The sequence below is a fragment of the Oryx dammah genome, unplaced genomic scaffold, assembly GCF_014754425.2.
Source record: "Oryx dammah isolate SB20612 unplaced genomic scaffold, SCBI_Odam_1.1 HiC_scaffold_23, whole genome shotgun sequence".
NCBI lineage: Eukaryota > Metazoa > Chordata > Mammalia > Artiodactyla > Bovidae > Oryx > Oryx dammah.
In genome coordinates, this window is record NW_024070207.1 from 21,360,397 (window position 1) to 21,504,575 (window position 144,179).

Genomic DNA, 144,179 nt, shown 5'->3' on the forward strand with positions numbered 1-144,179 from the left:
GCCTTCTCTCTGCCCTGACATCCTTGCCTCCAGCTTCAAATCCTTCCAAGGACTGCGTTTGTGGACTTTGAACTCTAATAAGTCCAATGACTCACTGGTACCCAGTGCCATATCTTACAGATGCTGACCACCACCAGCACTTTCTGTGATTCTATTATTAACAATGAAATCTGTGAACTTTACAAAGCATTGTTACATTTGTTTATTTCTCCCAGTCCTCATAGTCTTGTGCTTGGGTACAAGCATTTTCTTACCCTCATTTTAAGGATAAGAAGCCCAAAGAATTTTTACTTACCCTGGGTCACAAGAATATAAAGTAGCAGAGCTCCTTTTTTCTGATTTTCTGACCAGTGCTCTTCAACCTCTGCCCTGTTGCATTCTGACTATCCTTTCTGTCCACTGGCTGATACACTTGTTTCAGATCTATCTTTGATCTCAAGTTCTCAAACATTTGCTTTTTTATTTTGCGTCTGTGGGTCCACTTCTTAAACTCATTTTCCTCTCTAACCCAGAGATTCTCAAATTTTCTGGGATGCCTGTTAAAATGTGGCTTCTGAGGCCCCAAACCCAGGGGATGTGATTTAGTGATGGAGGAATCACCATTTTAACAATTAGTCTAAGTGATTTTGATGGAAGGGAGTCAGAGACCACCCTTTGAGAAATGCTGTTTTAACTATTCTGAAATAAGGCTACAGGCAGACAATCCTCAAAGTGAAAAGTGCTGGGGATTCTTGAGTTTGAGTGTTGTGTTGCCTTGAGTTACAGAGCTCTTACACAATGTGACGTGAATAATGTGGAACATTCAATCAACACAGTTGTTCACTGCAATAAAATGTCAACATTTCAAGGCGTTTTTTCAAAAGCCTTCTAAAGACTCATTCCCTCTATACATGGTCCTGTTTAAAAGGAATTTCAGCTGCTCCAACTTTTGTAACTAACACTTCCAAATCTGTCTATAAAATATTTAAAATGAACAAAGTGCAGCTACAGCTATATCTGCAGTAATGTAGAACAGATTCATTGCCTTCAAAATTTTAAGTCTGATTAATTAAAACTAACATAAAACTTTACTGAATAAGAATGCAATTTTTAAGCATATAAGCAATGGAACAAATCACAAATGGAAAAATCAATAGATTTGGACTACACAAAAATGGAAAAACTTAAAAGCTCAAAAGCCATTACTAAATAAGAAAACCTAAAACACAAGCCACAAACTTGGAAAAACATTTGCAACAAACATTAAAAAGGGATGATCGATTTGAAATACTAAATAGCTCACAAAAATCAAAAAGGAAAATGTGTAAAACACAAGAAAAGAGATCAAAACACATGAGACAAGTTCAAGAACCTAATGGCTAGATTTTTTTTTACAGATGTTTAATATTTTAAAATACTTTTTTTTTTTTTGTCAATCAAATTAGGAACTTTTAAATCGCAAAGAGTCAGACACGACTGAGTAACTGAACTAAACTGAAATGATTATTTGGGAGACAGTTCAGTGTAAAGGACAAGCACACTTAAACTATTGGTGGCTTGGTAAATTGATACAAAGTTTCTTTAAGATATTTTTAAAGTTCTTATCATGTATGTTTTTTGTAAAAAAAAAATTACATACTTAGACCCACTAAGTTCCTTTCTGGATTCTAGCCTAATGAGATGATTGGAAATTCAAACAAAGATTACAGAATTATTTTTAAGATGGAGAAATTGGAATCAAACTGAATGTCCAACAATAAAAGTATGTGATTTTTAATAAACAACCCATGGTATATTCATATGACAGAATGTAATATAACTATTTAGACGGGTGTTTTCAAATACTTAACAGCACTTGAAAATATTTCAAATATAAGGATACTTTGAAGAGCCAAGACATAGCATTGTATGTATAATATAATCCAAATTTAAAAAAAAATTTATATGAGCTTTAAAAATATGTAAGTAACTACATCAAAATGCTAACAGCCATTATATCTGGGTATTGAGATTTTTGCTCTCTTCTTAGTACTTTGTACTATCAATTCTCTACAATGACCATATGTTACTTTTTAAATCAGAAAATGCAACAAATGGCATTTCAAAAGTCCTTCTGAAAGCATAACATAAAGAAGGAAAAGTTGTCAACTTAATTAATTTATAGTTTGCAAGTGACAGAGAACATTCACCACTTGTTTCTGTAGCAGGCACTGGAATCCATTTATGGAATGCCAATGACCTTATATTTTCAAGACAACTGCTTATCTGTCTCCCTAATTGAAAGAGAGGGATATAGACTCAAGGCAACAGTCTCTGGGAACAGATGTCTGAAGGAAGATAAAACGATTATCAGGATAAAGAAAAAGAAAATTTTTACTAACATTCCTTGTTTAACTATATTCTAATTTAGAACTCTTAGACCAAAACATTTCTTGTATAATCCACTACCCAAATTGACCAACATAACATCATAAATACTTATAAGATTTTTTTTAACAGAAAAGACTCCTTCAAGATATTGAAGTTGTAATTATAAGAGAAATGTCATATTCCATCCTTAACAGTTGGATGGTTGGGTAGGGGTTAATTTTGGTAATTAAAAGACTGAAAAGGAAGATGACACAGGCTGGGTACTTGACCCAACCCATCAAAGATCAACTTCTCAGGAGAAAATACCAAAGAATCTTAGGCATCCATATGAATTTTGTATGTATCACACTTGATAGACTGATGGGACAGTGATAATTTTGGTAAACTACTTGCTAGCTGAATACCCACCTAGAAGCCAAAATTCTTCATATGAAAATCAGCATGGAAAATGGTCTTAATTGGTTGCTGGGCAAATGAAAACAAAGCAGGGGTCACTTCAGGTAACCTGGAAGGGAGTTAGAGCCAAACTTTTTATCCCAGCCCCATAAGAAGTCACTACTTGAACATTCCCAACTCATAGTGGGGAATTAGATTTGGTGAGTTTAATTCTCCATGTTTAAAAGAATAGGTTCAAAACTGAGAGATTTTGGGACTTCTACGTGGTCCAATGCTTAAGACTTCACTTCCAATGTAGGAGGTGCAGGTTTGATCCCTGGTAGGGGAGCTAAGATCATTTATGCCTCATGGCCAAAAAATTGAAGCATAAAACAGAAACTATTGTAGCAAATTCAATTAAAGACTTTAAAAATGGTCTACATTTAAAAAAATCTTTAATTAAAAAAAAACAGAGATTTCAGAGGTTGATGCACTATATCTAATTTATCACAGCTCTGCCCATGGCTAGACATGCCAATTAACACAATATGTAGTCATTGTATACAATGTAATTTGAAAGATATTTTAAGGATTATGCATCCAAATCTCCCCTCCCCTATCTCCTCAAAACAGGTTGTCTTGAGGCTGGATATACCGCTATTCACCAAGGCATTTACTGCTTGGGAAGGATGGCAAGGAGTTACCTAATAACACATTAGCAGAGATGAGTTTATCTAACGCAAACCTATCCTTTAGTACTTAGAGAAAGAAAGCAGAGCCTGAGAGCACACAAGAAAAGGCAGATATTGTAGGGATCTTATGAAGTGGGGGAAGAGTTACTCAAATAACAAAAAAGAATGCATGAAAGAACCCTAAAGACAATTTTGCCTACATGAACTCAACTGACATCTGTTAAACCAGGTACTGTGTCAGCACTGCAAATACAAAGGAAGCGGCCTTCCCTTAGATGTCGTGGTGTAGTGGGAACCGGGGAATACGCAAATTTGAAAGTTTAGTTGATTCTCACAATCTAGTAAAAGCTCTGGCAGACAATCCAGCCTCTTCTTCATCTTTTGTAACACATTTATTTGCTCTATTATGTACCTGGGACTTAGAAACTAGGGACAGGAAGCCCAATAAGGTGGCATCACTGCCCTCAAGGAGCTTCCTATACTTAATTTGGAAACAGACAATCAACAATGACAGCACCATGCTCTGGGAGCCAAGTATGAGATGCTGTGAGAGTGTAGAGATAGAACTATTAGCTCTTCTTTGTGGAAGCTGGAGAAGTGCCCTTCAAAGATATATCATTTGATGTAGGACTTGAAGGATGGTTAGGGATTTGCTAGTTTAAAAAAGAACACAAGAGACTTCCCTGGCAGTCCAGTGATTATGACTCTGTGCTTCCATTGCAGGGGGTGTGGGTTCCATCCCTGGTTGGAGAACTAAGATCCCTCATGTCCAGAGGTGTGACCAAAAATAGGGTTATCTCAGAGAGGGGATACAGGGTACTATTTACTGATACTTTATGTATATTTGATCCTTCATTTTCATTCAATAACAACTAACTGAGCCCATGCTATATAATATATACCTGGCACTATGCTCAGGCACCAATTCTCTGAATTTTCTTATGAGGATACAAGGCATATGAAGACTAAATAACTTTCCCAAAACTACACAGAGAGCAAGAGACAGATTCAAACCAAGTTCTGACTGTCCTTAAATACACATGTTTTCTCTCCCACTGCCAAAACTGGGTTATATAGGTACAGGCATATTTGGGAAATGATGAAATAGCCGGTTTGGTTCAAATATGAGGGAATGTGTGGGTGGGGGAAGAAGTGGCAGCAGACAATTTTTGGAATGTTTCACTAATTTGCATGTTAAAGTTTATATAGCTGATCATTTGCATTCAATTTTAGAAAAGAGGAAATAATTCCTTTTTGTGCCTTTTCAAGAAAATTCTGGAAAAGGTACAATCAACAGACTGGTTCCAAATAGGAAAAGGAGTATGTCAAGGCTGTATATTGTCACCCTGCTTATTTAACTTATATGCAGAGTACATCATGAGAAACGCTAGACTGGAATAAACACAAGCTAGAATCAAGATTGCCAGGAGAAATATCAATAACCTCAGATATGCAGATGACACCACCCTTATGGCAGAAAGTGAAGAGGAACTAAAAAGCCTCTTGATGAAAGTGAAGAGGAGAGTGAAAAAGTTGGCTTAAAGCTCAACATTCAGAAAACGAAGATCATGGCATCTGGTTCCATCACTCCATGGGAAATAGATGGGGAAACAGTGGAAACAGTGTCAGACTTTATTTTTGGGGGGCTCCAAAATCACTGCAGATGGTGACTGCAGCCATGAAATTAAAAGACACTTACTCCTTGGAAAAAAAGTTATGACCAACCTAGATAGCATATTCAAAAACAGAGACATTACTTTGTCAACAAATGTCCATCTAGTCAAGGCTATGGTTTCTCCAGTGGGCATGTATGGATGTGAGAGTTGGACTGTGAAGAAAGTTGAGCACAGAAGAATTGATGTTTTTGAACTGTGGTGTTGGAGAAGACTCTTGAGAGTCCCTTGGACTGCAAGGAGATCCAACCAGTCCATTCTAAAGGAGATCAGCCCTGGGTGTTCTTTGGAAGGAATGATGCTAAAGCTAAAACTCCAATACTTTGGCCACCTCATGCGAAGAGTTAACTCATTAGAAAAGACTCTGAGGCTGGGAGGGATTGAGGGCAGGAGGAAAAGGGGACAACAGATGGCTGGATGGCGTCACCAACTCGATAGACGTGAGTTTGAGTGAACTCCGGGAGATGGTGATGAACAGGGAGGCCTGGCGTGCTGCGATTCATAGGGTTGCAAAGAGTCAGACCCAACTGAGCGACTGAACTGAACTGAAAGGTTTTAGAAACTTATGACCCCACAATGTTGAGGAGGAAAATAAATGAAGAAAGAATTAAAATTGATTCTCAATGCACCCATTTTTTACTTGCAATTAAAACACCATGAATATTTATCACCCAGCTTTCCAGACAATATGCCTGAACCCAACCGCAAAGGGAGCAGTTGTCTAAAGCAAATATGAGGATATCAAATAAAGATGACAACTTTCATGTTGCAGCATAGCTATATTGCGTTTATGTAATTTCATGTTTTCATTTTCCAAAAACCATTGTCAAATTCTGCATATATCTTGAAAATTCATTTCTTAGAAAAATAAATTTCATTAAATCATCTACAACTATATTTAACAGTGTTACAGAAGAAAGTGTTTTGCGATAATGTTTAAGCTGTTGAGTGGTGCAAATCAACAGTTTCATGGGGTATCTATTAAGCCTTCAAGGCAATAATTGAAAAGACCAATTTTAGTTACAATGGAAAAGAATTGTCTCCTTTACTGAGAATTAAGATGTTGGTTTTAAGTTTGTAGATATTAATAAGGTGTTTCAAACCTTCAGAGGATTTTCTTTCGTCCACACAGGTGGTGCTAGTGGTAAAGAATCCACCTGCCAATGTAGGAGACGTGAGAGAGGTGGGTTTGATCTCTGAGTCAGGAAGATTCCCTGGAGGAAAAAATGGCAATCCACTCCAGTATTCTTGCCTGGGAAACTCCATGGACAAAGGAGCCTGGCAGGCTACAGTCCATGGGGTCCCAAAGAGTTGGACACAAACTTAACAGATACACAAATAATGGGTTGATACAAATACTAATGGCAGTATTGATTCATTTTTGAAAAATTTATATTTAACTCAAAATGGACAGTAAGATGGAGGAAAGACTTTAATGTTCTAAATCATTTCCAGTAAAAGTGAATGATGCATATTACTATTTTAAATATTCCAAGATAAATTTTAAAGAAGATAGACTCCTGGATAACTGGCTCTAGTCTGGCATATCCATTCATTTTGGGCATCTCGGGAACTCCAACACATAATCATATGTCATTGAGTGGTAGGAGAGGCTGGTATTCATATCTGGATGTAAAAGGAAGTACTACCAACACTTTGCAGTCTATTACCTATGCCTCTCTTCTTGGTGGTTGTTTGACTCTGTTAAAAGTTGAAACTTACGCTGCTCTAGAATGACTATGTCATGCACTTGATTAAGCAGTTCCTGCTTCAATCAAGGCAACAAAGAAATTGGAAGTGATAAATAAGCCTAGAATCTGCTTCTCAGATTTGGTGAAGAGAAAGGGCTTACTCTCCTTTGACAAAAGAGAAGGACTATTTTATACTCAAAAATAAGGAAAGGAAGAAATGAGACTAAGAAGGCAAACTAGGTGAAGACTTTCCACTGTGGGGCAGAATGACCTGTCAAGTGACCTCTTTGCAGACATTGAATTCATTCTTGTTATAATTTACTCCAGCTTCCCCAGGAATAATGTGGTGACTTTCATGCCTTTTAGAATCAGAGTAATTAATTAGTGAAGGTAAAAGTGTTAGTCGCAGAACTGTGTCCAACTCTGCAACCCCATGGACTGTAGCCCCCCCCCCCCCCACCCAGGCTCCTCTGTCCATGGGATTCTCCAGGCAAGAATACTGGAGTGGGCAGCCATTCCCTTCTCCAGGGGATCTTCCCTTACCCAGGGATCAAACCTGGGTCTCCTGCATTGCAGGGAGATTCTTTACCATCTGGGTCACCAGGGAGAGAGCAGACTTAAAAGAGGAGTCCAAACAAGAGATCTTCACTTTATAGGACCTGTGCAGGGCATTGTCTCAAAAAACAGCAACTCACCTCTACACTAAGCTGCTTTCGGGTTTTCCTTTCCTTCCCTTGCTTCCTTGTCAAGCCTTCATCTTGGATTGGGTCCTTAAAACTTGGATTTTGCATTTCTTTTGATTGACAAGGGTTCCTGATCTAGGTCAGTCCCAGTCCTACTTTTGCTCTGTAAGTGAAAGGCTTTGGAGACCCACTTACACCCTACCTGCTATCTGACTTTAGCCAGTACAGTATTGTTTTTGTCTTCTCTTCACCAGGAAACTGACAGTTGGAAGGGACTCTACCCTGCTAAATAGCTTGAGTTAAGGCAAGGTCACTGGAATGCATCAATGTGTAGCATATTTGCAAAGCCACACTTAAAATTGAATTACATAGAAAGAAGACTATAATCCTCAAAATGTCACTTGGTAAGGTAACTTTAAAAGGACTTTGAACAAACCAAAATATTATGGCAAGTTGTTTTGCGCCTGTGAGCCTCTGTTTTTAGTGAGTGAAGGGGATGGTCTATACTGTTCCTTCCAACACAAAAATTCTATGATTTTCATTATCCAGCTATTTTAGTTTGTAAATTTGATGCTTCAGGAGACCCTGTATTATACAAAATTAAAGAAAATGTCAGCCATATGCTATGAGTTTTGTTATTAACACATTTATTTTAGAATATATTTCATTTGTTTAAAACTACCTCCCTCAAACACATATTGATTTATATTACCCTGAATTCAGAGTTCATTAGGTAAGACAAGTTGGGCTATAATAGTGCATTTTCTGGAAAATTTGATAAATTAGGCCTCTGTCTATATCCTGCCTAGAGGGTAAACTGAAAATCTGTTATTTTGTATTTGTATTAACAACTGGTTTGACTAAGCTTTTCACTGAAATTATCCTATATTTTAATATCCCTTAGAATATAGCCTGAAAACATTCTTCGCTTATAGTCTTCATAGTCCTGAAATATCTATGTTACTAATCCTGGACATCACTTAAAATATTATTAAAGAGGAAGACAGAGTTACACTCTTTCTGTTTCCATTGGCATATATTTCTATTTCATGGATCCACTGACTTACTCTTCAAAGTTGACAGTGTCATTTAGTGGAAAGAAAGCACCATGTGTAAAATTATAAAAATAAATACATGCTACTATACACAACTAACATTAGATTCTGCATAAGTATAATAAACATGCCTTTTTATCAATGAGATTTACCACTAGTGGGCTAATCAATTTTCCATGAAATTGATGATTTTAATCGGTTGTGCTCCTATGCTTTATTTCTTGGGACAAAGTATAGTGAACATTTCCTATAAGATCCTATGGTTCTATTTACAGGCTGTAAATGTGAATGTATTCACACAGTGTAAGACGGAGTATCTATCTCTTCCCCACCCCTACACCTCCCATCTTATGCGTTACCAGCCAAATGATCTTGGGCAAACATTACTAAATTCCATAAGCCTTAGTTTTCTCATTCTAAAATGAGGATAATAACACTTCCATTCATGGAATAATCATTAGCCTTAGATGAGATAATACATATAAAGTTCTTAGTACAAGTTCTGCCACATAGAAGGAGCTCACTAAGGGATAGTTGTGCATGGGTGCTCAGTTGCCCAGTCAAGTCTGACTCTCTGCTAGTTGTCATTTTTTCCCCTTGATGGAATTCTGCCATTGTGATGACATACAAATTTGAAAGGTGACAAAGAAATGAGAGTAGAATACAGCTATCCATCAACTGCTTGGTATTAAAAATTGTGAACACCTAAGATTGTAATGTGCAAAGGGTGCTAAATTCTGTCTTAATCTGTTTCATATCTTCAGTCACGAACCAATTCTAATGTAAATACATACACCCCTTTAAGAATACAACTCCATCTGGATACCAAGTCCATACTGGGGCAAGCACAGGAACCCAGACAGTCAGCAAACTAAGTTGTTTCAGGCCCAGCCTTGTTTTTATAAATAAAGCTTTATTGGCATATCACCAAGGCCATTGTTTATGGCCATTCTCTATGGCTGCTTCGAGTAGTTATACAGAGACTATATGGCCTGTATTCCAAAAATACTTACTATCTGGCCCTTTATAGAAAATGTTTTTGACTCCTGACCTAGAAAATTCCTAGGAGTCTGATCGCATTTCACATGATATCCTTTCCTGAAGACTCCCAAATATTTTTTTTTAATTTAAAGCTTAGTTTAGTTCTAGATCTATTCCATTATAGCACTAGATGAGATGTATCTTACAACAGTGCCAGTGTGTAAAAGGGAACCCTCTCTGAATGGACAGGTTTGCAGTCTACTTACACCTTTGTTAGGTGACCCTATGACACTGACAAACTAACCAGTGGATATATTCTTGGTCCTGAATTATCAAAAAGATGTTTGTTGGTTCAAATGAAACTTCTTGTCATCAAGAAGTTTCTGTGACATTTTATAAGGAAACTCTTGGCTATTTAGACCAAATGTCCAATTATCTTTCTGATGGCAATTAGTTACAAAAACATTTGCATGATTTAATCCCTAAATCAAATATAGTCACAGGATTACTTTAACCTTTCTAGAAGTATCAGAGGAGAAATGCATCATTTTTTTCTTTTTTGCTATCCAGGTTCTGTTTCTGGATTATTTGATTTGTTGAAATGTTTCTGCAATGTTTAACTATCTTTTGTAGTAAATTAAAGCACTTTGTCCTTTGTCCTTTCTTGCAATGACAGTGGCAGACAAGGGATCATTCTAAATAAGATGTAGATGACTTATCTTTCAAGGTCCTTTTGATTTCTGAGTTTAGTTTTGTCTCTTGCAATATAGATCTTTCCTATACTTGTATACATGTTATATCCTCACTAGTGTGGTTTTCATTTGCTTATTAAGTAGCCTAATTGTGTCAATCTCTCTTTTTTAATACCAGCTTTATTGAGCTATAACTCACAATACCATACAATTCACCTGCTTAAATGGTACAATTCAATGGTTTTTAGTGTACAGAATTGTGCAACCATCAATTTATTTTAGAACACTTTCAAGGCCCCAAAAGGGAACCCCATTAACAGTAACTCCCCATTTTCCTTCAAATCCACTGATCCCCACCCTAGCCCCCAGCAACAGCTAATCTACTCTTGGCCTCTATGGATTTTCCCTTTTTGTACATTTCAGATAAATAGAATCATATAACATGTGGTTTTTTGTAACTAGCTTCTTTCATTTAGCATCATATTAATATTTTCAAAGTTCACCTATGTTGTAACTCTGTCACTCTCTTTTTAAAGTCACATTTTGCATGTTTAATAGACATAGACTCAAATATTTATAGCATTTAACCAATAACCTATGTGGTGAAAGCTCTTTTTTCAGTCTCTTGATCCACCCATCTGCCTGCAAATATTTATAGCATTTAAAAATACTATTATATTCTCTCTCTCATACACACACACAGATACACACACTCTAATGCACACAGAAACTTTTAAATTCACCAAAATCTGGCAAACCTATTGGAAAATCAAACAAACAAGAATAATAGGCTAGGGGCTTCCCTAATGGTCCAATAATTAAGATTCCACACTTCCACTGCAGGTGGTGAGGGTTCTAGCAAAGATCCTGTATGCCCTGTGGCATGGCAAAAAAAAAAAAAAAAAAAAAAAGAATAGGCTAGACATTACTGCCTCTTTAGGAGCCTGATTAGTGTCATGGAAAATTATGGATAATCCCTATGAATTGGGAGATTTACAATTTATTCCAAGAAGTCTCTAGTATACCTTTGCCAGGCCCTTCTCATAGGAACCTCCAATATTTGAAATACACTCTGGTGAAGGTTTAGGTTGGGTATTTCATTCAAAAGAATGCTTTTATAACCCAGACATACAAAATGGTGAAATCAAGATGTATACGTGAGCCAGTGCATTCACCTCTCTTGCCCTATAATTTCAGGCATGTTCATTTTCCCTCTAAAATCAAAATGTGATATATTCCAATTAGTTATGTAAACCTCATGGGGGATGAGATTAATATGGCTATGTCTAAAGTAACTGAGAACTGCTGTAACTAAAACCAAGACCTTCTGTAATTTGCAGTTTAATCATTATAAAACAAGATTAGGAAGTCTGTTCAACCTCTAAGTATAACAAATATGTTATCTCTTAAATAGTTTAAATAGGTGAGATCTCAAGCAATATTCTTTCTGTTGAGGTTATCACTGGACCTTTAGGATAGGCAGATTTGAAGCTTTTGTGTTGCATATGAGGAAGCAGAAGCCCAATCCCAGAAATGCCCCAGAAGCCATCCCTTTTGTTTCTCTCCAGGAATGGAATGCCCGTCCTTTCCACTTAACCTTACCAAGTCTTATGCATCTTTTAAACACTAACTCAAGTCCTATTGTACAAAAGATGCCTTCTCTGATTACTTTAGCCCAATCATTTTCATTCTTTTCAGCATTCCTACAGCATCCTTTATATATTCTATCTTGAATTATTTTCTCATTATTTCACATGTTGCTTTTGCTATTGAATCATTATTAGGCTATTAATTCCATTCGTGTGAGACCATACTTTTTCTATGTAGCTTGTAATATTGGGTGGGCGAAAAGTTCATTTGGTTTTAAGTAAAAATTAAAGATATTTTTCATCTTCACCAGGAACTTTATTGAACAATACATTCCCCACACGAATAAACTTTTTGGTCAACCCAATATTTAATACAATGTTGAGAACATGATAGGCACTTAAAAGAATACTGTTGACTAATTATATATTTAGCAGACAGTCAAAGTTGGGGGGGGCATTTTAATTTTGAGGATTTCCAGTGATGATAGTGATCTTCATTGGACCTATATAATAGAAGGTTGATGTTGATCAAATATGTCTTAATCCTAGTAAAAATGTCATTAGATTTTTGTCTTTTTTGTGTATGAATTAGTTTCTTTTTAAAATTTATTTTTAACCCTTATGGCAGAAAGTGAAGAACTAAAGAACCTCTTCATGAAAGTGAAGAGCAGAGAGAAAAAGTTGGCTTAAAACTCAACATTTAAAAAACCAAGATCATGGCATCTGGTCCCATCACTTCATGGCACATAGATGAGCAAGCGATAGGAACAATGACAAACTTTATTTTCTTCGGCTCTAAAATCACTGCAGATGGTGACTGCAGCCACACTTACTCCTTGGAAGAAAAGCTATAACCAACCTAGACAGCATATTAAAAAGCAGAGATATTACTTTACCAACAAAGGTCTGTCTAGTCAAAGCCATGGTTTTTCCAGTAGTCATGTATGGATGTGAGAGTTGGACTATAGAGAAAGCTGAGCGCCGAAGAGCTGATGCTTTTAACTGTGGTGTTGGAGAAGACTCTTGAGAGTCCCTTGGACTGCAGGGAGATCCAACCAGTCCATCCTAAAGGAAATCAGTCCTGAATATTCATTGGAAGGACTGATGTTGAAGCTGAAACTCCAATACTATGGCCACCTAATGTGAAGAGGTGACTCATTTGAAAAGACCCTGATGCTGGGAAAGATTGAAGGCAGGAGGAGAAGGGGATGACAGAGGATGAGATGGTTGGATGCCATCACTGCCTCAACGGACATGAGTTTGAGCAAGCTCTGGGAGTTGGTGATGGACAGGGAAGCCTGGCGTGCTGTAGTCCCTGGGGTCACAAAGAGTCAGACATGACTGAACAACTGAACCAAACTGATAGTTGAATCACAATGTTGTGTTAATTACTGCTGTACAGCAAAGTGATATATATATTCATTTTCATATTTTTTCCATTATGCTTTATCATAGGACATTGAATATGGTTCCCTGTGCTATACCCTTGGACATGTAACAATTATTTATGACAATCTGCTTGTAATATGATTGGCACGTTTTAGGAGACAGTCAGATTCATAGTAACCTTTGAGGTTTGAAAAATATTTGAAAGTACCTATTTAAGGAATTAACACATATGCTTATATATGTGTACATTTTGAGTTGGAAACATGAAAACACCTCTCACTTAGTAAACAATGAAGACAACTGCTCAAATTTTTATATTCTATATCAAGAATTTTCCAGGTCTACCAAGATTTCCTCCATGTCTAATATTTTAACGGTAAAAAACCTTTTAAAATTCCACTTAATTTTTTAAAAATTCCATTTCACTCTATGCTGTGGACATTATACTGCATTTTTAATAAGACATGACATGTTGAATAAAAAGAATAACTGATGATCCATCCAAGAACCTAAATATCATAACACTGTTAGGTAGGAAGTTAGGTATGAGCAATGAGGGGTGGCTTAGCAGAAAAGGATGTAAGCCAATCTCTAAACCCCATCCCAGACACATGTAGGAATCCTCACAGATATGGTACAAAAATAACCACAGAGAGTTTTCCAACTCCTGCACATGCTACCCTAGGCACACAGTAGATACAAACTAACTTCTTAATGTATCAGTGCAATAGGGCTGATACATTGATGACATGTGCAATAGAGCCTGTTTTTATGTAACTTGCACTTGTCAATCAACCTTGAGCCTAGCCTATTTGCATTCCCTTTCCTGATTGGTGGTGGGTACAAGCCCTATTTTGCACAGGGCAGATCCAAGAGGAAGAGATGGGGGTTGTAAAAAGAGAAGTCAAGAGGGATCATGGCCACTCCTTTAGGGTCAGCCCACTCCCATGTCTTGGAGGTGTAATATCTGCTGTCTGTTTAATAAAAGATCTATCTGCTTGAGCTGTAACTGAGCTGTAACCAGCCTGTTGTTTTGAATCCTTGTTATGGCAAGACAGGAGCTGCGAAATCCTGCCTGCTTGAGCTGTAATTAGTCCGTTATTCCAAATCTGTTATGACGAGACAAGAACTGAAGGAGATAAATAAACCAACCTGACAACATGGAAAACAATTATCATATAAACCATAAGATGAAAGAAAAATAGATTGGTTCCTGGAAATGAAATGATACATTAAGAAGTAATTAATTAAAAAATAGATTGGTACACAATCATACATTTAGACACTGAGAAAACAGTCAGATGAATTCAAAGGAATTATTTAGTATTGAATTGAACAAGAATCCTTATTTCTTACTTATACAATGGTTGTATAGTAAAGCCACATTTTAGTAGACCATAAAAAGGAGTTTTTTTTTTTAAATATATATAAAAGAAGTGGATAAAAAGGAAATAATATAATTTACTCTAGGAAAATTTCTGGAAAAAACTCAGACTATGTCCACATAATAAGTTGTTTACTTGGCAGAGTGTTCATCGGAGCTATAGGAAAAAGAGCAAAGAAAGGATGTGCTGTGGAAATGAGGAAAGAAAGGTAGATTGGATAAAGATAAAACCTATGGGGAAACTTGGATCCTCCTGATATCAAAGGAATACAGGAAGAAGAAATAATTTTTAAAATTTTGTGATGTTGATTTTAAGTTATTACAAAGACATGTGGGGCTGACAATTGGAGATGGAAGCAAAGGGAAAACATTTACGCTATTAATTCAAAGGATCTGTGAGAGATCTAGGTATAGAGCCTTTTGTTTTTACAAGAATAGAAACAAAATATCCATTAGTTCAAAACCACTTACTGAACTCCTGTATGCTAGGTGCTATGCATGGTACTGTTAAGGTGAATTAGAACTCATAATATTATCTAAAAGATAAGAAACAACAAACGTTGGAGAGGGTGTGGAAAAAGGGGCACTCCCGTGCATTGTTGGTGGGAATGTAAATTGGTACAGCCACTATGGAAAATAATATAGAGGTGCCTCAAAACACTAAAAATAGAACTATCATCCAATCCAGCAATTCCACTTCTGGGTATTTATCCAAAGAAAACAAAAACACTAATTTGAAAGATAAATGCATTCGTATGTTTATTGCAGCATTATTTCCAATAGCCACGATATGGGAAGGAACCCAGTGAAAGTCAAAGTCGTTCAGTCATGTCTGACTCTTTACGGTCCCATGGACTGTAGCCTGCCAGGTTCCTCTGTCCATGGAACTCTCCAGGCCAGAGTACTGGTGAGGGAAACCATTCCCTTCTCCAGGGAATCTTCTCAAACCAGGGATCAAACCCATGTCTCCTATATCTCCTGCACTGCAAGCAGATTCTTTATCGCTGAGCCACCAGGGAAGCCCACAATGGAATATTACTCATCCATGAAAAAGAATAAAATCTTACCATTTGTGGCAACATGGATCAACCTGGAGGGTATTATGCTAAGAGAAATAAGACAGATAGAGAAAAACAAATACCATATAATTTCACTTATATGTGAAATCTAAAATGACAGAACAAATAAATAAAACAGAAATAGGCTTAGAAATACAGAGAACTAGTCATTGCTAGAATAGAGGGGCATGGGGGAATGAGTGAAACAGGTGAAGAGGAATAAGAAGTACAAGCTTCCAACTATAAAATAAATTTAATGGGGATATTATATACATGTATGGAATATAGTCAAAATTATAACAACTTTTGATGGTAACTGGACTTGTGATCATCTCGTAATGTATAAAAGTATCAAATCAACATGTTGTACCTCTGAAAGTACTATAATTTGTTTGTTAATTATAACTCAATTAAAAAATATGAATTAGAGTCAAAAACCTGCCTTTGAGCTTCTGAAAGAGACCTGAAGATCATCTGTGCAAGCTTCTTTTATATAGATAGAAAAACTAACAACTTCGGGTTACTTTGTGAATGATTCTATATGTCTTAAACTGACGGTTTGAAAGATCAGAATGAAATGGAGTTTCATTAGAGCTTTGAGTCCAAGGCCCCTTGCCTAGAGCAAAACACTAACCTCTGAAAAGGACTTTTAGATTTTGGGTAACACAAAAGTAGCTTAGTTACATCAAAATGGCTATTTTAGGAATTTTCATTAATATGGAGTTCTACTTGGATTTTATTGTTGAGCTTGTTAAACAGGAATCTCAACCACCATCCAAATAGGGCATGTTTTATCTGTTGGAAACTACTGAGGCAGTGAGATGCAGTGCTACTGTCTGGGCACCCCATGGCTTTGAAATTATGGCCACCGGACTTCTATTAAAGTGACATTTCTTGACCACAAACTATTGTTGAATTCTGACATCCTTAGTGTTAGTAAGTAAATTAAAGCTTATGTAAAGCACCTATGTAAGTTTTTTTAACAAAACAAAACAAAACAGGAAAACCTAAATAGCATATCCTTAGGATTCTTAATATTTTGACTTATTCTAAACTCTAACACTTGAAAAATATACTAAAATAGAATACTAAGGTAAGTGAGGCAAATATACCTATTCTTGAAAATTTAGCATGAAGAGTCCCTTCATAAGACATTCTAAGTCTGTAAATTTAAGTTTTAAAGCTGCTGCTGCTGCTAAGTCGCTTTAGTCGTGTCCGACTCTGTGTGACCCGATAGATGGTGGCCCACCAGGCTCCCCCATCCCTGGGATTCTCCAGGCAAGAACACTGGCGTGGGTTGCCATTTCTTTCTCCAATGCATCAAAGTGAAAAGTGAAAGTGAAGTCGCTCAGTCATGTCCAACTCTTAGCAACCCCATGGACTGCAGCCTACCAGGCTTCTCCATCCATGGGATTTTCCAGGCAAGAGTACTGGAGTGGGGTGCCATTGCCTTCTCCCAAGTTTTAAAGCAGGTGGACTGTAAAGCTAGGGAACTCTACTCAGTGCCCTGTGGTGACCTAAATGGGAAGGAAACCCAAAAAAGAGGGGATATACATATACGTATAGCTGATTCACTTTGCTATACAGTAGAAACTAACACAACATTGTAAAGCAACCAAACTCTAAAAAAAATTAATTGAGACTGGAAGCTCTTCAGGAGTGATTTACAGACAACATAAAATGTAGAAAACTAAAGTACTGTATCAGTGTATCAAGAAATTTTGTATAAAAAATTCCAGAAACCATACCAAACCTTGGGCTAAGTACTGAAAATTAGAAATCTCATTTTGGAGCCTCTTGTAAATATGTGTGGCGATATAGTGCACAGTTCACATAACGTGAACATGTTGAAATCGGTACTTTTATGCTGACCCTAGCCTGACCCAGTACAAAATCTCTCACACCAGAAATTTAGTATTTCTGAAAGCCTGATGATTGCTCTCTCATTTATTTTTCACCTTTCTGTGCCTTTCATATGTTCTTCCAGCTGGTTAATCATTAATTAATATTTAACAAGGCTTTTTCACAATGCCAATTCCTTCTCTGCTAGTATAGCCTTTAGGCAGTATATGAACTCTCCTTCTCTGCCCGTTTAAGAAGCCAGGACACTCACTATAGGTTAATTTCTCTAAAGAAATCCAGAACTGCAGATGAAGGGAGGTTTCCTTGACAAGACCATTCAATGTTTCAGGCCACTCTGAATTTAGTAGATTTTCCTAGTGCATATAAAATGAGATTGAGTTGAACCAACTTAAAATTCTTTAAAAAAATTTCCAAGCACACATTGCCTGAACAAAATGGTTGCGACTGAAACGGGAAAGGGCTTAGCCTTTCGCTTCTTGTGCCACAAGCCAGTCTCTTGATTCCAAAGATTGGAATGCAGATAAGCAGGGAAAACCTCAGCGCATGTTAATGAAAGAGGTCAGCTATGACACAGAGGCCAAGAAGAAGGAAAGGTACTCTAGGAAGCAGGAGTATGTCTCCAAGTTTTCTCTGGTGAAAGGAGATTGATGAGAATTGACATCCGTTTACAGTCAACCAACTGGAACCACGTAACTTTCACGTCCCTCCCCACCTCCACCTCTCACTCCTTTCCGTATGGACAAACAGACCACACAGGTGACTTTGGCCAACAATTTACTTGGCATGAAACCCAAAACATGAGAGCCTCGTCCCGTCCATATATCTGTTCCAGAGAACTAGTTAGAAAGGGAAGATTGCTGAGGTTTTCCCTCTGCGTTACTCCGCACCTGAGTTGATTGGAGCCGAAGAGACTACTGATGCGTACTACTGACGTCCCTTCCCACATCCAGATTCTTTTTATGATTCTAGGTTGAAACTGTACTCTCCAGACTTAAACAGGGTCTTGGTAACATTCAAACTCTCGCTCCCACATTCTCATCTTTTCATGTATTCTACACGGTTTTTGAGAAAGTGGTACCCCAGCCAGGCTCTGAGGACTTCTAGTCTCTTCGGAGCTAGGGAAGGGGAGAAAGGGAGCAGAGGACCAATCTCCGCTCCCAGCCGCAGTTACAGTCCCCATCCCTCCAGGGCGCCCATCCCTGTGCCTTTTGTCCCAAAACCCCACCCAGATGATGTGACAGGCTCGTGGCCCAATCCCTTTCCTGGTTCCCAGGCCGACTGCTAGCACCACCCGAGCCAATGGCGGCGGCCGAGGGGCGGAGGGCCTGGCAGAAGGGGCGGGAGCGCTGGCTTTAGAACCACAGCCGCAAAGATTCCGAGCGGCAGAAGTTGTCTGAGTGCGTCGGGAAGAGGCAGTTGGGCCAGATCCGGTACTCTGCGACTTTCTGTAAGTGCTCTGCAGGTACAGGAGGGCATGAGGGGAGCAGGGTCCCTGAGCGTGGGCAGGAGTGGGTCCAGAGGAGAGCATCTCCAGGAACCTCGGCGGGAACATGCCTGGCACGGGGGGGCGAGGGCCTGAGAGGGAGGCTGGAGAGATTTCTGTCCCAGCCTTGGGCGCCAAAGCGACCCGTTCGCAGCAGGGATGGGTGGGAGTGACCGAGTGTTCCCCATGACCGCTACCCGCCGCAGACACGTTTTCTGACGTTCACTGGGGGAGATGGTGTTTTTTCAGTCGTTGCTCTTAACTTGTTGCCAACCTTGGGCTGGAGTCGTTGACGCCAACCCTTGCCCTTCTCCCCTTTACCGGCGGCGGCCCCGAAGTAGAAACCCAGCGTCTAAACTTCCCTCGATCGTCCTTCTCCAGCTACTGCCACCCTCCTCCCCCCCCCGCCTCCGCCGGCTCTGGACTCAGGAAATCCCGGAGCCCGCCGCCTGCTACGCCTCCAGCCCCGGCTCGCCCGCCTCCGGTGACCTCTCAGGCTCACCTCGGCCCCCGGCTCCTCGGGGTGCGGTGGCCCAGGGGGAGAACGAGGCTCTGGTTGCCTGCCTTCCGCCTGCTTTCCTGGCCAGTAGCGATCGCTTAGGGATCGCACCGCGTCTCCCTATGAGTAAGCACTTTTTCCCTTTCAGTAGCAGGACATCCCCATGCCGTTAGGACAGTACCTTTCCGTTCTTCACTCTCCCGATTCCTTGCCGCCCCGTCTGCTCCTTTCTCAGCTCCTCTGGCTCCGCACCCTCGAGCGCACACGGTCCCGGCGGCTCGGGAGACAGAGTCGAAAGGGACGGTGGGAGAGGGGCGACATCCCCCTTCTCCCACACAGCTGCACTTGCCAGTGTTTACTTTTCCGCACCCGCAGTACTTAGCGCCCTAATGAGAGGCGGGGTGGGGGGGCGCGGGGAACGCCGACCACCCGCGCCCTGGCTTCTCGCCAGTCCCAAAGTTGCCGCCGCCGCCGCCGCCGCCGCTGCTGCTACTGGCTTTAATGTGCTGGCGGCTCCGACCGCCAGGCTTCTGGGCAGAAGATCCCAGCCTGGGAGGTGGAGTGGACTTAAGGCTTTATGACACTTCCCGTACGCGACGCTTCTTGCTCCACACTCGATCTGCACGCCATCCCGGTTGGTGCTCAACGTTGAGTTTAGAATTAATTCGCCATTTAGGATCAGATAGACAGGATGCTGGGGGTACCCGACTTGTTACCGGGGATGAGGGTGGGGACTGGGAAGAGAGCCTGGCAGGCCACACAGTAGGTACCTAGGTGAAATGAAAAACTACTGAGAAATAAGCAGATAGTCCGCTTTATTAGATGTCACAGTGTATTTGGGCGCCTAAACTTGATCCTGAGGATGCAATTTAGAGCGAATTCCAACATACTGGCGGAAGCCCCACACATGCCAATTGGCATCACGTGCCCAAAGTCTCTGATGCCCCTGGGGTCATGGTCACATGACTTCTTTTGACTTTAAAACTGGAATGTAATGGCTGAAGTCCATTTTCCCAAAAATACACGACCAAAAAGGGGAGAGGGTGTGAACTAGCCTCTACTCAAGGGAATTCTACTTGGATGTGGATGAGGGGAACAGAAAGGGAATTTGGTGCTCAGATTTTATCCAGAATAAAAACAGAAGCTGTTTTTAAAATAAGGGCTTGAAATGTTTGTGCTGGGATATATGTCTCCCCTGTGGCTCTTCAATCTAGTTATGGCTTTTCTAAATTTTAAAAATATCTTACTAATTATTTCCTGGGAAAATTGTCCTTTTATTCATGCCCTGTTTCATTCTGAAATGATTGATTTGAAGCCATATCCCATAAGATAGTGTTTTTAAAAAATTAGGCTTTGTCCATGTACCTAGGTCTGGCCTATATTCCAGTTGAACTGTTCTCTATATTAGGCATCTGCTTGAAAGTGGTGGATAATCTCTTGGCTAAAATTAACCATCAGTTACTGTGGTTTGAAATTGGATCAGAAATAAGGCACAAAAACAGTGGACACTAAATTTGAGAAATGGAGCTGATTGGGTTTGTGCCTCTCCATACTTTAGCAGAATAATGAGATGCCACAGAAACAACTTCCGTAATGACCAATACCCACCCAAGTGACCCAAGTTAAGACTACTGTTGGAAAAACGTTACGGTTTTTGTGATTTAGATTATGTATTACAGAGTACAGAAATGGGCAGCAGATTCTCTGAGGTCAAGAGTTTAAAAGCTTTACTTATTTACAAAAATGGATCCAGTTGACACATATTCAGTCTTGAAAACAACTAGGGCAGCTAAAAATGAAACTGGGAACAGTTAAAAGATTTTGGCTTTGTATGCTTTAGCCAAAAACCCTTTGTCTACGTACTGCAGCAACCTCTGAATGACTTGAGCACTCCATTTTTATGCTGTGCATGGGTTTCTGAGCCTAAAAACTAGAACAACTTTAAAGCACATAGCTCTGACTGCCAGGCTTAACCTGGCAGCGCAGATTAGCTGGAAGTGGACTCAAGCTGCACCTGAGTTAATTGGGAGTTAAGGACACACTGCTAGATAGACCCCCCTAGTGGAAGTGAGGTGATAATATAATTTTAGATTGAACTAATAAATATTTAACCTTAAAAAAAGAAAGAGTACAACTATCCAACTAGGTTAAAGTGGTAGGGAGTTAAGTTCTTTTTTAAAATAATATTAACTCATGTCAAAACAGGATCCTCACTAGGCTTTCTGTCCAGTCTTTTGTCTCAGAGGTGTCCACTTGTTTAAAACTACCGACTTCATTTTTCAGTGGTATGATCTAATGAACCCAGGCTTTCATCAAAATTAGAGGATTACGAGTCTAATACTTAATTTCTATTGTTAGATCTAGAAAGTGATCAAACTCTTTGTCTGGGCTGGGAGAGCCAAATAAATTATGCTTTGCCTCCATGGAGTTGCAAAAGAGTGGGACACTCACTACTTAGCGACTAAACAACAACTTGATTTTACACGGATAATCAACACTCAGGTCGAAGGAATCCAATCTGATGGCATCATTTAGGGTCAATTGCTTAAAATGTCTAGGCTTAATATATTTTGGGTAAAAGGATTAATTACAACTAGTGAGTAATATTTGGGTTGAGATTAAGTTTCTTCTACAAATGGTTACAAGTACATTAGACTTAACTGTGATTATTTATACTAGCAGAATGTCAGTATCCAGGGCACTATCAGGAACTACATGGACATTTTTGTTGTTCTTCAGTCATGTCCGACTCTTTGCGACCCCATGGACTGTGGCAAGTCAGGCTTCCCTGTCCTTCACTGTCTCCTGGAGTTTGCTCAAATTCATGTCCACTGAGTCTATGTCTCTCCAAGGTAAACAGTGTGACTGTTACTGAAAAGAAGTGGGTAGTAGCTTCACCACGGTGTTTGAGGACTAAGGAGATTCTTTTTGGTGAAACTGACAGAGAAAAGGAAGGAAATCCACTTGCAATTTTTCCATACTCTGTTTTAGGCATTTCTGCTTGCCTATCCAAGAAATATACTGACATAATAATATTCTTGGCACATATGATAAATTTGTGAATTTGGTACTGTGTGACTAATGTTATTTCTTTAAAATATAGACCATTTCTGTCATTTCTTATCAGAATTTATCATAATCTAGGTGGAATGTATATGCCAAACTGTTTGTTTTTGCTGTTTAGTACAGAATCCAGAAGTAGCAGATATAAAATTGAAAACAAACATCTAACGTCTATCAATACATGACGACTTGGGTATCTGTTTTTGGAATCACTTTGTAATTGCTCATGCTGTTTTGGTGAAAAGTAATCTGGGGGAAAGGTTTGGTGTGTGAAAATAATAAAACTCAGTTTAGAAGAAAACAGCTAGATCACATTTTGAGTCTGTATAATTATTCTAGGGAATGACATACCATATAATGTATGTTCAATGTGTTGGAGGTTTCAAAAGTTTTTTGGATACATTATACTGTTGGAAGGTCTTTTAGATACCAGTGGTCATGACTCGCTGTTTTTAGTTATGAGAGAGCTTTGGTTAAAATTATGGTCTAGAAATATTAAAAACAGTCTAATCATGAAATGTCAGTCTCAGGAAAAGATCTGATAATACTTGGGCCAACTGGTAGTTATGGAGGTGACAGTTTCCAAAATTTTAATAAGTTTAATAACATTGAATTTGCCTTCTTCTTAGCACTTGAAAGACAAATATTGCTGAGTATAAACTGTTTTAGGGATGAAAAAGCATTGCTGTTAAATGAAAATTACAATAGTAAGGGGGAAGTATGTTGGACTTCCTTCAGAAGAACTAGATTCTAGACATGGTTCTGCCACTGACTCATAATTTGACCTTGAGAAAGTCACTAAAGATTATTACATTATTATATAACATTGAGTACATACATGTGCCAGACACCACACATTTTCTCATTTATATGTAAACAGAGGACATGGCTCAAGGACTTTGTTGTGTCTTTTATATAGAAATAGTATCGCTTATTTCAATTTTATTTATCAGTTGATTTGTTTGCCAATTGTAATGCAACTGTATTGTGTGCTAAGTTGCTTCAGTCATGTCCAACTCTTTGCTACCCAGTGGGCTATAGGGTGCCAGGTTCCTCTGTCCATGAGATTGTCCAGGCAAGAATACTGGAGTGGTTGCCATGTACTCCTCCAGGGGATTTTCCCGACCCAGGGATTGAACCCTAGTTTCTTATGTCTTCTGCATTGGCAGGCGGGTTCTTTACCACTAGCACTACCTGAGAAGCAACTGTATTTAAGCTAAATACCGTGTTGGAAAATTGGTGACTATACAGGAAGATGATCACTGGTGGCTTACGCAGTGACTAATGTTATTTCTTTAAAATATAGACCATTTCTGTCATTCCTTATCAGAGATTTTTGGCACATTAAACTTTCTGATTTTATATTATAAGAAAGCTTAATTTTTCTTAGCAGTCTAGAAATTGGTTTGATGATAAGGAGGTAGTGTTGTTTACTGGAAAAAAATCCAGGGTCTTTTAATCCTCTACAGTTTGCACAGATAGGCCATCTTAAGTAAATTATGGAAGTTCTCTGTGTACATATCTGGATTTTACTTTATTTGTAAACCATCTGTTTCCGATCTATGTATTTCACAGGGATGCTGAAAGGATAAATGAGCTATGTAAGCCTTGGCTCTTCAGCAGACAGGTGCTATATAAATTCAAAGCACTGTAGTAGTATATCATACAAGCACCAAAGTTTTAACAAGAGTTTACAGAAATACAGTTCTCATCACTTATATCTTGCCACATTTTTACTTGTCAGTAACAGTCTCCAACCATCCACTTTTACAAGCTAAGGAGAAATAAAGCCAGACATAATATAATGAAAAATAAGAGAAATGGTTGATAACAAGAGCATTAAGCCCTATACACGTAATACTTTGTTATATTTTTTCCCCTCAAATATTGTGCAAAGTAGCCGTTAAAGCCATTAATGTGGTGTGGGGTTTTTTTCTTACTTTTCCCAAGCAACTATCGAGCAGTATTTTGGTGTTCACTGCTAAAGCTTACAAAGTACTTTGGCTTATCATACTTCATTCTTAGTTTTGTGATTGCCTGTTATAGGAGGTTTTGTGTAAAATTGTGCATGAAAAATCAAATGTTTCTCTGTGTAATTGCACTCTAAATTGCATATGTGAAGTATGGAAAAGTGCATAATGAAGGAGATAATCTGTATGTTTAAGTGTCATGCCATCATTAACACAGAAAAGGTGAGAAGTGAATGTAGATTTTCTTTTGAAAAACAAACCTTGGGCTAGGTAACTTCTGAGGGGCCATTTTCAACCCCCACCCTCAAAATTGTTAACTTGGAATTAATTTTCAATGTCTGTTGTCATCTTGCCAATTACATAATGGTTCTTCAACTCTGTCATTCTTTGCATTATCATATGTTTTATTTTATTAAAATTATGTTTGATAACATTTGTTAAAATATCATTTGTGAAGTAACAGTACCTAATGAAAATGAAATAAGCAGAAAGCCTTGAGTTAAAGAACTTTTGAAATTACCTGGTGTCGTGTGGCTAGGTCTGAAGAAAAGGTTCTTTTTGCTAAAATAAATCATTTTCTTTTGTAAAATCTGATCTCATTTTACCATCTCTGGTTTAAAAAATAGGAAATCATTTTTTGTAACCTTGTAACCTAGTCATTGAAAATAAAATTTTGATTCTCTTAAGCTTTTTTTACTTTATATGTATATATATATTTATATAAACTATAAATACTTTCTATAAAATAGAATTTATGAGGACAGTATAATAGCTTTGAATATTCATATTATTGCGTTCTACCTTATATGCTCTAATTACATAGTGTTGTGCTCAGATTGACATTCTGCTATTGACACTGAATTGTAACACTAATACATTGTCCTTTATAGATTAATGTAATTTTAAAGCTTTTTTTCTGTATTTATTTACTTGCTTATATGTCCCTGTTTTTGCCATTTCTTAATGTCTTTTTGACATTTTGGAGCTTGTATTTCAGTGAGGGAGAATTTCCATTTCAGACTGCTTTCTCAGAGGTAAAAATGACAAGAGATGATTCCTTCAGTATATCCTATTGCTATAATAGTCAATAGGTATATTTAGTTAATCTGCTGGAGAAGTGTCTTAAGTAGTGTGTACTTCAGATGTTTTTAATCACTTTGTATTGGATTAAAAAATACAAGGCCATTGTAAAAATATTAAAAGAAAGCAAAAATTTTTATACAGAATAAAAGTAAAGATTACTCGTAATTATGCCACTTGTTCGTATTTTTTTAATCTGTTTCCTGTATAGAAAGTTAAATATTTTTAAAATTGGGATCATGTTGTATATACAGTTTGTATCTCCTTTTTTTCACTTATTTTACTGTGAAAATGTTTTCACATAATAAGATATTTTTGAAAATATTTAAAATTACTGCATGAGATTTCATAATTTATTTCACTAATTCCAGGTTGTTGGAAATTTTTTCTTCTTTCCATATGTTATAGATAATACTTCAGTGAACATCCTGGGGCAAAAAGCATTTTGTGACTCTGAGTATTTCTTTGGTATAAGTATTTAGAAGAAAAATTGCAAAGATTTTTGTTTTTAAAGATGAATTCCTTTGACAATATTTGAAGTTTAAACACTGGCTTACCCAAAAAGAGCCTTGATTTCAAAGAACAGCACTCAGGAAAACAATAAGCCATTCTTTATATAGTGTTTTGTATGTGACTAAACTGGAGCTGGTTTAGGTAAAGTATATGTCTTAGAAATATTGTGGTTTCCTCTGATCTAGTTAGCAGGTGCAAAGCAGGATGAAGTAGAATCCTGTGGGGTGCACAATCCTAGGAAGTTCTATTTTTTGAAATGGAACTGTTAATGGGGGAAGGGAGACAGGTTTGTATTTAATTAGCCTTTAGATTTCAGATTGCTGTAAAACTCTGTTCAAGTATGGAAACCTTATTTGTGACCAGAAACTTTCAGTATCCTAAAGAAACTTTTAATCCTGAAGTTGATTAAATGGCTGTGTTTGGAGGTTCTTTTGTTTTATTAATTTATTCTTACTGAAGTATAGTTGATTTACAATGTTGTTAGTTTCTGGTGTGTAGCAAAGTGATACAATTTTATACATATATATTCTTTTTCAGTTTCTTTTCTATTATAGGTTATTACAAGATAGTGAGTGTAGTTCCCTGTGCTATATAGTAGGTCCTTGTTTTATATTTTATATATAGCAGTATGTATATGTTAATCTCAAACTTATTCCCCCTTCCCCTTTAGTAACCATAAACTACCATATGATCCAGCAATCCCACTCCTGGGCATATATCTGGAAAAGATGAAAACTCTAATTTGGAAATATACACATACTCTGATGTTCATAGTAGCACTGTTTACAATAGTTGCTGCTGCTGCTGCTAAGTCGCTTCAGTCGTGTCCGACTCCGTGTGACCCCATAGACGGCAGCCCACCAGGCTCCACCATGCCTGGGATTCTCCAGGCAAGAACACTGGAGTGGGTTGCCATTTCCTTCTCCAATGCATGAAAGTGAAAAGTGAAAGTGAAGTCGCTCAGTTGTGTCCGACCCTCAGCGACCCCAGGGACTGCAGCCTTCCAGGCTCCTCTGTCCATGGGATTTTCCAGGCAAGAGTACTGGAGTGGGGTGCCATTGCCTTCTCCATTACAATAACTAAGAAATGGAAACAACCTAGATGTCCACTGACAGATGAATGAATATGTGCTGTGTATGTGTGTATATATGTGATGGAATATTACTCAACCATAAAAGGAATGAAATAATGTCATTTGCCACAACATGGATGGACCTAGAGACGATCATACTAAGTAGTCAGACAGAGAAAGACAAATATCATCAAATATGTGATATCACTTATACGTGGAATCTAAAATATGATATAAACGAGATTATTTACAAAACAGAAATAGACTCACAGACATACAAATGGCTCTGTTTGTCGATAGGCTTTTTTTATCTCAGGTTGTGCAGTTGCAGTTCAGTGATACATCAGTTACATCCAGACTACCACCATAATGTGAGTCACACCAATTTTTTTTACTTCCTAGCACATATAAAAGTTATGTATACAATACTGTAGTCTATTAAGTGTGCAATAGCATTATGTCTTTAAAAAGTACATAATTAAAAATATTTTATTGTTTAAAAAATACCAGTTAATCATCTGCGGCTTCAGTGTATCCTAGTAACATTGAAGAGCACTGATCATCAATCACTATAACAAATATAATGATAATGACAAATTGTGAAATATGGTGAGAGTTCCCAAAATGTGACAAAAAATGAGAAAATGCTATTGGGAAAAAGATGCCAATAGATTCCTCACTTGATGCAGGTTTGCCACAAACCTTCAATTTGTAAAAAATGAAATATCTGGAAAGTGCAATAAAATGAGGTGTGCCTGTACTTTGACACTGCTCAATAAACTCAGTTATATATTTCATTCAACTTGCTTAAATAGCTAAACTGAGATCAAATAGTGGTAAAATTTCTGGTGCCATCAGTTAATTTGTGCCTCGATTCCATGTATAGTGAATCCCCCAATTACAACACTTAACAAATATTTTGTATATTTAAATGTCTCATTGTACACTACATCTCTCTCTCTAAACTTATCCCATGCTGCTTCATAGTCCCTTCCTGGATGTTTGTTTCCTTCCCCCAGTTCATCGGTGGCACTAAGGACCATGTTGCTCTGGGCATCATCTGATGACCCAGAAGTGATGTGGAAAATGTCTGACCAGACAACTTGTTCTCATCACCTCCTTTTTTTGTTCTCAGAGGTATTATGTACATGCTATATTTCATAGTCAGACTGGAGTTTAGTATAAAATGTGGGTTCCCATGGTTTTGCTGTTTTATATCTCTGTGATATTGGGGAAGTTCTGTAACTCCTCCAAACCTCAATTTTACTATCTATAAAATGGGGATGATATGACTTGTTTTAGTGTTGTCCTTAAAATTAAAGGAGAACATTTGTAAAGAAAATAGTGGGGACTTCCTTGGCGGTCCAATGGATAGGAATCCATGCTTTCACTGCTGAGAGCAGGGGTTGGATTCCTGGTCAGGGAATTAAGATCCCACAAGCCATGTGGCACGCCAATTTATAGGTCAATTAATGTTGCCTTAGGTGATCTTTATCAGGTGTCTGTAGCTACCTCTTCATTTTCCTCTGATTTACTTTTTTTCTCTTAAGTATCACCACTGAAGATAAATAAGATAGGTGTTTTTTGTTTGTTTGTTTTATTTAATGGTATTGTGAAAATATGACTTCCTAATGCTTTGCATTACACATGTGGAGGATTTTAACAATGTTCCAGGTTGAAGAAGCCTCTTGACTTAGCTAGAAACCCTTTTACCATTTGCCTTTTTATGAGGATATGCCATCCAGCAGCCTAAATTCACCCTCAAATGAAAATTGGAAATGATACTCTTTTAATATATTACAGACACCACTATAAACTCATTGCTACTAACAAATTTAGCTTAGATCAGGATGGAAGGTAATAGGTAATGTTGATGCTTATTTTGGAGGGTAGGGAAAAAAAGCTTCAAGTTCTTAAGTGTTTGTTTCTACAATAGTAGAAATAGTATAAACATGAATGTTTAAAAGTTTACCTTTGAAAAATAGGAGAAAAGAGAAATTAAATTAGTCAAAACTTAAAATGCTGGGGAAGGCAGAAAGTTATAAATTAAATCAGAATCTTAGTCATGGGTGAATCCAAAACATATTCATTTTAAATTTACGATGCCTATTATTTCCTCTAGTGGAAGTTTTCAAAAGCTAAAACCAGGAAATGATGAAGGACATTGACACATTCAACAAATATTTTAAGCAGTTTGTGGCTCTCCAGTTTAAAGCTACAGTTGAATAGTTTTTGTAAGTGGTTATGAATAATTAAAAATTTATATTTTGTCTTATAATAATTAAAAAACAATATAGCCAAATTAACATTAAGTATAGATAGCCAAAAAGTAATACTGATAGAACCACATGTATAAAGATATAAGCCAACCCATACATTTGGTATCTTTTCCTAAATCAAAGTTTTCTGGCATTAGTTGCCCCCCCTTCCTGAAATGAAAACAAACTAGAATATATTTATAGGAGCAAGCAGATCATGGCAAACTTCCCTATCTAGAGAGGGTTTGTGTAAAGATGAAGGGAATATTGCTATGTCAAGTATTTTGAAATGTGTAAGGATTATACAAAAGCAGGCCTATAAGGCATTTACAAAGAGATGTAAAACTCAGGGAAACTTTAAAATATGCCCAGAGTTCTAAGGTATATATTGCTGATAGTACAAACTACAGATGGAGTAAGAGTTAGCCAAATATAGTAACATGGACAATGCCTTAATTAGTCTATTTGTGGAATTCTTTCATCATTCAACTAAAATAAGTTTAATGAAAGCTGCTAAGTGCTAGGGCTACAAAGATGGTAAGATGCAGTCTAGAAGAAAAGACATAATACTGGATTTCATAAAACCTAAAAATATTCCTACATGTAGAAAAGGAACTTAAATATGGCCTTTTTCCTCAACATAAAATAATTTCTAAATTTAAACCTTGTGTGAACAAAGACATTCATGTATAACCCAATATAATCAAATCTAAACTAAGAACAAATCAAGTTTAAACATTGTTATTTCTTTGCAATAATTATTGCATCCTAGAAAAAGTGCCCACCATGAGTTAATTTTACTTAAATAGAACATTGCTCAGCCTATAAATGAAGGTCAGCAGACACCAGTGTCTTGGAATAAAATAGCCCTTTGGCAAGAAAGTGAGCCACTCCCCATTCAGTTTTTACAAAAATAAAATTCTTTCCAGCTTTACTAAATTGTAGATGTTGTGCACAGCATGTACTTCTGCAGTAGTTGGTTCTGCAGCTGTGGAAATATCCATGTATGCAGAAGCCTTATTGATTCACCATTACTTGCACATGCAGCTCTCATACTTTCTATAGTACAGCATTCTGTTAAGTTTTATCTGAGTCAAGGATAATAGCCAGTAACTACAAGTAGAATGGGGCTTCCTTGGTGGCCTAGCCGATAAAGAATCCACCTGCAATGCTGGAGACCTGGGTTTGATCCTGGGTCGGGAAAAGGTGTAGGAGACGCTTACTCCCAAAGCAGAGACATTACTTTGCCAACAAAATCCGTCTAGTCAAGGCTTTGGTTTTTCCAGTAGTCATGTATGGATGTGAGAGTTGGACTGTGAAGAAGGCTGAGCGCCAAAGAATTGATGCTTTTGAACTGTGATGTTGGAGAAGACTCTTGAGAGTCCCTTGGACTGAAAGGAGATCCAACCAGTTCATTCTGAAGGAGATCAGCCCTGGGTGTTCTTTGGGAGGAATGATGCTAAAACTGAAACTCCAGTACTTTGGCCACTTCATGAGAAGAGTTGATTCATTGGAAAAGACTCTGATGCTGGGAGGGGTTGGGGGCAGGAAGAAAAGGGGATGACAGAGGACGAGATGGCTGGATGGCATCACGGACTCAATGGACGTGAGTCTGAGTGAACTCCGGGAGTTGGTGATGGACAGGGAGGCCTGGCGTGCTGCGATTCATGGGGTCGCAAAGAGTCGGACATGACTGAGCGATTGAACTGAACTGAATGGGCTCCAGTGCATGGGGTCAGAAAGAGTCAATGCAATTGAGCAACTGAGCACATGTGCACAGGTATAAAAGTGTTAGTGACTCAGTCATGTCTGACTTTTTGTGATACCACGGACTGTAGCCTGCCAGGCTCCTCTGTCCATGGAATTCTTCAGGCAAGAATACTGGAATGGGTAGCCATTTCCTTCTCTAGGGAATCTTCCTGGCCCAGAGATTGAACCTGGGTCTCCTGCATTTGCAGGCAGATTCTTTACCATCTGAGCCACCATGGAAGCCCTGTACACAGGTATAATCAACACCTTAATTTTCTGCCTTGAATTTCTTGATTGTCCCAGACTTTGAAATGACCCAGGATTCCAAATGTGGCCATTGTTCTGTTTGATGGGAGAGGATCAAATGGATGCAGTATATCTGGATGTACTATGTCCTGTGTATATGGTTTGCTTCAAAGGTAGCACTGAATTCCTGCCATATACAATGGAAAACACTGTTCTTCTAGGGAGAAAGGAAAATAAACCCATTCTCCTGATTCTTTCACAGTACACCTGGCACATAGCAGGTCTCCATAAATACATCTGAAAGAGGACTTTGCTAATAAAGATTAAATTGTGAAAACCTAATCAGCAAATTGGTAGCTTATAAATCATAATTGAATAAAATACATCATGATATGAACTTATCAGAAGACTAAGCAAAGGGCTTCTTTGGTTTTCCTCCTCTCACTTGTTTTAAATGGTCAGGAGTGAATGTTACAGATAGCACTTTCATTATGAGAACTGCTTAACTTTAGGATCAAAAAGGAAATTGTGACATATTAATATTTTTCATTTTTAAAGCAGTTTTATTGAGATAGAATTCACATTCTCTACCACTCATGTAAATTGTATTGTTCAGTGAATTTTAGTATATACACAGATGTGTACGACCATTGCCAATTTTTGAATCTTCTCGTCACCTCAGAAAGAAACCCCATACTTTTAAGCTATCCCTCTCCCCAGCCACCTATCTCTCCAACCCCAAACAGTCACTAATCTACTTTCTGTCTCTACAGGTTTCCCAGTTCTGGACTTTCATATATAAATGGAACATGTAGTCTTTTTTGACTGACTTCTTTCACCTAGAATATTGTTTTCAAGGTTCATTGAAGTTGTAGCATGTATCAACACTTCATTCCTTTTTACGACTGAATAATAGTCCATTGTATGGATATATGACATCTTGTTTATCTATTCATCCATTGATAAGACATTTGGGTTGTTTCCACTGTTTGGCTGTTATGAATAATGGGACATATTAATATTAAATGTCTAACTACAGGTCAGCTAATGGATTAGAAGTGGTACTGACAAGATAGTATTTCATGTATCACTACTCTGCTGTTAATGCACCTCCTTGCTTTCACTCTGAGCAGTACTGATTTCTATATCTAAGTGAAGCTATTTTTTCCTGTTTCCTGAAGCTTAGTAGCTTATTATCAACTTGTTCCCAATACTAACTTTTTCCTTAATATTTTTACTTGAATAATGGAAAATCTGTAAAAGTTGTATAGTCACATTTTAAAAAACTTTTTATATAATAGATTTATCCAATATGCCTTGTTTAAACACATTTATTAAACACCTAGTATAAGGATCAAAAGAAAGCAGTATTAAGTATTGCAGAAGTAAATGAAAAATGCTTTTAAGAACAGTGGTTTTCAGTCAACCTTAAGCATTATTGAGCATGTATAATATATTTATTTTTTAAAATTATTCTTTAAATATTAAATATAAACACAGAACAGAATTCAAATGCTATAAAGGGACATAAAGAAAAGAAATGTGCCTCTGACTCTGATCCCCATTTCCCTTCGCAGGTGACCATTAGTACTAGTCTCTTGTGTATCTATCCAGAAATATTGTTGAATACATTTGACACTTGACATTTTCAGAAGAGCTTGGTGTTTTACATTTAGAAAGTGCAGAATTACATTTGAGGGAGCCTTTACCTTTTGACTCTTTAGGGATGAACATGAGAATGAGGGATTATCATCCAAGGATGATGAAAAAGAATCACCTTCAGTTACAGAATTTTTCTTGTAAGAACCCTTCTGGTCAAAATAGCTAATGATGCCTAGAACCAATCTCGGCCATTATCTTCTATATTCAACCCACAGAGAATTTCCTGGGCCTAGTTTCCTTCTTCTGGGCAGCTAGCACCTTGCAAACCCACTAGGAAAGGATAGGCCTCCCTGAGAGAGAAGGGCTGTAGTTCAGTTAAGAAAAGATATAATTTCCAGGAGACCTATTTAGAACTTCCTGTTGAACTTCCTATTTAATTGCTTGGGGCTTCCCACGTGGCACTAGTGGTAAAGAACCTGCCTGCCAGTGCAGAAGATGTGAGAGATGTGGGTTGCTCCCTGAGTCGGGAAGATCCCCTGGAGAAGGAAAGGGCAACCCATTCCAGTATTCTTGCCTGAATAATCCCATGGACAGAGTAGCCTGGCAGGCTACAGTCCATAGACTCGCAAAGAGTCAGACACGACTGAAGGGACTTAGCATGCACATATTAATTTCATTACTTAATTCATTTGTTTTGTGTTTAGCCGCTCAGTTGTGTCCCATTCTTTGCGATCCTGTGGACTGCAGCCCACCAGGCTCCTCCATCCATGGGGGTTCTTCAGGCAAGAATACTGGAGTGGGTTGACATTTCCTACTCCATTACTTAATTCATTTAACAGGGCTTTATTAATGATCAACAGTGTGCTAGGCACTGTTATCACTAAAATAAATAAAATAATGTGCCGTTATTTGAAGAGCTCAGAGTCTAATCCAGCCACTGATTTTTGCAAATGAGGCAACAGAGAAATTGATTTTGACTTGCCACATAATGAAGTGGTAGAGCGGTGGTGGGGGACAGAGTCTCCTGATATCTAATCCGTCACGCTTCTCACCATAAATTTAGGCATCACATCCAGAATCCAACTTTGTTTACTAGGAATGCCTCTTTCTCTTCCTCTGTGAATCAATTTATACTAACTGGAGTTTTCTTTCAGATGTTAACAAAATGAGGAATGTCATTAAAAGTTGACATAATTCTCCGAAACTCACTTCACCTATGACTTAAGCAGCATTATTTAACTTGACCAACTCTTCCATAGCTAATGAGAATTCATTGGTTATAGCTTTAAAGTGGTAAATTATTTTCTAGGTTATATCTTTAACCAAGGCATTCTTATACCTACAAAGCTGCAGTCCTAATCACTGATCTTAAAGAGTTTCCTACATAGTATTGTATCCAGAGAATTTTGAAAACTCTAATGCAAATATATTGGATATACATTGAAGGATTTATCACTCATATTTCTTCCAAAATAGTTGTAGTTATGTCTATAGTGTTTTGAAAAACTTTGTGGAAAAAATGTTTAAAATAAGATATAGAACTTTCTTCTTTTATCCCCATCAATTTAATGATACTATATTCTGTGTTTAATTCTGTTGGGTTTTTTAGCTGAACTTTTTACTTAGCAGAAATTGTAGACATGTACTTGTAAGAAATAACACAGAGAGATCTGTACCATTTACCCAGTTTCCCCAAATAATAACCTTTTGCAGGACCTTGGTACATTACTAAAGCCAATGTTGACATTGATATAGACAAGATGCAAAACAGTTCTTTCACTGCTAGAAGCCCTTTTGTTACTCTTTTGTAATAGCACACACTTCTTCCTCCCTCCCCTGCACCTGCCCCATTTCTTTCTACCTCTGGAAACCACTAATCTGTTCCCCATTTCTATAATTTTGTCATTTCAAATATATATAAACAGAATCAGAATTATATGCAATCTTTTGGCTTTTTTCATTCAGCATAATTGTCTAGAGTTCATTCAAGTAGTGTGTAATGATTCTTTCTTTTTATTGCTGAGTAGTATTCCATGGTGTAAATGTACCATAGTTTATTTAATCAGTCACACATTGAACAACATTTTAGCCATTTCTAGTTTGGACTGCTACAAATATTGATATTTGTGTACAGGTTTTTCTGTGACTGTAAATTTTCATTTCTCTGAGATTAATGCCCAAAGAATACAAATCTCTTGGTTATATGAGTACATATTTAAATTATAAATCCTAAAATGTTTTTCCATAGTAAATGTACCATTTAATCTCTTACCATCAGTATATGAATTGCCCAGTTTTTCCACATCCTTGATATCATTTGGTTTTGTCACTTTTTTATTTAGTGTAGAGATAACTCAATTTTGTTTCATTTTGCATTTCCCTGTGGTTAATGATGCTGAGCATCTTTTTATGTGTTCATTTTCCATCTGTTTATCCTTCTTGGTGAAGTATCTTTTCATATATTTTGCCTATTTTCTAATTGGGTTGTTTTTTTAATACTGAGTTTTGAGAGGTCATGAAATTAAAAGACACTTCTTGGAAGGAAAGTTATGACCAACCTAGATAGCATATTGAAAAGCAGAGACATTACTTTACCAACAAAGGTCCATCTAGTCAAGGCTATGGTTTTTCCAGTGGTCATGTGTGGGTGTGAGAGTTGGATTGTGAAGAAAGCTGAGGGCTGAAGAATTGATGCTTTTGAACTGTGGTGTTGAGAGTCCCTTGGACTGCAAGGAGATCCAACCAGTCCATTCTAAAGGAGATCAGCCCTGGGTGTTCTTTGGAAGGAATGATGCTAAAGCTGAAACTTTTGGCCACCTCATGCGAAGAGTTGACTCATTGGAAAAGACTCTGGTGCTGGGAGGGATTGGGGGCAGGAGGAGAAGGGGACGACAGAGGATGAGATGGCTGGATGGCATCACTGACTCGATGGACATGAGTTTGGGTGAACTGGGAGTTGGTGATGGACAGGGAGGCCTGGCATTCTGCAGTTTATGGGGTCGCAAAGAGTCGGACACTACTGAGTGACTGAACTGAACTATATATTCTAGATAACAATCCTTTATCAGATAAGTGGTGTACCACTCTTTTCTCCTAGTCTGTAGCTAGTCTTTCTGTTCTCTGAACAAGGTCTTTCACAGAACAAAAGTCTATTTTGACAAGGCCCAAATTGATCTATGTTTGCTTTTATAGACTGTCTTTTTGGAGTCACATCTAAGGTCCCTTCACCAAACATGCTTCCTGATGAATTTTTCAATTTTTTTCTAAAGTTTTATGGCGTTATGTCTCACATTTAAATCTATGGCTCATTTTGAGTTCATTTTTTGTGTGAATCTTTACACAAAATTATAAAAAATGAGGTCTAGGTCAAAATTCTTATTTTTTTCTCTCTTATGGGTGTCCAGTTCCTGTAGCACCATTCCTCCACTGATGTGCTTTTGTACCCTTGTCAAAAATCAGTTGAGCATTATTTGTGTAGGCCTATTTCTGAGTCCTCTGATCTGTTGCATTGATCTGCATGTGTTGCTCTGTAACCACATTATCTTGACTGCTGTAGCTGTAAGAAATGACTTAACACCAGGCAGAGAGAGCCCACCCATTTTAATTTTTAAATATCTTTTACCTGTTCTAAGACCTCTTCCTTTCCACAAAACATTTTTAGAATAAGCTGGACCACAGAAAATCTCTGCTGTTGATAGAAATTGCATTAATAATAAATAAATTAGAATTTTGAGATTGCATATGTAATGTTAATTTAGTTAAAACTGGTAATGGCATTCTTAAAGAAGACAATTTAATTTCTTTTGTAGTCTCATTCTAGGTCTTATTTTCTAAAGTGATGGCCATGTTTATGATTTTTAAATCACTGAACAAATATTAATTGGTCATTTTTCTTCAGATATAACTTGTACATCTTTTTTTCATTGCCAAAATTGAAACTTCTTTTCCATAGGAATAACACATTCTTGATTTTGGTGTATAACTCTCAAGTTCTAAATCATTGTTATGGTTTTGAATTTTAAAATTATTTGAAGAGTTCTTTGTAGAATTTTAAAAGACCCTCCCCCATTAGATTTCTCTTTACAAGACTCCTAAACTTACTGCCTTAAGGAAAGTATGGTTTACCTCTTCTGTTGTTTTAAACAAATATACTTTCCCAAAGAGAAAAATAGAATATGCCTCCAAATCTTTGGGGTTTAGGTTATTGGAGCTCAGGATGTGTTTGTTAGTCATAAATAGCAAAGCAAAAGTTTTTAAATGAGAACTTTCGTGCATTCTCATGCTTTGATCTTTGATTCTGAAAACTAAAATCTTAAAAATTACAAAAAGAATCTGGTAAACCTCTTAATTTTAAAAAAAGCACTTGAAAACTTACTATTAGGGATTTAAAAAAAGAGAAGAGGACTGTTAAAATGATGAGAAGAAGAGAAAATGTCACCTTGTTGCTTTTGGGTGTGGGAAAAGGGAATGAGATCATGTTTTCATTTCTGTCTTGCTTTCTCAAGATAAGCTTTTCCACCCTTCTTTCTGCTTCATGTTTCAGGGTGGAAGCACCAAAAAAAAAAAAAAGCAACCTGGCTCTCTTTCCCATCCTGTTTATATTCTAAATTGGCTTTTATTGTTTTAATAAATATATCACTGGCAGCCTATAAACATAAGTGGTTACACTCAGAAAGCAGGAATTTGAAAATCACAGTCCAGTTATACTGCCTTAAACACAATTAACACAATTACTTCTCAATAAGGAAAACTTACCTATATCATAGAAATTAGCTCATAGTTTTAATATAATTATTACAGTGAAATTTACTACTACCAAGTATTGTCTTCAGAGTTCTGAAAGGATAAAAGTGTGATCCAAGAGTAGTAAGCCAAGACATCATTCAAAAATAAAGGTATTAGGCAGTTCCTGTAAATATAAAAGAACTAATAGAAAAGAGAAATACTGGAAAGTGAAATTCAGCCAATTGAAAAATAGGGCAATATTAAGATTTTAAGAATCGAGAAGTCTTGGTAAAAGGATGTGTGATGATCATTCAAACTATTTAAATACAGAATTAATACTGAAAAAAAATTAGTACCACTAATATCAGTGATTTTTTCTTCCTCACTTACTCCTTTGTTTAGGTAATAGTCACACTATAGCAAAATCTATTATCTGATGGAAAGAAAGTGTGATTTAAGGAAAAATGCAGTATAATGGTACTACTCACCATAAACATATACTCCAACTTCTTTCTTCCCATATAGCTTATCAACATTTTTAAAATTTTGTCTAATGAGAAACTCTTTAATGCTCATTCTCTAAAGCCAAGAACTCTCAGAGCCAGTGAGCCTACTATAGTCTACCCCATCAAAAGAACCCTGCTAATGGCTTTAGCCAATTTCTGAGGTAACAGTACCTAGGAGAGGGATAAACTGGGAGAAGTAAGAAGTTACTTTGTATGGACGACTTTTTGCTAACAATGAGTTTTAACAGGCAAGGACCACAAAAGCCATTTGATTTATGGCAGAATTAATTAGAATGAGAATTTTTGGTTGGGCCAGGGTTACCTACCAGACTGCCAAATAAAATACTGAGCAAGCAAGACTGGTCAGTTACAATTCAGTCTCTAGAAATTTGAGCCAGCAGTAGTGTTATGTTTATGGATTCAGCTTCATCCTTGAAATACAGTTGGGGTATCTCAGCAAAAATAAAAGTTACGGGCTATCTCCCAGACATTTGAATAGCAAGGGCATATAACACTGTGTAAGACCGTGGTTATTTTTGCAGCCAATCTTAAGGATAAATCTACATTGTATTCAGGATGCTGTGTTGGGCCAAACTTAACAATGGCTATTATGTGTAGAAAATAGCAACCATTGTTGTTGCCCTAAGCTTTCTCTGGAGATTAAAAAACATTTTTAATTAACCTAATAAAACCCTATGGAACAACAGACTGGTTCCAAATAGGAAAAGGAGTACGTCAAGGCTGTATATTGTCACCCTGCTTATTTAACTTATATGCAGAGTGCATCATGAGAAACGCTGGACTGGAAGAAGCACAAGCTGGAATCAAGATTGCCGGGAGAAATATCAATAACCTCAGATATGCAGATGACACCACCCTTATGGCAGAAAGTGAAGAGGACCTAAAAAGCCTCTTGATGAAAGTGAAAGAGGAGAGTGAAAAAGCTGGCTTAAAGCTCAACATTCAGAAAACGAAGATCATGGCATCTGGTCCCATCACTTCATGGGAAATAGATGGGGAAACAGTGGAAACAGTGTCAGACTTTATTTTTGGGGGGCTCCAAAATTACTGCAGATGGTGATTGCAGCCATGAAATTAAAAGACGCTTAGTCCTTGGAAGGAAAGTTGTGACCAACCTAGATAGCATATTCAAAAGCAGAGACATTATTTTGCCAACAAAGGTCCGTCTAGTCAAGGCTATGGTTTTTCCAGTGGTGATGTATGGATGTGAGAGTTGGACTGTGAGAAAGCTGAGTGCCGAAGAATTGATGCTTTTGAACTGTGGAGTTGGAGAAGACTCTTGAGAGTCCCTTGGACTGCAAGGAGATTCAACGAGTCCATCCTAAAGGAGATCAGTCCTGGGTGTTCATTGGAAGGACTGATGCTAAAACTGAAACTCCGATACTTTGGCCACCTCATGCGAAGAGTTGACTCATTGGAAAAGACTGATGCCGGGAAGGATTGGGGGCAAGAGGAGAAGGGGACGACAGAGGATGAGATGGCTGGATGGCATTACTGACTCGATGGATGTGAGTTTGGGTGAACTCCAGGAGTTGGTGATGGACAGGGAGGCCTGGCATGCTGCATTTCATGGGGTCGCAGAGTCGGACACAACTGAGTGACTGAACTGAACTGAATAAAACCCTAATAGCAACATAACCAAATAAATTAACATAACCAGAGAAGAGTGGATAGAAGCAGAAAACCTAATGCAATTGTTGAGTTATCCTGGCAAAGGAACCCTAAAGTATGTGAAGCCAGTGACTGTTTCCTTATCTAAAAAGGCAATTTCAAAACTATAAACACACACACACGTTTGGATTTTTCTGATAGATCTTTAAGGTGGCTGTTTCATGACAAGCTCCCAAAGAAATGGAATTTATCTGTGGTGTGTTTTGAAACTGTATATGTATGTGTTTGCAAGAATTAAGGAAAGAATTAGACTGACAGAGTGCCTAGTGGTTGTTGAAGTGACCATTAGCTACTTTAAAGACTTTTGTTAGACAACAAGGCAACAATTTTCCTCTGGAAACATGTCTCCACAATAATAGCAGAAGTCAGAAAGTATTCCACATGCAAATATATCTGAACCTCTTCGTGAATGTATTTAACACTTTGAAGTGATAGCTACATTGGGTAACAAGTATAAACCAGCATCTTATAAACTCTGGCTTCACATTACCACTTATCTGAATTAGTCATTTAAGGGGGTTTTATAAGTCTTCCTAAGAACTGACAAGGTTAATCTTGGGCTAGGGCAGGCAGGCAGGAAATGCTGAAGCAGCTCTTCCCTTTGAAGGTTTTGTGATTGCTTGTGAGGTCAAAAAGTAGTTGTTTTAAAGTTAAAGCTAAAGCATTGAGATCATGACAGCAAACTGAGACTTTTTTTTTCTTTGTGTGGCAACTTTGAAGAAAAACTTGATAAAATTCAGAGTTCTTTATACTTTCCATTCCACTTTTCTCTGAAATGCCTTTATTTTCTAAAGTGGAGAATTAAAAAATCATTTCAGCTGCCAAATATGATAATGGATTCAGTGCCACTAGAAAGATGTAACGTACCATTTCTTTGGCTGGATTAGCTCTAAAGAATCATTCTATTTTGTAGTTTACCCAATGGGAGTAGATGTCTTTTATGTGTATTTATATGATTTGCATTAAAAGTGCTACACGTTTGTTCTTGATTATGCAAAACCACACAGCCAATGACAGTGAATTTAATTCCTTTAGGATGCAATGTTATTATCACATATTATTTAACATAATTTTTTTTCACTTGAAAGTAAATATTTATTTCTGAATTTTTTCTTCTGTTTTGTTGAGACATAATTAACATACAACATTGTTTAAGTTGAAGGTGTACAGCATAATGATTTGGCTTACATACCTCATGAAATGATGATCACAGTAAGTTTAATGAACATCCATTATCTCATATAGATAAATATAAAAGAGAAAGAAAAAAATTTTTTCATTGTGAAGAGGACTCTTATGATTTGTTCTCTTAACAACTTTCGTATATAACACACAGCAGTGTTTATTTCTCATATTTACATTACATCCCTAGTACTTATTTATTTTAGAGCTGGAAGTTTGTACCTTTTGATTACTTTCATCCAATCTTTCCTCCCCCACCCTCCTTAACAGACACTTATTGAGTGCCTACTGTGTGTCAGGCACTGTACTCAATACCAGAGATAGATTGGTGAAAAGACAAATCACTGCCCTCATAGAGCTTAATAAATATTAAAGATGAAATAGAGAATTTTTAAATCCTTTAATCTGTCACTCAGATTTTGAAGACATACATTGAATGAGTTTTGAGAACTCTTGCACATTTTGCCTGAAGTTTGAACAGGGAAAATTTGACCATTTGCTTGGAATATATGGCAATAAGCTGGAAGATGATAATTAAAGCAAATTATTTTTTTGATTCTTGCTTTTATTTTTTTATTTATCAGTGTTACAATTAGACTTCTTGAGTAACTGAGGAATGTTACTGATTTAACTTGTGAATTTCTTCTTTAGGATGGTCTTAATTTATACAAGGGGATGTGAATAAACATAGTAATCTTGAAAATTAAAGTACAGCATTTATAAACACCATCTTCACTCATTGGAAGAATTATAGAATACTTAATATATTTAATGTTCACCATGGAAAGTGGATGTATTACTCAGTTATTTTTGCCTATGTGAGTAGTACAAGAGCTGACTCAAAGGAGATGACATGATGGTTCCTGTCCTGAAGTGAAATAAGATGATGGGGTTGTGGTGGAAAAATGATGTGGTCATGCCCATATTTGCTCACATCTCTTGTTCATTTCCTTTTATAGAGGAAAACCAAAGAGAGTCTCATTTCTTATTTTTTTAAGTTTCCTTTTTGTATTTTCTTTTCATGCCATTTTCCTTTTTTCCCCTTAAAATTGCATTATCATAATTTGCAATTCATTGGGTCAAGTTGTGCTTTGAAATACTGTAAGTACCCCTTAGAATGGTCACAGTAGAGACATTATACCCACTTTAGGCAATCGATTACATATATGGACATAGACATCCTGAGCTCCTTGGGTGTAAAATGCAGGTTTCATAAATCTTTCTATTTCCTGATGCCAAATAGTACAGTGCCTTTTATGGAGTGGATGTTCATTCAGTGTTTGTGCAATGAATGAATATGAGCCAGGAATTTTATTTTTGTTTTCCAAAATACCAAATACTTTATAAGCTCAAGGAATTTTTAAAATACTTATTTTTATGGAAAATTTTAAACATCCAAAATAAAATAGCATAAGGAACCCCCTCAGTTTCAACAGTCTATCAATATCTGATGTTCTTATATTTCATCCTTTCTCTCCCCTTCTTTTATTTAGTGATTTTAAAAAATATTTATTTTCTTTATTTGACTGAATCAGGTCTTAGCTGTGGCATGTGGGATCTTAGATCTTCATTGTGGCATGTGGGAACGTTTAGTTGCAGCATGCAGAATCTTTAGTTGCGGCATTTGGAATCTTTAGTTGAGACATGAGTACACTTAGATGTCACATGAGGAATCTAATTTCCTGACCAGGGATCGAGCCCAGGTCCCCTCCTTTGGGAGCCTGGACTCCTAGCCACTGGACCTCCAGGGAAGTCCCTCCCCTTTGTCTTTATTGTTGTTTGGGATTTGCTTTAAAATAACCTACTTATTATTTCACACATAAATACTATAGTGTTCTTCATTTTTTAATATTTTAAAGTAGTAATAATTTCTGCATTTCATACAGAGTTTAACTTTCAAACCCTTTCTTTTCTAGTGTATGTGCCAGAGAAGGAGACTCCTATTGATTATAAGAAGAAAAATCCATTTGCTACATTTAAGCTGGATATTTTTAAGTAGTTTTGTAACAAATATATTGCCTTTCTTAATCTTTTAAAAAACACATTAAAAGTTTGTAAAAACTACATTATCGTGATAAGCCCCTGTCTCAGGGACATGAACCTGATTCTGCAAAATGTTCAGAATTTGATATTAATAAATTAGTTTTTCTTTTAACAATTAAACAGCACAGAACACATGTTAAAACTTATTCTGGTAATTGCGTTCTGTTTTGAAATGTCTTGTTAAAAACCTCTGGATTTTATGTTTTATTGTTTCTCTAAAATTGGATGACTCCATCATAAATATTAGTAAATAAAGCACTAGTTATCAATAAAGAAGTATGCCACAGAGTCCCTTGGAGATCAAACTTACTTGTTTAGGAACACTAAGATGTTCTTTGCTTTTTCAGTGTATTGACAAAAGCAATAGTGGGTAAAACTGCTGGTGCCTTAGCATTCAAGGCAGTGGCCCCACACTGTATTAGTAGTCTTTGTATTCAATACCATACCCATCCTGTTATAAAAAGACAGACACCATGTAGTTCATTAATGAATGTTCTTGATTAAGAAGGAAAAATGGATTTTATTAAATCTCAACTCTTGGGTATACATCTTTTCAATAGTGTATTTGATGAAATGGGAATACATAAAAAAACTTCTGCTGCATATGGATGTACAGTGATTGCCCTGAGGAAAAGCACTTGTGCAGTTGTTTGAATTGCAAGCTAAACTAGCCGCGTTTTTTAAAAAACAGGAAACGAATTTTACTTAAAAGAGTGGATGACGCATTAACTGATTATTCAGAGCTGAATATTTGGCAGATATATTATCAAAAATGAATCGTGTGCTAGTCACTGAAAGGAAGACAACTGGGTATTTGTTGCCAATGATAAACATTTCAAACAAAAATTCAAATTCTTGAAAACTTGCATCAGCCATCATGCATCAATACTTTGACTTTTCTAATGAGGTTGGGGGTATTTTTAATGAAAGTGACTTGTTAGATATTGTACAATGAAGTGTGACAACATTTGGATGATCTGTATTAGTTCCATATGATCTGTGCATGGTGTGAAATCAAGCATTTAAAATCAATCAATCAAATAAAAGGTCCATTTAAACTACAAGACAAACCAATGGGTTTTAGTGTAACAGTACGAAAAAGTCATTGATTTGGTATCAGATTCCACACTGCAACTAACATTTAAGAAACTATAGCTGCCCCAGTTTTGGCATGGTATTAAGAATAATATCTATAGTTATCCGGAAAGGCTCCTAAAACACTTCCTTTTTCCAAACAATATATCTATAGGAAGCCACATTTTCTTCTATACTTGAATCAAAATAACATTGCAACAGGCTGAATGCAGATGCAGATATGAAAATCCAGCCTAAATTAAACAAAAATGTAAACAATATCCTCTTCTCACTTTTTTTTTCTGCAAAATCTTTATTTCTTTTTGGTTCAGGGCTTGGGTGAGGTCCCCAGGGTGGTTAAAAAAAACTGCCTAGTGGCTGCAGGGAGTGGTTCAGGCAGCAGCCCTGACTTCAGGGGGATGCAGAGGCGCCCCTCAAAGACCACCGGGCTCTAGAGACTCCAGTTGTATTTGAGGGTGAGTCCTTGGAAGAACTACTGCTTCAGCTTCACATCCCCCCACCCCACCCCAGTCTATGGGGGCTGGGGATGGGGCTGATCAGGTGGTTGTAATCTACTTGACGAGTTTCACTTACTCCACCAGGAAACAGCTCTCTAGGAAGTCACAGGGATTGTGGTCTGTGCAGCCAGAACCCAGGACATGCAGGTCCACAGGGTCTGGCTCAGGTTCTTCTCCAGGGCCATGGCAGTTTCCTTATTGTCCAGAGTTTTATTGCATTCATCTTGGGGACCTCTTCTGCACGTCCTAGAAGAGACCATGGGATACTGTGCTGGTTTTGCATTTTCAAGAGCCGCTGTGCACCCTTGCCCTTTTCCACAGTGGACTCATGGAAGAAGTGGTCCACGCCCTCCACAGCCACATCTTCATGGTGGAAACAGAAGCCCAGAGGGAGATAGGTATAGGGGGACCCAGATGCAGGATGACCTAGTGGTTGACCACAGCTTTCATCTCAGTGAAATAATTCTGACCAAACTGGGAGCTTATGGTTGATAAGCAGTAAGGAGCAAAACCTCAAAAAAAGAAAAATGGTGTTGATTGATTCCAGAGGCCAAGGATGGCAGAGTGGTTGGTTCCTAAGATTATGACTGGGAAAGAGGTTGAGGGTGACCAGAGTCTGGGAAAGGGGGCGTCCCTGGATCTGTTGCATCCAAACACTGGTGAAGCAAGAAACATCTACAGGAGTGCTGCACGCACTGCCTCCCCCCACTGATTTTTTAAGGTAGTTTTCATTTTTAAATGTTGTTTATATTCAGATGCAGCAGGTTTATCATTGTTTTTAAATTAATATCTTTAAAATTTCCTAGTTGTAATTTCTAATATGATAATAAACACTGATTTAACCCACATATTCAAAAGCTCTTTGAGATCCTCAGGTCCTGAGGCCAAAAAGTTTAGGAGATGCTGAGTTAATTGTGTTTTTTTGGTTTGTTTCCTGTCCTTTCCTGTTTCCTTTCCTTCCCTACCCTTTTTTTGAATGAAAGACCCTCAGAATAGAAACATCTGGAGCACCTGACGTATTTCTTTATATGATTTTAATAGCTATGAACAGAACACAGATGTCTTTCCCCCATTTCATTGAGATATAATTGACATATAAAATTGTATTAGTTTAAGGTGTACAGTGAGATGATTTAATGTATGTATATATTGTGAAATGTTTCCTACAGGTCTAGTTAACATCCACCACCCCATAGTTTCACTTTTTTTCCCCTGTGATGAGAACTTTTAAGATCTACTTGCTTAGCAACTTTGAAATACACAATTCAGTATTGTTAACTATGTGTAGTCACCACAGATGTCTTCCAAATCAGTTCCTTATCCCATGTGTAGTTCAACTGATAATCTGGAGGACCCGTGCTTTAAATCCTTTTATTTATTTCAACCTTTTGTTTTAGGACATTAAGATACGGTATATAATTTAATATGTAATAAGACATCCTGTTTTTAAATGCTGATTACTTTGTTATGCAAATACAGAGCCAACAAATATTTTCTGTTGGAGAGATACCCCTTGGAATATTGAAATTAAGATGTTCTTGTGGCTTATTTCTCCCTCAACTCATCACGTAAACCAGATCTACTTGATTGCTAAAACTGACACATCCACTCAACAGGAAGTTTGTGTACCTAAGACTGTTCTTAGTATAAATTTCCTAAACTTTCTGATATAGTCCAAAATTACAGTAGCAATATTCTGCATCTTAATTTGATACCTGTTTTATGTTACATCCCTTTGCATTATTTGTTTGTTTGTTTTATAACTCATGAAGATGGGTACAGTCCTATTCCATTAAAGAACAATAGATGAGTGTTATTGAGGTGTGGCATTATGTACAGTGGGAGAGGCCTCCATTGTATGTGTCAGACATGGAAAGAATATACCCGGTACTGGGTGTGGTGGAGAGAGGATGACGTTTGAATGAAAGTTGGAAGGGACTTTAAAAATACTACATCTAGGTCTTGTGTCCTAACTGTGGATTACACCAACCCATCTATGAAACTCATGAAAATTTGGGTGTGCCTCTTTCCTTCCTTTCCACCCAGGAGGGTGTGTAGGTCCACAGGTGCATGTGTATGAACTTTTAACTTTATGGATTTGTTGGTAACATCTGAGAGAGAGCGTGAGCTTTATGTGTATAGATAAAACACGGGTTGGTTTCCATTGGCTTTCCCCAGCATTCATCATGATGGATTTGGAATGAAGTGTAAAAGTTGTTTCATTCTGTGGTCTGCCTATAAAAATGTGAAATGTATTACACAACTCTTGCCACCATCGTCTATTTCCAAACCAGTTATCGTTACCCACAGTAAAAATAAATGCTGTTCACACATATACTCACACACATGCACAAACACAAACACTGATACCATCCCTCCACCAGCCCTGCACACCTGTGCATAACTCTTATGATGAGACATTTAGAAAATTACTGAAACTGGCTGAACTACTGATGGGATACAACAGTCTTAGGAAATGTCATGGTATTTTACCAAGAAGTGCGTACTCAGTTTTGCTCAGTTGTGTCCGACTCTTTCCTACTCCAGGGGATCTTCCTGACCCAGGGATCAAACCCACTTTTCCTGCATTGACAGGCAGATTCTTTACTGCTGTGCTATCTGGGAAGCCCCTAAGTAGAAGACACCCGTTTTTTAAAAGGAGTATCCATTCCTAGAACTTTCGTCACAATATTTTTCTGTTGAAATGAATTCTATTATGTTATGATGCTGCTGCTGCTGCTAAATCACTTCAGTCATGTCCGACTCTGTGTGACCCCAGAGACGGCAGCCCACCAGGCTCCCCCATCCCTGGGATTCTCCAGGCAAGAACACTGGAGTGGGTTGCCATTTCCTTCTCCAATGCATGAAAGTGAAAAGTGAAAGTGAAGTCGTTCAGTTGTGTCCGACTCTTCGAGACCCCGTGAACTGCAGCCTAGTAGGCTTCTCCATACATGGGATTTTCCAGGCAAAAGTACTGGAGTGGGGTGCCATTGCCTTCTCCGATGAATAGACTTTAAAATCAGTGCTTGGGTGTTGACAGATTTCACTGTGATCAAAGATTAGCCTTAGAGTTCAGAAAGCTAGAAAGCATATACATTTCAGATGACCATGAAAGCAAAAGGCAAGGGATCTGTTTCTGGGTAGCATGATCATTGTAGTTCATAGTACTTGGGACAGTGTTGTAAAGTGATAAGTGTAGCCAAAGAAAAGGTAAGGCAGGGGAAACCCAACATTTCTGGCCTGACACTGATACCATTTTTTTAGTGGAGGCAATTACCTGTGCCCCAGTTTTCCCTGGAAAAGCCTGACTATATACACGTATGCCCTTTCTTCTAGTTAGCTCAAGGCGCTTGAGCGTAGCTTACTACCCCACATAATCCCTGACTGGCCATAGGCAGCTAGAGCTATCCTTGTTTCACAGACGGTGAAACTGAGACCCGGGAAAGTTGGAGAGGCTTCCTTTAGTGAGTCAGCAATGAAAACAGATGGAAAGACACGTCCTCTGGCTCTGACGCTCTATGCTTTCTGTTTTGGATTGTGTTGCCTTTTGATATTTCATGTAGTTTTTGTGATTGGTGAAATAAAGTGCTTGCATTAAGGAGACAGAATATAATCCAGTGTCTACTAATGGTGGTTAATGATGAGAATAGGAGTACACTCTTGCCTCCTAATGTGATGTGTCCCTATCCTTTTTATAAGCGAGTGTAACACGAATTGTCTCCTTATTCTGAGAATTCAATATGTTATCTTAAAATGCTTCACTTTGTTTTATATTATTTACAAAGGACTGGCAGATCTATTATCTCACTTTCATACTTGTTAAGTAGATAGAGCAGATGGTATTATGCATATAATATACCAGATAGATGACAACAGTGGCTGCCACTTGCTGAGCACCTTGCTGGAACCAGACCCTGTTATGTACTTATCTCATTTAATCATCATCAACACCCTTTGAAGTACGTGGAATTAGCTCCACTTTTATAAATATGAACCTGGGGCTTGGAGAAGCTAAGTTGTGTGATCAAGGTCACACAGATTTCAAGTCTGTCTGATTCCTAAGACCCAGATGCTCCCATTGCACCCATTTCCTTTCAAGTGACTGACTTGCTCTATGTCCATTTTAGACATGGTCTCTGGAACCTAGGTCAGTACTCGTATTGACTTATTGTTGTCTCCCATAAAGGGCAAGAACTCACAACTCATCCGTTACTTCATTGAACAAGTAACTGATTAGAATTGCTAGACCAGTTAAAAATTTTTCAATAGTAAGCATATAGCAGTTACCACATACCTAATGCTTACCATGTGCCAGGCTATGATCTAAAATTTAAACACAGATTAAATCATTTAAGCATCACAACAATGTACAAAAGTTATTATTAAGTGACATAGTTACTATTATCATCCCTGGATGAGAAAACAGGCACAAGAGCTTAAGCAGTTTGCCCAAAGACAATGTAGAAAATTGTGGAGACAAGATTTGAACCAGTCTGGCTCCAAAACGCTGAGCTACTCAACACTACTGCCTCTCAATAGAAAATTCAGTTCAGCAAGTGCTAGCTTAGTTCCTATATGCTGTGCTGTGCTTAGTCACTCAGTCAGGTTTGATTCTTTGTGACCCCATGGACTGTAGCCCACCAGGCTCCTCTGTCCATGGATTCTCCAGGCAAGAATACTGGAGTGGGTTGCCATGCCCTTCTCCAGGGGATCTTCCAGACCCAGGGATTGAACCCATGTCTCCTGCATTGCAGGTGTATTCTTTACCCTCTGAGCCACCAGGGAAATCCCTTCCTATATGCTGCTGCTGCTGCTAAGTCGCTTTAGTTGTGTTCAACTCTGTGTGACCCCATAGACGGCAGCCCACCAGGCTCCCTCATCCCTGGGATTCTCCAGGCAAGAACACTGGAGTGGGTTGCCATTTCCTTCTCCAATGCATGAAAGTGAAAAGTGAAAGTGAAGTCGCTCAGTCGTGTCCGACTCTTTGCAACCCCATGGACTGCAGCCCACCAGGCTCCTCTGTCCATGGGATTTTCCAGGCAAGAGTACTAGAGTGGGGTGCCATTGCCTTCTCCGTTCCTATATGCTAGGCTGGTAGAAAATACAATTCTTATACTTAATAGGTTACATTTTCAACAGCAAACAAAATGTAGATACTCACAGTAAATGCTCTGACATCTAGCATGTGGCGTGTAAGCCTTGTATGAAGAAACGAATAAGTATGGCTCGAGATGAATAATAGAACGTTAAATGGTCTGGGACAGTTAATTTGCCTTTCTAATATACTTTCCTAAGGACAACTGACTTGGCCTCTAGGGGAGAAGTTGGTTCCTTGTGTTCTAAAATAAGCAGGTTACTTGGCTAATGTTTAAACTTTAAATAGGTATGTGGGTTGCAGCTATTTGACCTGAACCAACTTAAAATTCCTTTGTGTTTTTGCATGATTTCAGCAGAGCTGAAAAAATTCACTTTTCTCTAAATGTTGTGAAGTTCAAATTTATTAATACTTGGCAAAATACTGTGAGGCTGACAGGAAGGGGATTCATAAATATTGTATCATTCCTTTGTCAGGGTATTCTTTCTCTAGCAGGAAGTGTTATGACTTGCTCTGTAAAGTTGCAGTTGTAAGAAGAATGTTGGGTTTCCAGATTGGCAGTTCTGGGCGTGGGAGGTTCCTTCTATTAGTACTGTGAGAAACAGGCTTGCCCTCGTCCCAGAAGGGGAACCATTTTAATATTTCATTAGGCTCTAACTTTTATAGTATGGAATATTTAAGCAGAAATTGAAACATCTCGAAATCCATATTCTGTGTTTGGGTAGTTATACATTTGGAGACGCTTTCTAAATCTTATGTATTCAAATAGAAGCAAATTTGTTCTAAAAGAAAATTTTGACATTTAGAATCTGACATTTTCTAAATATATATGTATATTCTGTATTTTCTTTATTTGGGGAATATTTTAGGGACTTTTTACTTTTTAAAAGTTGATTTTGTAGGCACTTCACTGGCAATCCAGTGGTTATGACTTTGTCTTCTAATGCAGGGGGTACTGGTTCGATCCTTTCCTGGGGAGCTAAAGTCCCACATGTCTCATGGCCAAAAAACCAAAACATAAAACAGAGGCAATATTGTAACAAATTCAATACATGCTTTAAAAATGTTTTTAAAAGTTGGTTTTGTAGCCCTAATTATATAGCTGTATCTATCTAGTCAGATGCTCAAAGATTTAAATGACAGATCCTTACTTTATATCTTGGAGGTGGGGCAAAAGGGAATGGAATTACAAATGCCTCTGAGCCCTGTTAAATGGTTTTTCAAAAATCTGTGACCTAGAAGTTGAGGGCAGCTATCATGACAGAATACGACAAACAGTTGTTCTAGTGTTTATTCATACTTTCCAAAATACACTGAAAATCATTGGTGATGAGATTTTGATGGTGTTAAATAACATGGTAATGATACTGATTTCTGATGCTCACAGACTCCACCAGGGTTTTCTATCACATAGTGGTCATATAAGCTTTATTTCTTTTATTTCAGAATAGTTGGTTATATAAATCTCGACTCTGAATCAAGGGTAACCTCTTAGTTGTTCTTACTACAACTCAAATGAAGTAAAAAGTGAAGAAACAAAAGAATCTAGCTTTCTCGATTAATAGGTACTTTATTTGAGAACATATAAGCAAAGTATGTTACACTACAGGAGGCAATTTCAATGACTAATAGAATAAACTTTCAGCTTAGCTCAAAGTCTAAGCTGAAATTTTATCTCTAGTGATTCTGAGCTGTACATCACAATATTTTGTTTTGAATTAACTAGTCTGATCTTGCCTTGTGAGAGATATATATCTAAAGGTTGCCCTTGGCTGCAGTGTTAATTTTCATAGGAGAATGGAAATACTCCTCAGGTATGAAGGTTAGTTAATTTCATTAGAAGCAGATATGTTTTTTTTCATAAATCATTCAGATATTTTTGGAAAGTGTCAAAGTTTACTTAGGCAATGAGGAAGGGATTGGACCTTTTTAAAAAAGAATATGCTATTTCAATCCAAGGATTTAATAATTCTTAGCTTTGTAAAGATGGAGGAGAAGTATAACTTTGTTGTATCTTTGGGTTTAATACAGTATTCTTCATAACAAGAAATGGGAGCTTTTTTTTTAAATTTGGCATAGATATTTTATTTTTTGTTATGAAGAGCTAGGAAATAAAACACATTTAGAATATGAAATGGGAGAAAGATTCATTATAAATGGAATAAATATGATGTGAGTTTATGGTTAAGATGTACATTAAATGAGTACAACACTCTTGTCTGGCAAGAATTTAAAGAATGTCTTCAATATGACTATTGATTTGACTGTTTCTGTTGGGAAAATTATTAACTTATTTTTAAATAGTCATTGCTTAAACATCTTATTTTTTTTATTAAGAGAAAAAGAGGAAAGGAAACTTTTACTTAAAATGGAAGTATTTGATATTCCTCCAGGAAATGACACAGGATTGGGCACTCTTTGGGGTTTAAGTGACTCATAGATATCGGTACTTGAAAAAAAAAAAAAGATCAATTAGAATCTAGCTTATGCTAGATTCTAGAATAGAAGAAAGTTTATTTCCAGAAAGTGAACTCATTTAATAGCTACGTAGGGTGAAATCATTCACTAGATGTCTGGCGTTTGCTTTAAAATAATTCAGGGAAAAGAGAGGGGTGAGAGAGAGGGAGAAGGAGAGCACAGAGCTGAAGAGAGGACAGGTAAAGAGAATCAATGGGAAAATCCTGATAAATGTAGAATGTCGATAATAAGATTGTGGGTGATGTACAATTTTCTCTTCTGTATATCATAATAAAAAATTTAAGTATAGCTTTAATTTGCAGCAATTTACATCTATTTCTAAATGATACTTTTATCTGTAAATTGCAGGTTTGTCGAAACATGATGTGTATTATTATAAAGGTGAAATGTGCTGCTTGATTGTCAAAATTGTTGCCAAGCAAAAACTGTTTCTGAAAGAAAAAAAAATACTTTCTGTTTGACTTTCAGTTAAATTCAAAGGACAGGTTGCAAACATCTTGAAGAGTTTTGTAGTATCTTGAAGTATTAAATAGGAGTAGACAGTTAAACCATACTAACAGGCCAAGTGCATGTGAAGAATGTGGGCGCATTATTATGTCTGAAGTGTTTTGTTCCCAGCCTTCTTTACAGAGTGTGCATTTTTGAAACCACGCGAGACAGCTGTTTAGCCTGCATTATGTTTATTCCCTTTCCCTACTTCCCAACATCAATTTATTCAACAAACATTTTGTAAGGGCTTATTGTGAGCCAAGATACAAAGTCAAATAAGATACCAGCCCTGCTTTCAAGGAACTCACAGCCTAGCAGAGGAGATAGAGAAGCAGATGGTTATCACACACTGAGGAGGGTACCAGAATGGGGGAAGGAGAGTCAGTGGTCAGCAACCAGAACCCTATGCTGTGTCTCCTTTAAAATAACAGACACAACAGTTGAGGTGGTTTAATTGATTGTAGGTATTGGAGAAATAGGGAGAAGACTAAGATGGCTCAGTTTAAGTCTGTGTGCCCCTGCCCCCATGTGTCACTATGCAAATAACAGCCTCCTTGGCTCCCCTGCCCCTCTTAATAAACCTTCACGCTTCTCTCCTGCATTCACGGGCCTTGGTGGAGCAGCATACACGCAGAAAATAGCACTCTCTTCTTCACATCAACTAGTAAGCTAATGTTTAAGTGTCCTTGATGTTTTGGGATGCAACCAAGACAAAATTGCAGCTATATGCAGGCAGTTACTTGGCGTTGGATACAAGGGAGAGTTAGCCTTCAGTCTCTGATAGAACTTTCCAAAGTTCATTGCTAAATTGATTTGGAATTTGAAATGTATTTGTCATGTAAATAGTAGGTAAGATTTTGTTAAGGTCACTTTACAAATGTCCCTGAAATGGTAAGCTATGTCACCAAAATGAGGTTTTCAGGTTTGTATTATTAGGATCTAAAGGAATTGTAGAAACATCGTTGCTAAATATATCCAAATCAGCCAGCTGCTTTATTCTCTAGTTCCGACTCTTGTACAACCTAACAGCATATAAGTGTATGTGTGCGTGTGTGTGCATGCTCAGTTGCTTATTCATGTCTGATGCTTTGGGACACAATGGACTCTAGCCCACCTGGTTCCTCTCACCATGGAATTTTCCAGGCAAGAATACTGAAGTCGGTTGTCATTTCCTTCTCCAAGGGAACTTCCTGACCCAGGGATTGAACCTGTATCTCCTGCATTGGCAGGCAGATTCTTTAGCACTGTGTTACTAGGAAAGTCCATATATAACAGTGCTTCATGGGAAAATACTGTTTTATTGGGAGTTATCTAGCAATGTCCTCTTGTGTACTTTTACCAACTTGTGGCTGAAATGTCAAGTAGAATTACCAGAGGATCTAGGCAAAAAAGCAACCTAGCTAGGCAAAATATGCTCTACTTGTTGAATTTTGCTTTCATCCTAGAGGCTTGTTCTCTACTTGACTGTAATGAGCAATTTTTAATAATGCTGGAATAATAAACAGTAACATATTTCACCACTTATTCTGTCTGCTTTCACCTTTCCTAAACTTTCAGGGCTAGGAACCTGTGACTCAAAACAGGGAACCTGTGACACAGGTGAGACATTTAGAGAGTAAATCATTTGTGACTTTCAGAGCAACAGATGATTGAGAAAGATCATATTAAAGCAACAGATGATTGAGAAAGATCATATTAACTCTGAAACTGCTACAGCTACTCCTTTACCAAGATTCCACTAAAGTTTTCTAAAAGGAAGCAAACAAAACTCCAAGCTGCAGTCACCTGGAGAAAATAAGCCATAAGGTTAAAAACTAATCACTAAAAAGAAAAAAAGAAAGAAAGAAACTATGGGTACCACAGTGATGGCTCTTGTGTGTTTAAAAAAAAATCATATACTCAAATCACACTGATACTTGAGTGTGTGCTTATATTTGTACTAAATTATTAGCACTGATACAATGAGAATAGTTGTTTATAATAGTTAGCATATAAGAGGCTGAAATTAAGTGATATTAAATACAAGGTAATCCAAGTCTATGCCCCAACATCTGGTATGGACCTAACAGAACCAGTAATGCTGAAGAAGCTGAAGTTGAACGGTTTTATGAAGACCTACAAGACCTTTTAGAACTAACACCCAAAAAAGATGTCCTTTTCATTATAGGGGACTGGAATGCAAAAGTAGGAAGTCAAGAAACACCTAGAGTAACAGGCAAATTTGGCCTTGGAATGCAGAATGAAGCAGGGCAAAGACTAATAGAGTTTGCCAAGAAAATGCACTGGTCATAGCAAACACCTTCTTCCAACAACACAAGAGAAGACTCTACACATGGACATCACCAGATAGTCAACACCGAAATCAGATTGATTATATTTTTTGCAGCCAAAGATGGAGAAGCTCTACACAGTCAGCAAAAACAAGACCAGGAGCTGACTGTGGCTTAGATCATAAACTCCTTATTACCAAATTCAGACTTAAGTTGAAGAAAGTAGGGAAAACCGCTAGACCATTGAGGTATGACCTCAATCAAATCCCTTATGATTATACAGTGGAAGGGAGAAATAGATTTAAGGGCCTAGATCTGATAGATAGAGTGCCTGATGAACTATGGAATGAGGTTCGTGACATTGTACAGGAGACAGGGATCAAGACCACCCATCCCCATGGAATAGAAATGCAAAAAAGCACAATGGCTGTCTGGGGAGGCCTTACAGATAGCTGTGAAAAGAAGAGAAGCGAAAAGCAAAGGAGAAAAGGAAAGATATAAGCATCTGAATGCAGAGTTCCAAAGGATAGCAAGAAGAGATAAGAAAGCCTTCTTCAGTGATCAGTGCAAAGAAATAGAGGAAAAGAACAGAATGGGAAAGACTAGAGATCTCTTCAAGAAAATTAGAGATACCAAGGGAACATTTCATGCGAAGATGGGCTTGATAAAGGACAGAAATGGTATGGACCTAACAGAAGCAGAAGATATTAAGAAGAGGTGGCAAGAATACACAGAAGAACTGTACAAAAAAGATCTTCATGACCCAGATAATCACGATGGTGTGATCACTCAGCTAGAGCCAGACATCCTGGAATATGAAGTCAAGTGGGCCTTAGAAAGCATCACTACAAGCAAAGCTAGTGGAGGTGATGGAATTGCAGTTGAACTATTTCAAATCCTGAAAGATGATGCTGTGAAAGTGCTGCACGCAATATGCCAGCAAATTTGCAAAACTCAGCAGTGGCCACAGGACTGGAAAAGGTCAGTTTTCATTCCAATCCCAAAGAAAGGCAATGCCAAAGAATGCTCAAACTACCGCACAATTGCACTCATCTCACATGCTAGTAAAGTAATGCTCAAAATTCTCCAAGCCAGGCTTCAGCAGTATGTGAACCATGAACTTCTTGATGTTCAAGCTGGTTTTAGAAAAGGCAGAGGAACCAGAGATCAAATTGCCAACATCTGCTGGATCATGGAAAAAGCAAGAGTTCCAGAAAATCATCTATTTCTGCTTTATTGACTATGCCAAAGCCTTTGACTGTGTGCATCACAATAAACTGTGGAAAATTCTGAAAGAGATGGGAATACCAGACCACCTGACCTGCCTCTTGAGAAATCTGTATGCAGGTTAGGAAGCAGCAGTTAGAACTGGACATGGAACAACAGACTGGTTCCAAATAGGAAAAGGAGTACATCAAGGCTGTATATTGTCACCCTGCTTATTTAACTTATATGCAGAGTACATCACTAGAAATGCTGGGCTGGAAGAAACACAAGCTGGAATCAAGATTTCCAGGAGAAATATCAATACCCTCAGATATGCAGATGACACCACCCTTATGGTAGAATGTGAAGAGGAACTAAAAATCCTCTTGATGAAAGTGAAAGAGGAGAGTGAAAAAGCTGGCTTAAAGCTCAACATTCAGAAAACGCAGATCATGGCATCTGGTTCCATCACTTCATGGGAAATAGATGTGGAAACAGTGGAAACAGTGTCAGACTTTATTTTGGGGGGCTCCAAAATCACTGCAGATGGTGACTGCAGCCATGAAATTAAAAGACGCTTACTCCTTGGAAGACAAGTTATGACCAACCTAGATAGCATATTCAAAAGCAGAGACATTAATTTGCCAACTAAGGTCCGTCTAGTCAAGGCTATGGTTTTTCCAATAGTCATGTATGGATGTGAGAGTTGGACTGTGAAGAAGGCTGAGCACCAAAGAATTGATGCTTTTGAACTGTGGTGTTGGAGAAGACTCTTGAGAGTCCCTTGGACTGCAAGGAGATCCAACCAGTCCATTCTGAAGGAGATCAACCCTGGGATTTCTTTGGAAGGAATGATGCTAAAGCTGAAACTCCAGTACTTTGAATACCTCATGTGAAGAGTTGACTCATTGGAGAAGACTCTGATGCTGGGAGGGATTGGGGGCAGGAGGAGAAGGGGATTACAGAGGATGAGATGGCTGGTTGGCATCACTGACTCGATGGAGGTGAGTCTGAGTGAACTCCGGGAGTTGGTGATGGACAGGGAGGCCTGGCATGCTGCGGTTCATGGGGTCGCAAAGAGTCAGATACGACTGAGTGACTGAACTGAACTGAAATACAGGGAAGCAGAAACATGTCATATATAGGAATGAATGTGCCACAAGAGAAGATCAGCATTCTTGTCCTTATTTTTAAAAAGTCTGACCTGTTTTTTGGTCAGTACCCACTTACCACCAATGTTTGGGAGAAAGAACGTTTAGAACGCTTTCATATATAGTCCTTACTGTACCTGTTGCTGATAATCTGTATTTTACACAGTTACAGTTTTGGTGATTTCAGTTCAAGGATTAATTGAATCCCTTCTTTAAATAAGGAAAATGAATTAGCATTAGCTAGAAGGGTCCCTATGTTCATTTTCTGGCAACTTTTTATATTTTTCAGTATCATGGTCACATTTGTTAAAAATTGTGTTTTTTGGCTGCACCTGGCAGCATGTGGGATCTTAGTTCCCTAACCATGAATCAAACCCATGCCCCCTGCAGTGGAAACACAGGGTCCCAACCACTGGACAGCCAGTGAATTCCTGGTTAGGAATTTTAAAATTATCTTCCATAGGATATAATAGGTATGTGCCTTCTTTCCATAAAGCACTGTGTAGCCTCTACGTTTTCATTTTTATGGTAAGAGTAGTTAATTACCTTCTCTCTCACATGCTCTTTATTTTTTTTTTTTTTTACATTTACTGCACAGCTCTGTTTTGGGCAAAGTCACTTAACTACCCTAAGTTTTTGTTTCTTCCCTAATTTCAGTAATCATTGGATATTGGGAATACTGGGAATTAACACCCCCCTCAAAACATTGCAGTCAGTTGGAATATGTTTTGAGACATACTTCTGTACCCAGCGTCCAGCAAAATATTATCATTGTGGGAATATCCGAGAGGAAGATGAAGTTTAGATTCTGTTCTTGAGAAACAAACAATCTTGAAATAAGACATCAGAACAAGTAATTAGACAAGTATTTGTGTGCTGATGGTGAAAGAAAGGTTGTCTTTGATGGGGGTAGATTATTCTCTTTGACCAAGTTTGAGGATCTGTGTGGAGGAGGCAGATGAACTGAATCTAGTAGGATAATGGATGTCTCAGCCAGACTGTCCTCACCCACTTATATAACTATAGGAGGATGTCTGTGATTAAATTGCCAAATTTTGTGGCAACATTCTAAATCCTGTGGGAGTTGAAGAGAAAGATCAGCAGGGGTGTGTAGTCATTGGAAAACATGGTTTGAGAGAGGATGAGGCTTCTGCTGAAACTTGAAGGATGAGTAGAATTTGGATAAGGAGATAAGAGGAATAAAGCAGAGGGCATTTTAAGTCTGAAAGGTAGAAACAGAGAGAGGGAGTTCTTACTAGGAGGGAGAGATAGAGGTAGTGGGGTCAGGATAAAACAGAAGGTACTGATGTAGGAGTTAGTAGGACATGTTCAGGAGGATAGTGCATGCTTGTGTGTGCTTAGTCGCTTCAGTTGTGTCCAACTCTCTGCGACGCTATGGACCATAGCCTGCCAGGCTCCTCTGTCCATGGGATTCTCCAGGTAAGAATACTGGAGTGGGTTGACATTTCCTTCTCCACAGGAGGGTGGTAGTGATCAAAAAGCTAATTTTGAGTGTTGTTGAAAGGTTAAACTGGTTAGATGTGACTAGTAGGAATGCCAGAAGACCCAGAATACCCAGCAAAGTTTAGACAAGCCATTTCAACATAATAATTATAGCTTCCTGAAATGAGACTGACATGATCAAAATGGTTGTGAATCCTAAATGTGGACCTTTTTACTGAGAGGGTCCTACTGTATATAGCAAAGGGAACTCTGCTCAGTGTTTCATGGCAGCCTGGATGGGAGAAGAGTTTGGGGGATAATGGATACATGTAAATGTATGTCTGGGTCCTTTTGCTGTCCACCTGAAACTATCACACTAGTTAAATTGGCTATGAATGAGTGAAGTCACTCAGTTGTGTCCGACTCTTTGTGACCCCATGGACTGTAGCCTAACCAAGTTCCTCCATCCATGGGATTTTCCAGGTAAGAATACTGGAGTGGGTTGCCATTTCCTTCTCCGGGAAATCTTCCCAACCCAGGGATTGAACCCAGGTCTCCCGCATTTTAGGCAGACGCTTTACCGTCAGAGCCACCAGGGAAGATACCTCAATACAAAATAAAAAGTTTAAAAAGAAAATAAAAGATTTATTGAGAATACACTTGTGTGCCTGTGTTGTGCTAAGTGCTGTGGTGAATACAGAGATGAGTAAGGTGTGTTACTATTTAAATAAGTTTATAGTCTTGTTGGGGAAATAAATTCATTCACTAAACTGTGATTGAGAAAGCTATAATATAGTATAACAATTGAGAATGCTGACTTTGGTGTTAGGTGGAGTTGGGTTGAGACCTAGGTCTCCCTCTCTTGAGCCATGTGACTGGGCAAGTTATTCAACTTCTGTAAGCCTGTTTGCTTTACTGTAAAATGGAAATAACAGTATTACGTGGTTCACAGAGTTTTTCTGAGAAGTAACTTTACATAATGTATAGCACAGTTCATTTATATAATAAGTCCTCCATTAATGTTAACTGTTATAATATAAGCTTACAATGATATGTTATTATATTATCTTAATTATGATTATTACCTACTCTGTAGCCACTGTGAGAGGGGCTGGGAATATGAGGATGAAGGAGAAGCAGTCCCTTCCATCAAAAAGCTTTTGTATAATAGTATTAAATATTATCCTTTTGTGACTGTATTTTCCCTTTCAAAAATTGGTACATATGATCTGACAGTAAGATATTTAAAATTAGAGCTATCTGAAAGGATTCATGCTGGCTGTAATAGAAGAAAACATACAGTTCTGTGAGAGTCCTGGGAAAAGAGAATTTTTCCCTCAGGTGGGGACCATCCAAAGAGGCTTTCTCAAAGATTCTTCTGAAGAGTAGATGGGAGAGTAGATGCCCTGATTGGGGCAGAGGTTATCTTTATAGAGTGTGATTCCAGGGTGTGCAGTGCATGTAATGGGAAGAAACATTGGAAAGATAGGTATCAATACAGAAAAGTGTGTAGGGTTCTTGGATGTTGTGCCGAAAAGTTAGGACTTGCTTTCATAGGGGATATACCTTAGATCTGCTCTTCAGGAAGTTAGCAGCATAAAGATTATTTAAGAGGGAGATAGGACTGTAGATAGACTAAAAGGTCTTTAGAAAAAGCTAGACATGAAGTGATAAAGGGCTATGATAATCCAAAGGGTTTAGTGATTTACCTCAATCTCCCCTTGTTTCTTGTGACCAAACTTCTTGAATTTATAAACCTGGAGATTGAGGAAAGTTGAAAAGGAGACTGAATTTGACAGCAGAGGTGTTTGAAAAGGGGAGAAATAACATGGAAAGTTCAAATGTAGACACTTAGACTTTCCTGACTGGGGTTTTCTTCTCTGACCTTCCTTCTCCCTTGGCTGGAAGGTCAAGTCAAGATTTTGAGTCTCAGCCTTCTAAATTAGACCCTGACTTTCTGCTCCAACTGTGTTTGTCACAAACCCTAGGCACAGTGCTCCAACCACACTGTCTTTCTCTAGCACCAGAATATCATCTTTTCTGTGCCTAGAGTGCTTTTACCAGTGATATCTGTCTGAGGATGTCCTCCTTATGTTTTAAGATAAAGTTCAAAAGTCACCTTCTCTGGAAAACTTTTCCTGAAGCCCATCACTGTCACCCTACCACTCAGTGACTAGCATGATGGCATTAATACTATGTCTTTGTTTTCCATCTTTGTCCCCTCTGGACAGTAAAGTCTTTGAGAGGATACTTTGGATCCTAAATCTCTAGGCAGTACCCAACACGGTGCCTGGTACATACTAAACATTCACTTAAGGTTAAATATAAATGAATAAGTTGGGTGAGTATGATAGACATTCAAGCTGAAATCTTCTCAAGTCGTTTGGAAACATGTCACTAGAGCTTGAGTAATCAGAGTGAGAGTGGGTGAGCTTTAACTCATAGGGTTGCATGCCCATCTGACCTGGAGACTAGTGCTGTTGACTTACCAGTTAGGGAGGAGGCAGGGTGGCAGTTTCTGTTGGTACAGTTAGGTATGTAAAGTGTGGGTGTTCTGAAGCATTGCCTGTTTTGGACAGAGGAAGGTGACAAATACACAAATACAAATAATGTATTCTTCCATGTTTTATCCACCTTCTCTTCTTCATGATTTGAACTTATCAGCTTAACTGTGTGTGTGTGTGACCAAATCGCCAATTTTAAGTCATCAGCCTCACTTTCCCAATTCTGTTTACCTGCTAGTGGCTGATGAATAGCTCCTGCTTTTATCTTTAGTTCCTTTCAATTTCAAGAAAAAAATACAAAATTCATAATCAACTCTTGATTATCCATGGTTGATTTTCCCACTGTGTGTGCCCTGCTGCCTGAGCCACGGTTGGTTGTGATTGACACAGATTAGTAAATTTAGTCTTCTGCATTCCTAAAGTGAATTGCTTTAGGGGATAAAAACAGGCACTGTCTCCCACCCCCAACCCCTGCCGCCTCCACCCCCCATCAAATGCTTTTCAGAATTTGAGTAATTGTTTCAGGTAGTTAGTTGTAGGTACACCTTTCTCAGCAAAGATTTGTATTCAGGGTTTAAGTATAGTTAAATGAGCCAGTGGAGTGGTTTCGTAATTGCTGTATTGTTAGTCAAACGCTGTAATTAGGGATGACTTCATAGGCATAAGATTCTTCTATGGGTGACGCCCTGAATTCAGACTCAGTTGTATACCATATCCTTTTATGAAAAAACAAACAAACAAAGTTTTGTTTGCTTTTGTTTCATTCCCTTATTTAAAAATCTGTTTTCCTGTCTCTTGATGTTTAAGGAGAGAGAAGGTTTGCTTTTTTTTCCTGCTGATTTCCCTTTGTAGAAAAGGTCAGCACTGGAGCTAGGGAGGAAAACAGAATTTGGGACAAAGTGATCTGCCGATGACAAAATTCAGCAAAATGGAGAGACCCTGGAAGCTTTTATTTTTGTTTGGTATTTAATTTGGCTAAATTTAAATGGAGGGAAGACATATAAATATATTTCTTTATTTTTTTTAATATCAGTGCCTGCTCTCTCTCCATATAAATAAAGTTCTTTTTTTTTTTTTTTGTGGGAAGACAGACTGGGGAAAAGGACACATTTCGAGATATTTCAACAGTCAGACTTTCTTTTTGCCTACCAATCACATACTGTGAAATTTTATTCAGCGATATTTACTTTTACCTCTTCACCTTTCATTTTTCATTGCTCACAGAAAAAAGAAACTGCAAAGTAGGAAGAATGTGACAGTATTGACAAGCTGTTAACTATTTTTTAAGTGGTCCTAATATAAAGTAAAAATTGGATTAAAAAAAAAAAACAAAAAACTCTCCTGGACATTCTTCAAGCTGTGTTTAGAAACTGGCCTTATGCAGGAGCCAAATTGACTCATGGGTAAAAAGTGGCTGACAAATTTTCATTAGTCCCAGCCTTCTTAAATTACTTTGACTTAAAGGCTTATAGTTTTTATATATGAAGGAGATCTATCATACTCTGCAGTTGATAATTATAGGGCAAAGGACATAACTTTTCATATATTTTATTTAAAAGGTTCTTAGTAGACCTTATGCCTTATATTTATATATAGCCTCTTAATTACTTAGGAATTGATTTCTTTTTCTTTCATTAAGGATTTGAAGTTGCTGTATAATGCTTAATGGTTTATAGTGTGCCTTCACATGCCATCTTTAATCTTCATCAGGACCCTAGGGAAGTAGTTATTATGGCTGTTTTCAAAGGAGGAAACTGAGGCTTAGAAAGATTAAATAAACTCACTCATAGACACACTGCTAGGAGGTCGCAGAGCCGGGACACTGATTGATGTCTTCTGATTCCACATCTCTCAGTCTTCCTGTGTTAACATACTACATCCTTGGGTGGGGAACAACAGTTTGCTGCAAGTATTCAGGATTCAATCAAGGTGTTTATGGGACAATAATCATCTGTTTTGCTTCCTAAACCCCAATCTGGGATGTTTTACTTATTTTGAGAGAAAGAGTACAATGAATGTCCTATAAAGAGGGTAGAGCTTTCAGTAATTTTAATTTGTACAGTTTCTAAAAATCTGATGTTCCTGGCAGTCTTCCCTAAATTATTTAAATGTGGTATTTTCTTCTAGGATAGTACTTAATCGCTGGATTCCATCAAGTACCCATAAGTAATCTTAAGGACAAACCTTTTTTAATTCATAGTGGGAAAAAAATCTGCATTAAGTAGTTAATTTAAATATGATTTTTGTCAACTGAGGTGTATATTGTGAGGCTTTTAAACTTTACATTGGATTTCTTAGTTTTAGTTCAGGTGCTTTAGGGTAGCATTTATTTATTTACTTTTAAATAATCATAAATAAACAAAATGAAGTTTATTTAAGTGGGAGACTCCTAAATTAAACTATGTTGTTTTCCTGAACTAAACAAATATTCTTTGGGTAATATATACATGTTACAGTTCTTTTAATTCTTAGTTGTGCCTCTTCTTGTCTCCTGTAGCTGAAAAATCTGAGGTATCAGTGTAAAAGGGGTCACTTTAGGCTTTCATGATGGTATTTAGACAGGAATAAGAAATTAGGAAACTTGAAAGTGTATTTTGGGTTTTTTTAAATGATGTGTTTTATTAACTTTTTAAGTAAGCATGTCTTAAAATCATTTCTATGAGATGTATGTATATCCTAATTTTGCAAGATGAACAAAAGTGCTACTTTCTTGGCCTGCTTGAGATGAATTTAATAATCATTCAAGTCTTCAGAGTCTTTCCCCCATCTCTACCTTTTACTGCAACCACTAATTCATTTTGTGTCAAATTATAATTATCTACATATTTGTCTTCCCCAGATTATAAATACTTTGAGGGCAGGAACTAGACATATAACAGAGACCTGGGTAAAATTGTGTGAGGATAGAGGTGCATTTGTGTTAAGGGAGGGGTATAAAGAAGAGGGAAGAGATTTCTACCCTGTTAGCCCTGCTACCTGCAAAGGGGAGAACTGGGAGAGAAGGACTGATTCAGAACCCACTGGTTAGCCAGAATGAAAGGTGCTGCAGGTTGGGGTTGGGGGTGGGTATGGGGTGGATGGGAGGTATATATGTCCAGAACCACTTTTGCCTAATTTACTTTTTTATAGAAGTGATATAACAGTATAAGAATAATATATTCTTTTGTTTTATTCTTTGGAACTCTGCATTTAGATGGGTATATCTTTCCATTTCTCCTTTGCCTTTTGCTTCTCTTCTTTTTTTTAATTTAAATTTATTTTTTTAATTGGAGGCTAATTACTTTACAATATTGTACTGGTTCTGCCACACATCAACATGAATCCACCATGGGCATACATGTGTTCCCCAACCTGAACCCCCCTCCCTCCTCCCTCCCCTTACCATCCTCTGGGTCATCCCAGTGCACCAGCCCCAAGCATCCTGTATCGAACCTGGACTGGTGATTCGTTCCTTATATGATATTATGCATGTTTCCATGACATTCCCCCCAATCATCCCACCCTCTCCCTCTCCCACAGAGCCCAAAAGACTGTTCTACACATCTGTGTCTCTTTCACTGTCTCGCCTACAGGGTTATTGTTACCATCTTTCTAAATTCCATATATATGTGTTAGGATACTGTATTTGGTGTTTTTCTTTCTGGCTAACTTCACTCTGTATAATAGGCTCCAGTTTCATCCACCTCATTAGAACTAATTCAAATGTGTTCATTTTAATGGCTGAGTAATACTCCATTGTGTATATGTACCACAGCTTTCTTATCCATTCATCTACTGATGGAAATCTAGATTGCTTCCATGTCCTGGCTATTATAAACAGTTCTGTGATGAACACTGGGGTGCATGTCTCTTTCAATTCTGGTTTCCTTGGTGTGTATGCCCAGCAGTGGGACTGCTGGGTCATAAGGCAGTTCTATTTCCAGTTTTTTAAGGAATCTCCACACTGTTCTCCGTAGTGGCTGTACTAGTTTACATTCCCACCAACAGTGTAAGAGGGTTCCCTTTTCTCCACACCCTCTCCAGCATTTATTGCTTGTAGACTTTTGGATTGCAGCCATTCTGACTGGCTTGAAATGTGGTTTTGTGGCTTTGATTTGCATTTCTCTGATAATGAGTGATGTTGAACACTTTTCATGTGTTTGTTAGCCATCTGTGTGTCTTCTTTGGAGAAAATGCCTGTTTAGTTCTTTGGCCCATTTTTTGATTGGATCATTTATTTTTCTGGAATTGAGCTGCAGGAGTTGCTTGTATATTTTTGAGATTAGTTGTTTGTCAGTTGCTTCATTTGCTATTATTTTCTCCCAGTCTGAAGGCTGTCTTTTCACCTTGCTTATAGTTTCCTCTACATCAGTTCAGTTCAGTTTAGTCACTCAGTCGTGTCTGACTCTTTCCTCTACATAGAAAACCCTAAAATCTCCACCAGAAAATTACTAAAGCTAATCAGTGAATATAGTGAAGTTGCAGGATATAAAATCAACACACAGAAATCCCTTGCATTCCTATACACTAATAATGAGAAAATAGAAAGAGAAATTAAGAAACAATTCCATTCACCATTGCAATAAAAAGAATAAAATACTTAGGAATATATCTACCTAAAGAAACCAAAGACCTATATATAGAAAACTATAAAACACTGGTGAAAGAAATCAAAGAGGACACTAATAGATGGAGAAATATACCATGTTCATTGATCGGAAGAATCAATATAGTGAAAATGAGTGTACTCCCCAAAGCAATCTATAGATTCAATGCAATCCCTATCAAGCTACCAATGGTATTTTTCACAGAACTAGAACAAATAATTTCACAATTTGTATGGAAATACAAAAAACCTTGAATAGCCAAAGCAATCTTGAGAAAGAAGAACGGAACTGGAGGAATCAAGCTGCCTGACTTCAGGCTATACTACAAAGCCACAGTCATCAAGACAGTATGGTACTGGCACAAAGACAGAAATATAGATCAATGGAACAAAATAGAAAGCTCAGAGATAAATCCACCTACCTATGGATACCTTATCTTTGACAAAGGAGGCAAGAATATACAATGGATTAAAGACAATCTCTTTAACACGTGGTGCTTGGAAAACTGGTCAACCACTTGTAAAAGTGACACTAGAACTCTTTCTAACACCATACACAAAAATAAACTCAAAATGGATTAAAGATCTAAATGTAAGAACAGAAACTATAAAACTCTTAGAGGAGAACATAGGCAAAACACTCTCCAGCATAAATCACACGGTATCCTCTATGACCCACCTCCCAGAATATTGGAAATAAAAGCAAAAATCTACAAATGAGACCTAATTAAAATTAAAAGCTTCTGCACAACAAAGAATAATATGTTCTTAAAAAAAACATGTATTTTAGATTATTATTGACTCACAAATTGCCCAAACTAGATAGAAAATTTAGAAATGAAGGAGAGGCCACGTGTTTTCAATTTTCTGAGACAGTCTCACTTTCAAACTTTCTGTGCCTTTGTTCTGTGTGATGTCATTACTAAAGAGGGGCAATTATTTCACATTGAAAACATGATTACTTAAAATATGTGTAAAGAAAATTAGAGTGAAACCTGTAGAGTATTTTGGTAATCAGAAATATTGAACATCATATTAGTAAAGTATAGAATATTTTTAAAAGTACCATCAGCAGGTTGCAGGCTAACTTAGACAAAATCATTTTTTACTGTCCAAATCTTGAAAATGACTGCCTTCGTATACAACTGAAGATCTTTCTTTACCCTATAGATCCTGAGACTGCTCTGAAAGGTGTTTTTTACACAGCTTATCTACTGAGAAGTTGTCCATCTTTAGTGACATTTTAACACTAGAGGTAAGAAAAGTTTTATGAACAGACAAGTTTTTGAAAAGTCTGCTTCTATTTAATTTTTTAAAATATGAGTCATTATAAATGTGTGTTGTATTAGGGTGGAAACATAGCGAATAGTATCATATGATCATTTTAAATCTTTGCAGGGATCTGAGAAACCTGAGTTTGAATTCTAAAAGGAGTAAGAATATTTACCTCAAAAGGCTGCTTTGAGGGTTCAGAGAGTTAGTAGGAATATGAATTTATCTGATGTAGGGCTTGGCACAAAGTTGTTGAATGGATGAATTTATGAAAGTACTGTTTTGTTGAGTCCCTTACTACATGACTGGGACTGTGGTTAGTTCTAGAAGTGACAATGATGGGTGTGCAAAAGACAGATGTGGTTCACTCTCTTTTGAGCTCTTCTGTATTAAATATTGGCATCATGGCAGACAGAAGAGTTGGCAAGTAATTTTTTAACTTTTAATAAAAATGTTTAAAAGAGATAAATATAAGATCTCAAATTTGCTTTTCATATAGTTTTTGAACTTTAACAGGCAACACATTTAGGGTAGTGAAACTATCCTGTATGGTACTATAATGGTATCCATTTTGTATATACAAAGTGCATAGTATGTACAACATAAAGAGTGAGCCTAATGTAAACTGTTGACTTAGGTGACAATGATGTGTCAAAGAAGGTTCATCAGTTGTAACAGATGTATCACTGATGAAGGATGTTCATCATGAGGGAGGCTGTGAGAGTGTTAGGGCAGGGGGTATATGGAAACTAAATTCTCTGCTTTTTGCTCAGTTCTGCTAAAAAGTAAAATTCTTTAAAAAGATTGTGTATATGAAAGTCGCTCAGTCATGTCCAACTCTTTGCGACCTCATAGACTATAGCTTGCCAGGCTCCTCTGTCCATGGAATTCTCTGGGCAAGAATACTGGAGTGGGTTGCCATTTCCTTCTCCAGGAGTTAAAAAGATTAAATGAGAAAAAAAAAAAGACAACAAATAATCATGTGCATTTCCTTCTGTCTAAAAGTTGTTAATAGGTTTGTATGTGGGGATTTTCCATTGTAGTACAGACCTCCTTTCTCTATTGCAGGAATCAATCAAGATTTTCTGTAAAGGTCCCCTCATTAATATTGTATGCCAAGAGGCAAATACGAATATTATATTATTAATGTCAAGGATTTAAATATTGTTTCCACAATTTTTTACTGACAAAATTCAAAAAATAATAACTATTTGAGTACTTTTTTTGGTACTACAACTGTACTGATGAGAAAAAATGGAATTCTTTTTTTTTTTTTCTGGGATAACATTTCATTTTATTGAAGTTCAAACATTTGACAGCAGATGTTTATCTGAAAAAAAACCATACAGATGGTTGGGGCCATATAGAAATAAGCAGTGGTCCAGATTGGGCCCACAGACCATAGTTTGCCAAGCCCTGTTTGTTGGTTAAATAGGTAAAATAGGGCCAAAGCAGGAAGAGTATAAACTCAAATATTAATAACTTGTATATACAAAGATGTGTTGATAAGCATGCTCTTATGTGTGTTTCTGTATCAAACTCAAAAATAATTTTTTTTAGTTGATTCATTCTTTAATGGGGATGATTGGTAGCTGTTAGTGTGCTCCTATTTGAACATAAGGTTTTCCACATGAATGACTCTTAAATGACTTAAGAGGAAAAAATAGTTACTATGTGAGGTGATAGATGTGTTAACTCACCTTATTGTGGTTAAGTTACTATATATTTCACAATATATGTATATATCAAGTTGTTATGGTGTACAGCCTAAACTTACACAATATTATGTCACATATCTCAGTAAAGATGGAAAAAAATGGAACTAGCCAGTAAGATAGATAGATGCTAATTGAAAAAGTTATTTTTTTAAACATTTATTTATTTATTGGCCATGCCATGTGGCATACAGGATCTTAGTTCCCCCTCCAGGGATTGAACCTGTGCCCTTTGCAGTGAAAACACAGAGACCTAACTACTGGACCACCAGGGAAGTCCTAAAAAAGTTATATTTTACTTAAATCTTTAGTCACATAATTTTGACTTAGTTTTGGCTCATATAACCAAGAATCTATCATTGCTTGCTACCTTGCCCCTCTTTGCATTCTTTGACTGCAGCATAAGACTTTGTCCTTGAAAGGAAAATTGAGAAGTATTTTTGTCTGAGAAGCTTTTGACCAATGATAATTTCTCATTTGTTTTCTTCATTCTGACTGTAGCTAGAAATATGGGAACCTATTCAGATAGTTCTAGTAGTTTGCATTTCTGTCTAAATTATCCCTAAAATGAGAGTTTACAGAATTGCTTATAAAATATTCATCACAAATTTTTTGTCTTAAAATTTTTTTCTTCCAGTTTTATAGATACAATTGACATACAGCATTGTAGAAGTTTAAGGTGAACAGCAAAATGATTTATATACATCATGAAAGGATTATCACAATAAGTTTATTAAACATGCATTATCTCATATAGATACAAAATAAAAGAAAAACATGTTTTTCCTTTTGATGAGAACTCTTAGGATTTGCTCTCTTAACAACTTTCACATTATAGTTATCATGTTGTACATTACATCCCTATTACTTACTTATAACTGGGAGTTTATACCTTTTAACTGCCTTCATCCAATTCCCTATCCTCTGGTAACCCCCTGTGTCTTATAACCATCAATCTCATCTCTTTTTCTGTCAGTGTGTTTTTGAAGTATAATTGACCCACAACACTGTTAGTTCTTGTTACTTAACATAGTGATTTGATATTTCTGTACATTCCAAACTGATCACCAGGATAAGTCTAGTTTTAATTATGTCACCACACAAAGATATTAGTTATTTACTATATTTCCCACACTGTACATTTCATATCTGTGACTCAGTTATTTCTCAATTTATAATTGGAAGTTTGTACCTCTTCACCTTCCTCACTTCTTTCCTCTCCCTCTCCCCTCCCGTCCTGCATCTACCTGTTTGTTCTCCTTATCTATGACTGTTTTCAAGTCTTAACCCTTTTTGGTTTCTCTTTAGATCTTTAAATGGATGAGATGGCTACCACTCAGATTTCCAAAGATGAGCTTGATGAACTCAAAGAGGCCTTTGCAAAAGTTGGTGAGTTGTTTTTTTTGTAGGGTAACTATGGTAAAGCAGTGTTTATTTGGCACTAATGAAAGTTATTTCTCTGAAAAATTATGTGAATGGTTAATCAGGAAACTAGTTAAAATCTATGGAATATAGTTCTAGAAGCCACACTTTAAACTGTGTCATTGCTAATTATAGCTAGTATCTAATATGGTGAAAGGTTTTTAGTCCAAGGTCCCAGTCTTTAACTGGGAGCTGCTGTGGCTCCTGAAATTTGTAGACAAATTTTGCTTTACCATATTTTTCTGAGGAGAGGATTTGAAGCTTTCACTATATTCTCAAAGAGCCAACTGACCCCCAAAATGTTAAGAACCATTAGATGATAGTGTGTGTCTGTGTGTGTGTCTGTGTGTGTGTGTGTGTGTATGCGTGCACACATGTGTGCATGTGCATGCTCAGTCATGCAGTCATGTGTGACTCTTTCCAACCCCATGTACTCTAGCCCACCAGGCTCCTCTGCCCATGTAATTTTCCAGGCAATAATACTGGTGTGGATTGTCATTTCCTACTCCAAGTGATCTTCCTGACCCATCTGGGAAGCCGGGATGATAGTTTACTTGTAATTAACATGGCTTTGCTGCTTTTTTAATGGATGTATTGTGCTTTTGGATAATGCACACTGTTCTACCTTCTTGAATTAGCATATGTATAAGATGGGAAGGATTAGCATACCATTTGGCTTATCCTTTAACATCATATAACATGTCTTCAAATTTAGCAGCTATGGAAGTGATTTATAGTATTTACATTCCATTATTTCAGTGCTCAGGTCAAGTCAGTAAAGATAATGAGAAAACAGGGTAAGACCTGACTATTGATGTGTAGGAGCTTTCAGAGGGAGAGTATTACTGTTTGATATCTTCTTGATATGAAGTTAAATCATAATAATTTGTTATTTAAACCAGAATCTACTCTTTGACCTGTGTTGGAAACCCCATTAGTGAAAAGTGAGGAAATACACATCTCTTGCTGTTCAGTCATGTCCGACTCTTTGTTGACCTCATGGACTGCATCACGCCAGGCTTCCTTGTCCTTCACTATCTCCTGAAATGTGCTCAAACTCATGTCCATTGAATCGGTGATGCCATCCAACCATCTCATCTTCTGTCACCCCCTTCTCCTCTTGCCTTCAATCTTTCCCAGCATCATCGCCTTTTCCAACGAGTCAGCTCTTTTCATCAGGTGGCCAAAGTATTGGAGCTTCAACTTCAGCATCAGTCCTTCCAATGACTATTCAGGGTTGATTTCCTTTAGGACTGATTGGTTTGATCTCCTTGCTCTATTCCCATATATTTGTGAGTAGGTTTATGAAGGCATTTGGTAATAACAACATGCCTTGGGAAAGGTGATGACAGCCCCCCCCCCACCCCAACAGCCAGAGTGACTACTCATAATCCCATCAGAATTCTAACTAGGAAAAAATAGTCCTGAATTGTTAACATGACTATGTGTATGTATGAAAAAAAGACAGTTAACTTGCCGTAGATACCACTTACTGGACTACTCAATGTACTACTCAGTTTAATATTAGATTGATTATGGAAAACAGCAGGTGGATTCTTGGCTGCAAGACTGTTTAAATCACATTCTGTAGAAATTGTTTTTTTTTTTATCATTGTTTCCTTTGAACTTTCTGTTTTATTTTTATTCATCTTCAGTGTTGGGGACAGCCTAATTTTTTTTTTTTTGGTTATCCATATTATTTTTTGAATTTATTTTTAATTGGAGGATAATTGCTTTACAATGTTGTATTGGTTTCTGCCTAATTTGCTTTTTTATTGTTAGAATTTTGGTGTGGATACCTTATTATTGCTATTACTTAATCTTCAAGGCCTCACCTCCTCAAATCTATGTTTACTGTTGAATACAGGTTTTGTTCTTATGTGCAGCATCTTAGAAATATTTGTGTGAAATATTTTTAAAAATTAAAATTAATTCATATATTATTTACCTGATGGCACTGGAATAGTTTTGTCAGTAAAAGAGCTTAATTGCTCTTTTAAAGCTTAATGATATAAAAAAAGGTTGACTAATTATCTCCAAGGAGGAAATGGGGCTAAATTGGGCTAATGAGGAATCAATTAGAACTTGGACTGCAAGAAAGGGTCATTGTGGAACTACTGTCTTACTTTAAATCATATATTTTGGAGGGTTTAGGATAGGCAAAGACCTTCTCAAAGCTGAAAGACTGGACCATGTGTCTTACTGAAGCCCTACCAGGCATATATTCCTGTGATATGTAGACTCTTATCACTCTGTATGCTATAAACAAGAATTCTGGAGTCCAAAATTCCTACCTGATCCACATAGTATTCTTTGTATTTCCCCTCAGTATCTAGCTCACTGTTGTACATGTTTAGTTTTCAATACATAAATAATTGCATTCTAAGGAATTATACATAGTCTTTTCATGTCCTAGGACTTTGTCACAAAGGGTCTTTGTTATGAAGATTTTCATCATGGCAGAATTTATTGCCAAAGGATTTGGCCATTACAGTGTAAAACATAAAATTTGTATTTTTCAGCATATTAGAAGCTGTGTATAGTCTTTCAGAAAAGTGTTTAAAGACCCAGCTGAATCTAGATTTTCTTTTAAAATCTTTGTAGTTTTTAGTTATTCTTATTTACAGAGCCCTTAGGCAATTATCAAAGGTATTATGGAAATCCCTTTTTTTTTCTTCCTTCAGGAAAACTTGTTTTTAAAAACAAGCTCCATAACTTATTTTCCTGACAAGGACAATTCTTTTTTATGGGGAAGGAAGGGAAGACTACTTTATTTCTGTTCAATTGTGACAAAATATGGAAATCATTATATGATTTTTCCCATCTATTAACAATAATAGCCTTGATTATCTCTTTAGAAATTCAGCAAAATGATAGTGTATGGAGAAAATCTCTGTAATTACCACTAATCATGGGTTTTGTTCAATCAATTAATAGTGCTTTAAAATTCCCTTTATTAGCAATAAAAATTGAGTACTAAGACTTAAAGTTCTCCTTTCACTTACTTTCTGCACCTGCTTAATGTTAAGTTCCAAGCAGTATATTTTCATTTAATTATTTTCATTTTCTCAATATTTGTTTCCAGTATTTCTCAATGGGATAGCAGAAGCCTTGGCTCTCATTTTTGTCTTACATCATGATGTTTCTGTTTTAATTTAAATGCTGTAAGGCTACATAAATTCATTCTAAAGAAGAATATATAAAGATTTTCAGAATACTTAGGAAGTAAATATTTTACCAAGTATAAAATGTCTTTTACATTATGAAACTTTAATCTTGTTAGGGAAGCTAGAGGTCATTTGAAAGATTACTTGTCATAAAGGTAAATTCATGTAATGTAGAAATTCTCAGATTGACTTTAGTCCCTCAAACACTTACATCTGACTTTTTTCTCTCCTAAGCAGTAACCACTCTGCTTTACAAAACAAAACAAAATAGGAATTCTACACTTTTGAAGTTAAAGAATAATGGGGCTTCATAAGTGACTAGGAATACTGTGGGTATATTCCTTTGAGGCTGCCCACCAAACTAAGCCAAAAATTTTTGTTTATGGTGATTGTAGCTGTACCAGATTTTCTCATCTAAGGAAGTTAAGTGATTTCAAATTACTTGATATTCTCTAGTATATAAAAATCACATCCAGATGATGTGACAAAAACTACAGTGGTTTCATTTACTTTTAGTATTCAATAAAATGACACCAGTGCATATTTGTTTAATTATGGCTTCAAACATAAAAACTGGCCAGAAGGGAATGGCAGGACATACTTAAAGTGATGAAAGAGAAAAGCCTACAACTCAGATTACTGTACCCAGCAAGGATCACATTCAAATATGAAGGAGAAATCAAAAGCTTTACAGACAAGCAAAAGCTGAGAGATTTCAGCACCACCAAACCAGCTCTTCAACAAATTCTAAAGGATCTTCTCTCGACAGGAAACACAGAAAGGGAGTATAAACTTGAACCCAAAACAACAAACTAAATGGAAATGGGATCACACTTATCAATAATTGCCTTAAATGTAAATGGGTTGAATGCCCCCACCAAAAGACAAAGACTGGCTGAATGGATACAAAACCAAGACCCCTATATATGTTGTCTACAAGAGACCCACCTCAAAACAAGGGACACATATAGACTAAAAGTGAAGGGCTGGAAAAAAGATATTCAACACAAATAGAGACCAAAAGAAAGCAGGAGTAGCAATACTCATATTAGATAAAATAGACTTTAAAACAAAGGCTGTGAAAAGAGACAAAGAAGGACACTACATAATAATCAAAGAATCAATCCAAGAAGAAGATATAACAATTATAAATATATATGCACCCAACATAGGAGCACCGTAATATGTAAGGCAAGTGGTAACAAGTATGAAAGGGGAATTTAACAATAACACAATAATAGTGGGAGACCTTAATACTGCACTCACATCTATGGGTAGATCAACTAAACAGAAAATTAACTAGGAAACACAAACTTTAAATGATACAACAGACCAGTTAGACCTAATTGATATCTATAGGACATTTCACCCTAAAACAAGGAATTTCACCTTTTATTCAAGTGCACATGGAACCTTCTCCAGGATAGATCACATTCTGGGCCATAAATCTAGCCTTGGCAAATTCAAAAAAATTGAAACCATTCCAACCATCTTTTCTGACCACAATACGGTAAGATTAGATGTCAATTACATGAGAAAAAATATTAAAAATTCCACAGTATGGAGGCTGAATAACATGCTGTTTAATAACCAAAAAATCACAGAATGAATCAAAAAAGAAATCAAAATCTGCATGGAAATGAATGAAAATGAAAACACAACAACCCTAAACCTATGGGACACTGTAAAAGCAGTTCTAAGGGGAAAGTTCATAGCAATACAGGCTTACCTCAAGAAACAAGGAAAAAAGTCAACTAAATAACCTAACTCTACACGTAAAGCAACTAGAAGGAAGAAATGAAGAACCCCAGGGTTAGTAGAAGGAAAGAAATCTTAAAAATTAAGGTAGAAATAAATGCAAAAGAAACAAAAGAGACCATAGCAAAAATCAAGAAACCTAAAAGCTGGTTCTTTGAGAAAAAAAAAAAAATTGAAAAACCATTAGCCAGACTCATCAAGAAACAAAGGGAGAAGAATCATATCAACAAAACTAGAAATGAAAATGGAGAAATCACAACAGACAACACAGACATACAAAGGATCATAAGAGACTACTATCAGCAACTATATGCCAATAAAATGGACAACTTGGAAGAAATGGACAAATCCTTAGAAAACTACAACTTTCCAAAACTAAGCCAGGAAGAAACAGAAACTCTTTTTTTTGCATGTTATTTGTTTGATCTTTATTTTTTTTTTAATTTTTTTAATTTTTTTACTTTACATTACTGTATTGGTTTTGCCATACATCAACATGAATCCACCACGGGTGTACATAAGTTCCCACTCCTGAACCCCCCTCCCACCTCCCTCCCCATACCAACCCTCTGGGTTATCCCAGTGCACCATCCCCAAGCATCCTGTATCCTGCATTGAACCTAGACTGGCGATTCATTTCTTATATGATATTATACATGTTTCAATGCCATTCTCCCAAATCATCCCACCCTCTCTCTCTCCCACAGAGTCAAAAAGTCTGTTCTGTACATCTGCGTCTCTTTTGCTGTCTCGCATACAGGGTTATCGTTACCATCTTTCTAAATTCCATATATATGTGTTAGTATACTGTATTGGTGTTTTTCTTTCTGGCTTACTTCACTCTGTATAATAGGCTCCAGTTTCATCCACCTCATTAGAACTGATTCAAATGTATTCTTTTTGATGGCTGAGTAATACTCCATTGTGTATATGTACCACAGCTTTCTTATCCATTCATCTGCTGATGGACATCTGGACAGACCCCATCACAAGCATGGAAATTGAAACTGTAATCAGAAATCTTACAGCAAACAAAAGCCCAGTACCAGATGGCTTCACAGTTGAATTCTACCAAAAATTTAGAGAAGAGCTATGAAATTAAAAGACACTTTGGCTGTTTTTTTTTTTTTTTTTTTTTTGCTTTATTTTACTTTACAATACTGTATTGGTTTTAATAAAAGACACTCAAGGCTGTCTTTTCACCTTGCTTAGAGTGTCCTTTGTTGTGCAAAAGCTTTTAAGTTTAATTAGGCCACATTTGTTTATTTTTGCCTTTATTTCCATTACTCTGGAGGAGGTGGGTCATAGAGGATACTGCTGTGATTTATGTCAGAGAGAGTTTTGCCTATGTTTTCCTCTAGAAGTTTTATAGTTTCTGGTCTTACATTTAGATCTTTAATCTATTTTGAGTTTATTTTTTTATGGTGTTAGAAAGCGTTCTAGTTTCATTCTTTTACAAGTGGTTGACCAGTTTTCCCAGCACCACTTGTTAAAGAGATTGTCTTTTCTGCATTGTATATTCTTGCCTCTTTTGTTGAAGATAAGGTGTCCATAGATGCATGGATTTGTCTATGGGCTTTCTGTTTTGTTCCATTGATCTATATTTCTGTCTTTATGCCAGTACCATACTGTCTTGATGACTGTAGCTTTGTATTAGAGCCTGAAGTCAGGCAAGTTGATTCCTCCAGTTCCATTCCTCTTTCTCAAGATTGCTTTGGCTATTCAAGGTTTTTTGTATTTCCCATACAAATTCTGAAATTATTTGTTCTAGTTCTGTGGAAAATACCATTGGTAGCTTGATAAGGATTGCATTGAATCTATAGATTGCTTTGGGTAGTATATTCATTTTCACTATATTGACTCTTTCAATCCATTAACATGGTATATTTCTCCATCTATTTGTGTCCTCTTTGATTTCTTTCACCAGTGTTTTATAGATTTATATATATAGGTCTTTAGTCTCTTTAGGTAGATATATTCCTAAGTATTTTATTCTTTTTGTTGCAATGGTGAATGGAATTGTTTCCTTAATTTCTCTTTCTGTTTCCTCATTGTTAGTATATAGGAATGCAAGGGATTTCTGTGTGTTAATTTTATATCCTGCAAATTTACTATATTCATTGATTAGCTCTAGTAATTTTCTGTTGGAGTCTTTAGGGTTTTCTATGTAGAGGATCATGTCATCTGCAAACAGTGAGAGTTTTACTTCTTCTTTTCCAATCTGGATTCCTATTATTTCTGTTTCTGCTCTGATTGCTGTGGCCAAAACTTCCACAACTATGTTGAATAGTAGTGGTGAGAGTGGGCACCCTTGTCTTGTTCCTGACTTTAGGGGAAATGCTTTCAATTTTTCCCCATTGAGGATAATGTTTGCTGTGGGTTTGTCATATATAGCTTTTATTATGTTGAGGTATGTTCCTTCTATTCCTGCTTTCTAGAAGGTTTTTATCATAAATGGATGTTGAATTTTGTCAAAGGATTTCTCTGCATCTATTAAGATAATCATATGGTTTTTATCTGTCAATTTGTTAATGTGGTTTATTACATTGATTGATTTGGGGATATTAAGGAATCCTTGCATCCCTGGGATAAAGCCCACTTGGTCATGATGTATGATCTTTTTAATATGTTGTTGGATTCTGTTTGCTAAAATTTTGTTAAGGATTTTTGCATCTATGTTCATCAGTGATACTGGCTTATAGTTTGTTTTTTTTTGGGGGGGGCATCTTTGCCTGCTTTTGGTATTAGGGTGATGGTGGCCTCATAAAATGAGTTTGGAAGTTTACCTTCCTCTGCAATTTTCTGAAAGAGTTTGAGTAGGATAGGTGTTCAGTTCAGTTCAGTCACTCAATCGTGTCTGAAGCAACTGACAAAGAATTAATGTCAAAGATATTCAAGCAACTCTTGCAGCTCAATTCCAGAAAAATAAACGACCCAATCAAAAAATGGGCCAAAGACCTAAACAGACTTTTCTCCAAAGAACACATACAGATGGCTAATAAATACATAAAAAGATGCTCAACATCATTCTTTATCAGAGAAATGCAAATCAAAATCACAATGAGGTACCATTTTACGCCAGTCAGAATGGCTGCTATCTAAAAGTTTACAAGCAATAAATGCTGGAGAGGGTTTGGAGCAAAGGGAACGCTCTTATACTGCAAACTAGTACAGCCACTATGGAGAACAGTGTGGAGATTCCTTAACAAACTGGAAATAGAACTGCCATATGACCCAGCAATCCCACTGCTGAGCATAGACACTGAGGAAACCAGAATTGAAAGAGACACGTGTACCCCAGTGTTCATCACAGCACTGTTTATAATAGCCAGGACATGGAAGCAACCTAGATGTCCATCGGCAGAGGAATGCATAAGAAAGCTGTGGTACATATACACAATGGAGTATTACTCAGCCATTAAAAAGAATACATTTGAATCAGTTCTAATGAGGTGGATGAAACTGGAGCCTATTATAGAGTGAAGTAAGCCAGAAAGAAAAACACCAATACAGTATACTAATACGTTTGTATGGAATCTAGAAAGATGGTAATGATAACCCTATATGTGTAACAGCTAAGAGACACAGATGTATAGAACAGTCATTTGGACTCTGGTGGAGAGGGCTAAGGTGGGATGATTTGGGAAAATGGCATTGAAACATGTACATTATCATATGTGAAATGGATCACCAGTCCAGGTTCGATGAATGAGACAAGGTGCTCGGGGCTGGTGCACTGGGATGACCCAGAGGGATGGGATGGGGAGGGATGTTCAGGATGGGGAACACACATACACCTGTGGCAGATCCATGTCAATGTATAGCAAAACCACTACAATATTGTAAGGTAATTAGCCTCCAATTAAAATAAATAAATTTATATTGAAAAATTAAAAACTACAGCCCAAACAAATAAATACATAAACAAATAAACAGACCAGTGCTCTTTCACTGTGCCGTCTGGTTAATTATCCACAATCACTGCAGATGGTGACTGCAGCCATGAAATTAAAAGACACTTACCCCTTGGAAGAAAAGTTATGACCAACCTAGATAGCATATGTAAAAGCAGAGACATTACTTTGCCAACAAAGGTCCATCTAGTCAAGGCTATGGTTTTTCCAGTGATCATGTATGGATGTGAGAATTGGACTGTGAAGAAAGCTAAGTGCCGAAGAATTGATGCTTTTGAACTGTGGTGTTGGAGAAGACAGAAGACTCTTGAGAGTCCCTTGGACTGCAAGGAGATCCAACCAGTCCATTCTGAAGGAGATCAGCCCCGGGATTTCTTTGGAGGGAATGATGCTAAAGCTGAAACTTCAGTACTTTGGCCACCTCATGTGAAGAGTTGACTCATTGGAAAAGACTCATGCTGGGATGGATTGGGGGCAGGAAGAGAAGGGGACGACAGAGGATAAGATGGCTGGATGGCATCACTGACTTGATGGACGCGAGTCTGAGTCAACTCCAGGAGTTGGTGATGGACAGGGGGGCCTGGTGTGCTGCAATTCATGGGGTCGCAAAGAGTCAGACATGACTGAGTGACTGAACTAAACTGAACTGATTGGAAATTAAGTTCTCAGAATAGTCTGAAAGCCATGTTTTGACTGTGTAGAAGATAGGTGTACAGATTATAGGTGTGTTGGGTAAGAGCAGGAGCATACATATGTGTGTGTGTGTTCTTGTGTGTGTGTGTGTGTGTGTATTAAGTGTTCCCACTTAAACGTGTTAAAAGTGTTCCCAGTGGCAGCAGGTGGGAAATCATGGCCAATTTTGAGTTGGAAATTTTGAGTTGGGAAACAGTTGATAGACAACAGTTTTGATTGCCTGGTCTCTAGCCCTCTAATCTTGTCCAGCCTTCAGCTGTACTTGACCTCCACCTTTGGAGATCCACTATTAGGATGAACTCTTTGGTAGCAATCTCTATTCTACTGTTAGCTGGGACTCATTAAACTGCCTCTTTTATGTATTTGCTGGAATGAGCTACCTCAAAAGGTATAAGTTGTGAAAGACAAAACCCGTATTTATCTAAGCATCTGGAGATGTTTAGCATCTCCCTTTTCTAAAGTTTTAATGGCAAATGAAAGCTCAACTTTATTGCTTAGATCTGAGGATGGAATATAATCTAAATTCTTCTGCACAAATTTCTTGGCTGAGTCTTAAATTAATATTTTGTGTGCTTTCATAGGTGGTCAGGATCGTGTGTGTGTGTGTAAATCCATTATTGCTAGATACATAGATTCCTTTTGTCATTTTTTAGTGCAAAAAAATTGTGGAGTTTATTGGTTAAACTAAATGGGACTTTTAAACACAGCATTTTGTAAAGGATGTGCATCTGCACTTGATTGGTTTTCTTCTTTAAGCCCTAATGAGCACTGTCCGCAGTGGGTTAGTAAAGAAGTTGCATATGTATTGCAGATGAGGACACAGACATGTGACCTGTTTATAAAGAAAGACACTACATTTAGACAGAATCAAGGCTGGATAAAGCAACACACACACACACACACACACACACATACACAAAACCTAAGAGTCAAGGGAAATCCCGGTTTTTCTCACTGTCAGATTTATAAGATGAAGTAGCACCCCAAAAGATGCATTTGAAGTGATAGATTGCACCACATTCCACCTGGACATGGGCAGTGTAAAACAGCAGCTAAAATCAAAACCACTTGAATTCTGGCTCAGCTTTCTCCAGACAAGTACTTAAAATAGCTTAAATAACAGGATGCAAGGGGAGGGAAAACATTTCCTTTTAAGGATATGCATTCTTGGTGTGATTCAAACTTCTGCAGGAACATGGCTGTATAATAAGTTTATTTACTTTAAGGTTACTTGGGGGGAGGGTTTGGGGAGAGTTAACTGACATCTAAAATAATACTTCTTAAGAGCATAGTAAGGTTTTGTGTTTTTTTGTTTTTTGTTTTTTTAAGTGCAGATGTGAATCTACACGTGTCATCATAGACAGACAGACTGACTGACAGAATCTGTTGATAAAAACATTTGATTCCTTTCTGATGAATTTAGCAGCCAGTATAAAAGACAGAGGCCTCTCTGGTACACCCTTGGGAGCATCTTTGTGTGTGTGTGTGTTTTTTTTTTTTTTTTAAGTATAGCAATTTTTCTTTAAAAATAGAACATTTGATTCATTTCTTGAAATTTAGCTCTGGACTCTATGTGGGAACTTTGTTCAGTAGGCAGGTGGAGTTTCTTCTCCCCTCCTCTCCCCAGCCCCTCAGTGTCTATCCACACTGACCATATTTTCTGAACCAAAAAGTTGAGACCCGTGCTTGCAGAAACATTGAAAATTCTCTAGATAATATAGGCTGTATGATAATGTCTGTGTTATCAGGTGGTCAAAAATACAATGCTGGAACAGAAGAGTGTTCGAAATGCAAAACTTGTTCCACCCCATGCCAATGAGTAGTTAATGAAGAAGGGGCAAATGAGCCAGAAAGGGCCTCCAGAATATTGACAGCTTTAATGAGAAAATAAAGGACTACCATTATGCCAGGAGGTTGTGATTTCCAGTTGTTAAAACTGTTTTGTGTGTGTTTTGGCTGGAGATTGGGAATAAAATTAGCCTAAAACTCTTTTAAAGTAATTGCACCCTATTTTGTCTTTCAAGTACTTTAGCAGCTGGGAGATTTTCTAAAATTAATCTCAAGCTGCCTTTTAAGGCTCCCTCTGCCTTCTTATTTAAATTAAAATTGTTACCTTCGATTTAGAGACAGAAAGTCTTGCAGTAATGTACTAGTACTAACACTAAAATGCCTTTGATCTCAGGAGGTAGTACAAGCTTGCTCTGCTTTTAAAATATGGAGAAACAGAGTAGGTAAAAGGTAAAACTTTACAAATATGTAGAAGAAGATGACACATGGTCAACTATTCTTTTCCCATACCGGGAAAGATACAGGAGAGAGATTCCAAGTAACTCCAGACTTTATAAGGATTTTGAAGCCACAGTTTCAAGTAAGAACCAGACGTTCTGTCTGGTTAATTCTGTATCTTTGGTGTCTAGCCCTGTGCCTGCCACAGAATAGGTACTTGATTTGCTCTGGAGGTTGATTCATGCTATGCAAGTGCACACAGTTTTTCTTAATAAAGTCAAAGCAGGTTTCTACATTTAGAATGAGAGAGAGGTCCTGACCTGACAGCCATCACTGGTAGTCTACTTGGATACTCCTTGGTGGGTGTGTTCACTTCGAAAACCAAATTACAGATCTGAAGGCTGCTGGGTGGGGACAGAATTAGAACAAAGGGAATGAGATTGAATGTTATTTAAGGGATATTTTTGTCCTCAGGGTTTCCTGATGGAGTGCCATTCAGTCTATCAGTGCTATTTCTTCATTTTTTGCTCATTGTTGTTTGCTTATTTATGTTTTTAAAATGCTCATTAGATTAGAGCATTATTTTCCTGGTTTAATACTTGAGGATCCTAATAAGAACCTACTGTATAACACAGGGAATGCTCAATATTCTATAATGACTTATATGGGAGTAGAACCTAAAAAAGAGTAGGTATATGTATATGTATAACTGATTCACTTTGCTGTACAGCAGAAACCAACAACATTGTAAATCAAGTATACTCCAATAAAAATTAATTTAAAAATACTTCAGGATCACTGGTTCAACAAAAATAATTTTCTCCCTCTGCTTATTCTGTGCAAGATAGTGTGCTACATACTGGGGTTTGAGAAAGATTTAGAAGAATCTTTATCAAGAGATTTTTACAATCTCATAAGATTGTCAGGTAATGACAAATTCATATTCCTCCAGACCCCCTTTAAAACATTTCTGTCCATTGCTGAAAGCATCTGTTATTACTTCTCTTACTTCAAAATGGTATTTCCACATGTGGTTATTTTATGCTAGTTATATTTTAGGGTGGCTATTTCCTGGCATCTTTTAATCACATCAGTGAGCTTCTAATTAATGCTCAAGAGAGGTTATTTCAGAGAGGGTGCACACAAGTGGTAGTTCCCCCATTGCCTGCACCTCTCTTCTACCTAAAGCGAAGAAACTGCCGGACAGACTAGACTCAGTGCCTTTGTCAGTTTCATGTAGTTCTGAATTCATTATAGTTCTCCAGCATAACAAATAAAAAAATAAACATCTCTGCCTTCCACTTCTATTATATCACTGAGAATACAAGAAGAACAACATGCTAGGTCCAAGGTGGAGTAAGTAACACAATTAAATTATGTTCTGATATGTCATTTCAGAAGTCAGAGGAAAATAGAGTATGTTTTAAAATATCTTTCTATCAGAAATTGCTTGTGTGGACAAAGTTTCGATAGTTAAAAGGAATACGCCGTCTCATTCTCTATAGATATAATAAAATGAAGGAATATGGTGGTTGGATACTGAGGTTTAATAATGATCAGAATGTTTTTACTCTATATTTGTTTTTCATATGTATGATGGTTTTTTTATCTCCAGTTTTTCAGAGCTAAAAGGGGATCTTCTCTAAGACCAAATGAAGCTCCCCTTTTACAGATGAGAAAACTATGATCTGGAGAGATCACTTAGGCAAATTAAATGTAGTTAGAGCCTGTGTCACATTACTCCCTCTTGTTGTGTATGCTGTGTATCTTTCACTTTGTCACACTCCCTAGAACTGAGTTGTCTTTTCTCTTTTTAAAGAAAATGGGAGAAACAGATTGGTATGTGCATGGGGAAAGGTGTATTTAAACCCAAGACTTTCATTCATCAGAAGTTGCTAAAATCCTACCACTGTGCCATGTGGATTACTTTGTTCTTTTTAGCAAATGCAGATGTCGTTGCTGGATTGATTTCTGCATATAAACACTTACTAATAAAGTGTTTGATGTATGGCCTTTTATACATTCAAAGCAAAAACAGTGAAGATGTGCCCTAAGAGAAATCAAGTACTTTACCTTGAAGGAACTATTAGTGAACTATTTTCAGAAGTGTTGGGTACTTTGGTGATGATGCTTTAAAAGTATGAATATTTTAATTGATAGATTTAAAATATGGTAATCTATGCTTAAGAATATTTGACTCTAGAATCATATACTTCATTAAAACTAAACATAACAATTTCATCAGCTTTCAGTTTATTAGGGAAATGGTTTCACACAGAGGATTTAATATTTTAATATTTGGCCCACATTGGCTAATATCAATTTTGCTTTAATCACACTTAGAAGAAAATCCAGAGTGTATACCATGGCCTATAAGAGCTTCCATGATCAGTTCCCTGACCTCATCTCTCATTTTCTCCTTTGCTCACTCTACTCAAGTTCTGATATGTCCGTTTGCTATCCCCAAAACACATCAGACACACTTCCACATCACAGACTGCATTTGCTCTTTCCTCTACCTAAAATCTGCCCCCCACAAATAGCCACATGATTCACTTTCTTACCTCAGGTAAGTCTTCATTCAATTATTACCTCATCAAAGTGGCCATCCTTGATGAGTCTCTCTAAATAGCACTCCCACCATCACCCACATCCCCACCTGTCACTATAACCCAGGGTTCTTCAACTTCAGGGTTACTGAAATGTTGAGCTGCACAATTCTGTATTGCAGGATGGGAGTGGGAGTGGGGGTCATATGCACTGGAGGATTTTTAGTAGCATTCTTGGCCTTTATGCACTGAATGTTCCTTGGAGGGCAAAATAGCCCCCATTCTAACCCCTTACCCCTCTTTATTTTTCTTTTTCGCACTTATGCTGTATGTTACTTGCTTATTAGTTGTCATGAGAAGGTGAGCTTTTGTCTAGCAAGACTTTGTTTCATTGGTTGCAGTATCTCCAATCTTAGGAACAGTATCTTGTGCAATTTTGTTTTATTTTTTGTTTTGGTACAGTTTTAAAGTAATATATCAAATAGATTAACTTCAGAGTATGTCTTCTTAAATGGTGTTGGCATCATCTTGAGTCATTTCTCTATTCAGATTGTTTCCCTCTATTATAATTAAATTTATATATGAAAATCAGTGTAGGAGCTAAGGAATCAAAAGCATTTCTGAACATTTAAGTATATGAAATAGCTGGTCAAAGTCCAACAGTCTTTACTAAAAAATTACACCTTAGGACATTAGCCCTCTTTTCCAATAAATTAACTTTTAGTCATTGATCATTTTTTTTCCCATTTTTAATTGTTTCAGAATAAGCATTATCAGCACTTAGATACACTGTTAAAATTATGAAAGCACAAAAAATTTAAAATTATTTGTAGACTTCATTTAAACATTTGCATTACTTATGACTGCATTTATTTTTATGAACTCTGTTTTGGATTAACATTTATTTACATTAACTCTTGAAAAAATTGGCACTCAAGAGGATAGCATATTTCAGGTGTTCTATATAATATAATTAGCATTATTCACAAACTATTATCTTTGACAAAGGGGAGAATAAGGGGCATAAAACTCCTAAATAGCTACAGTAAGAATTGTTTTATAGCATGACAGTGTTTTATTGGTGTATAATCTATTCTGAAGTCCTGTCAGCTTTATGATTTAATAATTTTATTAGATAACTGTGCTTTCCTAACATGAGGGGTGCTATTTTTAAGCAAAGCTACTTATACAGTTCAAAATACAAGAAACATGATGTAAGCCATGCCCTTTCAGTTAAAATTTGCCTTTCCCTTTCAGACCTCTTTAGGTAGCAAACAATAAGAAAGGATAATATTGTATTTAGGCAAGCTAATTAAGCTTTAAGAACAGAGTCTAAAATAAAGAAAAATATTCTATAGGTTAATTTATTTCCTTTTTTGCTTGTTCTCCCTTATCAAAAAGACCTCAACAGCAATGGATTCATTTGTGACTATGAACTTCATGAGCTTTTCAAGGAAGCTAATATGCCATTACCTGGATATAAAGTGAGAGAAATTATTCAAAAACTCATGCTGGATGGTGACAGGAATAAAGATGGGAAGATAAGTTTTGACGAATTTGTTTATGTAAGTATGTGAAAACCTACCATTTATTAGAAGTAATGATTGCTTCTTTGTCTTGTGGGGTCTTTTAGTAATAAGTCCTATTAAGTTCCTAAATATATCATAGTACTATTGTTATAAATAATAAAATTTCTCTCATCTCACCCACTATATTTAGCTCATTCTTTTAGCCATTAGAATATCTTAACAAAAGAACTGAGAAAAAAACACTGACAGAATAAAAGATATAACACTCTGCTTGCTGTGTAAGGTGAACAGTCTCCTTAGGGGGAGGTGTCATTAAAGAACATTTTTCAAGGTGTGAAATCACATCCTTGAAGTGCTCTTTCTATAGGTGAACAGCGTGGTCCCAAATGTTAATAATACACCCTGACTCACAGTCTTGGAAGCTTCCTGAGTTCAACTTTCTGATTAAAAACATGTTTGCTAATCTTGTGGCAGTAGTAGTTAACTGTACCATTTTCCCTAGGATGATGATTTTGATAATTAAAAGTTAGAAACATATCTTTTTAATCCATTGCAAGAAGCAGTTAAAATTCTTGTTTTCTCCTCTAGTATCATCAAATGCTCTTCAAGGTTAGGGGCTGATTTCTTAATTCTACTCCCAAGCACTTAGTGTTCCATACTCAGTGCTTAGCAGAGTGTGTGTGTGGTACTCATTATTGAAATTTAATGCTTTTAGCTGCTAGCTAGTGGGGTCAAAATTTTTCTGGACATAGGACATTTTCCATCCATATTCATTGACAAAGTATTTGAGATAGATATTAAAGAATAGCTGCTTCCTCAATCAAGAACACTCTTAAGATTTTTATCATTTTATTATTCATTTAAGACTGAGTTTGACTAGATCTTATTTGACATTCCTTATGTGTATTACAGATAGTAATTAGTGCCTGATATTATCACAAACTTCCTAGCACTCCTATCTTTTCTAAGGTTTGTTTTTGCCCCAAGACACCTGAAATGATAACATATACTCCCATCAGTAACCACAGCTCAATATAGCAAGTGAAATTCTGATATGTTTTCTCCTATTAGAATTAGCCCCTTTAGAACACCTGGAGAGTTCCAGAAGCAAATTTGACTAAGTAATGATGTCTGCTCTTCTGATCGATGGCATTTGCCTGGGGGTGGGGCAGGGAGGAAGGGAGCATTACTGTTTTAAAATGCACAAGGGTCAGAATTATAATGTTATTATAGTTCTTGCTATCTTCTTTTGCAATACTGATTTCCTCCCCACCATTTTTTGCCTCCAGTTATTGCCAAAGCCTTTTGTTTTAAATCCTGTGTTCAATAGTAAGTTGCAATTGACTTGCAATGTGAGCACTTGCATGTCCTCTGATGTATAACTTGCCCCTCTTGTAACTGCATGTTTAATTGTGAATTTAAAGCAGCTTAGAGTGGTGGTGAACTACAATTGCTTACTTTTGATATAGTTTGCTGCTCAGAATCTTTTAATCTACTAGGAAGAACAGACTTAAATAATCAAGATGTGCAGTGTGCCAGTATTTTTAAGGAGACGGTTATGAAACTGTCTTTGAGAAAAATCATCTTAGGGAAATATTTAATTTTGTATATTTTGAAATGTTGCTGATTCCACACAGCTGTTGGTGGCTGTGACTAACCTAGTATTTTCTTTAAAAGTGAATAATAAGCTTCATAATTTTGGCATCACCCGGGACTTTTTTAAAAATAAAATACTAATGAGAACCTTGTTGGTTAAAATATATATGTTTTAGAATTGGAAGAAATCAATATGTTTATACTCCTTCACTTCTCAAATTAAAAAAAAAAAAGCCTGGGTTTCTCAAAAAGGAAGTGACTTGCCCCACATTACACAGGGAATTAGTGGCTTTGTCAGTTACCCCTCTTTGTTCAAAAATTTGGAAAGGAAGACAGTAAAATAACTCACCTGAAGTTTCAGAATGACACCACCATGACTGTACTGAAAGAAAGATGAGTGTATGATTAACCAAGCAGACATCTGTCCACTCCCATCTGCCTTGTCATCAATGAAACCTCTTACAAATCATTAGGCAAAATATAGTAGATCCTAGTTATCTGAAAAAAAAAGAAGTGTTGCAGGAACGGGGATCCCTTCCAGGGCCCAAAACTGGGCTCTTGTCTAATACTCAGAAATGAATTGTCCGAGGAGACACATGTGCTGACAAAGCAAGAGATTTTATTGGGAAAGGGCACCCGGGTGGAGAGCAGTAGGGTAAGGGAACCCAGGAGGACAACTCTGCCACCTAGCTTGAAATCTTGGGTTTTATGGTGATGGGATTAGTTTCCAGGTTGTCTTTAGCCAATCATTCTGACTCAGAGTCCCTCCTGGTGGTGCACACCTTGTTCAGCCAAGATGGATGCCAGAGAGAAGGATTCTGGGAGGTGGTCGGACATGTGGTGTCTCCTTTTGACCTTTTCTGAATTCTTCCGGTTGGTGGTGGCTTATTAGTTCCCTGTTCCTTACCAGGACCTCCTATCGTAAAACAACTCATGCAAATGGTTATTATGGTGCCTGGCCAGGGTGGGCGGTTTCAGTCAGTGTGCTTCCCCTGACGGAAAGAAGCACATTATTCCTGTCAGGGATTAACATAAGGAAATAGAAATAAACATGTTCTTGCATGTTAGATTTTTGGTTTTTATTTAAATTGCTGCTTAAAAGGTATTAATTGCAAACCAGGCTACCAACAAAATGTCTATATTAATTTTGGAGAAGGATATATATATGGCAGAAAAGAGTCCCCAAATTATATGTAAACTTCACATATTAAAATTAAATATATATTAGCTGATCTTGTTCCTCTTGAGTATTTCAAAACTAAGTTACTAGATTTTTATACTTCTTAGATTGTAGTAAGGTATTTTCCTACATCTATAAAAAGACCAGTATATCATAGAGATAATAACTTCATATAAGCAAAGTGCTTAGAACTGTTCCTGGTATATAGCAAATACTATAGAAGTATTAGTTGTTGATAGTTATTTCTGTTTAAACAGGCAATGTTCTCTTCCTATTATTACTAAGTTTAGGCCTACAACGGATTCCCAAAAAGTAAAAATTCAAACCTACTATATTGGAAACAAACCTCAAACACTCGAAGCCAGTCATATTTTTTTGCAATTCTTTCTGAAATCTTTCTTTCTTAAACTCTTATGTCTCTGCATTGCTTTGGTTTGACCACTAGTGTTCATCTAGGAAGGTGATGACACTTTCAAAAGGAATACAGGACATATATGTTTCATAAAAGAGACTGGAAAAGATGTATAGAACCAGAGAGAGCACTATACACCAGGAGTTTGTTCATACATGATAAAGCAAGTCCCTCCTCTTGGAGGGAAAACAGCATGAAACAGTGAGCTCATTAGTATCACAACAGGCAGCTTTGAATAGATTCATTGACAACTCTCCAGCACAGTAGCTGGCCTGGTGTTTTCTCTGATTTCAGAGATTTTTGTTAAGCCAAGGCTTATACTCAAATTGTCTTATCATCCACTGGAGAGATTTCTTTACTAAAGTAGAAAATAAAGTGTTCATTCTCACGTGGTGAATCCATTGAACAAATACGTAAATCTTCAGTCATCTCCTATCTTTTAACATTTGTTTAAAATACAAAGAACAGATGAAAATACTATGAAACTGCAAATTTGCACTTGGCTGGAAGAATTTATTTAAAGATATTTAGAAAAGCAAGGCCATGTAAATTTTGTAAGACAACTGAAAATGTAACTAATTTAATTGCATCTTTGCATTCAACATGTCATTCTCAAGCATCAGGGGTTTAAGTAGAGCTATGTAATTGCATTAGAATATTGTAAAGATTCTTTTTTTTAATGATTATTATTTGTGTTACTCCTCTTTTGCATGATGTATGCAAATTTGGATTTTTTCAGCTAAAATTGTGATCGCGGAAGCAACCTAATTTTAGAAGGTAATGATCCTTAAGACAGAAATAATTGTAATAAGCAAATTAACTTTTCATATGTCATTCTGAGGCAGTAACTCCAAGGCAGTCACATTGGGAGCTTTTTTTTTGTGATTCCAGTGATTTATAGTATTTCAGTCTTGAGGAAAAGACTTAGATTTTGGATTTTAATTTACTAGACACTGTTCTACTAAATGAAGTAGAGTTCAGAATGAGGTGGGATAGTGAATATTGCTTTTTCACTGAGCAGATGGATAGTTACCAAAAAGAGACCTGTTTGAACAAAATGTATCACAATGAAAACTGCTACATTCCCAAGCAACCATTTTGTTGCATAACCTTGGCTTGGATGGTAAAGGGAAATAAATGAAATTCCAGTTGAAATCAGAGTGTGAGTAAAAATGATTTTAATAATTTGAAAATTACCCAGAGTACATGAATCAGCTCCACACTATTGATACTTAATAGGAGTCAGTATAATGGCCAGAGAGAAGGAAGAGTGATTTCATTGGTAGTCAGTTTATGTGTGTCTATATATTATACATAATAGATGGAGGCGTGTGCACACACACAAACACACACACCCATTCTAAAAGTCCACCTCTGAAATTACAGGCATAGCATAAAATCACAGCTATAGAAAGTAAATAAGCTCGATTTTGTAAAACATCGTGCTTACCATTTTCCTAAAGAAAATAATTGGGTTTATAAGTCCAAGGAAGACCAGGATTTAAGGATGGTAACAGGAAAAGATGACTTTGTGACAGGGTTACAGCAACTTTCCTACTGGTTACAAAAGTCACTCTCTTAGTCAATTAATTACAAAAAGGTGTCCTCCTGGAAAGACTAAATGTGAAAAGGCACTCGTGTTTCTGCCTGCCACAGTCTTGCACAAGACCCCAGGCCTGCTTAGGGAAGTGTGGGCTGTATTTCATGCCTGTTCATGCTTGCTGTCACAAACACAGCCTGAACTGCTAAATACCATGACTCTGTTCTGTGATCTCACATATAGGCTACCCCTCCTGAGGTGTGTGTATGAGTATGTACTTGTCAATAATGCTAAAGGCCTTTGAGTTATCTTCTATTTGCTCAGTGACTTTTCCATTAGAGTTCTAAGTTTCCTTCAATAAGCCTGGTGTGTTCCAAACAACTTTTAAAAGAGTTTTTATCAAAATACTACATCTTGCTCTTGCTTTTCTGGTGGTGGCTAATGTAGCCACGCACATTGATAGCTCAGGAACACGCTGGAGGGTTAGGTAAGTTCCAGTATTTCAGACTTACATAGGCAGATCTTTGAAATGTCCAGTCATTCAGTCAATCGGTTAGAGTAGGGTGTGAAATTTGCTTTGTTCCATCCTGGTATTGTGCCTTCTTGTGAAGAGAAAATCACTGAAAAGCCTCTTTTCTGGCTTTATTCATCTCCTGTTGCCAACTAAGCATATTTTCCCCCTTATTATTCTGTTCTAGCTGTTACCAAGCTACCCCAGGATAAGAAATAGTTTTTTTTTTTTGGTTGAACTATAAAATTTCCATATTTCTTTGCACTGTGTATCGTGCTTAAAGAAGGGGGAAATCCTTCAGTCTTTTCTTTGCAGGAAAAGAATAGAGTCTTTCTTGTTCTAGGAAATTTACAGATTTACCTATGCCTTTGAACTACGCTAGTTTTTGGCTTAAAGCAGATTTCAATGCATGTGGCATTTAATGTTTTTGACAAGTGTGTACAGTTGATTTCTGGTGCTTCATTTTTGGTAGCAGTATTGAAGTACTTGTTTAGCATTTTAAAAATTCAGGCTTAGTTTTGCCTTATCTTTTAACACTCATCACCTGTGGGGGGAATGTACGTTACCAGCATATAAAAGAAGATCAATATGCTTATGGTTGTGCCAGATTGAAAATTGTGAATCAGCAACATGTTTTCATTAATAGATTTTCCAAGAGGTAAAAAGCAGTGATATAGCCAAAACTTTCCGCAAAGCCATCAACAGGAAAGAAGGGATTTGTGCTCTGGGAGGAACTTCAGAGCTGTCCAGTGAAGGAACGCAGCATTCTTACTCAGGTAATGGTTAACACAGTGAACTACATAAGGTGCCTGCTACAATGTCGAGGAGAGGCTCTAGAAAAACCCTGCCTCCTAGGTAAGAATACAGTTGAAGTTGTTGTGGTCTGTATTTGGACTGGGGCTAATACTTGCCATAAAAGCATTACAGGTTTTATTATATAGCTTTGTTAGCTTGTAAGAGCCATGATACAATATGTGCACAATACTGATAGGATGCAACACATGATACAATAATAGGCTTTATTATAGCAGTGCATGCTAAGTCGCTTTAGTCGTGTCCGACTCTTTTACGACCATATAGACTGTAGCTCCCCTGGCCATGGGATTCTCCCAGCAAGAATGCTGGAGTGGGTTGCCACACCCTCCTCCAGGGGATCTTCCTGACCCAGGGATGGAACCCACGTCTCTTTTGTCTCCTGCATCAGCAGGTGGGTTCTTTACCACTAGCACCACCTGTGGTAATATAAATAGAATTTTTAAAGAATTTTGTAACTAACTTCTAAGAATTTTGTAATTTCTGTAAAGATCAGTTAACCTTGCTCTATTTCTTCGTTAATTTTATAGCTCCTAAGAGCTATTGTGTTGCATTCAATTGTTTGGGTTTCCAAAGAGGATAACACAGGCTTATGACACACTAACTGCTGTGCTCATGAACAGCTATTTCAGGCTTTAGAAGTCAAATATTTAACCTAAAGTATAAACTAATGTCTTCTTATTCCACATAATTTTAGAGGAAGAAAAATATGCTTTTGTTAACTGGATAAACAAAGCTTTGGAAAATGATCCAGATTGCCGGCATGTCATACCAATGAACCCAAATACCGATGACCTGTTCAAAGCTGTTGGTGATGGAATTGTGCTTTGGTAAGATTTCCAAGAGTAGTCTTCCATGTAATTGATACAGTCATTTCTGGATGCCTGACAGATTCTTCTTGGGGAAAAACTAGAATTGAAAGTTGTCTAGGTTCTGTCCATTTCATCTTCAGGTCTGTCTGTGAAAGTGCCACCAAAGGTGAATCTAAAACTCAGTCATTCAGGCTGGACACCTCTTTCTAGAGGAGCTTTCAGCTTCCAGTTTCTTCTCATCACTGAGCAAGCTAAGCATTTCTACTTTGTTAAGCCTTTTATGTCAGTATCTCTTAATTCTCAAGTACCATAAATTCCGAAAGAGAAAAACAGGCCACTTGTCACTTTTCAATCTTGAATTACTTATTTCTGAAAAATATGTTTGTCACTGCTGCTGCCTTAGACCCAACAGTGTCTCAGCCAAAAAGGTAAAAGATTATCAACAGCTTGTCAGTAGATTTACCTCTTTTTTGAGGTAGTGGAGCACAGTGGTTAACAGCATGCTCTACAGTCAGTCTGCCTGGTTCCTTTTCAGGCTCTGCCTCTCAGTATCTGTATAACTGTAATCAAGACACTGACCCCTTTGAACTCTCCTACACTATTGGTGGGAATGTAAATTGGTGCAGCCACTATAGGAAAAATAGAGTTACCATATGATCCAGCAATCCCACTCTCGGGCATATGTCTGGAGAAAACTAAAAGAGATACATGCACCCCAGTGTTCATAGCAGCACTGTTTTACAATAGCCAAGACACAGAAATGACCTAAATGTCAGTCTACGGGGAATGGATAAAGAAGATGAATGGAACACTACTCAGCCATAAAAAGAATGAACTTATGCCATTTGCAGCAACATGAATGGACCTAGAGATTATCATACTAAGTGAAGTCAGAGAAAGTCAAGTACTACGTGATATCATTTATATGTGAAATTTTAAAAAATGAACTTATTCATAAAACTAACAGACTCAAGGACATAGAAAACAAGCTTATGATTACCAAAGGGGAGAAGGGGAATGGTAAATTAAGAGTTTTGCATTAGCAGACACACACTATATATAAAGTGTACTATATACTATATGTAAAACACTATAGTGTTTTATAGTGTATATAGACATACACTATATATAAAATAAACAAGGTCCTACTGTATGTCATCAGTTCAGTTTAGTTCAGTCACTCATTTGTGTCTGACTCTTTGCGACCCCATGAATCGCAGCACGCCAGGCCTCCCTGTCCATCACCATCTCCTGGAGTTCACTCAGACTCACGTCCATCGAGTCCATGATGCCATCCAGCCATCTCATCCTGGGTCGTCCCCTTCTCCTCCTGCCCCCAATCCCTCCCAGCATCAGAGTCTTTTCCAATGAGTCAACTCTTCACATGAGGTAGCCAAAGTACTGGAGTTTCAGCTTTAGCATCATTCCTTCCAAAGAAATCCCAGGGTTGATCTCCTTCAGAATGGACTGGTTGGATCTCCTTGCAGTCCAAGGGACTCTCAAGAGTCTTCTCCAACACCACAGTTCAAAAGCATCATTTCTTCGGCACTCAGCCTTCTTCACAGTCCAACTCTCACATCCATACATGACCACAGGAAAAACCATAGCCTTGACTAGACGGACCTTAGTCGGCAAAGTAATGTCTCTGCTTTTGAATATACTATCTAGGTTGTATATCATAGGGAACCATATTTAATATCCTGTAATAAACCATGTGTGTGTGTTCATTTGCATCTGACTCTGTGACCCCATGGACTGTAGCCTACCAGGTTCCTCTGTCCATGAAATTCTCCAGGCAAGAATACTGGAAGGGGTTGCCATTTCCTTCTCTAGTAATAAACCATAGCAGGGAAGAATTATTTTTTAAAAAAAGGTACTTGACTGCTTTGCATTTCAGGATCCATCCATTATGATCCCCATATTATTGTGCTTGCTCAGAAAGTTGTTGTGAGCATTAAGTACATATTGGAACACTTAGAACAGTGCAGTGGGTATATTTCTGATGACAGTGTACAATATATAAAATTCATTTTTTTTTCCAATATGGTCATTTTGGTTGTTTAAAATGATGATTTCTTTTTAATGTGAAATATACGCTTTTACTTGCCACTTACAGGCTATAAAGAAATAATTGCCCACATATTTTTATAGAGAGACTCATATGATACTATTTATTTAATATTTAAATTTTGCATGGAAATAAGTATGCTTTTCTCTAAAAATAACTTGTTTTAGGGCAGTAGTATAAACATCTAGAATGTTAGAGTCTAACTCCAAATTTTATCAAATGAGGTTGTTCTAAGTCAGATCCTGCCCTAATTAATACTTTTCTTTCTATTGATATTATCACTGTATTTCTAGCACCAAATATAGTACCTGTGCATCATCTAGTTACTCAATAAATATTTGGTTAATGAAAGAATCTCATGCTTAACTAATTTTCACTCTTTGTAGATGAAATCATTTTAATTATACATTATATAATCTAACAGAGATATTCAGCTTCAATGTGGGATGTTATCAGTCTTAAGTTTTTAATATCTAAGTAATTCGTTCTTGTAAAAGAATGTGAAAAGTACAAAACATTAAATAAGAAAATATGCCCTAATCCCCAACTCAGAAATATTCAGCTACTATAAACACTTTGGTCTTTCCTTTATTTGCATTTTTATATGCATTTTTTTGATCAACCTGACTAAAGTCATACATTGCTTTTTTTCAGATTACATGAGATATGTGTTATAATAAGCCTTAAAATATTTGTGAATATTTATGGATTATTTAAAAAATAAGTCAATATTTTAAAATTTCTGTTTCAGTAAAATGATCAACCTTTCAGTTCCTGATACAATTGATGAGAGAGCAATCAACAAGAAGAAACTCACACCATTCATCATTCAGGTATGCACTCTTCTCTCCTTCCATGAAACTTATTATTTGAGGATCTGTTTTACAGACTGAAGGCTCTGCAGTTTTCATCTTCTCATTTAATTCTTACAACAGCTCTGAGTAGAGGATTATTTTCCAGATTTCATAGAAGCTGAGATGCAGAAAGATTTCAGAGCTATACCAAGGTTAATAATGCTGGAACTAAAGTCCAAATCCAGGTCTAACTGCAAAGCCCTATATTCTTTTCATTACATTTTACGTTCAAACATACAGAAATAAGCAAGCATGTTAAGCAAGCACGTTTAAGCTCTTAAGTTAATTAGCATGCTTAAAGAATGAAAGCTTTTATTTTCCATCTAGTATTAGGGTGTTATATAGCAGTATTTCCTCATGCAAGACCATCTCTTGGGGTGAGGAGATTCAGAACTGATAGAACTCTCATGTGTATTCAGTAGACCTCTCATTTAGGCATTTTAAGAAATTTAACACATAACCCACATGGATATACTTACTCTAGTAACTCAGCCTTTTCCTTTAGGGTCGGTATCTTTCAATAGGGACTAACTAAAAATGCTTTTAACTTGCCTTGGAAATCTGAAAAAGACTATAAAAATGAGGCTAGATTTGTTTTAGCTATGCTTTTAACACCAAAGCTTGGATATTGCTTTCTGTGGATCATGTATGGGTAAACTTAATACATAATTTCATTACTGAGTGTTATTTCAGTGAAGGGAGAAAAAGACTAAAAAACCAGAAAGGTCAAGAAGCAAGTATTATAAATTGGCTGTCTTGCAGGAAAACTTGAACTTGGCACTGAACTCGGCTTCTGCCATTGGATGTCATGTTGTGAACATTGGTGCAGAGGATTTGCGGGCTGGGAAACCTCACCTGGTTTTGGGACTGCTGTGGCAGATCATTAAGATCGGTTTGTTTGCTGACATTGAATTAAGCAGGAATGAAGGTAATGAAACACAGTCATGATCTTGAAAATTGTTTATTGGTTATTTTTTTTCTAGTCATGCAGACTGTCATGCTTTCACCTAATTGAGGTGATTAGATGATAACTAGAATTAACAGAAGGTAATGTTATAGTGTTATTCAGGAAAACAGCCTAATCATAACTTTCTTCTTTAGTAGTAATTAACACTTGTCTGGCTCTTTAGAATTCATTTCACAATAAAGACACGAAAACCCAGAGAGTTTAAGGAATTTGTGCAACGTTCTTTTCTGCTCTACTCACATAGTCCCCACCCATTACCACCCTCAGGCACACCATCTCCTATTAATTTTAATACCTTTTCTCTTCTATTATAGATTTAGGGCTCTTCAAAAATATTTTAACCTGCCCTTGATGGTCTCATATTTCCTGAATTAGCAGAAGCACCGTTTTTATAGCATAGATTTTGATATCACATCATAGACTTGTAGAATGTATAAGCATTGTGATACAATTGTCCTAAGGTCCTAGGAAGTGCTATATTGTCCTCTCCTTTTGAAGTTTAAAATATTAAGCATCGCTCCAAATATTCACATTTTCTTCCAGAAATCACCATATCAATCTTTAGTTACTTTGGGGGAAGAATATAAATTGGGAGTTCTCAGTATTTCTGGGTCTCACAATACCTGTCAGCAGTCCTATTCTGCACATTTATCCAAGACTTTATGACACTTACAATTTTCAGTCCACTCAAAGTGGCCTGTATTTGAACAAATAAAAATGTTCTAGTTGCTGGTCTCTTCAGAGCAGTATTTATCTTGTTAGAGTTGAAGTCCATTGAACAAGGAAAGGAAGACAACAAAATTAAACTACATTGGCTCATGCAATAAGTCAAATGATTTATCTCTGACAAGGTCTCAGGTGCAGAGAGGTCAGGCTGTTTAATCCTTTCCAGCCTTTTGACTTGGAGATGGAGAGCATGTGAAGGTTTCTGTACAAGTGACAATGTTGCCTCTGCCCTAACTTAAATCCCTCAGTGCCAGCATGACATGGTGTGAAGTGGAGTCTATGAAAGATGAAACTTGCCCATTAGAGATATTACTTAGACCTCTTTGGAAGCCAGGCAGTTTTAGTCTTCTTGTTCATTGTAAATCTCCTTTTATCTTATGGGAGGTAATTATTGCATAAGGACTGTACAACTTCTCCATGAAAACAGTGCCTAAATTTATATAGTTCTCTGTGCAGATGCTCAAGCTTCTACCTCTTACCTCTGGGGATATTTACCCAAAAACCCTTGGATTCTTCTGCATATTCAATTCAACAACAAAAAATTGTAAAAGAGCCTTTACATGTTAGGTGCTATAGAAAATGTAATGTTGAATTATTTTTCTTTAAAAACAGGTATGGCAAAAACCACTACAATATTGTAAAGTAATTAGCCTCCAATTAAAATTAATTAATTTTAAAAAACAGGTTTAACACTTCAAGAGTTAGTTATGCTTAAATATAAATACCAGAGGGTTTGAATACTCTTTTAATCAAAAGGCTCCAAAGTTTTAAACATACTCCCCCAAGCCTCTGATTTTAATATTATTTAAGAACAGTTTATGTAAATATATGACATAATGTGACAATGTTCAACTTAAAAGCTACAACTTACTTGGCATTTGGAATGTGAAGAATAATCAGGATGTTAAAATATGTAATTCTGTGTATTCTCATAATTAAGTGTTTCTATCAGTATCATCTTATAACTAATTATATACTTTTATTTACCTTTATTATTAGACTATGAGTACCTGAAAACCAAGAACTACCTCACAGTACTTTTTGTACCTCTGTTACTTACTTAACAGAGTGTCAAAAGACTCAATAAACATGTAAAACAGTAACAATATTACTGTTACCATGTAATATATTGGTTGGGTTTTTCTTTTTTACCTTTATAGCCTTGGCTGCTTTACTTCGAGATGGTGAGACTTTGGAGGAGCTTATGAAATTATCTCCAGAAGAGCTTCTGCTTAGATGGGCAAACTTTCATTTGGAAAACTCAGGCTGGCAGAAAATCAACAATTTTAGTGCTGACATCAAGGTAACTGTTTAGTTAAATACTTCAGTTCAGTTCAGTTCAGTTCAGTCACTCAGTCGTGTCTGACTCTTTGCGACCCCATGAACCGCAGCACGCCAGGCCTCCCTGTCCATTACCAACTCCTGGAGTCTACCCAAACCCATGTCCATTGAGTTGGTGATGCCATCCAACCATCTCATTCTCTGTTGTCCCCTTCTCCTCCTGCCCTCAATCTTTCCCAGCATCAGGGTCTTTTGAACTGAGTCAGCTTTTCACATCAGGTAGCCAAAGTATTGGAGTTTCAGCTTCAACATCAGCCCTTCAAAAGATAACTGAGGACTGATTTCCTTTAGGATGGGCTAGTTGGATCTCCTCACAGTCCAAGGGACTCTCAAGAGTCTTCTTCAACACCACAGTTCAAAAACATCAGTTCCTCAGTGCTCAGCTTTCTTTATAGTTCAACACTCACATCCATACATGACCACTGGAAAAACCATAGCCTTGACTAGACGGACCTTTGTTGGCAAAGTAATGTCTCTGCTTTTGAATATGCTATCTAGGTTGGTCATAACTTTCCTTCCAAGGAGTAAGTGTCTTTTAATTTCATGGCTGCAATCACCATCTGCAGTGATTTTGGAGCCCCCCAAAATAAAGTCAGCTACTGTTTCCACTGTTTCCCCATCTATTTGCCATGAAGTGATAGGACCAGATGACATGATCTTACTTTTCTGAAAGTTGAGCTTTAAGCCAACATTTTCACTCTCCACTTTCACTCTCATCAAGAGGCTTTTTAGTTCCTCTTCACTTTCTGCCATAAGTGTCATGTAATATGCATATCTGAGATTCTTGATATTTCTCCCCACAATCTTGATTCCAGCTTGTGCTTCCTCCAGCCCAGCGTTTTCTCATGATATACTCTGCACAGAAGTTAAATAAGCAGGGTGACAATATACAGCCTTACTTCAGGGGGACATAATAACATGGAGACTTCAGGCCAGCTTAAAGGAGGGAAAATCCTAAGAGTTTATCACCCAGCCTTGTTGCCTCTAGGCCCTGATGGAAGATTTCAGTAGAGAGACTGAGCCAAGTAAGAGCACCAGCACTAAGTCTAGCTTTCATTTTGTAGAAAGGGGTTTAAGTATTATAGTGCTAGCATTTTCTATTCTGCCTACCGTTCAACATGCTGTACAAAAAGATCGGCAGTCATGACTTCTGTTCCTAACTGCTTTTCCCAGGCCTCAGTGTACCTGTGTTAGTAAAGGCCTAGAAGAGAAAGGGCCTCAGGATTCCCCATCCCCTTTCTTATTTGGCAACACTTCTGTCATGTGCTGCCTCCTTCAAGCATTCAGTTCTTGGAGGTGGTTATATACTCTCATGTATGTCTGTATCTCCCACCTCAGCCCTGCCCCTATTTTTAAAATTTAAATATATTTAAAATAATTTTACAATGTTGTATTTGTTTCTGCCATACCACAACGCAAATCAGCCATACATTCCCCTCCCTCTCTAGCCTCCTACCCCTCTCCCCATCCCATCCCTCCAGATCATCACAGAGCACCAGACTGGGCTCCCTGTGCTATACTGCAACTTCTCACCAGCTATCCATCTTACACTTGATAGTGTATATATGTAGATGCTACTCTCTCCATTCATCCCACTCTTTCCCTCCCCGACTGTGTCCATAAGTCCATTCTTTACATCTGTGTCTCCATTCCTTCCCTGTAAATAGGTTCATCAGTGTCATTTTTCTAGATTCCATATATATGTATTAATCTACTATATTTGTTTCTCTCTGACTTCAGTCTGTATAACAGGCTCTAGGATCATCCACCTCACTAGAACTGACTCAAATTCATTCTTTTTAATGGCTGAGTAATATTCCATGGTGTATATGTATCACATCTTCTTTTTCCATTCATCTGTTGATGAACATGTAGGTTGCTCCCATGTCATGGCTGTTGTAAACATTGCTGCTATGAATATTAAGCTTCCCACATAGCTCAGTCGGTAGAGTCTGACTGCAGTGCAGGAAACTTGGGTTCAATCTCTGGGTTGGGAAGATACCCTGGAGAAGGAAATGGCAACCCACTCCAATATTCTTGTCTGGAGAATTCCATGGACAGAGGAGCCTGGCTGACTACATTCTATGGGGTTGCAAGAGTCAGACACGACTGAGTGACTAAATACATGTGAATATTGGGGTACATGGGTCTTTTTCAGTTATTATTTTCTCAGGGTATATGCCCAGTAGTGAAGTTGCTGGGTCATATGGTAGATTTATTCCTTTTTTTTTTTAAGCAATCTCCATACTGTTCTCCATAATGGCTGTATCAGTTTACATTCCCACCAACAGTATAGGAGGGTTTGCTTTTCTTTACATTCTTTCCAGCATTTATTGTTTGTAGAATTTTTGATGATGGCTATTCTGAATGGTATGAGGTGATAGCTCATTGTAGTTTTGATTTGATTTCTCTAAGGATTAATGATGTTGATCATCTTTTCATGTGTTGCTTGGCCATCTGTATGTCTTCTTTGGAGAAATGTCTGTTTAGGTCTTTTCCCCATTTTTTGATTGGGCTGTTTGTTTTCCTAATATTGAGCTATATGAGCTACTTATATAATCTGGAGATTAATCCTTTGTCAGTTGTTTCATTTGCAATTATTTTCTCCCTTTCTGAGGGTTATCTTTTAATCTTGTTTATTGTTTCCTTTGCTGTGCAAAAGCTTTTAAGTTTAATTAGGTCTCATTTGTTTATTTTCATTTTTATTTCCATTACTCTAGGAGGTGGGTCACAGAGGATCTTGCTGTGATTTATGTCAAGGAGCAGGCTACTTATATTTTCCTCTAAGCTTTATAGTTTCTGACCTGATATTTAAGTCTTTTTTTTTTTTTTTTTTTATTTTTATTTTTTTTTTTATTTTTTTTTTTAATTAATTTATTTATTTTTAATTTTTACTTTACAATTCTGTATTGGTTTTGGCATAGATTGACATGAATCCACCACAGGTGTACATGCGTTCCCAAACATGAACCCCCCTCCCACTCCCCTCCCCACAACATCTCTCTGGGTCATCCCCGCGCGTCAGCCCCAAGCGTGTCATATCCTGCATCAGACATAGACTGGTATTTCGATTCTTACATGTTATTATACATGTTTCAATGCCATTCTCCCAAATCATCACACCCTCTCCCTCTCCCTCTGAGTCCAAAAGTCCGCTATACACATCTGTGTCTCTTTTGCTGTCCTGCATACAGGGTCATCATTGCCATCTTCCTATATTCCATATATCTGTGTTAGTATTAAGTCTTTAATCCATTTTGAGTTTATTTTTGTCTATAGTGTTAGGAAGTGTTCTAGTTTCATTCTTTTGTGGCTGTCCTGTTTTCCTAGCACCACCTCTTGAAGAGGCTGTCTTTTCTCCATTGTATATTGTTGCTTGTTTTGTCAAAGATAAGGTCCCCATAGGTGTGTGTAAGTTTATCTCTGGACTTTCTGTCTTGTTCCATTGGTCTATATTTCTGTTTTTGTGCCAGTGCCATACTGTCTTGATGACTGTAAATTTGTAGTATAGTCTGAAGACAGGAATGTTGATTCCTTCAGCTCTGATTTTCTTTGTCAAGATCGCTTTGGCTTTTCAGGGTATTTTGTGTTTCCATAAAAGTTGTAACTTTTTTTGTTCTATTTCTGTGAAAAATATCATTGGTAGTTTGATAGGGATTACATTGAATCTGTAGATTGCTTTGAGTAGTATAGTCATTTTCACAATATTTCTCCCAATCCAAGAACATGGTATATCTCTCCATCTGTCTCATCTTTGATTTGTTTCATCAGTGTCTCATAATTTTCTGCATACAGGTCTTTTGTCCCTTTAGGTAAGTTTATTCCTAGGTATTTTATTCTTTTTTTTGCAGTGGTGAATGGAATTGTTTCCTTAACTTCTCTTTCTGATTTTTCATTGTTAGTGTATAGGAATGCAAGGGATTTCTGTGTATTAGTTTTGTATCCTACAAGTATACCATATTCATTGATTCATTCTAGTAATTTTCTGGTGGAATCTTTAGGGTTTTCTATGTTATCATGTCATCTGCAAATAGAGTTTTACTTCTTCTTTTCCAATCTGGATTCCTTTTATTTCTTTTTCTTTCTTCTCTGATTGCCATGGCTAGGACTTCCAAATCTAGATTGAATAATAGTGGCAAGGGTGGGCACCCTTGTCTTGTTCCTAATCTTAGAAGAAATGCTTTCAGTTTTTCACTATTGAGAATAATGTTTGCTGTGGGTTTGTTGTATATGGCCTTTATTATGTTGAGGTAGGTTCCTTCTGTGCCTACTTTTTGGAGCTTTTTTATCATGAATGGGTGTTGTATTTTGTCAAAAGCTTTCTCTGCATCTATTTATACAATCATATGACTTTTATCTTTCAGTTTATTGATATGGTTAATCACACTGATTGATTTGCATATGTTGAAAAATCCTTGCATCCCTGGGATAAATCACACTTGTTTATGATGTATGATCCTTTAATGTATTGTTGGATTCTGTTTGCTAAAATTTTGTTGAGGATTTTTGCATCTATATTCATCGATGATATTAGCCTGTAATTTTCTTTTTTGGTGGTATCTTTGTTTGGTTTTGCTCTCAAGGTGATGGTGGCCTTGTAGAACGAGTTCGGGAGTTCTCCTTCCTCTGAAATTTTCTGGAAGAGTTTGAGCACAATAGGTGTTAGCTCTTCTCTAAACTTTTGGTAGAATTCACCTGTGAAGCCATCTGGCCATGGGCCTTTGTTTGCTGAAAGATTTTTAAATCACAGTTTCAATGTTGGTGCTTGTGATTGGTCCATTTGTGATTTCTAATTCTTCCTGGTTCAGTGTTGGAAGGTTGTACTTTTCTAAGAACTTATCCATTTCTTCCAGGTTGTTCATTTTATTGGCATATGGTTGCTCACAGTAGTCTTCTATGATCCTTTGTATTTCTGTATTCTGTAGTAACTTCTCCTTTTTTGTTTCTAATTTTATTGATTTGAGTCTTCTCCCTTTTCTTCTTGATGAGTCTGGCTAGTGGGTTGTCAATTTTATCTTCTCAAAGAACCAGCTTTTAGTTTTATTGATCTTTGCTATTGTTTTCTTCATGTATTTTTCATTTATATCTTTACTGTTTTTGTCCTACTAACTTTGTGGGGGTTTTTTTTGTTTGTTTTTGTTTGTTTGTTTTGTTCTTCTTTTTCTATTTGCTTTAGGTGTAAAGTCTGGTTGTTTATGATGTTTTTCTCATTTCTTGAGGTAGGCTTGTATTGCTATAAACTTCCCTCTTTTGCTGTGTCCCATAGGTTTTGGGTCGTCATGTTTTCATTGTCATTTGTTAATTTCCTTTTTGATGCCTTCAGTGACCTGTTGGTTATTTAGAAGCAGGTCATTTAGCCTCCATGTGTTTGTCTTTTTTAGTTGTTTTTTTTTCCCTGTAATTCATATCTAGTCTCATAGCATTGTAGTTAAGAAAAAATGCTTGATACAATTTCAATTTTCTTAAATTTCCTGATGATTGTGACCGAAGATGTGATCTATCCTGGAGAGTGTTGTGTGTGCACTTGAGAAAAAGGTGTATTCTGCTGTTTTGAAAAGGGAATCTTATTTTTAAATGAATATTTTAAAAATTCTCCTTTGATTTTTTTTTAAAAAACATATTCTGCTTTTAATATTTTTAAAAAGCAGAGATTGCTGGGTAATGTGAAAAGGAACTTCCAATTTATGTTTGAGTTCAAATTTTCACCTAAAGCCCCATTTCAGAGTAGTAAGTTACATGCTCTTTGGGGCCTACTCTTTACCTGTCTTTCTCAAGTGCATAGGGAGAAGGCACATACAAATTCTTTCTGTACCTTTAGTAGGTAGTTGTAAGTGAAAGCACTTTCACAACTGTAATGTACTACTACTTAGGAGATAACCCCTGTGCCACTAATGGTAAGATCTGGGTTTGCATTCCATGAATTGCTCTGCAGTGGCTTTCACTCTCACCTGATTCTCCCCATTCTTAGAATAATTTCTGGCAAGTGTATCAAATGTACATAGTTGGTTCATTGAAAATACAGCTTTCTAGGCCTCTCCCAGAGATCTGTACTTGGCAGGTCAGAGCTTACATCTGGCCATCTCCATATTAAGCAACTTCCCTGGGGGATTGGGATGTACACAATCCATAGGAGTTACCATGAGAAACATTCCTTTATAATCTGTTTGGACTGTCAAGGCACAGTAATAGAAAACTTCCAAAGCTGGGAAGGTGATCTTTGGATATAACATTGATCTCAGGTGGCCTTGGCCTATAACAGCTTGAAGCAGGGATTCTGTTCCCAGCCAGAGACTGAGGTCAGGCTACAGCAGTGAGAGAACTGGATCCTATCCACTAGACCACCAGGGATGAGTGGGACCAAGGCCCTGGCCCATCAGCTGTGTAGAAATGAATTTCTACATAGAGATTGACAAGATGAGTAAAACAAGTGTTTATTAGCAGGAAAATGTATATGTGAATAGACACATGGGTGGGCTCAGAGAGACAGTTGCACCCTCATGGTGGTTTAAATCACTTTCATGGAGCATCTCTTCTGGGTTTCCTTTGGCCAGTCATCTTGCTTTGTCTGGTTCCGAGTCCGTATTTGGTTTATCTCAGGATCCTCCTATGTGTGCATGTATATCTCTTAGCCAAGATGGATTCTAGTGAAGAGGCCTATGGGTAGGTTGACATCACTTACTATGAGCTTGAGACAGGAGATACATGGGTCCAGGCTGAAGAGTTTCTCCCCATGTGGACAGAAATTCTATAATAGCAGAAGCTCCGTAAAAGCTGGATGATGGAGGAGGCTGGGCCTTGCCCAGATAAGAGATAAAAGAACATGTATTCCTCATTCCTGAAGTCAAGGAGACCTTCCTGACTACACAGGCACAGAAAGGCTCAATGGAGGTCAAAAGGGAGGTCTCCTCAATTTCTGGCTGGAAACCAAAGCCCTGCTTCAAGGCACTGTGGACTGAGAATACCCAAAATCACCGTGATGCTACCTCTTCTATCTCTTATCTGGGCAGGGCCCAGCCTGCTCCATCATCCAGCTTTTATGGAGTTTCTGCTATTAATATTATGGAGTTTCTGTCCACAGGGGAGAAACTGTTCAGCCTGGGGCCCCTGTATGTCCTGCCTCAACATGATAAAGAAACTTCACTCCAGTTCCTGTCCTCTGGTATTCCAGAGAGGCAGAATTGTACTTGACATGTGTGTTGAAGACCCTCATTAAATGTTTACAGTAATACAGTGGTTTTCAGGTTTTGTTCTGTGTAGCATCCACATAGCCTGAATTCACCCAGCCCACATCCCGTATGAGCAATGCCATTTTTGTTTTAGGTATTGGGATTCCAAGTAAAAGTGTTCAAGTGTTGAAAGAGGTCAAGGGCTTAAAGAGAAGCTCATTTGGGTAAATATATTCAGATGATTAAGGGTTTACTGTTATTTTACCACCTCAAGTAGAACTCATTTCAAAATTTTTGTCATTTCAATTTATAATTTAATGCATTGTTAACCAATCTCTTCTCCATAGGTTATGATATATACATATTATGCTTTGTCATGATATAACCTGTTTATTTTCTCTTTCCCTATGCTTCCTGGATTTCTCTTATCCTACTTGTTTCTCGTGCTTGTTTTATCTGTCAAGCTTATTGACTTCAGTAACTCAGTGAAGGTACAGAACTAGTTATATGTTTTCTAGCATTATTGTATTGATGATTTCAATAAATTGTAAAGTCTTGACAAAATCCAGTTCATCCATATTCAAGGCAGACATAAGGCCAGATAGGTGGACTTTTCTGGGAAAAGGAACTGTTAAATTAGAAGATAGAGATTTGTGTCGCATTCTTACAAAATCCAATTCAAATATCCTTCCACACATGGGACAATAGGATACATTCATTCTTTGTAAATGTGATCTCACTGATATTTGCAATTCATTTTTAGGATTCCAAAGCCTATTTTCATCTTCTCAATCAAATTGCACCAAAAGGACAAAAGGAAGGTGAACCACGGATAGATATTAACATGTCAGGTTTCAATGTAAGTATAGGTGTTCTTGTGAATTCTACAAGCTTACAAAATTGTCAATTTCTTATAAATAACAAGAATGCTTATAATTGCATGTTATGATGTTGGCAGTTTTAAGTATTATCTTAAATTTTATTACTGTAGATATAATTTGTAGACAGAAAGACCAGCTTTGATTTATGTTAATAGTTTATTAATGAGTTCTGTGGTTATGATGGTGTTGGTTTTTATGGATGGCATAAAATATTCAGAGTAAATGTGGGGAAATAAGCACTAGAGGCTAACCTTTTCTGAGTTTTTGGATTATAATCACAATGATAAATTTAATGAAAACATATTCATATATGCATCTGTAATATTCTTATATTGAGAGTAATGTGAATATGTTTACAAACTCCTGATCCCTGAAATCCAGTTTGGTGAATTACTGTCACGGACGATGTTCCCTTGTTATGTCACTTATTTGCTCAATGACCTTGGACAAATTCCTTTGTTCATACATGAAGTAACAAGTCGGCCTAGACTATTGAGTCTCAACTTTCTAGGATCCTGTTGTTCTTTGTACTCATTAGATATGGAATGGATTCTACTGATTTTTAAAAAATGCACATTTCTAGCATATTTCATATCCACTTCAGATTGAGTGGATTACACTTGCTAAACCTTTTATGCTGCCCTTACCAGAACTGAATTTGTCACTGACTTGTAGTACTTATATTTCTGTCTGTTTTTAAATGTGAAATTCTTCAGTTCAGGTCACTCTTGGCACAAATGAGGGGCCCTCCTGTGCATGAAGGAAGCTCTCTGGGATGGCTAGTCAGGTGATCTTATGCCTCGGTAGATAACACCAGTGTATTGATTATGATTATGATACACCTCTTCTCCAGTCACTTCTTCCTGGTTGATCTTAAAGCACTCCCTTCATTGTCTCTATCCTCCTCAGAATCCTTTAAGGATTCCCCATAGACTCAAGAGTTCAGTCTGAAATGTTCTGCTGAGCATGTGAAGGCCTGCTACACCATCTTGCTCCATCTCTTCTAGCCAGGGCAATTTCCTACTGCTCTGTCCACACACTCATTTTACTGTTGAGTCTTTTATCATGCTTTTCCCTTGTTTTTCAGTGTCCTTTATCTTTCTCAGTCTTATACCTTCTTTAGGGATATATATCTCCATCATAACATCCAGTTTCCTCATGATCCTTTGTGATCCCTCTCTGCCCCCATACTCTTCCATCCTAGGCAACCACTGATTTGCTTTCTTTCAATTTAGTTTGAATTTTTGAGAATTTTATGGAATCATATAACAGATGCTCTTTTTTTAAATCAAGCTGCTTTCAGCATTATTATTTTGAGATTCATCTGTGTTGTTACATAAATCAGAAATTCATTCCTTTTTTATTGCTGAATAAAAGTCCAGTGGATGGATATGCTATAATTTGTTATCCATTCACTATGATGAACATTTGGATTGTTTCCAGTTTGGGGCTATTACAAATATAGCTGCTCTGAACATTCATATACAAGTCTTTGTGTGAGTTAAGGCATTCATTTATCTTTGGTAAATACCTAAGAGTGGAATGGCTGGGTAATGGTATATGTGCATTTAACTTTTCTAAGCAGCTGCCAAGTTGTTTTCCAAAATGGCTGTACCATTGCACATTGCTACCAGTAGCATATGAAGGTTCCAGTTCATCCACATGTTCACTGACACTTTAATGTGGTTAGTTTAAACATTAAGAATTTTAACAGTGGTAGAGGTGTCTCACTGTGATTGTAATTTGCATTTCCCTAATGACAAATGATGTTGAACATCTTTTCATGTAGTTGTTTGCTGTCTATACATCTTTGTTTAAACACTTTACCCATTTTAATTGCATTGTTTGCTTTCTTATCAAGTTTTGAGTGTTTTATATATTTTGGATATAAGTCCTTGATTAGATATATGATTTGCAGACATTTAGTCCCAGTGTTTTTCCAAGAACAGACATTGTTTAATTTGGACAAAGTCAGATTTAGTCATTTTTTTTCTTTGACAAATCATGCTTTTGATGTTGTATCTAAGAAATTTTAGCCTAACACAAGGTCACAGACATTTCTTCTTATGTCTCCTCTTAGAGGTTTTATAGTTGGGGTTTTATATTTAGCTTTATATTTATAGTTTTGAGTTCATACATTTACATGTGTGTGTGTATTGAAGGTTAATTTTGAATATGATGTGAGGTATGGGCTGAAGTTGTTTTGGGCATATATATTTTTTCATTTGATTATTTTTTGTTTCATTATTCTGTATCTAATTTTTTAAAATTGTTGCTATTTCAGTGTTTCCTTCTACTCCAATATTATCAGTGCTTTTTGTTTAAGAATGCCAAGATGATTTAAAAAATACGGGATTTAAAAATAAAGATAGTAAAAAGCATGAACCAGAAGCATTAAAGTAACAAGTGACAGACTGAAAGAAATAGAATAGGCTCTATGAGATGAACTCACTAGGCTCATGGAGAATCCCAAAGGCTGAATCCCAGTCAATTGCCTATCTGCTGGTGGTTACTGATTGCTCTGCAAAGATAACAGTGAAGGGTAACACAGTAAATACCCATTCTTGTGGAGACCTAGATGATCGAGGCACCTCACTGGAGATGAAAAAAGTAAAGATAGCATCACCCATTAAAGACAGAGAGTTAAGACTCTCAAATTATAGAATCTGAACTATGTTGGTTTATAAGTAACATTTCCTAAATTTCCTTTATCTGTTATTTCCCCCTTATTATAAAAATCCTTTCTTACCTGACACTGTTTTCCAGAAGAGCTACATTTACCCTGGGGCATACTGGGGTGGACATGTCTATAGTAGCTGCCTAGAGAAGTCTGGAGGGGGCAGGTCACTAGAAACGAATAATCCAAAAGCAATTGTTCCTCCTGCAGCTTCAGGTTTTTGACTTTTATTGTTGGGAGGTGGGAATGGTGAGCACTTGGGAAACTATTTTTATTTGGTCTGAAATTATCAGATCTATAATTTATAATCCTCACCAAACTGTATGTTAGTCAAGAAATCAGCATGCATCTTTCCAAAAGGAAAGAAGTTGGGGTGGGGAGAAGACAAAACGAAGAAGTTAGGAGTCCTAGGAATTAGTTGAAAGTAAGTATTTTACACTGAAATAGACAACTTTGCTTCTTGGATGGAAAAGTAAAAACAAAAAATAGTTTAAGAGAAAGATGATAATTTGAAATATGCAATTTAAACCTCAAAATTATTGGAGCCTGGTATCCTTGATTATTATTTTTTTTAAAAATTTCCCCATAATTCCTTCATCTTTTTCAGCCTTACGCCCTCTTTAGGGCTTAAATTTAAAATCTGAACAGATTTCACTTTTTTCTTAATGAATTTTGGCATGAAAGAAGTAATCTCAGTTGAGTGAAATCTATTCTGTCCTTAGATACATGATCTGGTGCCATCTAGGGTATTCTCAAGGTACTGCATATTCAGCACAGCCAACTTTTTTTTTTTGTATTCAAAACAGTAACATAAGTACCATGTGTTGGCTAAGAGAAAATAGAATTGTATACCCAGCCTATCATTGTAGGGCAAAGTTTCTATATTTTTAGTATGACCTTTTAAAAAAAAGGTTTTCTTATTTTACTTCAACAGGAAACAGATGATTTGAAGAGAGCTGAGAGTATGCTTCAGCAAGCAGACAAATTAGGTTGCAGACAGTTTGTTACCCCAGCTGATGTCGTCAGTGGGAACCCTAAACTGAACTTAGCCTTTGTGGCTAACCTGTTTAATAAATACCCAGCACTCACTAAGCCAGAGAACCAAGATATTGATTGGACCCTATTAGAAGGTAACTGAAGGTTTCTTAAATTATGTTTGGGGCTACACAGTGGAAATACATAGGCCACGATGATTTAATAATCTTGATTTAATAACTTGCCTTATCCATTTAGCAGCTGTCTACTAGAAGTAGTCCCAAGGGCTGAGAAGTAAGTGACACCTGATAGAAAGGGATGATAACAAGGGAACTTTTATTTTAATTTACTTATTTTTGGCTGCTCTGAGTCTTTGTTGCTGCATGCCAGCTTTCTCTAGTTGCTGCACCCAAGGGCTACTCTTTGTTGTGGTGCTCAGCCTTCTCATTGGGGTGGTTTCTCTTGTTGAGGAGTGTAGGTTCAGTAGTTGGGCTTCATTGCCCCACAGCATATGGGATCTTCCCAGACCAGGGGTCGAACCTGTGTCCCTTGCTTTGGCAGGAGGACTTTTATCCATTGTACCAACAAGGAAGTGTGGGAACTTTTAAAGTAAGCTAGCCTAGGATCACTTAGTATAAGGCCACTTAGTAAACCAATGTTTTATTTTAATATTTTATATTTAGGTCACTTATTTTTAAACCTCCCTCCAAAAAAATGCACATGTGTATAAAATTTGACCTATATAAATCTGCAGTATTTGTTTCATTCTTCCATAGTCAGACTAACTGAAACTGCTCTCAGTTCCTTTCACCTTTAACCTACTCAAAAAATAATAATAATGCATGTAAATATTCATTTAATTTGGGAAAAGCAGAGTATACCTTTGCCAGATTATATATTCATGAAGTATAGTACTTGAAAATTAACAAATGTAATTAGTAGCTCATTACATATCCACTAGCATTATTATGAAATCAGATGGTAAAGAATCTGCCTGCAGTGCAGGAGACCTGGGTTCAATCCCTGGGTTGGGAAGATACCCTGGAGAAGGGAATGGCTACCCACCCCAGTATTCTTGCCTGAGAAATCCATGGACAGAGGAGTCTGGCAGGCTACAGTCCATGGGGTCGCAAAGAGCAGGACACAACTTAGCAACTAATACTTTGAACTCTCAGTTAGCAGCTCATTGCATATATACTAGGATTACTATAAAATCTTTAAATTTTATGCTTTTGAAGTTTCAAATAATTTATTGCTTTAATATAGGCATGTAAAAAAAGTACATATATGTAACTTAGAATCAATATTTTTAAATGGGTAGAGAGAAGATGTAAATTAATGTGAGTATAGAGGTTTGTATGACCATGGCAAATTTTTCTAATAAAAACTAAACTGATAATATCAGTTACTTTAGAAGTAAGGGGATTTGGGGAGATACTGGAGAAGGATGAGATGGAGAAGAAATTATAAAAAGTTCATATACCTCTTAGCTGATTATAATAAGGTTATATTTTTACTTTTAAAATAAAGTCATCCAATTTAAAAAACAAGAGAGAGTATTCAGAGAGACTGCTTGGAGATTCATATTTGAGAAAGCCGCTAGATCTGAAAAAAAATAAACTAATCTAATTGTGGGTTGATGTTATATGCACATATGCAAGGTGTTTAATGATTATATAAACACTGTGAATATTTTTAATAGGAGAAACTCGTGAAGAAAGAACCTTCCGTAACTGGATGAACTCTCTTGGTGTTAATCCCCATGTAAACCATCTCTATGCGTAAGCCTTCCAATGCTATTGTAAAGTTTTGAACATCATGAATGGATGCTGCATAAATAATTATAGCTCTAAACCTTTTCTAAATGTTAGTTTTTAGTCATTACTTTATTGGAAAATGTGGTGACTTCCATTATCATTTCCCAAATACACAAAAGCCCAGATTATTTCTTTACATGGTCATTAAGTGAAAGAATGTGTAAATATCTTTCTAACACCCTAGGGAACAGAGACTTTATATTTTGAAACGGAGACCAGAAAGTACATTAAGTAGACCATCCATGATTCCTTGAGGTCTTTGTGCTCACTGTTCTCTCAGCCTGGAATGTTCTTTTCCACATCAAATGCCTTATTCCCTTGCTATATTCAAGCCGCTGATTCAGATTCTAACCGCCGCCACTTACCACTCCCTAACTCCTAACCTTGTTCTTTTTGTTTTTCATAGCAATTAAATACATTCCCCTAACCCATTTATGGAGAAGACAATGGCACCCCACTCCAGTACTCTTGCCTGGAAAATCCCATGGACAGAGGAGCCTGGAAAGCTGTAGTCCATGGGGTCGCTGAGGGTCAGACACGACTGAGCGACTTCACTTTCACTTTTCACTTTCATGCATTGGAGAAGGAAATGGCAACCCACTCCAGTGTTCTTGCCTGGAGAATCCCAGGGATGGCGGAGCCTGGTGGGCTGCTGTCTATGGGGTCGCACAGAGTCGGACACGACTGAAGTGACTTAGCAGCAGCAGCAGCAGCAACCCATTTATCCATATACTTGTTTATTCTCTTTCTTTCTCTAACTCTAAAGGACTGGGATTTTTCTTCTATGAGCCCAGCTTTTAGAACAGTTCTTTGCAAACAATAAGCTCTCAGTAACTACTTTTAAGTGAATTGGATGGTGTTAGCTCTATTTTTAGCACAGATTAATAAAATGCATGTGTCTTTTGACAGTGTAGTGTCCTTGTTTTTAAGGAAACAGGTCCTGCTCTCAGAAAACACTGATCAAACTCTTTTTAAATCATCAGTGACCTGCAAGATGCCCTGGTAATCTTACAGCTATATGAACGAATTAAAGTTCCAGTTGACTGGAGTAAGGTGAATAAACCTCCATACCCGAAACTTGGAGCCAACATGAAAAAGGTAGCAAATTAAGTTGCTGCGCGTATTTGTTACAGACTGTTTTTATTTTCAATTTGTTTTTGTTTGGGAAACTCTTTGACTCTGAGCTTCTTGAGGACAGAAACTGTGTCTTACTTTGTGCGCACCTGCATATACAGATTAAACAAGTGAAAATCTTTAAACATTTGCTTTTGTTTGTTTGCAGCTAGAAAACTGCAACTATGCTGTTGAATTAGGGAAGCATCCTGCCAAATTCTCCCTGGTTGGCATTGGAGGGCAAGACCTGAATGATGGAAATCAAACCCTGACTTTAGCTTTGGTCTGGCAGCTGATGAGAAGGTATGGTACACAATTTTAACTGCTTAAGCTTCACTGTCATACACATCTGTGATCTAGTCTTTACTGTTTCTAAGGAAACGTATCAATGACTACCTTTGAAATTTTTGTGTTTAGACTATGAAGTGAGCTTAAGTAATGAATATATGTTGGATGGTCAATGGGAAATTCCTTCTTGAAAGTGATGCAGCAGAACTGTGAATATTTCCCTTTTTTCATAATATGCCTGACACAGACTTAGTGTTCGTGACAGATTTAGTGTTCATGAATAAAAACAGCAAAAATTATGAACATGTATACATTTGAGAAAGAAGATCTCTTAACTGTAATGCTGAAAAGCAATTCGTTATAACTGGGTACCAGCCAAAGCACAGCTTACTTTAAGTTGTTACCATTGGTTGGCCTAGTACAAAGTGAGGCTGCAGTAGACTGGTGGACTTACTCTTTAGAGCACTGAAAATCTTCCTGCCACTACTACTTGAAATTTTTTTTCCATATAGTGTGAATGTCTTTTCATGAAATCTTTTTTTTAATCTCTCAAAGCTAAGGAAAAGAAATGAAAGATAAAGCCTCTTTCTAATATTTGTATTTTTTCTAATAAACTAGAACAGAAACTGTTCTGTTTTTTTAATTATTTTTTATTGGTGTTTAGTTGCTTTACAGTGTTATGTTTGTTTCTGCAATACAGCAAAGTGAATCAGCTATATGTTTAAGTATATCCCATCTTTTTCAGATTTCCTTCTGATTTAGATCACCACAGAGCATTGAGTAGAGTTCCCTATGCTATACAGTAGCTTCTCATTAGTTACCTGTTTCTTCTGCTGATTCATTTAGATATACCCTCAATGTACTGGAAGATCTTGGTGATGGTCAGAAAGCTAATGATGACATCATTGTAAGCTGGGTGAACAGAACATTGAATGAAGCTGGAAAGTCAACCTCCATTCAGAGTTTTAAGGTAAGAATTTCATTTTTGACTATTAAATGTTATGTTTGCCATAGAAAGTGTCTATAGTTTGGAAGGCTAGCCTTTGGTTTCTTTGTGAGTGAGATTGTTGTGGGGCTAATGACATGATTCTTTTTTAATTCCCTAGACTTTGTTGTTGACAGCTTTATATACGTGATCATGCATTAATTTGTACACATGGAAATTCTCAAATGTATTGTCCTTTTACTCTAGGATAAGACAATCAGCTCCAGTTTGGCAGTTGTGGATTTGATTGACGCCATCCAGCCAGGCTGCATAAACTACGACCTTGTTAAGAGTGGCACTCTGACAGAAGATGACAAGCACAATAATGCCAAGTAAGGGATGCTACCTAATATCCTGATAAGGGCATAGGCATTGTAGGCAGGCAGATCCGCATTATCATTCAGGTTCTGCCACTTAAGAATGGTGTCAGCTGGGGGAAACATCTTCTAGCCTCAGATTCCTCATCCACAAAATGGGAGCAATAATACTTACCTTGGAGATTTTGAAATGAGTAAAATACTTAAGAGCCTAGCATTGTTGCACCTGACCTAGTAGGTAGGTGCTCAGTCAGCCATTGGTTTGTAGGTTATAGAAATAATGTATGTGTTAAAGCAACTTAGCTGCAAACTTAAAACAAGGGGAAAATGGATAAAGGATAAGCATGGCTTTGATAGGGTTTTCTTTTGTCACACTCTTTTTAAACATTTTAAAAACTTACTGTGCATAGCCCACCTTACTACGCATGTTGAGTTTATTATATTGGTCCCTTAAGTGGGCAGGATGCTAAACCCTCGGCTGAAACCATTCCTTGAAAGTTTCCTGCATTTTGACAATATTGAGATCTTTTCCACCTGCCTCTTCCCTTCTTCTCCAAAGACCTAGGCTGTGATCTGGTTTCATGGGCAAGTCATGAAAGCTATCCTAGTATACACTGAAAATCAGCTCCCAACAGGGCTTCAGGAGATAGATAAGAAGCATTACTGCAAAACTTCATTTTGGCATCATATACGTGTCAAATCATTTCTTCCCTCCTTAAAAAAAATATTTGCAGCATAATATGTGAGGTCAAGTGGTCCTTAGAAAGCATCACTATGAACAAAGCTAGTGGAGGTGATGGAATTCCAGTTGAGCTCTTTCAAGTCCTGAAAGATGATGCTGTGAAAGTGCTGCACTCAATATGCCAGCAAATTTGCAAAACTCAGCAGTGGCTACAGGACTGGAAAAGGTCAGTTTTCATTCCAATCCCAAAGAAAGGCTCAAACTACCGCACAATTGCACTCATCTCACATGCTACTAAAGTAATGCTCAAAATTCTCCAAGCCAGGCTTCAGCAGTACGTGAACCGTGAACCGTGAACCATGAACTTCCAGATGTTCAAGCTGGTTTTAGAAAAGGCAGAGGAACCAGAGATCAAATTGGCAACATCTGCTGGATCATGTAAAAAGCAGGAGAGTTCCAGAAAAACATCTATTTCTGCTTTCTTGACTATGCCAAAGCCTTTGACTGTGTGGATCACAATAAACTGTGGAAAATTCTGAAAGAGATGGGAATACCAGACGACCTGACCTGCCTCTTGAGAAACCTGTATGCAGGTCAGGAAGCAACAGTTAGAACTGGACATGGAACAACAGACTGGTTCCAAATAGGAAAAGGAGTACGTCAAGGCTGTATATTGTCACCCTGCTTATTTAACTTATATGCAGAGTGCATCATGAGAAACGCTGGACTGGAAGAAGCACAAGCTGGAATCAAGATTGCCAGGAGAAATATCAATAACCTCACATATGCAGATGACACCACCCTTATGGCAGAAAGTGAAGAGGAGCTAAAAAGCCTCTTGATGAGGGTGAAAGTGGAGAGTGAAAATGTTGGCTTAAAGCTCAACTTTCAGAAAACTAAGATCATGGCATCTGGTCCCATCACTTCATGGGAAATAGACAAGGAAACAGTGGAAACAGTATCAGACTTTATTTTGGGGGGCTCCAAAATCACTGCAGATGGTGATTGCAGCCATGAAATTAAAAGACGCTTACTCCTTGGAAGAAAAGTTATGACCAACCTAGATAGCATATTCAAAAGCAGAGACATTACTTTGCCAACAAAGGTCCGTCTAGTCAAGGCTATGGTTTTTCCAGTATTCATGTATGGATGTGAGAGTTGGACTATGAGGAAAGCTGAGTGCCAAAGAATTGATGCTTTTGAACTGTGGTGTTGGAGAAGACTCTTGAGAGTCCCTTGGACTGCAAGGAGATCCAACCAGTCCATTCTAAAGGAGATCAGCCTTGGGTGTTCTTTGGAAGGAATGATGCTAAAGCTGAAACTCCAGTACTTTGGCCACCTCATGAGAAGAGTTAACTCATTGGAAAAGACTCTGATGCTGGGAGGGATTGGGGGCAGGAGGAGAGGGGATGACAGAGGATGAGATGGCTGGATGGCATCGCTGACTCAATGGACATGAGTTTGAGTGAACTCCAGGAGCTAGTGATGGACAGGGAGGCCTGGCGTGCTGTGATTCATGGGTCACAAAGAGTCGGACACAACTGAGCGACTGATCTGATCTGATGATAAAGATTTATAGAGAACTCTTTAAACTTATTTTTCCAGAAACTTGATCATATTTAAAGATTCCTGTTACATAACACCTAGAAATACCTTGTATATTAATTGAAGAGTGCTCCTGCAAATTTCCTCAGCTGGACATGTCAGTTCTTAACTCCTTTCCTTTCTCTACCCTTTTCCTTCCTTGTTTCAGCCACTCTGGCATGTACCAGATAGACTCTGTCTTTTCCCTTGAATATTTGGAAGTATTCACTGCATCTATGAAATTGTATTTTGCATATGGCACGGTTTTCCACTGTGTCTCTAAGATCTCGTGATAGCCAATGTTATCTTATTACATGCTCAATGAGAATATCAACATCTGAGTATATATACATATTTTCAACACCTGGGAATGTGTATATACACACATACACATATTCTGGAAAAATATTTTTTCATATCAGTGCTCCTAAATTGTTCTCATTTTACATTGTAGAAAAGGAGTGAATAAATATTATCAGCCCCAAATAGTAGAGCTTAAAAATCTGTTATCACTTATGAGTGACCTCACAAAATAAAAGAGAAAACAATGAAAAATGAAGTCATTCTGATTTGAACTCTTGCTGTAGAAGTTTTGTATCCCAGACAGTTGAGTATATGAGAGGAAACAGATGCCTCATGTTGTGCCCTTGACTAACGGGAATTGAACCTCAATTTTTGTTTCCTCCAAAAACTAGGTATGCAGTGTCGATGGCTAGAAGAATTGGAGCCAGGGTGTACGCTCTACCAGAAGACCTTGTGGAAGTAAAGCCCAAGATGGTCATGACTGTGTTTGCATGCTTGATGGGCAGGGGTATGAAGAGAGTGTAAAATAACCAATTTGAATAAAAAACAACCTTGCTCCCAGGTGCATGATTAGCAGTACAGCAATTTCTGGCTGAAGTGCTCATGGCTTAAGAAACTTCTGGTTATTGAAAGGACTTTTTAGTTTTAACAAGACTAAGCTCATCATGGGAGTCCTCAGGTGAAAGAGTTTTAGTAACAACAACTCCTCTTTCCCATAGTCAAGGTGGATTTGTCAGGCCCACCTGAAATGTGCCCATAGTCAAATTATTTACTCGCTCCTAGATCGCTGCCCTTGACGTTTCCCATTGCTGTACCTATTTCTATGTATCTGTTTTTTTCTTAGAATGTCCACCTCCTGGGACTTGCTTAGATGATTGAATATGAATATTATTGGTATTAGACAATAATTTGCTTTCCATCCAGTATGCTAGTTCTTATTCAAGAACTGTGGTCAGAGGGTATTTGTATATGAGTATCCTTTGCTTATCTTTCTAGTACTGAAACTTGACAGAAGTAACTGGCTGTGCAGAATGTAATAGAAGCTTTTCATATTCTTTTATTCTTAAAATCAGTATCTTTTTACAGTATTCTTTCTACATGATCCTTTTTTGTACATTTAAGAATATTTTGATTACATTAAATAAGACTGCTGATTTTGCTACTTTTTTTAAGGGGTCTTCAAGTAAGTAAAAAACATACATTATAGGTAGAGGGAAATGTACCTTGAATTTCCATCTTCCCTCCCACACTAAAGCTGTAAACACTTGACATATTTTGTCCTGAAACACTTGGTTCAATATATGCTTCTTTGTTTTAAAACACGTACCATCAAACTCTCTCTTTAGATTTAAAATGCTGTTGAATATGACACTTTTGAGGAGAGAGTGGGCTCAGAATTTAGGAAGGATATGGTAGGCCAAGTATGCTAAGTGTATATTAAAATTTCTAATTTTACACCTAAGATAAGGAGATGCGGTCACTAAAAAATAAACATGTATGTAGGACTTAATGTACTCTAATGTACTCTTGCTTTGTCAAGCTGTTTGCTATAGTTTTTAAGATCATAATGTTACTCTAACTCTGAAAAGTGATGTAATCTGGTAGCAATGTATTAGTTCAAATAAAGGCATTTACATAATTAGTCTCTTCACGCCTCTGTCCCTTCGTAGTATGCCTATAATGTTTGCCAGGTTTTTTTCTCCAATATTCTAACTCATTTTCTGATGTACTTTATAAAATGATGTTTGTTAAATTTATGCTTTTGGAGCTGAATTACACGGATGGACAGATTAAGGTTATAATCATCAATGAGGTAAGATGGTTTTCTCAAACTTACTAAAATTTCCTTATCCAGTTTCTCCCTTTTTCTTTCTTTTTCATGTCACTCAATCTTTTCAGTGTTCAGTAATGACATGATATGTGTTTGCGTGCGTGCTAAGTCACTTCCGTCTTGTCTGACTCTTTGCGATCCTACAGACTGTAGCCTGCCAGGCTCCTCTGACCATGGGATTCTCCAGGCAAGAATACTGGAGTGGGTTGTCATTCCCTTCTCCAGGGGATCTTTCTGACACAGGTATAGAACCTGCAACTCCTGCATTGCAGGTGATTCTTTACTGCTGAGCCACCAGGGAAGGCTGTTCTCTGATATACAGAAGGTCAAAACAATGGGGATCCAAACAACCAGGGAGGAGAGGTGGTTTATGACAGGTTTTCTTAGCCTCATCTCTATTGACATTTTGGGCTAGATAATTCTTTGTTGCAGGTGGGAGGGAGCTGTCTGTGTATTATTGCAGGGCATTTAGCTGTGTCCCTGGCCTCTATCCACTAGATTTCAGTAGCATACCCCCAGTGTGTAGACCAAATATATCTCCAGAACTAGCCAAATGTTCCAAGGTGGGGGCAAGATCATCTCTAGTTGACAAACTGTTGTTTATGGTAACATTTTAACGTTTTGTGTGAATGAGTAATATAAAATGCAGTCCTTTAAGGAACTACATGGTGATAACTATAAAATACTTCTTATTTATAGCCTAAGAATAAGAAAAACCTTTATTAATATGATATGAACCCCAGAAACATAAAAGAAAGATAAATGTGACAATTCTGCTTTTGCAATAAATGAGTAAGCAAAGTCAGAATATAGATGACTAAGAAAAAAAGTTTGGTCCCATTGTCTTAGTCCATTCAGGCCGCTGTAACATGGTATCATAGACTAGGTGATTTATAAATACCAAATTTATTTATTTTAGGCAGTCTGGAAGTCCAAGATCAAGGCACTTGCAGGTTTGCTGTGTGGTGAGAGCACACTTCCTAGTTCATAGATGGCTGTCTTTTAGCTGTAACCTCACATTGTGATAGGGACAAGGAAGCTCTGGAGTCTCTTTAATAAGGACACTAACCCCACTCACAACTTCACCTTTATAACTTAATGTCCCACTTCCTAATACCATCACACTTGGAGATTATGTTTCAACATACGAATTTTGGAGGAGCCTGAAACATTTAGTCTATAGTACCCGTATGATGGATTTTCTTAATATAAGGCTAAAAGATGAGTCTCTGCAAATATATACCAGGGTAACTGATAAGACAGGACAGTTGTATCTTATGACCTGTCTCCTACTTTGTATTTCCTATGCTTATCTACATTTGTTTCCTTCCAGGTACAAAAATTCCCTGTAAGTAATGCCTTGAAGTGCTTTGAAGCAAGATAGTAATAAAAAGACTTATTCCATCTTGCCCTTTATTCAAAACAGGAGCTAGTTTCTTGGGTGGTTCACTGTACAGAGCCCACCATCTGTAGGAATGCACTTTTGGTTACTTAAGTGTTCACATCAAACAGTTGGCCTGAACACACCATTTCTTCTTTCCTCCAAATAAAGGGCTAAAATCACTAATATATTAAGAAATCTAACAAATCTATAAAAGAGAAAGTTCCATTAGAAAAATGAGCAAAGGAGATCAATATCCAATTCAAAGCCTATAATTAAACAAAGGACATTAAAAGGGAATGCTGATTCTCAAAAAGTAACGAGGATTATGTAGTTTCAACCAACAGAGCTGCCTTTTTTTTAGTAGACTTTATTTTTAGATCAATTTTAGGTTCACAGTGAAATTGAGTAAAATGTACAAAGATTTTCCATATACCTCCAGCCCACACACATGCATGAGCCTCCCTCACTAACAACATCCCCCACCAGAGTGGTACATTTGTTATAGTTGATGAACCTACACAGACACATCCATAATCACCTAAAGTCCATAGCTTACCTTTTATATTCTGTGGATTTTTATAAATGTGTAATGACATAAGTCTACCTTTATAGTATAATATATAGGATTTTCACTACCCTAGAATCTTCTATTCTCTGCCTTGCCATCCCTCCGTATTCCTTAACCCTTGGAAACCACTGATCTTTTTATGATCTCCATAGTTTTGCCTTTTCCACAATCTCAGAATCATACACTATAGCCTTTTGAGATTGTTTTCTTTCACTGAGTAATAGGCATTTAATAGAACTGCATTTTATGAACTGCCTGCCATTGATTTTTTTGAAATGTAATTGATAAATTATTTGATGCTGATGAAGGTATGAGCATACAGGCACCCTCTGACACCACAGATGGAAGAGTGATCAGTTTATAGATTGTTGAAAGCAATTTGGTAATTATAGAGAAACCAAAAACTAACATATCCTTCAACTCTGCAGCCATCAGTACAGCAGTGTGCCATGATACATCTTGTAATACAATAAAGGGTTGGTGAGATGAATGTGGTCCATCTACACAGTACAATATTTATGTAGTTATTAAAAAGATGGCTGTGGCTCAGAGAACCGGCTTTGAGTGTCCTGCTTCATGCATAGAACTTGCACTGGTCATCTATTTTACATATGGTAATATACACTCAATGCTATTCTCTCAAATCATCCCACTCTCGCCTTCTCCCACTTAGTCCAAAAGTCTGTTCTTTATGTGGAATCTGAAAAAAAAGGCGGGGTACAAATATTTACAAACCAGAAGTAGAGTCATGAATATAGAAAACAAATTTTTGGTTACTGCAAGGAAGTTCAGTTCAGTTCAGTTGCTCAGTCATGTCCGACTCTTTGTGACCCCATGAATCGCAGCATGCCAGGCCTCCCTGTCCATCACCAACTCCCGGAGGAAAGGAGGGGATTGACATATACATACTACTATATATAAAATTGACATTTACACACTGCTATATATAAAATAGATAACTAATGACAACCTACTGTATAGCACAGGGAGCTCTACTCAATACTCTGTACTGACTTGTATGGGCAAAGAATCTAAAAAAGAATGGATATATGTATAACTGATACACTTTGCTGTACAGCAGAAACTAACACAATATTGTAAGTCAACTATTCTCTAATAAAAAGTTTAAAAAATAAAAAAAGATGGCTGTGGCTCTATAATGACAAGGAAAGATGCCCTGTGTTAATCTCATTTTAGAAAAATAAATGATAGTGTATATATATACATAGATAGATAGATAGATAAAAGTGTTAGAAATTCCATAAATATATTTGTATAGTTATACTTGGAGAGATGGAGTGTGATACCAAGGGGTTTTTACTTTTTATGTTACATATTTCTATTTCTATAATATCAGAAGGTTAAGATTAAAATACACTATTACCATAATCAGTCAAGTAACAGAACTTTTTTAACTTACAATGAAGTTGTGTTACAGTGAACACGTATATATTCTTTACCTATATTCCTCAGTTGTTAGCATTTTGACACAGTTGTTTTATATCTGTGTGGTTTTTTGCTGAACCACTTGAAAGTAAGTTGTAGATATTGTGACATTTTACTCTTAAATATTTCATCATAAATCTGAGAATAAGAACATTTTCCCACATGCTACAACAACATTGTCATGATATCTCCAAAATAAAACATAGATATGTCTAATACAAAGTCTAAATTAAAACTTTCCAGATGATTCCAAAAGTATCTTTTAAAAAGTTTTTCTTGGTGGATAGTTAATTTTCAATGTTGTATTTGTTTCACGTGTACAGCAAAGTGATTCAGTTATACATATATTCATTCTTTTTATATTCTTTGCTCATATAGGTTATCACAGAATATTGAAGAATAGAGTTCCCTTTGCTATCAAGTATGTCCTTCTTGGTTATCTATCTTATATATAGTAGTGTGTATGTGTTCATCCCAAGCTTCTGATTTATCCCTCCCTGCCATGATTCTGTTTTGGTAACCATAAGTTTGTTTTCAATATCTGTAAGTCTGTTTCTATTTTGTAAACAAGTTCATTTGTATCTTTTAAAAAATTAGATTCCACATATGAGTGATATCATATGATATTTGTTTTTCTCTGTCTGGCTTGTATGATAATCTCTAGGTCCATCCATGCTGCTACAAATGGTCATTTTTTATGGCTGAGTAGTATTCCATTGTATATGTATACCATATCTTCTTTATCCATTCCTCTGTCAATGGACATTTAGTATAGCTTATCTCTTCATTTAGTTAGGTCTTCTTTATTTAATTAGCATTTAAATTTTTTTTAGTATACAGATTCTGTACATTTTTTAAAGTTTATACTTAAGTATTTCATTTTATTTGGAGTTTTTGGCTAAGTTCTTTGGGATTTTCTACATAGACAAATCATGTCATCAGCAAAAATTTGTTAAGATGGTAGATCTCATGTTAAGTGTTCCTAAAGATAAAAACAAATCATTGCTAAATTAATGGGAAGTGGTCCTCTGTCCTTCATATACTTTCCCAGAAACACTGCATGGGAAGGTTTATTTCAAGGATCAGCAAGATGGGGATGACAATAATTTACTGGAAAGCAAATAATATTGGTAAAGGGTTTTTAAGTAAAACCATTAAACACTAGGTAAAGGAACTTGCAGCAACTCATGAGAAATTTATCAGATTTTGTCCACTTTGTGAAATGTCCCTCAGGGAAGAACTTAGGACTTCAGTCTTCCTCTTTTGTCACCTTTTATTCAACATACTTCCTATGCCTAGAGAAGTTCTCCAAGTTACATTTTACTTTGAGTCTTCTGTTAAAATATTTTTCATAAACGGTCAGTTAAACAATACTGAGCAATGGCTTAATTTCAGGCTTTTGTCTAAGGCCTGAATAAGGTGAATGAGACACGTTCTTTTCCTTGAGCTTAACTGTTGCAGATCTGGGATATGAACACTTACCACTAAGTTAAAGTGTGACTGTGGAAGTTTGTATCCAGAGCACAAAGTCAAAAAGGGTAAATTTGGACAGGGGTAAACAATGTGTGTGGGTTGGGGTCATGGTACTTGGCAAAATCCCCAAAGCAAAGTGCTGATTTAGCTGCTGATTTATTTCTTGCAAATTTGATGGGAGATAAAGGATCCCGATAGGTTTTTCGAAATCCTACAGGCTTCTTGAGGTTCAGATTTGACCTATATTTAACTCCTGGGTTTCAAAATCTTAATTTCAAAACTGCTACAACTCACTGGATTTTATGGAAGGAGCTCCTTGTAAGGCTTGACAGCCGAGACTTAAAATACAGATAAGACGGTCCTCTCAGAGTCTGTGTCACCGATGAGAAAGAGGAAAATAGCCCCTGGCCTATGGGAGCTGGCCTAGCATTCACGGCTCAGTCTGTTCTCTCGTGAGCATGGAGAAATTCACGTGCCAACATCTGACAAGGCCCCTCTGAGGTGGTTACAAAGTGAGACCAAAACAAGACCACTGGGTAATCTTGTCTGAACACAGACAAAACATGAATGTCCTCTAAGTCTCAGTAATGAATAAACATCCTCTCCTCGCTGATAGGAGGTACTGCTGCTATCTTTTCTCTAATACAGCTTTAACCTTGGTAAAATCTAGTGTGGTTTTATGGTGTTGATTATAAATATTTCTTGTCTTTAGATACTTAGGACTTACACCTTGTCTTCTCTGACAACTAGCCTTGATTTTGCCTTTCTCAAGTCCAGGCTCCAAATTCAGAATCATAAAATTACTAACACATCTTTTATGCCTAAAAAATCTTTGGTTGTCCTGAAGTGGCCACTAGAGAATATGAAGATTTGAGTCTCAATTCTATATAAGAATAAATTTTTCTACCATTTAATCAAGTTCAAACTGTGAAAAATAATGGTGATGATAAATTTGACAAATTAAGAGTTTATATTCCTATATTAATTTTGCATAAAGTATGGTAGTTATGTCTTTCAATGATTGAATATATTTCAAGTTAAAAGAAACATACATTTAAGCACAAGACTGATGCACTGACTCTGCCAAGTATTTTTACAGCATTCTGGATTCACTGATTATTTTTCTTTTTTGTTCAAAATATTTGTGGGTAGGCACTGGGGGTACTGACTCAGTTACATAGGATTTGTAAAAAGTCTATTTTTTAGATTCAATAACCAAGATATACCCACTTTGCAATGTTTAACAGCAACAACAAAATATGTGAAAACTTCAATAACTTAGTTCTAAAGTCTTCACTAAATGTAATGGCTCTAATGCTGTATACACTCTTCCATGAAAGAAAAGTGTTCACCTTTCAGCTAGTCACCTAAGAAATATTGCAATATTTCAGAGCTAGTCACATGCCTTCCTTCACCTGAAATGGAAAACCCCTATGGTTGCTTATAGCTTTTAGGAGATTGTCTATGTGCCCTGGACAGACCTCATAGAGACTCAAAGAACTGTGATGCAGTTGTCTTGTTAATGGGTCAACAGAAAAAGTAAAACCAAAAAATTGCTACATAAGATATGCTATTCAGTTCAGTTCAGTTGCTCAGTTGTGTCCGACTCTTTGTGACCCCATGAACTGCAGCATGCCAGGCCTCCCTGTCCATCACCAACTCCCGGAGTCCACCCAAACCCATATCCATTGACTCGGTGATGCCATCCAACCATCTCATCCTCTGTTGTCCCCTCCTCCTCCTCCTGCCCTCAATCCTTCCCAGCATCAGGGTCTTTTCCAGTGAATCAGCTCTTCACATCAAGTGGCCAAAGTATTGGAGTTCCAGCTTTAGCATCAGTCCTTCCAATGAACACCCAGGACTGATCTCCTTTAGAATGGACTGGTTGGATCTCCTTGCAGTCCAAGGGACTCTCAACACCACAGTTCAAAAGCATCAATTCTTCGGCACTCAGCTCTCTTCACAGTCCAACTCTCACATCCATACATGACCACTGGAAAAACCATAGCCTTGACTAGATGGACCTTAGTTGGCAAAGTAATGTCTCTGCTTTTTAATATGCTATCTAGGTTGGTCGTAATTTTCCTTCCAAGGAGTAAACGTCTTTTAATTTCATGGCTGTAATCACCATCTGCAGTGATTTTGGAGCCCAGAAAAATAAAGTCAGCCACTGTTTCCCCATCTATTTCCCATGAAGTGATGGGACCAGATGCCATGATCTTCATTTTCTGAATGTTGAGCTTTAAGCCAACTTTTTCACTCTCCTCTTTCACTTTCATCAAGAGGCTCTTTAGTTCTTCTTCACTTTCTGCCATAAGGGTGGTGTCATCTGCATATCTGAGGTTATTGGTATTTCTCCCAGCAATTTTGATTCCAGCTTGTGAAGCCCAGCGTTTCTCATGATGTACTCTGTATATAAGTTAAATAAGTAGGGTGACAATATACAGCCTTGACATACTCCTTTTCCTATTTGCTATTACAGATTTAAATATCCTCTTGAAATGTTGAAAACTTCTCATAGAAATTAAATTAGTTCTTATGGCTCAATTAATTGTCTGTGCTCAGACTAACCAACAAAATGTTTAAGAGGATATTTTATATTGATAGTAAACAGGTGATTTTAGGTTAATTACATGATGTCTACATGGTGTAGAAACAAAGATTTCCTGACCTCTCCAAGAACCCCTATAAAATTAACAATGACTTAACAGACCTTGAGATACTTGGCCATTATCTAAGAAGATAACCTTGATAAAAACAGATTTTAGCAAAAATACTTCATAGTATCACATTGAGTAGCAGAGCTAGTTTGACCACAACACTGAACTAACAGTCAGGGAAATGGTCAGAAGTATTGCTGAGGGTGTTTTCAGGGCATGTCCTACCTGCAGTTTCACAAATCCTGAAAGTCTGTAAATGTAGGAAATAGGAACCAAAGCTTCAAGGTCCTTTTAAACATCTCCAAGTGGGCAATGACTGGGTTCTGGTTACTGTATATTCTTGGGGTGGGTTGCAGCCTCTCTGCTGGAGAGCAAAGTGAAATGATTTCTCACTCCTGATGTCAGAAATCCCAAGGTGTCTCTAGTAACAGGGACACACATTTTACTAATATCGTTATTTTTAAATCCTTTAAAGTATTAACACTTTACTCAGAAATTCCTCTGTACATACCGTATTCAATCTCAAAAAATAAAGTTAAGAGAATTCTAGAATTTTAGTTATTAAAACTCTCAAAAACTCTCCGACTTCCCAGGCCTAAAGTATTGCCATTAGCCCTATGATGATAAACTCAGGCCACTCAAGGTTCCACAATTTTCATCCTTGTATGTTCATAAAAAGCCTCCTTGTGCATCTGGGAATTTCACTTCCAATTCCAGATTCTACTTTATTTACAGACTAATGTGACTGAGTACTCCAGGAGACTTATAGAATATCTCCAACTTTATGACTAATGGATATAAGGCACATCTTCAAAATACTTACCTAAACATCCCCTGTGAGATCTGCCACCTGGAAGTTTGGTCTTCTGAAATAGGCAACAGAGATAAAACTTCATTGAGCCTTAGTGAAAAGTATCTAGTTGGTACTGTTAACAACTGATATATCAGTAAAACTCCAAGATACTGATACTTAGACTTTTTTTTTAAGTATATCAAATGTTTACCTTAAAAGATATACATCATTTCCTCCCACACTACTGGACATTCATTTCATCAGAAGACCTTAAACTGAGGATTTGTAGGAATCCTCCAGAAGCTGCTAACTGCAGAAGTGGGCAGCTCCTGCCTGAGACAACAAAAGCTTTTGTCTTCAGAACTGGATAGGTTCCACCCAAGATGACAGAATGGAGATTAATTCTCTCATGTTTTTAACACTCTTTCTGTCCCTTTACCCTTCTACTAATATTACCTATTATGACACTTTAACACCCTCCAGAACACTATTGTGATCTCCCTTCTGTTGTTTTTCAGTCACTAAGTCATGTCCAATTCTTTGCAACCCCATGGACTGCAGCACACCAGGCTTCCCCATCCTCTGCTATCTCCTGGAGTTTTCTCAAACTGCTCAAACTCATGTCCATTGAGTCGGTGATGCCATCCAACCATCTCATCCTCTGACACTCTCTTCTCCTGCCCTCAATCTTTCCCAGCATCAGGGTCTTTTCCAGTGAGTCAGCTCTTCGCATCAAGTAGCCAGAGTATTGGAGCTTCAGCTTCAGCATCAGTCCTTCCAATGAGTATTCAGGGTTGATTTCCTTTAGGTTTGACTGGTTTGATCTCCTTGCTCTCAAAGGGACTGTCAAGAGTCTTCTCCAGCATCACAATTTAAAAGCATCAATTCTTCAGCACTCAGTCTTCTTTAAAAATTACCTTCATACGATTATTTTTATCCTTTAAAACAATTTTTAATCTTTTTAAAAATTTCATCCTATTATATTTTATCTCCTGTTAGATACTCTATCACCATCCAGTCAGCTTTAAACCCCTTATTGCCCTCTTCTGCTACTTTAGGGAAAACAAAACTCTCCTATATATTTTTCCCAGTCATAGCTGCTGCTCTGAATTTATCTGATTGCTAGATCTAATATCCTCTACCAGACCCTGGGGACACTAATTTAATATAAATTCCTTTAAACATCTTGGAAGGAAGATGCTCTTATAAGCCCCTTCTGGCACTTAAGCTTCCCTCATATCATTAATCCCACTCTTCAGCCTTATAAAATTGTACCTTGACCTTACATTATCAGAACACTTCTGCTAAGGTTTTTATAATACCATCAGCAAGACCTGCCAGTCAGTAGTAGAGGCCTCTTGACCATGACAGTCAGTTCACCCTCTTCAGAAAACACCCTGCTTTGCTGACCTATTTAATTCCACTCAAAAGATATGCCTTCCGTACTTAATACCATTACACTATACACTTAAAAATTGTTAAGATGGTAAATTTTGTTAGGCATATTCTACAACTACAAATAAAAAATACACTCTGGAAAGAAAAAAAGTATCTTCCTCAAAGGATACCAAGCTGGCCTCCCCTTGTGATAAATGATACTTAAACTCCCAGTATAGTTTACTTCCAACTAGGGTACTCCGTTTTGCATGGATAGGCTTCCACCAATCTGCCGTGCACTGATTTATTCTGTGTACACAGGATAATTATGAGACACTTCTACATATTTAAAGGTACCATCGCTCCTGTGGATCATGTGGAAAAAAATACTACCTAGAAACCTGCAAAATGCAGTGCACCGAAGCTCATTAAAAAACAACCCCTCCAGAAGTTCTGTTTAAATGCATACTTTATAAGTGGCAATTTCCTCTTAGGGCTAATATCACTGACAAGCATGGCCCGAAACTTGCCTTAGACCCTAATAAACCATAAGTAATCCAATTTCAACTTTGAAAGACAAACTAGTCTAAACCCATCAGGATTGCTATGGACAATCATGCAGGCCTTGACAATGTCTTAAGCAGCCAAAGTGGAGTTTACGCTATGGCAAACACTCCTTGCTATACCTATTGATAAAGGTGAGTTATATATCAGGACCCACAAAGTGAAGCCCACCCCAGTGGCCAGGCCCACATCACAAATCTAAACCTAAATCAGCAGGCAATTATAGGAAACACCTGTCAAGGAATCCTCACACACTGATAACTATGCACCAACTCTGCTTTAGTGATGTACGTTAGAAAACAGGGCTTACTAGCGTTAGAAGGAAATCCCCGACCTCCTAGCAAATCATGCCTTCTTTTGGCACTACCTCGTCTAACTCTATAAAACTTGCTCTTCCCAAAATCCCTCAGGAAGAGTGCTTCATTGTTTGTGAGGCATAGTACTTCCCCATCCAGGGACGGTTTTCCCCTACATAATGGACATCGAACTCGTAACCAAGTTGTTTTATTTCATCAACTGACAATTTTGGCAATGAGTTGAGACCTGAAAAGAGCTACTGAAGATTTCATGAACTGCTCCAAAACACGGGTAAAGATACTCACAAAACCTTGTTGGTTTGCTGCCTCTTCAGCCATTCTCTGGGATATCTGGTAAGCTTGTCTCAGGTTTATCCCTGCTTATTTTGTGTTCTGAGTTTTTGGAGTTTGTTTGTCCTAATCCTTCTGAGTGGAAAATTGGGGTGTGAAAGACTCCAGACTTTTCTAGGTGAGACTTACTGGGCCACAACATTTGAGTTTGTTGCCAACTTCACCTACCACGTAAGCCAGCTTCAGGAGGTTTTGATAGGTCTCACGAGCCATGCACAGGCAGCCAGAACAGTAAGTCTCATTGAACTAGGGAGGATTATTTCGACAAGGGAAATAATGGATACTCTTCAATCTAAGAAAGCAAGATAGACACTGTTTGGGGCTTTGCAAATCTTCAAGGTAAGTCCACAGCATAAGCCACAGGGGGACTTGGGGAAACAAATTAAGATAAGAAATTCTAACTGCTTTGACCAATGGTACATCGGAATCTAAGCAGGCACATGTTGGACTATTTAAAACCATTAGGATGTCTGCCACTGTAAAGAAATCTTGTGAAAGGAAAAATAGATCTATTGCTAATGCAAATCTTGGAAACCATAGCCACAAAATTGGTGACTACAGGTGGAGCACTTAAAAAGCTGTTAAGAGTGCTTGCTACCTAACTCTAACCTTACCTGACAACCTCAAGAAGCGTGTGCATGCTCAGTTGCTTCAGTCATGTCCAACTTTTGCTACCCATGGACTGTAGCCCACCAGGCTCCCCTCTCCATGGGATTCTCCAGGCAAGAATACTATAGTGAGTTGCCATGCCCTCCTCCAGGGGATCTTGCCAACCCAGGGATCGAAACTGCATCTCTTATGTCTCCTGCATTAGCAGGCAGGTGAAGGTCTATACAAAGAGGTATGCTGTAAAACACCACAAAATCCCCAACCCAGTAGCACATTCCTCTTAGATATTAATTTGGCTCTGAGAGACCTAAGACTTAGCTACAGAAATAGCATCCTCAAGTTTCAAAGAATTAAGCACACCACCTTCTGGCACACCTACTAATTCTGGGTCTAAGTAAAGTGCTCCCTTCTGAAGCTATCACTATCTACAAAAATGGCAAAATCTTACTAAGACGACCTAGAATCACAGTGGTCATTGTGGGGTACACTTCAGTTAGACAAGGTCATTCATTTAAGAAGCGTACTTGAAAGTAAGAGTTCCCAAGTCAAACATACACAATGGGATACCTATTTTAACTGGCATGTAGAAGCCTCCAAAAGGCCTCAGAATTCCAAAATGGCTTTTGGATGATTCATTGCAGAAGACCAGGAAACATTAAAGACACAAGAAGCAGCTAAAACAAGACTGTTAAGACTGACATGACTCCTACTACTGTATTCTCCTTTACCTGAGTATCCAGTCTACTAATCCTCTATCAATCCATTCAACTCTGAAGGCACTCAAGTCTGCCAGGTTAATGGCCTTACAGATACCCTCATATCTACCCTTGAAGGAGGGCCTCTTTTTCCTCCAGTACTGTGGAGCTCCTGCAATTAAGCTCCATTTGCCTTCAAAACCAAACACTCCGTGGGCTCCTCTTTCCAGTGCTGTACACACAGGCTGGGGAGCCTGATGTGGAACTCAGAATTCTCACTCCTGTGAGAGAAATTCTACAATATTCTGCAATTCCCCAGTGTGTGGGTCCCCCACCAAGGGGTTTGGGATTAGATTATATCACAAGTCCATCCCTCCTATCCCTCCTATCTTATTGTGATTCCTTCTTTATGTCTTTAGTTGTAGGAGATCTTTTCCTGTAGGTTCCTGTCTTTTTCACTGATGGTTGTTCTGAAGATAGTTGTGATTCTAGTGTGCTTGTGAGAGGAGGTGAGGTCAAGGTCTTCACTTCACCATCTTGGCCACTCTACAGAAGTCTGTACTTAGTTGGGAACTTAGGAAATTCTGCCCCAAAATGGCCAAGATGGGGCTCTTTTTGACATTCCAAAACTGGTTTTTGTCCATGCAACTAGAAAAAGCCAGCTTGATAAAAACCTCTTTTCAAAATTCTGATGCTACAGGAACAAAGGCCTTCTAGGAGGAACTCAAACAAAACCCTGTGCCTTTGAGAGGTAAATGTTCTACCAAGGCTCTCAGGATCTTTTACCTTACTTTTGCCTAGACCATCTCTACGTTCTGAGACTGAGGGGAGAAAAAGGGGAAACTTTAAGATTTATTTACTTATTTTACTTGAGGATAATTACTTTACAATACTGTGATGGTTTTTGTCATACATCAATATGTATACATGTGTCCCCTCCCTCCTCAGTCTCCCTCCTACCTTCCTCCCCACCCCATCCCTCCAGGTTGTTCCCTGTATCATACATCAAATTCCCACTGGCCATCTGTTTTACATATCATAATGTATATATTTCAATGCTATTCTCTCAAATCATCCCAGCCTCTCCTTCTCTCACTGACTCCAAAAATCTGTTCTTTCTCTGTGTCTCTTTAGTTGCCCTGCACATAGGATCATACATAGGATCATCGATACCATCTTTCTAGATTCCATATATATGCATTAATATATGATATTTGTCTTTTTCTGACTTAGGCTCTAGGTTCATCCACCTCATTGGAACTGACTCAAATGTGTTTCTTTTTATAGCTGAGTAATATCTCATTGTATATATGTACGACAACTTCCTTGTCCATTCATCTGCTGATGAACATCTAGGTTGATTTCTTGTCCAGCTATTGTAAATAGTGCTGTAGTGAACTTTGGGGTACATGTGTCTTTTTCAATCCTGGTTCCCTCAGGGTATATGCCCAGTAGTGGGATTGCTGGGTCGTATGGTAGTTTTATTCTTAGTTTCCTAAGGAATCTCTATACTGTTCTGCATAGTAGGGGGAAACTTTCTAAAGTCAAGCAAGTAAATTTAAACAATTATTTATAAACTAGTGAGTTTATGTTATAATATCTGATTCATGACTCAGTTTCAGAACAAAGCTATGAGATCTCTAATGTGTGTCTGTATGTACATTATAGATATGATATGCCTCTATCTCCAAATGGTATTGCCAAAATTAATTTGTAAATGAGCTCTATTTAATTTGCTTCAAGTAAGTTTTCAGAAATATAGAGAAACTAACGCAAATGAATTTCAGGGTCACATGATCCTGGAAACATTCAGATTAAAGTAATATTTGGTATTAAATTTAGTTTGATTTTAATTAATATGGACATGTCTTTAGAGTTATAAACATTAAATATATAATACCTTTATTATACCTAGGTTTGATAGAAGTCAAATAACATCTTATCACATTTATTATATAACTTGTTAGCAAGAAAAATAACTTGGTATGCTATTTTCACAAGTAAATTAAATGTAAATGAAATAAGAGTTTTTAGGTGAACTCTAAGGATAAATATGTTTTATATTCTATCTATTTAACAATATTTCTCCAGATATTCAGTAACTTGAAACCTTAGAGTTTTGCTATATTAAGTTAAATGTGGAAGTGTATTGAATATCTGTATTATTCCAAAATAATTTACTGAAACAGTTAATGAATATAGGCTTCCTTTTACAGAGAAACTAAAGATATTTAGGACTCTTAATAAATATGTTTGGTGCCATACTGATACATTTTCTATAAGAAAGTGCATGCATTTTAGAAATTGTAAATAGTGTTTATCAGTTTGCTAGCCTAGAGAATGCTAATGTAAAAAACTGCCCCTAATTCAGACACCAGTCACAAGTCTCAGATTACTCCTTGTACTTTTGAACAATTGGTTATAAATCAAAGGTTCCCAGAACTCTCAGTCCAAAGGCCTAAGAACCCAGGGTAGGGGTTGATACCGAAAATCATCCTCTGTTTACCAGTAACAAATTGAAACTTGGAGATAGAGTTTTGGGTGAAATGTAAAAGAATAGCTTTATTGCTTTGCCAAGCAAAGGAGACAAGAGTGGGCTAATGCCTTCAAAACTGTGTGTCCCAACCTGGGGTGGGAAGGAGTTGTGAGGAGTCTTATAGTCAAGGAGTGGAGTTGATGATAAGGATAAGGGTACATGCAGGGCTCGCATTTTTTCAATACAGAGATCATCTGGTATCAGATGGTCTCATGATGGGCTTTTGTGATTCTTGATGTTATTGAACTTTGACCATCTCTCTGGAATGAAGAATGCTTCTTCGAGTAGTTAACATCTTCCTTTTGGTGGGGATTTTTAATTCTCAATGATATCTTTGAGCATATCATTATGTTGTTGTTCAGTTGCTCAGTCGTGTCAGACTCTGCAACCCCATGGAATGCAGCACGCCAGGCTTCCCTGTCCTTCACCATCTCGCAGAGTTTGCTCAAACTCATGTCCATTGAATCAGTAATGTCATCCAACCATCTTGTCTTCTGTCGACCACTTCTCCTCCTGCAATCTTTCCCAGCATCAGGGTCTTTTCTAATGAGTCAACTCTTCACATCAGGTGGCTGAAGTACTGGAGCTTCAGCAACAGTCCTTCCAATGAATATTCAAGATTGATTTCCTTTAGGATGGACTGGTTTCATCTTCTTGCAGTCCAACGGATTCTCAAGAGTCTTCTCCAACACCACACTTCAAAAGTATCAATTTTTCTGGCTGGCACTCAGCCTTCTTTATGGTCCAACTCTCACATCTGTACATGACTACTAAAAAAAAACACATAGCTTTGACTATACGGAACTTTGTTGGCAAAGTAATGTCTCTACTTTTTAATAGGCTGTCTAGGTTTGTCATAGCTTTTCTTACAATGAATAAGCATCTTTTAATTTCTATTGTTTCCCATTCTATTGTTTTCCTCTATTTCTTTGCATTGATCACTGAGGAAGGCTATCTTATCTCTCCTTGCTATTCTTTGGAACTCTACATTCAAATGAATATATCTTTCCTTTTCTCCTTTGCCTTTAGCTTCTCTTCTTCCTTCAGCTATTTGTAAGGCCTTCTCAGATAACCATTTTGCCTTTTTGTATTTCTTTTACTTGGGGATGGTCTTGATCACTGCCTCCTGTACAATGTCATGAACCTCCATCCATAGTTCATCAGGCACTCTATCAGATCAAATCCCTTGAATCTATTTGTCACTTCCACTGTTTAATCATAAGGGATTTGATTTAGGCAGACATGATGGCCTGGTGGTTTTCCCTACTTTCTTCAATTTAAGTCTGAATTTTGTCATTAAGGAGTTCATTATCTGAGCCACAGTCAGCTCCCAGTCTTGTTTCTTGCTGACTGTATAGAGCTTCTCTATCTTTGGCTGCAAAGAACATAATCAATCTGATTTCAGTACTGACCACCTGGTAATGTCCATGTGTAGAGTCATCTCTTGTGTTGTTGGAAGCGAGTGTCTGCTCTGACCAATGCGTTCTCTTGGCAAAACACTGTTAGTATTTGCCCTGATTCATTTTGTACTCCAAGGCCAAATTTGCCTGTTACTCCAGGTATCTCTTGACTTCCTACTTTTGCATTCCAGTCCCCTAGCATGAAAACCACATCTTTTTTTGGTGTTAGATCTAGAAGGTCATATAAGTCTTCATAGAACTGTTCAACTTCAGCTTCTTTGGCATTACTGGTTGGGACATAGACTTGGATTACTGTGATATTGAGTGGTTTGCTTTGGAAATGAACAGAGATCATTCTGTCATTTTTAAGATTGAACCCAATACTGCATTTTGGACTCTATTGTTGACTATGAGGGCTACTTCATTTCTTCTAAGGGATTCTTGCCCATGGTTGTAGGTAGAATGGTCACCTGAATTAAATTTGCCCATTCCAGTTCATTTTAGTTCACTGATTCCTAAAATGTCAATGTTCACTCTTGCCATTTCCTGTTTGACCACTTCCAATTTACCTTGATTCATGGACGTAACATTCCAGATTCCTATGCAATATTGTTCTTTACGGCATTGGACTTTATTTTCACCACCAGACACATCCACACCTAGGCATTGTTTCCACTTGACTCAGCCTCTTCATTCTTTCTGGAGCTATTTCCCCACTCTTCTCCAGTAGCATTTTGGGCATCTACCGACCTAGGGAGTTCCTCTTTCAGTGTCATATCTTTTTAACTTCTCATATTGTTCATGGAGTTTCAAGGCAAGAATGCTGAAGTGGTTTGCCATTTTCTTCTCCAGTGGACCACGTTTTGTCAGAACTCTCCACCATGACTGTCCATCTTGGGTGGCTCTATATGCCATGGCTCATAGTTTCATTGAGTTAGACAAGGCCTGATCCATGTGATTAGTTTGGTTAGTGTTCTGTGATTGTGATACCAAAAAGATCTTCACGACTGAGATAATCATGATGATGTGATCACTCACCTAGAGCCAGACATCCTGGAATGTGAAGTCAAGTGGGCCTTAGAAAGCATCACTATGAACAAAGCTAGTGGAGGTGATGGAATTCTAGTGGAGCTGTTTCAAATCCTGAAAGATGATGCTGTGAAAGTGCTGCACTCAATATGCCAGCAAATTTGCAAAACTCAGCAGTGGCCACAGGACTGGAAAAGGTCTGTTTTCATTCCAATTCCAAAGAAAGGCAATGCCAAAGAATGCTCAAACTACCGCACAATTGCACTTTTCTCACATGCTAGTAAAGTAATGCTCAAAATTCTCCAAGCCAGGCTTCAGCAGTACGTGAACTTCCTGATGTTCAAGCTGGTTTTAGAAAAGGCAGAGGAACCAGAGATTAAATTGCCAACATCCGCTGGATCATGGGAAAAGCAAGAGAGTTCCAGAAAAACATCTATTTCTGCTTTACTGACTATGCCAAAGCCTTTGACTGTGTGCATCACAATAAACTGTGGAAAATTCTGAAAGAGATGGGAATACCAGACGACCTGACCTGCCTCTTGAGAAATCTGTATGCAGGTCAGGAAGCAACAGTTAGAAGTGGACATGGAACAACAGACTGGTTCCAAACAGGAAAAGAAGTATGTCAAGGCTGTATATTGTCACCCTGCTTATTTAACTTATATGCAGAGTACATCAAAAGAAACTCTGGACTGGAAGAAGCACTAGCTGGAATCAAGACTGCCAGGAGAAATATCAATAACCTCAGATATGCAGATGATACCACCCTTATGGCAGAAAGTGAAGAGGAACTAAAAAGCCTCTTGATGAAGGTGAAGAGGAGAGTGAAAAAGCTGGCTTAAAGCTCAACATTCAGAAAACGAAGATCATGGCATCTAGTCCCATCACTTCATGGGAAATAGATGGGGAAACAGTGGAAACAGTATCAGACTTTATTTTTGGGGGCTCCAAAATCACTGCAGATGGTGACTGCAACCATGAAATTAAAATATGTTTACTCCTTGGAAGAAAAGTTGTGACCAACCTAGATAGCATATTGAAAAGCAGAGACATTACTTTGCCAACAAAGGTCCTTCTAGTCAAGGCTATAGTTTTTCCAGTGGTCATGTATGGATGTGAAAGTTGGACTGTGAAGAAGGCTGAGCACCGAAAAATTGATGCTTTTGAACTGTGGTGTTGGAGAAGATTCTTGAGAGTCCCTTGGACTGCAAGGAGATCCAACCAGTCCATTCTGAAGGAGATCAGCCTTGGGATTTCTTTGGAAGGAATGATGCTGAAGCTGAAACTCCAGTACTTTGGCCACCTCATGCGAAGTGTTGACTCATTGGAAAAGACTCTGTTGCTGGGAGGGATTGGGGGCAGGAGGAGAAGGGGACGACAGAGGATGAGAAGGCTGGATGGCATCACTGACTCGATGGACGTGAGTCTGAGTGAACTCCGGGAGTTGGTGATGGACAGGGAGGCCTGGCATGCTGCGATTCATGGGGTTGCAGAGTCAGACACAACTGAGCGACTGAACTGAACTAAACTGAGAGGGGAGGGTATGAGGTTTGATGCTAAATGCAATCATTATGTACATCCTAATATATCCCTTGAAAGGGAATCACAGCTCTGCCTCAAGGCTGCACTGTTGTTTCTTGATTGTTCCTCTCTTTTCTTTGAATCTTCTCTGTTCCCTGATAAACAACTGTTTGAACGTGCCCTACTGGTTCCCTAGTGGCTTCCCCAGTCAAGAATCTGCCTGCAATGCAGGAGACCTGGGTTCGATCCCTGGGTCAGGAAGATCCCTTGGAGTCCAAAGGAATGGCAACCCAATCCAGTATTCTTGCTTGGAGAATTCCATGGACAGCAGAGTCCATGGGATTACAAAGAGTCAGACCTGACTGAGAGACTTTCACTTTGGAACTCAAGGAGGGTCATGGAGATTGAATGAAGCCTATTTCCTACAAACAAGGAATAGGGGGAGGGGGAACACAGAAAGCTTTTTGTGCCTAGGCCCACGGGTCTTGCTTAGTTTCAGACTGAGAGATGAAGGGCCCAAGAACCAGGGGCTGTAATGTCTGAGGGCATGATTAGCTGGATGTCCTGCCTCGAGAGAGAGAGATAGACAAGAGAATTCACCATTTCTCTGCCTTTTTGTTCTATTTGGGCCCTCAACAGTTTAGATGGTGCCAGTTTACACTGGTGAGGGTGATTGAACTCAATCACCAGTCCATTTCCCCTCCCTGGAGGTCAGAGGATGGGACTGAAAGTTTCATCCTGTAATCATGCCTTCATCCTTCTGAGACCAGCCCCCAGATACCAGTCATCTCATTAGCATAAAAAACGCATTCTTATTCCCTGAGAGATTCCAAGAGTTTTATTTTTTGACTTTTTTTTTTTTTTTGCTGTGCTGTGCAGCATGTGGGATCCTTGTTCCTTGATTAGGGATGAAACCCACACCCCCTGCAGTGAAAATACAGAGTCCCAGTCGCTGGACTACCAGGGAATTCCCTCCAAGAGTTTTACAATCTGTGTGCCAACAACCAGGGACAAAGACCAAATATTTATTTTTTATTATATCACAGCATACAATCTAGAACAAAACACTAATTCTTTCAATCCTCTGTAAACCATCTAATACACATTAAAACCCCATATTAAGTCATTTCTTACAACCATTTATGGAGGTCATCCATGGTTTTTTCAATAAATAAGAAATCTCACTTTTTTTCACTACTAGGATGGATGGTCCTAGTGTTCGTTAATGCAGGAAGCAACAGCCTCCATCTTCAGGTTGTTTGCAAGGAGAGTGAGAAAGTACATTTAAGTTTTGCTTCTACTCACATACCCAGAACTGGTCTCCTTGTCTCCAGTTTTCCTTCAGTCCACTGCCTTATTTCCTCTGGCTTTATTTTCAAAAAAGAGGAAAATAATTTTGCAACACACCTACTTCACCCCTAGAAAGAGCTCAAAGTACTTAACATGAAACTACTTTTAAAGATCTGTGAATAACTGAATGAAATTTGGATTAGTTTTTCTGTGTTTGAAAGGACCTCTGCTCAGCAAGCTTGCTGTGGATTCCTACAGACTTCCTTTTAATACATTTTCAACAAAACTGGAGCCTCTGTGTTTATCCTGTATTTCCATTAAAAGTTTCAGATATTCTTTCCTGATTAAAGTGGTTTTCTTTAAAAGAGTTCTTAAATGTGGAGAGAGGATATAAAGAGGACAGATTTACCAATGTGGAAATAAGGTTAATAATAAAAATTACACTTGCTAACATTATCAAGATATGCTTGGGAAAAGCTTCTTTCACCCAAACTTGGTCAGTTCCTTTTGCTTTGTCTGGGGCGCCCCCCTGTGACCACCTGAAGTTGTTCTGAGCAGTTAATGTTATACTCAGTTTGAACAGTTCCTGCCATCTAGTCGTTAAACTGCATAATGCAACTTGCTTATTTAAAAATTGAACTAAAGGCAAGGAAAGCTTTAAACTTTGGGGGAATATTACATCTTTAGAAGGAAAATAAGGGAAGGATTTTGACTTGACCTTGAAGCTGAGGTTCCCTTTAATCCTAGCTACATATGACCATGTGTGCAGGTATTTGTGGTGGCGCTAGTGGTAAAGAGGACTTCCCTGGTGGCTCAGATGGTAAAGCATCTGCCTACAATGTGGGAGACCTAGGTTCTATCCCTGGGTCAGGAAGATCCCCTGGAGAAGGAAATGGCAACCCACTCCAGTATTCTTGCCTAGAAAATCCCATGGATGGAGGAGCCTGGTAGGCTACAGTCCACAGGGTCACAAAGAGTCGAATATGACTGAGCGACTTCACTTTCACTTTCTTTAGTGGTAAAGAATATGCCTGCCAATGCAGAAGAAGTAGGAGACGTGGGTTCTATCCCTGGGTTGGAAAATCCCCTGGAGGAGGAAATGGCTCCCCACTCCAGCATTCTTGCCTGGAGAATCCCATGGAAAGAGGAGCCTGGGGGGCTACAGTCCATGGGGTCAGAAAGAGTCTGACACCACTGAAAAAACTTAGCACACGGGTATTTATCTTGAAATCATGATGGGATATATTTTAGGCAGGAAGATTCTGAGAGCAAAATAGGTAATTATGTAGATTTCAGGGAAAATATTTGCCAGCCTAGGCCTCTCCTGCCCCCTACAAGGGTGCAGAAAGCATGAAGGGGCCACAATTTCTATCCCAGTGATTTCAGGGAGATAGCAGTGAGCAGCAGCTTAGAGTGAGACCTTAGTTCCTTAAGCAGATATTGAACCCTGGTCACAGTGGTGACAGTACCGAATCCTAACTGAGGCAGAAGATAGATGGGCCCAGGCTGAACAGTTTCTCCCCTATTGACAGAAACTTCATAAAAGTTGGATGATGGGGGAGGCTGGGCCCTGCCCAGATAAGAGATAAAAGACCATATATTCCTCATTCTTGAAGAAGACCTTCCTGACTACATAGGCACAGAAAGGCTTTTTGGAGGTCAAAAGGGAGGGGGCGCTGTCACCTTCATAGTCAGTGATGTTAACCTCCCCATGGGCCTCTTCACTAGAATTCATCTTGGCTATGTTGGAGAAGACTCTTGAGAGTCCCTTGGACTGCAAGGAGATCCAACCAGTCCATTCTAAAGCAGATTAGTCCTGGGTGTTCATTGGAAGGACTGATGCTAAAGCTGGAACTCCAGTACTTTGGCCACCTCATGTGAAGAGTTGACTCATTGGAAAAGACTCTGATGCTGGGAGGGATTGGGGGCAGGAGGAGAAGGGGATGACAGAGGATGAGATGGCTGGATGGCATCACTGACTCAATGGACATGAGTCTGAGTGAACTCTGGGAGTTGGTGATGGACAGGGAGGCCTGGTGTGGTGCGATTCATGGGGTCGCAAAGAGTTGGACACGACTGAGTGACTGAACTGAACTGAACTGAAGAGATACACATGCACACATGGGAAGATCCTGAGATAAACCAAATACAGGCTCAGAACCAGAGAAATGAAAATGATTGGCCAAAGGAAACCCAGAAGAAATGCTCCATAAAAGTAATTTAAACCACCACAAGGGCACGTCTCTCTCTCACTCTGAGCCTGCCTGTGTGTCTATCCACATGTACTCTTTTTCCTGTTAATGAACTACTTCTTTCACTACTTTCCATCTCCATGAAAATTCACTTCTACACAGCTGAGGGGCCAAGGAAGGCCTTTTCACTGGCTAGGATTTGGTGCTCTTACTGCTGCGGCCTGACCTCAGTCTCTGGCTGGGAAGAGAAACCTTGCTACAAGCTGCTGCAGGGTGAGTCTTACCGAGATCATAGCCACTAGACCATGAGGGCCAGAGACTAGAGTCTGCAATCCAGTTCTTGTCTGCCTTGAAAAAAATTGACAAAAAGACAGAAGGTAGACAGGAAAAGGCATTTATTAAGAAAACAGAATACATGCTGACGGACACAGAGGTGAACTCAAAGAAGTCGTGACTTTGGGACATTTAAATCATTTATAAGGGAGCCGTCTTCTGGGTCTCCGTTTTCCTCTGGCCAATCATTTTGTTTGGACCAAATAGCTGATTTGTCTCAGGGCCTTCCCTATGTGCACACACATCCTTTAGCCAAGATGAATTTCAGCCTAGGGACCTTTGGGTAGTTAGCAAGACTTACCATTGTCTGGTGTCCGCTTCCTTCATCACCTCCAAGGATCCTTTCTCTGCATGTGCAGTTGAGGTCTCCCTGACTCCAAGGATCAGAAATATGTGACCTCTTGATCTCTTATCCAAGCATGGCTTAACACCTCTCTGCCCCTGCCATTACTGTTATCTTACAATGTCCACAGGAGACAAAGTCTACTTGTTTACCTGGTTCCTATTATTATTCCTGTCTCAAAGTATAAACAGGAGGCTGGTTGGAAATGTCTAACCTGGAGTCCATCCATCTCCTATCTTACCAGAAGGCCAGAGAGAATTGTGGAGTTCCAGGGAATGCAGGGACTAGGGGAGTGAGCTTGATGCACTGAGTATTGAACTTGTAAATAAAAATCCATCCACAGGCAGGAGCAGAAACCCTGAGGGGAAGTAATGTTCAAGAACCCGAGCCGAGGCAAAACTGGAGAGAACAGAAGCAAGCCAGAAATCAGGTCAGGATGGTCCTGGCCTGTGGCTGAGAAAGGAACTAAACTCATTTCCATTGGTGTTGAAACTGGGTGGACCCAGAGAAGGGGAATTGGAGCTGGAGCTGAGGCTGGGGGTCTATTGATAGAAGCATCAAGTGTTACAAAGTTTGCAGGTCATTTGGTCTCCACTCTGTAGGGGAACAAAATTTGCCACCCCAAATGTCTCTTTGGCCTGCAGATTATTTTGAGCTGAAAACAATGAAGACTTCAAAGACTCAGGAAATTTTGACTTTCCTCTAAAGAATGTGGATAGAGGATCTGTTCCAGGAAGGGAATGACCATAGAAAATTATCAAATGGACTAGACAGGGAGGAACCTAGCAAAGTCTGTTTGGTAAAATCCCTCTCAGTGTCTAGTTGTCTCTGCCTGACCCAGCATACATTTGTTTACCAAACATTTGCTTCTTGTGTGAATTGCTCCATGTGAATTGCCATCCCCCCTTTGAAGTCCCAAACATTCTCTTTTGTTTTTAGCTGAAGATGATATTAAATCTGAGGGTTTCAGCAATTTTAGTGAAGTTTTCAGTTTTTCTGGGTCTTTCCAATGAATACATTATGAATCTTTGATTTTCTCCTATTAATCTGTCTCATGCCAATTTAATTCTTAAAACAGCCAGAAGAGCCTAGAAACGTAGAAGAAATGAAATTAAAAAGTACACTTATAGCATGGAGAGAGCAATTAATTTGAAGCATGAGTACCCCACATGTGTGAATTTATCATGTGAAAACCTGGTTCACAACGGCAAAAGCAGTTAGCCTCTTTGGACCTTGGTTTCCTGGCATACGTGCTTATCTCACCTTTCATACCATCCACTGCTGTCCCTTTTATTAAGGAACTCTTTCTTCTGATGCAGGTCAACCCCTTGTTCATTGTTGTATCTCTGTTTGTTTCTGGTATCAATGGGCCACATTCCTTGCCGCCTCTCTTTTTTGACATGTACACTGACCGCCATGTACAGGCCAATGGATACATGAAGTTCAAGAGGAATACTTTTTGCTGTTTTGGCATTCCTATATTTGAGAATTTCCTTATCACCAAGCCTATATACTTTGGTAGGCTCTCCAAACAAAGGCAGCTGTCTTTTGTTGGTACAACATTTGATCTTGAATATGGTCTTTCCATTGTCTATTTAGAACCTTATTGACCATACTTTGGCTCCATATCCAAATATTTACTTGTGGTCTGGTTTCATTTTATGG

The 144,179-nt window shown here is 37.6% G+C and overlaps 1 protein-coding gene across 3 annotated transcripts; it reads left to right on the forward strand.

Moving 5' to 3' along the window:
- Positions 1-18,804: 18,804 nt before the first annotated feature.
- Positions 18,805-119,467, forward strand: PLS3 (plastin 3). 3 transcript variants are annotated; one of them, XM_040265120.1, is made up of 17 exons: positions 18,805-18,921; positions 67,141-67,225; positions 70,266-70,346; positions 86,088-86,251; positions 92,101-92,230; positions 92,965-93,097; positions 95,899-95,980; positions 96,764-96,929; positions 98,855-98,997; positions 106,965-107,060; positions 110,694-110,889; positions 112,437-112,515; positions 113,535-113,649; positions 113,834-113,967; positions 114,799-114,922; positions 115,145-115,269; positions 118,216-119,467. In XM_040265120.1, the coding sequence occupies exons 3-17, from the start codon at positions 70,274-70,276 to the stop codon at positions 118,346-118,348; spliced, it is 1,893 nt and encodes a 630-aa protein (XP_040121054.1). In that variant the 5' UTR covers positions 18,805-18,921; positions 67,141-67,225; positions 70,266-70,273; the 3' UTR covers positions 118,349-119,467. The 3 variants fall into 3 exon arrangements, with proteins under 3 accessions (XP_040121054.1, XP_040121055.1, XP_040121056.1); XM_040265121.1 differs by lacking the exon at positions 67,141-67,225; XM_040265122.1 differs by lacking the exons at positions 67,141-67,225; positions 70,266-70,346 and having other exon boundaries at positions 18,859-18,921.
- The last annotated feature ends 24,712 nt before the right edge of the window (positions 119,468-144,179 follow it).

Bases quoted from the DNA above. Each gene is read 5' to 3' on its own strand.
- PLS3 (XM_040265120.1), top strand. From the start codon at position 70,274: ATGGATGAGATGGCTACCACTCAGATTTCCAAAGATGAGCTTGATGAA. The intron at 95,981-96,763 runs GTATGCACTCTT...GCTGTCTTGCAG, and splicing joins TCACACCATTCATCATTCAG to GAAAACTTGAACTTGGCACT. The intron at 112,516-113,534 runs GTAAGCCTTCCA...TTAAATCATCAG, and splicing joins CATGTAAACCATCTCTATGC to TGACCTGCAAGATGCCCTGG.